The 143,568-nt window shown below is 44.5% G+C and overlaps 2 protein-coding genes and 1 long non-coding RNA gene across 12 annotated transcripts; 2 read left to right on the top strand and 1 right to left on the bottom strand.

The window, feature by feature from the left end:
* Nucleotides 1-25,968: 25,968 nt before the first annotated feature.
* Nucleotides 25,969-31,242, bottom strand: LOC120754569 (uncharacterized). Its single transcript, XR_005701474.2, has 3 exons — nucleotides 31,111-31,242; nucleotides 30,846-30,937; nucleotides 25,969-27,101 (listed from the first exon to the last, which is right to left on the bottom strand). It is a non-coding gene; the product is annotated as an uncharacterized LOC120754569 (long non-coding RNA).
* Nucleotides 31,243-73,476: 42,234 nt separating this feature from the next.
* Nucleotides 73,477-114,053, top strand: LOC120754180 (inverted formin-2-like). Of its 4 annotated transcripts, none has more exons than XM_040067508.1 (23): nucleotides 73,477-73,591; nucleotides 91,715-92,123; nucleotides 93,441-93,556; nucleotides 94,098-94,257; nucleotides 95,270-95,303; nucleotides 96,336-96,477; nucleotides 96,580-96,721; nucleotides 97,204-98,088; nucleotides 99,263-99,408; nucleotides 99,495-99,556; nucleotides 100,169-100,271; nucleotides 100,355-100,440; nucleotides 100,797-100,897; nucleotides 102,188-102,258; nucleotides 102,372-102,479; nucleotides 103,367-103,437; nucleotides 104,069-104,189; nucleotides 104,749-104,913; nucleotides 105,605-105,707; nucleotides 106,499-106,657; nucleotides 107,637-108,347; nucleotides 109,827-109,883; nucleotides 112,976-114,053. In XM_040067508.1, exons 2-22 carry the CDS (start codon nucleotides 91,730-91,732, stop codon nucleotides 109,880-109,882), a joined length of 3,936 nt encoding a protein of 1,311 aa, XP_039923442.1. In that variant the 5' UTR covers nucleotides 73,477-73,591; nucleotides 91,715-91,729; the 3' UTR covers nucleotide 109,883; nucleotides 112,976-114,053. The 4 variants fall into 4 exon arrangements, with proteins under 4 accessions (XP_039923442.1, XP_039923440.1, XP_039923443.1 ...); XM_040067506.1 differs by having other exon boundaries at nucleotides 109,824-109,883; XM_040067509.1 differs by lacking the exon at nucleotides 109,827-109,883.
* Nucleotides 114,054-118,908: 4,855 nt separating this feature from the next.
* LOC120754147 (inverted formin-2-like) lies at nucleotides 118,909-140,319 on the top strand. 7 transcript variants are annotated; one of them, XM_040067427.2, is made up of 14 exons: nucleotides 118,909-119,602; nucleotides 122,699-122,789; nucleotides 123,079-123,586; nucleotides 124,966-125,105; nucleotides 125,585-125,646; nucleotides 127,041-127,143; nucleotides 128,426-128,511; nucleotides 129,552-129,652; nucleotides 131,302-131,372; nucleotides 131,469-131,576; nucleotides 132,170-132,240; nucleotides 133,972-134,101; nucleotides 134,786-134,950; nucleotides 139,434-140,319. In XM_040067427.2, the coding sequence occupies exons 2-14, from the start codon at nucleotides 122,757-122,759 to the stop codon at nucleotides 139,551-139,553; spliced, it is 1,698 nt and encodes a 565-aa protein (XP_039923361.1). In that variant the 5' UTR covers nucleotides 118,909-119,602; nucleotides 122,699-122,756; the 3' UTR covers nucleotides 139,554-140,319. The 7 variants fall into 7 exon arrangements, 6 of the variants coding, with proteins under 6 accessions (XP_039923361.1, XP_039923362.1, XP_039923364.1 ...); XM_040067430.2 differs by having other exon boundaries at nucleotides 119,243-119,602; nucleotides 133,972-134,092; XM_040067428.2 differs by lacking the exon at nucleotides 122,699-122,789.
* The last annotated feature ends 3,249 nt before the right edge of the window (nucleotides 140,320-143,568 follow it).

Below are 143,568 nucleotides of genomic sequence, written 5' to 3'. Positions count from 1 at the left end.
CACCTGACTTTTAAGGAAAAGCAGCAGAACTTTCTGTTCTTCCCTCACGGCAATTGGCCCAGTTCCAGGACAAAGGCACCTGTTGGGCTCTGTAGCTGTTCTTCTCAAATGTAGCTAGTTTCTATGGGGCAGCAAGCCAAAAACCCTCCTAAAACGTTGAGTATTTAAGAAGTAGCACAGAGGTGCTCAGTGCTTTTTGGGGTGTCCTAGCCAGGTGTGAGGGTTTCCCTGTGCTTGAGCACGGCTTCTATTTTGTGTCTGCATCGTTTGTTATTTTCTATTAGAACCTTTGCTTTACAAAACACACCTGAAGACCTATCTCACAAATATTATTCTAAGCCATTCTGAGAAGTGCTGGACACCCTCAGAGTGAATTGAACCCTCGCAGAGCTAAAAACATCTGACTTGATGAGAATTTCAGTAAGGCTGTGCCTCACCAGCCACACGGCAACAAAATCCCTTGGGCTGACCCTCATCCCCTCTCACACCCTCCCCAGATAAGAGTGTTTAACCAGGGTAACTCTCAGGACATGCAGAGGTCTGGGAGGAATTTTAAGGAAGACCTCCAAGCTGTTTTATCCGGAGCTGTGATGGAAACTTTGCAGAAGGGAGGGTGGCCACAGAGTCTGGGGTAGAGGATGCCCAGCGCTTACAGCACTGCTACTCCGACTGTAAACTGTTGAAAATAATGTTCAGGTTTTTGGTTTTTTCCCTGAAGATTACTGAAACAATTCCCAGCCCTAATATGACTTGGAGAATGAACTTCAGCCTTTGTTGATTTGGTTTGTTTTGTAAACCCATTTTTGTGCGCAGCAACTAATTTGTATCCTAAGATTGAGTCGTGTTCTTGGGAAATTTTCAAGGTCAATAATTAAGGATCCATCACAAAGACAGCAGAAAAGAAGAAAAAAACCCACCTCTCTAAATCACATCATGTTTTAAATGACCTATTGGGATTAAAAATTGTTTAGGGTTCAGGGGAAGACATATCACAGAGTATCTCTGCTTTTCATTCTAATAGAACACAGTTGGAATCACATTTTAGTGGTGGGGGAAAAGACATGTCAAACCCTTATCCAAACAACTACAAATCAGTGCTACAAATCAGCATTCCTCAGTTAGTTCCACCACTGCTGCACAACTTTTTACCAAAGGAGATTATGACCCCCTTGGCTTCACCAGTTCCTGTTGCACTCGCAGAGGCACACACCAAGAGCAGCTGATGGGGAACATGCCAATTAATAACATGGAGTTGCTTTATATGTGACATATTGTACCATGCACTGATTTTTAATCTGCTCACATGAGCATTTGTCATGCAGGGTGAAAGTCTGCTGTGAGAAATAGCCTCTTCATTTTCCCTGACAACTATTAACACAGAGCCAGTCTTCAGTGCTCGTGCCGCAGGCAACAGCTCCTACCAAAAATAAATGCAAAGACTGAGGGGAGAGACGTTTTGCAAAATTAAACTCTGTCTCAAAAGTTAATAAATCAGGATAGAAGCACATCCTTAATTCCTGGAGACAAGAGGAACTTCATGGTGACTGTTTACTTCTGATGAGGCAGCAAGCTAAAAACCCAAAACCTTAAGATGTGGCTTTGCTACTGGTTGTGGATGGGAAAATGCAGCTGTAATGGGGGAAACTAGATTTAAACTGATTCTGAAGTCATAGCTAAAAGGTAGAATACAAGGATCTTGTGTCTTCTTTATCACACAGTCATGTCACAGCCCACACTCAGCATCCTAAAGACTGTCAACTTCAGCCCCACCATCAAAGTGCACATTGGGCAGGTAGCTGTGAAAGCTGAGAGCCAGCCCCAGTATAACACAAGACAGAAAGATTTAGTGGGAAATCAGGTGAGTATGGCCCTCAAACAGCTCTGTCTTGTATTGTGGCTTCACTCTGCTCATATGTGAGATAGAGACAAATGTTCCTCAGCTCAGCTTCTGAGCTGCAGGTGCTGGCACAAAGCTAAAAGCAGCCAGCAGGAGGTCTGACCTGGTACATCATCTCTCAAGGCTACCGAGAGGGAAGGGAAAATATTTTTAATTTTTTTTTAAAAAGACCCCCACATCATCATATTCCTGGTTTGGTACAGTGTGCAACTCATCAGATAAAACCACATCATTCAGGTGGTTTTGCAGAGATAAATTTCCATATTTCAGCCCAAGCCCGAAGTACCTGCCAGCTGCCTACACAGGCTGGCCACAGCTTTTCGTGCTCGTGGATGCTGCGCATGGAGCAGTTGCTGTCTCTGGATTTAGTTATTCATATTTAGTTATTTAGAAAAATAGATAAATCTATTTGTTTTGCAAACAATAAACCAAATAATGGGATTTCTGAAGGTCAGAGGACTCCTAAATTTCTCGTGTCATTAGTGCTTTCTTATCATTAGCCTCCCTTGTAACGTTACAAGACATTCGCAAAATGTGGTCCCACTGAGGCTATAGAAACATTAAAGATTCAGGTATTTTTTCTCCCTTTCATTAGGGTATTTTTTGTCTGTAATGTACAAAATGATGTGGTGGACTTTTAGTTTAAAGGTCTGTAAACGGAGGAAAAGACCCACTCCTTTGGTAAATCCCGGCCACACCAGATGTTGCTGCATGGCTGAAACACAGCTGTATTAGGGGTCAATATTGCCAAAGGCCTCAGAGGGTCTGTATTATGCTAGGGAAAATAAAATAAGAAGAATAAGAGGAAGAAAAAGAAGGAAAAAAAAAAAAAAAAAAGAAAAAGAAAAAGAAGGGGAAAAAAAGGGTTAAATAAAAATAGAGTAAACCAATGAGGAGTAACTCAGAGATTCACGTGAGATTTCAAAATTAACTACTTTGTAGGTTCAAACAGAGGTCCCACCTTATGTGAGGAGCACAAGCAATTTACACTGATCAAAGCAGAGCTTTGAATACCTAACATAGGAGATGGAATATAAATATGTGATTTGTGAAGTAAAAAGACAACACCAACAACAATGAGACATCAAAATAGATCTGAATGTCACACTCCTGGGCGCAACCATAATGATACCTTCTCTTGTGACAGAGATGAAAGGGCAAAGAATACAAGATCATTATTGCAACAATTACTTTAATAAGCACGTAAAACTGGGATTTAGTGGGGGCTTTGCTGTTTGTTGTCATATTTGGCATTCATTTTCCTTGTGATTGTTCAAAGACTGATAAATAATGCCTTTTATTAAAATGCACAGTATGAGGAAGGTTTTCAGAGGTGCCCTGTGATGTTTGGATGTTTCCCTTGCACTGCCTACAAGCAGTAACAGGCAGAATTTTGTGCATTTGACTGCCTAGTTTGCCATAACCAGGGCAAATTTAGCAAATATTTCCATTTGAGGGTCTCCTGCTAGGACCTGCTATCCAGGACATGTTACATGGCTTGCAGAGCAGGGGCAGACTGTGTCCATCCTGCTTGGCAGGGAGATTCGTGAGCATCTGCATCCTCTGCTGCTGTGTCCTTATGCTTACCCTTCCAGAATGGGCAACTGAACAACCTCCCAAAATAACACCTTCCAGGAAACTCAGACTGAGAATGGAAAAATGCAACGCTCCAAATATCAATAACCTTGGCCCAAAAGATTTCTCTCCTTCGAAAGCTACCGAGCACAGTACAACCCAACTTGAGTGGGAACTCCCATCCCTACCTCTCCCCAAATGTGCATGTCGTAGGAGAAGCGACAAAATAGTGAAGGAAACAAAACAAACAGAGCAACTGTTAGTGACAGAGCTGTAGGAGGTCTAAATAAATCACTTAACATCAATTTCTCCTGCTGCAAAGGCCAGAAATGTCCACTGACAACAGCTGGCTGAACTCACTGAGCTGCTCTTTTCCTGTCCAACCCCCAAGTAAATTTTTGTTGTTTATAAAAATTCTCTGTACTTGCTGTAAGTATGAAATTCGTCTCTTAATCAGGAAGTTTCTTAATTCTGGAGAAAATGCTACATAAATGTGAAATATTTTTATTAACATTGAATGGATAATTGAGTGTGATATTGACACTAGGAAATGGACTGTATTATTTCCATACTGCAATATGCAAACAAAATAATTGTTATTGCAGATTAGGAGACTGATTTTACTAATGCTTTTTAATAATGCTTATTATGTTTCTCTGACAAAAATACCCATTAAAATACCACTTAAAGAGCATGAAGACTGCAGACATCTGAAATTAATTGTTTGGGGGTTTTTTTTAGAAAGCAAATTTTAAAAATCCAAATCTGCATTTTTCTGTTTTTACAAATAGCCCACCGAATCAATATTTCAGGAGAGTGAATCAATATTTCAGAAGACTGTGATGTTAAAAAAAAAAAAAAAAGGTCTATTAAAATCTTTTTATTAGCGTGTCAATTGCAGTGCACAAAATTTGCACATATGGGTAAAGAAATTGTTTCCTGAAAATGTGCAAATTGCTACTTCACTGAATGTAAATGAAGTGCTAATTGCTCTTTGCAAACAATATTTATGCAAATTACGCCCTACTATTTCATTGCAGAGTGGAGTTTACATTTACATTTGATGCATTTTTTTCTCCATCCATTTGACATTCCCTGGACAACAAGACTTGGGATATTACTCACTTTTTATTTCAAGGCATTTTATGGAGACATGAATGGGTGAAGAATGGGAAAGGACCTGCAGGCAATAATATATCATGACCGAGAGGTGCAGAAAATCTAAATCTGCTCTGTTATTCTGGTACATCCTTCACTAAGCAAAGTATTTGCAATAAATGATTTATATCAAATTTGCCTTTTATTCCACTTGCCTTTTGACCTATGATACATTTGGAAATTCTCTACAAAAGTAATTTAAATAAAAATGTCTGTTCTCTAAAACAAGAAATAAAGTAGCTGATGCCACCAGATCAAACATTGAATTCAAGGAGATGTGTTTGAACATGAGGGGGTTTATTGATGTTAACTTGGTTTTAATAGCCTCCTTCTTTCTTTTTTTTTTCCCTACCAATATATCTCATTAATTTGGAGAAGACAACATACCTTGTTTATAATTTCCCAGTCATAAGCAAGAAGAGCCTTGAATCAGTTGAAGAACATCTGTTTTCTAATATTCATGAACATCAACTGAAAATTTTCACTTCGAAACCTTTAAAATACTCTATACCCTTATAAATATTTTATTTTCCTGAGGTGAAATTCTCCTACATTTGATATTATTAGTTTTCTCACCACATTCACAGAGTCATAGAACAGTTTAGGTTGGGAAAGATCTCTAAATTCATGAAGTCCAATCATTAACCCAGAACTGCCAAACCTCGCCTTGGGTTCAGATTAGCCTTTCATAGTTAATTTCCTAAAATTTGTCCCCTGCTCCAAAGTCCTCCAATGATCTTAACAATATTTAAGCCTTTAACCATTCTGCTTCCTCACACACACACAGTCACTTCTTCCTCTCAGGAGAGATGGGAAACGGGAGACTTCTCCCTTTTTCAGAAAAAATGATAAGTTACATGAATTTCCCTTGAATACTGTGTGTCTACTGCCAGTTTTCAGACACACATAAAACCTCTTCCCCCAGCCTTAGAGATTGCTTCTCTGTCTCCAGAGCTATGCAGCCCTCAGGTGCATTCCATGGAAATTCTCAAACATCCCTCAAATTTAGCCCTAGTTCAGCAACTGGAATTTCTTGAAAAATGTGCCAGTTTAAGACTTGGGCACATAACTAAATTCCTCTGGCTCAGTGTGTTGCCTCACCAAGCTAAGCTGCAGCAGCCACATCTTTCCAAACATTTGAAATGTTTTAATTTAAATTTCCTTGAGAATGCTTTAAGCTAATGTGTTTTGTATCAAACACATCTCCCTCTTTTTTCCCGATGTCCTCATTTCCGTCGCTGAATGCAAACTCCTGCACCTGGGACCCCAGGTAGATGCTCACCACTTAAAGCACTGGCTTGACTTCAATTTTCCCCTGACAGCAACATTCTGCCTTCAGTGAGTCAGCCTCTGTTTATGATCACATTTTTAATTACTCCAGGGAACATATGTTAGTACCCATTCATCTTCAGATTGAGGGACGTTGTAAGAGTCGGGAGCCATATGGCTCCCGTCTACAGAGAAGGAAAAGGTGTGTCAAATTCCTCACTCCATTAGCTCCCAACAAGATTAAATTTACATCCAAGGCTGGGCACAGCTTTGATGCCAGCAAGATGAGGGCTGGAACCTGCAGCCAGCTCAGCATGGGCATCCCTGTGAGCTGCAAGGCTCTCCAAGCATGGATCAGATCCAAGGGGCACTGCAAGCCCTCTCTGCCACCTCCAGGGCAGAAAGCACAGCCTGGATGTCCACTGGACCCGTTTCAGTAAGTTATTAAATTTGAGCATGTCATGTCTCAAATGCTCATGAGCTGCCTGAGCAGGCTGTGTAATGGGGTGCCTTAGCCTGTTTTCTGTGGGGATGTCTTTTTGGGGACAGGAAAGCGGTGGGAGGAGAGAGAATGAGTTGCAGCCTGAGGGACTGTCACTGGAGTCAGTATTCCTCAGGTTTAAAGCCATGGATTAGAGGGTTCAGAGTTTGTTTTTTTTCTACTCCCTGGGATTAAAGGACAATTGTTGGGAACAGAAACTTTGGCACTAGTCAGTGGAGGTGCTCTGAAATGCAAAATTTGTCCCTGAAGACAAAATCATCACCATCTCAGCAGGTGAACAACACTGATATAATATTACATCTAATAACAGTAAGGTAATGTCACATGTAATCACATCCCCATCCCTATCATCCTGAAATTGTCTTGCACTTGGTTTTCTTTTGCTGCTGAGGAAGACACAATGCAAGGAGCAATCTGGGTCCAGCCCTTTCTCAGGCATCCAGGACAGAGGGGCTGACAGGATTCCAATCGAGAGCTGATCTCTGGCAAAAAAAGAGGTTGTGGAGGTGCTTTGATCTTCAGGTTTTTATTACTGATGAGGATATGTGAGAAGACAAGGATGTAGTTTGCTCTCAGAATTGAGACTGAATTTCTAGTGTTGGCACTTAGAGAGGAATAAACCCAAACAAATCCTTGGGAACAGAGAGCATCTCATCTGGCAATCAGAGGAATACAAAGGCAGAATGCTATTTTTAAATCAGATTTTCCGAGAACAACAGCTGCTTAAAATACATGTATAAATAGCAATCCCTAAAGCCTAGCAATGGTTGTCTCCTCCTGAACCAACAACTTCCAAACAGTTTGTAGAAGGCATCAGATTCCTTGATACCTCTCACTCTGACGCAAAAAGAATCTCACACACACATTCACAGGCAAAGCAGCTATTTGGGATTTGTGCATCACCGCTGAGAGCAAACTCTGACCTAGGCACAAGGGAAATACACGTCTCAAACACGTGAATAATTTATTATCCCATGACAAGGCCTTCACTCTGGTCACCCTGGAGCACGGGGGATGCTGCCAGCTCCCCTCCCAGAGCTGGCTGCCAGTGTCCCAGCACATGCCAGCTCTCAGCATCCTCACCCCTCTGCTGCCAGGATGGAGGCAGGAAAGTTTTAAGAGATGGCAAGCATAAAACAGGTCCACCTCGGTGGATATTTGATGACACTTTGCAATTAGGATGCTCTAATTCAGCCTCTTTGCTCTCTGAGTGCTACATGGGTAAGGATGCTCTCCCTGCCTGAATTGCCATCTGCTCCCCTCAGTGCACCAGGAAAGCAGCTTGAAAACAAAGCAGCTTCATCTTCTTTCTTGTTCTGCTAAAGTGATTCAGGATTTGGGGTTGTCGATACTTATTTTTGAAAGAAATCAAGAGAAGGACTTAAGAGGCAAAGTTCCAGGGATCCAGGCAATGTTCCAGGGATCCAGGCACTGTGAGGGAGGTGCTGGAAGCCCAGCCAGCAGTGGAATTACCTGCTCCATGGGAGGGTCCATGCTGCCTCCAAGGAGGGAGGAATGGGATGCCTGAAAGCTGAGAGCATGGAGTGAGAAGCTGTTTGAATGAATGAAAACGCCCTGCACTTCATTGCTCTTGTGCTAATTCCTGACCACTGGGAGAAGAATGACCTGGCAAGGTAAACACCTGCTGCCTCCCTGATGGTATTTTTCTAAATGGACAGTCTGACTACTGCAGAGGCTGTTTCCATTGCATTTCTTTCCTCTGCCATGCTGCAAGTTTACCGCTTTGTTTGACTTTGCAACAGAATTTAACAAAAATGCGATGCTGGTAGTCCTGCTTTGCTTATGTAACTCAGGGTCTTCAATCTAGTTTTAACTTCTCCTATGTAGTTTATAATTTCGAGGCCAAGCCTGTCAGAACCCAGCACACACGCACACACACACGCACACACAGAAAAAAAAAAAAAAAAATCCAAGATTTTTTGTAATTAATATGATTTATTCAAATGACACGTTAGACCGCAGGGCTTTATTGCTTTATTTATTCCAGTAAAGTCTGCCTCTCTTCTCCATCACATTGGACTGCAGGGCTTTATTTATTCCAGTAAAATCTGCCTCTCTTCTCCATTTCCATTTCTAAACTGTTTAGAAACTAAGATGTTTTAAAACAAATATATAACCTACTCATCACTGCTGGCAAACATCCACCAAAATCCAAATTTACTCTTGGAACAAACATACAAACAACCCATTCCCAAAGGATGGTGTAGCTTTAATTAGCCCAATTTTTTAGTATTTTACAGGACATCATTTTCCAAAAGCCACTGTCTGTCTTGTAACCTTTAAATTTCCAGGCAATGATCATAGGCTAGAAGCCATTTGCTGAAGCTCAGACACTGATTTTTTTTTTCCCCAGTGTATCGAGGCAGGGTCCCATAGAGCTCCTTTAGGGCACAGTTTGTTCTTCTCCTCCAAGCACATCAGGAGAGATTCACTATGACTGGAAAAGGCCACAAACCTCAGTAAAATATCTTTTCCCAGGGTATTTCCTTGGTCATCAAAACAAGTCCACCACAAAACTGCCTCCCAGTATCCCAAACGTTGTCTTCTCAACAAAGCTATTCAGAGGTCACTTTTTCTCTTCCGTAGAGGGGAAGAAAGTGGAAAGAGAGAAAAATACATAAGCTACAAGGACTGTCAGTGGCTGAGGGACAACTTGTTGAGATGTACAATAGAAAATTTGCCTCATAAAATCATATTTGCCATAGAGAGAAACTATAAAACCGTACTAGACTTCCCTTAGTGCCCTGCCTTGCTGAGTTTTTATTTCCCCCATAACAGTACACGGCTGCATTTCAGCCCCACATATAGAACATTTAAAACTATTTAAGTGATTTCTGTCAGCTGAGGTTTGTGTTTTATAAGTTTTTTAATCTCCACAGTCAATTGCTTGTGGAAGAGTCCACATACTCAAACCACAAGGATGTGTTAAATTAAAAATATTCCAAATTGACACATATGGGCGTTTTGTTTGTTTTATATAAGGTAATCCAGGCAGGTTCCAGTCTATTTAATTGTTTTTCTACTCACTTTTTCTTTGTATAAATCTTCCTTACTCTATAGGATGCAGGGCACAAATATAAAACCTTCCATGCGAAGTAAGACAGCCTGGAAGGTTGTTTCCACCCCAGATACCCCAGCAGCGTGGCAGCAGGGAGACAGAGGAGGGGAGGAGATGTGAACAGGAGGATGGCATTTCCAGGATCCCTCCCTCCTTCCCCATTTTCAGTGAAAACTTCAGGGGCTTTGTTTACCCACTGTTTCAGAATAGAAATGTCGTGAATGAAAGCACGTACGTTTTTCCAACCTGCTCCAATAAGCAGCTAGGAGGTAACTGCCTCTGCTAGTCGGGGACTGAGTTCCCAAAGCATCTTCCTGTACCCCTGGCAAAGAAACAATTTTGCTGTCATCGTTCCTGCAGCAGAACTCACAAGAAAAATACCAAGCTTCCTCGGTGTGAGCTGGATTTTGTACTTTTTATGATGCTGTCTTCATTTCAAATAAAAAACATTTTAGCTGAATACACAGAGCTGTTCTTTGTGTCCAAAAAACATAATGCTACAGCATTTTCTTTGACTCTAAATGTTCACCTATAAATACCTTTACCAGGCACTCAGCACATGCTATTGTTCCTCCCACAGCAGCAGAAACTGCCTCAGATTTGAACCTTGGAAGCCAGGGAAATGTGAAGTGGATACAGAAAAGAAAGGAGCATATTTCTCTCCAGCTGACAACTCAAGGTTATTTCTGAAGTAAATAAAGCGTTGCTAAAGAGGTTTCTTTCTCTTTTCTGATAATAAAGTTGCAGCATGCTGAATTTGACTGTTTCTCATTACAGCAGAGCTGAACAGGTCAGAGGGTGGGCAGGTTCAATTTGTTGTTTGGGTGTGCAAGTGCCAAAGAGCTGCTTTCTGCTGGGCTGAGGGAGTTCAACCTTCCACCTGCACAGGTTTGGCAGGAGGCAGGTGAGTCCTCCAAGCTTCCCTTCACACAAAGCATCTCCTCCTTTCCATGGGTTATCAAAGTTGGGAAAAAAGGATGGAAGATCAACATTTCAAAGCTCTAAGAGCCTTTACAGCTTTAAAAAATGAAGGGAAGAGCTCAGAGTCAGTGTTATCTCTGCTGCAACAGGACAGCTGTGACAGACTCTTCAAGCACAGCTGAGAGCAGCTGAAAACCCCAGGTCTTGTTTTGAGCAGCTGGGCAGCATCTGACTGACTGACATACATCATTTACTGATGTCCAGAGCCACAGAACAATTTTTCTTTTGCACCTTACAGATTTTTCCTGTAAAAGGAGGAATATAAAACCCTTCAGGTTGTGGTGTCATATCACCCCCTTCACAGTAAAGAGTGCCAGGAAGGAACTTAAGGTGAATATTTATCTCTGAGATCAGTCAGTAGAGGCACAGAGTGACAAGAGAGCATTGCCCATGCAGAAAAGTCTCTTGTGAAGGAGTTTGTATTACCATTTTTCTCCTTTTCTGCAGATTTTTTTATTTACTAATGAAAAATAAAATTAGAATTAAACTGATTAAGTGATTTTTCCATCTAGGTCTGAGTCCCAGCCCTCCAAGTGGGCAATCAATAGTTGAAAAGCACACATGGGATGCTTCAATGGTTCAACTGCAGCGTCCACCCCATGACTTCTTTCCTCCCATTCTCCTGCTGCCTGAGCTGCCCTGGTCCACGAAGGATCTCTTGCTGATCTCACACACCCAGCAGAAAATTAAGCTGGTTAATTTATAGATATATACCAATATTTGGAGGTTCCTAGATGAGTGGATCGAGCAGGTTCTGGGTCTGCCAGCAGCAGCAGCAACAGCAGCAAGTCAGTTCAGCCCTGTTGGTAATCTGTACAGAAAAGTTTCTCTGTTAGGTTGGCTAACAGAGACAGGAGTGGAAGGTGACAAAAGCAGGACCACAAGGACTTAAACCACTGGCTAAAAGTGGATTCTCCCCTCTTGGCAGGCAGCTCCCTCTTCCACCACACATCAACAGCCTGGCCCTGTGATGGGACCCACTCAGCAAAGCCTGGAGCCAACCCCAGCCTGGAAGGGGGCTGGAGCCCTGCAGTGGGACACCTGCACCACATTTCCGCACCAGGGGAAAAGGCAGAATTGCCCTCTTCTGGGAAAGCAATGAGATTTTCTGTGCAATGCAGGGCTGATGTCTCATCTGAGGGAAGAGGGTCAGAGAGCTGGGCAGCCATGAGGCCACCACAGCCCTGCATTGTTGGTGCTGCTGCAGCCCTGCCCAGAGTCACCAGGACAGGCTTCTGACATCTGGGCTTCCCTCCCTGCCAGTCCCAGCCCTAGCTCCAGCACGGGAGGGGGTGAAGGACTTTGCTGTTAGTAAAAGGTCAAATCAGGAATGGCTATTAAATTTACAGATAACAGTGAAATGGAGAAAGGCAGGATCACTGGAGGTCAAAGATGTGGAATGAGCAATTCCTTGCTGAATTTTTTCAGAGCATTCCTAGGCTGCATGGAAGAAACAATTAAGTGGTCTACTTGCGATATCTAATGTTTTAAGTTTGCTTTAATAGTCCTTTAGATCATTATGATCAGTGCTGCAAGTGCATAAATATCCTCATTTCTTCAACGTTTTCTTCTTGACAGGTTAGTTTTCTACCCACAGAGATATTGATGAGACACTTTTGTGCTCCAGATATGTGCATTTTTCTGCATTTTCAAATAGGAACCACCATTATCTTTTTGCAAGCTGAATATTTTTTATACATCATTTACTAGTGACTAATGTGTGCTTCAGCCATGGGCTCCAAGGACTGTCATTTATCTTCCATAATGACCACAAGTTCTTAAAAAACCAGCAACACACTGGCTGCAAAAGATGATCACAGATGTCTTTTAGTTAGAGCCCATGAAAAAGAGCAAAATGAATATTTTGATTTGAGAATAACAAAAAAAAACCCCCCAAAACCCTATTTCTCTTGTCTGAAATGTAAAACAAAATAAAAGAATGCTTCAAATAATGCCAAAATATACAGAGATTTTTTTCTGTTCCTGAATTCATCTTGTCATCTGTAAAAACCCCCAAGTAACTGCAGTGAAAATCAAAAGCAGCCTACAACACTAAACTTTCTAGTGCACTGACTGCCTGGGATTTCTTACTGCCACTGAATATTTTCTATATTCATATTATTTCTATATTATTATTTCTATTATTCATATTTTCTATATTATATTATAAGCAACTAGATTTGTATGTTATATCTAGGACAAAAGACACAAAGTACTAACGTTGAGCCAATGCTTCCACATGAAAGCAAACTGGATGCAGTTTTCTTCAGCAGAAGATGTAACCTTTAAAGCAGTCAGATTATCCATTTCAGTGCCCTGCATTGCAGCAGCTGGCCAAGTTTGTGCCAGAGCGTGCTGCCACATCTCCTGGATGGAAGGTGACAGGCAAGGAAATCTCCCCTTGGGTTAAACATGAGCAAGAGTGACAGTACTGCAGGCACAGCTCACCCTTCAGGCCACACAAGCAGAATTTTGGGAACTCTGCCCAAGCTATGCCAGTCAGAATGCTCAAGAAATAAATCCTGGGCGGTTCCATGGGTGGCAGAAAGCTTTTGGGTCTTTACAAACATATTGTATTTCCAACTGCTGTCTGAGTCATTCGCAGTGACAATATGAGCTCATTTTTCACGTGTTTCTGATGATTTCAAATGCTCTATTTGACCTTGATTTTCATGGGAAGGAAGCTCAGTGCTTGTTTGGATGTCTTCTCATAAGCATTTCCTCTTCTACAGTTTTACTGGCAGCTCAACAAATATTTTCCCTAGTGCCAAATAAGTTCCAGCTACGCAACAATTTTTCCACATGCTTTCAGCTGCTATAAAACAGCTTTATCTCCATTCTGTGTCTTGGGGTTGAGTTATTTTTTAGTATCTTTCCTCCTATTAATAAAAAGCAATGGAGTGATAAATGGGTATTTTACTCAATACACATCACAGTGCAAGTATCTTGCTGCTTCCAAGGGCTCAGCCAGCTCCTGCTTCAGGCAGGCTCAACTCAGCCTCCTCCTGTCAGCATGAGACCCCAAAACCCCTTTGTCAGTGCCATCTCCAGGTGAAGGGGCAGGTTCTGTGCAGGGAAAGACCAGAGCCAAATTAACAGAAACCGCCTTCACTTCCCTGGAGACATTACCCTTCAGCAATATTCACAGAAAGGCAGCATGTGTTTCCCTGTCAGGTCTGCCTATAATCATCAGTGTTATAAATAATACTGACATCAGATTTGTACAAAAATGGTCTAACTTTACCTGCATAAACTTTGTCAATATCTGGTTTCAAGTACCTCACAGTTTGATTTGGTACCGGATTCCAGCTGATTGCTGATATCCCTAAATTCTCACCCTCTCCAGCCTTCCAAGCCTGTCCACTGGAAAAATGTGTCTGATAAAGACTCTGTTTTCTCTTACCTACTCAGACACTATTTGTTGCTTTTGGGTGCAGAGGTCCACAGCAGCAGGTTAGGATGGACATTTTCTAAGCTATTTGTAATTCAGAATGATTCATTTATGAGTTATATACCCACAATATCTATAAGAGATCAAAGAGATCAGGTTTTAGGGCCTGAGAATTTGGAAAGTGAAGATCATGGCAATTCAGTGTCCCTGAAATAAACTTTTCCCATCTTTAAAAGTTACTGATTGGAAAATGTAATTGCAGTGGAGCATGTGTTCATATCAGAGCTCGTGAGTGTGTTTGCCCAGGTGTGCTCCTCCAAAATACAGTCACTGATAAAGATAGATGGCTTTTGACAAGGAATATCAGTCATTTTCAGAAATTTGATGAGGCAACTGTGTGCTCAAATGGCTTTGCATGAGACCAACAAATGCTGAGCTTGGAGAATATCCTTGTCTCCTTGTGCATTTCGTAGCATCAGTAACATGTGCCTTGGGAGCATTTAATCTATAGTATCAACAGTATTTATGGTGTCTGGAGTTTTACATGGCTAAAGTAATTACTATGATAAATGCCAGCAATATTTTAAAATTAACATTGAACTTTCTTTCCATTTAGAAGCAGAAGACATTTAATTGGCAAAGATGGGATTACAGTAAATCCTTTTGCTGTTTAGGGTCTGGTTTTGTATAGGTAATGTGCAGAGGGAACTGTATTTTCATCCTGAAGTCAGTTGGTTTTCTTGGTTTCTGGGGTGCTGTAGTGGCCAAAAGATGAGGTTTGGTGACTGTTTTCCTTGTTCCCCTCCTCAGTGATTTCAGCTTCATCTTTTCCTCGTGGTGGAAGAGTTAAGAAGTCTTCTTTGCCTCAGAGTGTAACCTACAGCTTGGCAGCCAGATGGACAGAGAGGTCCCACTCCTTTTACTCCTCCTCTACTGTAACCTCACACAATCAACAACAAGAGAGAAGCTCAAGGATGGTCTCCTGTTCCCTCCAAGGCACTTCCAAAGCACTTGAGTATAAACCTAACCCAAAATATTGTTCTTATCACCCAGAGGTCACCAGAGGATTGGGAAATTCCCTGGCATCTTGGCAGCTATCACCACCATCAGTGACTGAGCAATGCCCTCCAAAGGAACAGGCTCAGCCTCTGCCAGCACTGCTCTGGTGCTGCAACAGATCATTTGCAACCCAGGAGAGTTTTTACAGATAAAATATTGCAGCATCACGGTCTGATTCTAATGATCCTTGCATCCTACCTGGCTCCTTTTTCCCACTCCCAGTTTGTGCTCCTGCCTCTTTGTGACTGGAGTGGTTTTCCTTGTTGGACTGACTGAACTCACGATCCCAGCAGAAAATTAATGCAGCGGAAAAGTTGCATTGGTCCATGCAAGGGTCAGGCTGGCAGACCAGGTCTGCTGCTGGGCTGCAGGTAGGGGTGAGGAGGAAGGGAAGAAGGAGGAGGAAGGGAGAGGTCTTTGTTTAGTGAGAATTAATAATCCAGTCAGCTTGACCATGATGTGTGATCATGCCTTCTGTTGGGGAAAGGAAATTTCTGTTTCAGAGAACAGCCAAGGAATGCAAAGTCTTTGCCTCCGTCATGATTTCAAATCTACCATGAAGTTGAATGACCTAAGAACTACTTTTTATCTGTAAGATAATTTGGGGGACTACTCGATTATCTCTGGAAAAGGTACAGATATTTATGCTGCAAAGGCAGAACAGAGAACTCTTCCCTGCTCTCAGTTCACCTCCTTCCAGGAAGATTTACAGCTGCTTAAATTGTGGGGGGGGGGGGGGGGGGGGGGGGGGGGGGGGGGAGAAAAAAAAAAAAAAAAAAAAAGAGAGAAAGAAAGAATCGTTTCTTTCTTTTGTCAAACACTTGATCCTGCCTGTAGTACAACCCTGTCCCATCCTTTAGGGTCACATCCTGTAGGCACAGAATCCCTTAGGATCAGGGGAGTATAGCTGACATAAAAACTGCACTACAAAGTGAATATTAAATTGTAGTGAGGGATAATTTCAACTCTCCCCTCTTGACCAATAGTGAGCAAATGGAGCCCATCACTCAGAGGTTTGTCAAAGGCTATAGTTCATTCCTGGGAGAATATTACAGGCCAGCTTTTATAGAAATTCAGGTAACGGATCCTCACTATAAAAATAAAACACAGCACATCCATGCAATGCTTTACAACAGCCACAGTTCCTGCAGAGTCATCGACAGGCTACAGGTCTCCTGTGGGTTCTTACATGGAACAACCTCAGCCCATGGGAGAAGGCAGGCTGCAGAAAGTGGGAGAAGGCAGGGGATGGTCATGACATCAGCTGTGTGCATTCCCTGACCTCGCTCTCTGCAGTGCCTGAGCTCAACCAAGGTTTTTAAAAAGTTACAGATGGTGCTTTCTACTGTGTTCTCCATCCCTGAGCCCTGCTCACAGCCTCTGATATTGTTAATAAAGGTCTGTCTGTGCTGTTTCAAAATGAGTGAAACTTCAGGCGTTGAATGGAGTCAGAAGACACCTGATATATTCAACTACAAGGTCTTCATTTAACCTGAACAAAAACTGCAGGGCCTTTCCCCTTTTTTCTCAGAAATTACTCCTGTTTTGCATTCCAAAACACTTGTCACCCTGGTGAATATTAATTAAAACTTGCAATTAATGAAAATGTCAATTAATTCCTTTATTTTAGTCTTCTGGGTAATTTTGTATTCTGAGCAAGAGAGAGCATCGAGTGAGCTTGACAGAATGAAATAATAGAACAAATTTCAGTGTAAGTACTGCTCTGTGGATCCTGGAAGAAAGGATTGTCTGGCCAAGGGACAGAGAGAGGTTTAGGGAGTGCATCCATGACAGCAGACAGACCAGCACATTGCAACAGTCTGGGGAGCACCTATGGCCAATTTACGAACTCCAGCTCTGATTTTATGAGCGCTTTGTGCATTCATGAGCTGGGATGGTCATTAGTTGTAGGCTCACAGCTTATCCCAGAGGGATGGGATTGCAACTCGATGCCCATCTCTGAAACAGGAGGTGGTCAGGACCATGACAAACATGCTGTAGCACAGCAGCATCTGTTCATGGCCCAGCAAAATTATTTTTATAGCACTAAATTCTACCAGGGTAGAAACCGAGCAGGAAATCACCATTTTGGACACAGTGATCACAAGGCAGGAAGGGGGTAGAAACTGAAACTACAGATTTTTTGTTTTCCACTGGAGCTGAAAACTTTTTGGATCAAGGAAAACATGAATGAATTTGGGAAAAGACTACAAGAGTCAGCAGAAGTGCAGTAGTTACTCCAAAAAACAAAGGAGTTAGTTTTGGGGTAGCCAACAGCTTTGGTCTGTGGTATGGACTTATCCCAGGTGTTGTTGAAACAAAAACACATGTTGGAATGTTTGCACATGGAAATTGAAAATAAATTAACTTTCCTTCCAGATTTTCACAGTGGAATCATATTGGGTTTGTATTTAATATGGGAATTCTGATCAATCCCATCCACAGACACTACAGCTGATCTTTAACTTGTTTTGAAAGGAGAAAACAAATCACAGCATTAACCGTGGGAGTTTAATAACACACAGATGAAAATTCCCATACGTGTAAAATCAGCGTATTGACATTTAGTTTACCTAGAATTGTCGATCCTCTACTCTATTATTGTTTAATTTCCTTGCAAAGTTTCTCAGAAACCATAGTTATTGTGTCTCGTTTCCTCCTCTTCCTCTCCAGGGGCAGGTCCTTCCAGATCAAGGCAAACAATGAATTTGCACAGCATCCTCACCAGACACAATGAAAACAAGATGAAATGCTGCTCTGTAAACCTTTCCTGTCAGCTCACACAGATGATTCTTCTGAGAGACCTGAATTGCTTTTTAAAATGTGCCTTTGCCTTTAATAATAACTGCCCACAAAATGCAGCGCAATATAAACACAGCCTTTCCTTCTCTGTTTTGTGTTTTGCTACAGTATTTTTCTAAATCCAGTTACATCATCACCACAAACAGGATTTTTCTTGCCAAAAAAAGTCAGCAATGTGAATATTGTATCTAAGCAAGTAACCTTGGCTCTGTCTACAGCCACAGCAACCTTTTTAATATATCACTCATCTCATTCTAAAATAGATTATATGAACATTTGTCTTTAATATCTTCTTTCCATTCACTGTGGCTTTTCATGACCAGCTCTGAGGAAGACACAGACATTACAGGCCAGGTGTCAGGCAACTTTTTGTAAGAGTCTTTATTGGACAGAGAAAATCCGGGAATCAGCTTCATTTTTGGCTTCTGATTTCTCATCTGTCATGCCAGTTCTCTAATGGCTGGGTTTCCCACAATACGGGACATTAATTTGAGTAAAAATCCATAATTACTTTTCTTTATGCTCATTTTGGCTTTTATTCAAAAAATGCAGACATAAAAATAACCTGAGGTTTCTAAGGTGGTTTGTTCTCCAATTCAGACTGTCCAGTGATGTGGTTAAAGGTCAGCAAGCAGATATTGTGTTGGGTTTGTCCATGTATGATTTCACTCAGGAATTACATTCATCTCACAGAGAAACAAAACAGCCTCATGTCCTAGGGGGAATTAGTCCCAAAGATCTCCAGTGAGTTTCTCTTGGCAAGACCAGCTCTGTATATTTCCAGACAAGAAAGAGAGAAGATGCTGTTGCAAATGGTGACTTGTTAACTTTCAAAGCCTGGAGCGTGAGATCTGCTCCTGCCAGCACTGCTGCTGAGAAAGCCACATAAAACTGCTTCTTTTGAGTTTTAGTGGCTCAACATTAACAGTTGCTGCATCTAAAATTCCAGCTGGGACATCAAAAGATTTCAGGAGCAGCTAGCCCTGTGGACTGGCAGCAGATCCTTTCACATATACCCAAAGGCATAATGCATGTCTCGCATACAAAAAGATGCTATTTGCAAATTGTGCCACAATTTACACCAATCTCCCAGCAAGTTGGAGGCCGAGGTAGCTGGAGGTTACTGGAGTGCAGTTCAGGTCGTGTGTTCCTTTTGCTGTCACCTCTAAGCAGTCTCTGTCCCCACAGGTTTCTTTCCTGCCCTTTTGAGGCAATCCACCCTGACAATGCCCATGGAGTAGTGGGAAAGCAAAGCACGGACTGTCTTGACAGAACTCTTTAAATAAAGTCAATTGACTGGAAAAGTGAGTATCTGCCTAAGGCTCCTCACTCTGGAAGGACCCAGAATACTTTGATGCACATCCTTATCACAGTTCTTGTCCAAGCTTCCTCCTGTGATAGCAAAAAACGACTGTAATTGGGGAGGGCAGAGCAGCAGATTAGCACACAGCACACTGAATAACATCCCAGCATCTGCTGTCACAGATTTGCTGACAGCTGTTTCTGCAGAGTAGCTGGGAATCTGATAATCCTAAACATGAAATTTGGTCTTATCTGTGCAAGGGCAAGTGCCAGCCTCTAAGATGACCCTGAAGGACAATCTGCACTTTTGAGGAAATACTGCCAGATGCACCTGGACGTCTTCAGCACCTCCCTGCGAGCACACAGCTGGACACATCTGCACCAGGGCTGCCTCCTACAGGGTGACACTTCTAATGGGCTTCCAATACCGAGAGGGGCTAAAAAGGCACCAGAGACAGACTTTTGGCAAAGCCATGGAATGATGGCACAAGAGGTAATGGTTTTAAACTGAAAGAGAGTAGGTTTAGATTAGATAGTAGGAAAAAATTATTTGCTGTAAGGGTGGTGAGAAACTGGCAGATTTTTCTGAGGGAAGCTGTGGATGCCCCACCCCTGGAAATATTCAGGGTCAGGCTGGATGGGGTTTTGAGAATCCTGGTCAAGTAGCAGGTGTCCCTGGACATGGCAGAGTGGGCTGGAATTAAAAGGACCTTTCCAATCCACACCATTTTAAGATTCTAGGATATATGGAGTGGCATTTTTGGTCCCCAAGGAGTGCTTTTTCATACTCCACGATTTAATTCTTTTTGAAGCTTTAGGGAGTATCCAGGTTGAAGACTTCTGCCAAAATGAACTTAGGAAAGATGTGATTGATATGGAGACTTCATAAAAGCTCTGAAGTCTCGTAATATTTACAAAACCTTTCCTTTCACTGCATCCTGGGTAGCATGGGTAGGAGTAAGTCAATGTACTCTCTCCTTAATGAACCCATGTCCACTCCAGCTGTAAGGGACAGTGGAATTAAGCACAAACCTACAGCTGGATTTATTTTGCAGTGAAGACCCACTGTTGCAGGCACTCAGAGAGTGCATGTGAGCAGGGATGGAAACCAGACAAAGGGCAGTGTGGAGAAGATTGAATTCTCTTCCCCTCAGCCAGGTTTAGCAGAGATGTGCTCGTGGAGTTTACCAGGGTTTTAGTGCTGTCAAACACTTGCTTTCTCATGAACCTGGTCCTGTGCTGAGACCTGGGTATAGCAGTTGGTGGCTTTAACTTATTTTAACTTTATTGCTGAAGAATGAGAGCAAGGCAAAACTCTGGAGCTTTTCCCTTAATTGGCATTTTAAAATGCCAATTTAAATGCCTGCTTTTACTGTAAATTTATTCCTACAAACACGAATAACAGCAAGAGCCAATGTTAATAACAGCTGGGCACCTTTGCAAATCACAGTTCTCTGCATGGCAGCCCACAATCAGCAGCAGCCCCAGACACTGTGAAATTCTGTCTACAGGCACTACTGAACAGGCCCATTGAACACAATTCTCATTCTTGCTTCCACAGATTGGTGAGTAGCTGCAATGCCCAGATGCCATTTTATAGCCAGGTAACGCCAAGGGAAAAGCACAAGTTCCTTCTCTGGTGGATGAGCTGGGCCCTGACAACTGCAATCACGTGTGACACTTTAAAACACAAAAATCCTAAAATAACCGTTTAACATCCATGAAGAGCAGCATTAAAAATTACCAAGCACTGTTGCAGTGGGTCTGTCAGATGGACACACAATGGGACTGTTTCTGCTCTTGGTGTTTTGCCAGTTAAGACCACAGTTCTGTGGAGCTGCCTATTTCCACAGTGCTGTAAACTTTGGATTTGTTATTGTTAATTGCTCCAAATGCACTTTTAACAAACAGGTTGATGCCACAGGAACTTCTAAGTGTGGCTTTAAAGACAGGATTTGCATGATACAGATCTAGTTTATGTTTCTTCAGGACACACCCCTTGGATGGAGATTGCCAGTGTCCTGTCAGCTGGTGGCTTTGTTTCCCCAAACACATTAGCTCCTGTCAACAACACAAACCTGACTCTGCCTGACTGCATTATCTATGAAAACTGCTGTCCTCATGACATTTGTAATGCATCCAATTGATACAGAAGAGACACCAAGCATGCTATTTTGTTGCTCCAACAGGTGCCAATTTCAGAAGTCTAAACACTGATTTTGGAAGTCAAATGCATGACACTGATGTAGTAAAGCCTATTTTTCACAAACAAAACAAAACAAAAAAACCAATATAAAACAAAAAGACGCTGAAAAATAACCCCCATCCCCCCACTCCTCCAACAAATAAAAGCATTTCAAGTGCCTGGGTGTCCATGTTATCTTTGCATACACTGGCATATTTCCCATTCCCACCTTTTGCCAACTGTCCAGCCTTTGTAGGGGTATGAGGTATGGAACAAAACAAAGCACATAGGTGTCTCCCTCAAAAAAAAAAAAAAAAAAACACAACCCTAAAAGATAGAAGGCAACCACATTTCATGATTCTCATGTAGAAATCATCACTATCTCCTACACGCCTGAATATTTCCCATTTACGTTCACCTTACAGCAATGGCAGCCCTGACCAACTCACAAGCTCCACGTGGCTGCTACAGGAGAAGGTCCTCGCAAGGTGGATGATGTGCTTCTCTGCATGGACCTCCTCCTGTGGCCTTACAGTGACAGTGATGACACGTGCAACACGTGCTACAGGTTGTCGTTAGAGGACACAAAGAGAAAATGATACTCACACACTCCTGACTCCAAGAAGAAGGCTGAAGAACTTTTATTATTTACATAGACCTCGCTTTTATAGGTTTGAATGATGACCAGGGATTGGAGAACAAGGTTACCACCTCTCCATCCCACTGGCCAGACTAGAAGTCCATCAGTTGACTCTCATCAGAAAGGAATGTGGAAAACATGATGTTTACAGTGCAGACCATGAGCATTCAGCTACAGAGCTGTAAACATCTCACAAAAGCTCGCATAATATGGCAACAACAGCTGACTTGGGGAATGGGTCCCATGATCACCATCACTGCAGAGCTCAGTTCCAAAGGTCTCACAGCACATGGCTTGCTCCAAGAACACAACAGAAGAGGATGAGGCAGCTGAAAGATCTGGAGAGGTGATGCAGAACTGCAGAATCACAGACTGGATCAGGTTGGAGGGGACTACAGGACGCCGTCTTGTCCAGCCACTGTGCTCAAGCAGAGTCATTCCCAGAGCACATGGCACAGGATTGCATCCAGACACTTCTGGGATCTCTCCAGTGAAGGAGACTCCACACCCTCTTTGGGCAGTCTGCTCCCATCCAGTCACCTGCATTGGAAAGTTCTTCCTCATATTCAGGTGGGAGTTCTTGTGCATCAGTTTCTGCCCATTGCCTCTTGCCAGCACAGAGCAGAGCCTGGTCCATCCTCTGCCACCTCGCTTCAGATACTGACAAGCATTGATGAGGTCCCATCTCAGTCATTTCCTCTTGAGACTGAGCAGGCCCAGCTCCCTCAGCCTTTCCTTGTAAGACGAATGTTCCAGTCCCTTCATCATCTTTGTTGCCTTCCACTGGATCCTCTTCCCACTCAACAGGAGAGTTTGCACGTAGTATCTGCTGTTTCCTGGGTCTGGCTCTCTGTAAACTGAATCATAAAATCCTAAAATTTTATAATATCCCGAGATGGAAGGGATCTACAGGGACCACTGAAGTCCAGTCCAGCTGGGCTAATATCCCACAGCAGTGGGGGATTTCAGATTTCTCAGAGACAAATAAATCTGTTGGAAGTGTTACACAAGCATTCCTCATACAATTAAGATCTGACCTCAGAAGCAGAGCCATACAGCAGAAGCCATCATTAATATCACATACCTCATACTGTAATTATTCCCCCCCCAGGTTAATGTTTGGGTTTCCCAGCCTGGACGGCGACATTTGTAATTTTAGCAAAACGTATTTCACTCCATTAGTTTATTACAATAATTATTTTTGTTATTTCACATTTTTAGTGCTTTGTAATTAATCCAGGAGCTGCGAAAGAGCGTGAGTTACAGCGCAGCACCTCATGCTTGTGAGTCCTTAACTGGGAGCCCAAAGGCCATGTGCCACTGAATGTGGGAAGAATGAATTTACTGGGCATTAAATGATACCCTTGTGTGTCTTATTGAGAAGATAAACCGGCTCACAAAGCAGAACTTCTCAGCACTAAGGGTAAAAACCTGCTCTGATCCCTGGGCAGAACTCTGCAGCACTGCACAAAGAGTCAGAATGTATTAAGAGGATATTACTGCTTCCCTGCTATCCGAGAGACATTACCATAAACTCCTGTTTCATGCTTTTTTCAGTGGTATACACAAATACTCTGTGGAAGGAAAGCCATGGAGTTTCAATATGCCAGATTTTATTTATTGAGCTCTCTCTCTTTCCATCACAAACTGTGAGTGGCCCTGGCCATCCACTGGGGAGGAATATGGTGACAATCTTTCCAGCAGTTAGACGGATTTTCTAATCACAATCTCACAGACCTGATAGAAGCCAAAGGAAATGTAATCCTAAGGCACATGGACACTTAAATCCCATTTTAAGCATGATTAAGGTTTAAGTGTCTGAGTCTCCCTGGCCTCACTGGCTTTCACAGGCAGTTGGAGTTCAGGACCCTGACAGAGTGACCATCACTTTATGCGTTCCCCTTTAACTTATGCAACAAGGGGTGTGTTTAGCCATAATAATAAAAGGCATACTTTATCCCATTGATTTAAGAGGATGAGTCTCAGTTTCCAAATCAAATCTGTGCTTAATACTTCAGCTTGATGATTTTTGCAAAGCTTAGAAGTAATGCAAACTGACCCTCTGTGTGCTTCAACCCATTTCTCATGTGAGATACAATCAGACAGTTTATATATCTTTCAAGGGGACTTGTGTTCATATACTTTATTTTAGATTTGCCCCAGTTAAGAGCGCTGACATACTCAGACAGACCCTGGATTGCCATGGTCCCAGCAACATCCTTTCCACACCCTTGGTTATCCAAACCACAGCTTGGAAAGGAGACTAAGCTTCCCGGCTGAGCTAAGAAGCAAGTCATCATATTGCTCTGAATAAAATGAAAAATAACATAAAAAAGAGGATGGGGTGGGAAACCAACTCCTCTGAAGTTTTGGCCATTGGTGTAAATATGAAGCCAAATTTCAGTGCTCAGTGATTAACTGCAGATTTTGCTGCAAAGGACAGCAGCATCTGGGAGCAGCATCTCCATAACCCACAGAGACACTGCAGGGATCACCAGGATCCCTTCCAGGCAAACAACCCTACCCAGTGCAGAGCTGGAAGGATCTTCCTCCCCATCTCTAGGTAATTTCAGCCTTGCACCGAAAAAAACCAAGACAAAACCAAGACAAAACCCCCACATTAAACCCAGGTCTTGCCCCTTCACTGAGTGTCAGCAAGTATCTGTCAACGCTGCCCACCACAGAGCTGTCGTTGAGGCTTTGGGAAAAAAACACCTCATTTATGCTCTTATGAAGTATCCCTGTTTTATATATGATGCATCCAGACCAATCAATCTTCTATCTTGGTGGCCTGTTCAGAGACTTAGGGAGCTGGCATTGATTAAATGCCTATAATAGAGAGCATTAATTTACCCGTCAGTGGAAAAATCACCCTTGTAAATTGTCCCAGTCGGTTTGTATTTCACCAAAGGCTGTGCAACGTGTTCTGGGGGTGTGTGCTGAACTGCTCCTGTACATAAAGCACGTTCAATTAGCAGCACCAACATTGCTTCAGCACCAGCAGCACGGCTTTGGCAGGCCATGGGCAAAGGTCTGGGTTTGATTCTGCTGCCCTCTTTAGGATTTGTGCCTGGGACTCCACAGTGTAATAATAGAGTAAATGCAAGATCACTCAGTATTTGAAGATCTGTAGGGAGACTATAGCATCCCATGTGTCTGGGAAAAAAATCAGCTTGCTCCATTCTTTTGCTTATCATGTCACACTGTTTGTAACCACAATGGGGAGAAAAATATTCTGTGTTTTTGGAGCTGCTGGAGGTCCTTTCTTCTGTTGAGTTCATGGTCCCAGCTGAAATATCACATATTATGTCCTTGGAGCATGAGGAAGTAGATCACAGTGTTGTAGGGAGAGGCAGGAACAAGTTTCTCTTGACCAGTGAAGCAACATTAGATTTGCATTGTCCTACCCTGTAGGTAGCTATCTCAAGAGGAGGTGTCCAGACCTTTATTGTAGCTGTACAGGAGGGCATGAGGGTGAGAGAGGAATCAGCTGAGTGAGAAATAACTGGTTTTGGCAGAAGGAGGAGCAAGAAATTTCCCTCTCTATGTGACCCTGACCACTGAGAACAGAGATGCTCAGAAGCAATGTTGGGGGAGAGGGGAGGAGAATGAATGAACCATGGCAGAAAGGAAGAGGTGATGAGCAAAGGAAAAGCTCCAGCTGCTTAAAACTGTCACCCTGAGCCTGTGTCCAGGAAGGTTCATGCCCCCTGTGGCACTAGTGACACTCTCCAGCTGCTGCAGTCTGACTCCCTCCTCCCCAGCCACAAAACAGCCACAGCAGGTCCTGGACTGCAAACCTCCATCTCTCAAATCAGTAAATATCAAACAAAACACAGGTCAAATTCATTCTGCCTTTATTTTCCAAACATCCACAGACAAAAGGGATATTCATTCTGTAAGCAAAATGGATTTTTCCTGCCTCAGTGTTTCCTTTACAAATGCGATGACTTTAGACCCATCATTGTTTCTCTTCCCAGCCTGACAGCACAAGTGTTGCTTCCCCAAGCCCACCAGCACTTCCCACCCTCAGGCATGCAGGAGCTGTGAGAGTTTGAGGTTTTGGGATTGTAGAAATAAAGTTAGTTCATCCAGACCTCCCAAGGCCTTTCTTACTCAAATCTCCCGGTGCAGGAGCCAAGATGTGATCTTTCTAACTGTCAGCCCAGCAAAATTAATCAAAGAGATGAAAATCCCCTCTGCCATTCATCACTGCTGATAAAGGTCCTGCCACCAGCCCTGAGCTCCCAGCTTTGCTGCTGATGCATGAGTGGGGAGGTGACGCAGCTCACTCTTGCAGAGCCATTGTGACACTGTGACACAGTGCCACACAAAGCTTGTGTGCACCAGGGACTGCGCGGGCACAGCTTCGAGCCCAAACACCTGGTAGGATTGCCTGGGTTATGCAGAAGGCAACATCCTTTCAGACATTAAGGTCAAGGCTTTGAAAAACAGTCCATGATTTCGAGTGGGTCTCTTCCTGGGTGACCAGTTCAGCTATTTTTAAAGGCTCGTATTTTCACAAAAAAACTGAAGAGGTTTTGGAAAGCAGATCTTTCCAAGGGCAGAGGAAATCTTTGGGTACAAAAACAATTAATCTCCACCGTTCTGAGCAGGATGATGTAAGTGCAGCCCGAGGCTTGGAAGCTGTGGCACGTCACTGTTTGCTGGGAAGCAAAGTGGATGGTGCAGCATTGATGTGTCAGTGAACAGCTTCCAGGCTGGGGCTGGTCTCATCCCACCAGCTCTGACTTCTCAGCTGTCTGGGTCTGGCTGGGGAAAAGAGGAATATCTCCTGGGCTTCCACAAACCCAGCCCAAAACTTGGGCAATGCATAGGTGACAAGCATCTGTTTCACACCCACCTCAGTTCTCATTCAAAGGGTTCATTTTTCTTGCAGAACTCCCTGTTACGCACAAGTAAATCCCAGTGCATTTTTGCCAGCATGATTTATAAACCAGATTGAGAAAACTCTTGTCTCTGAAGTCTGTTGTCAGAGCTAATGGAGCAGGAATATAAACTGCAGCATCTTAGGGTTACAGTCACCTCTCAGTAGTGACCTCCTGACACTTCCAGACCTGCATCTCTGCTGCTTTTTTTCCAGGCTGCAGTCACACCCCCAGCTGTGATGTGGAATTGCCTTTCCTTAGAGACCGTGGGGCCAAGGTGGGGCACAGATTTCTTCTTGAACTTTCCATCAAAAGGCTGAATCACTTGAAGCAGCCTGAGATTTGTCTGACTTTTCCCCCTTTCATTTCATCCTGCAGAAATGAAGAAAATATGTGTAGTCTATGAACTGCACGTTGCTACCCAAAATGAAGGAATGGAGGTGAGTGGCACGGAAAGGGGAGGGAGGGTGGTGTTTTTAATTACCATGCCTTGTTTGTACCCAGGGAAAGCAGCATGGCTACAGCCAGGCCTCCCAGAACAAGGATCCCACCCAAAAAGGCCAAACGCTCCTGCATGAAGGCACTCCTGTTACATCTGTGCTTGGGAGTGGCTTAAATAACCTCATAGAAACACAGCTAGGCAAGATTGTTTCATCAGCTGACAAATTCCCAGAGCTACTAAAGGATCTTATGCCTTCTTGATAAAAGGTTCCATAATAAGGAAAAAAGCACAGTGAAAGAAAAGCTCTTTATATAAAAGAAAATCAGGGATAAAATAAATGTTTTTTATTATCCCCCAACTTTGCTCTCTAGCCCCCAAGGAGCAGAGACAAGATATAAGCAGTAAGACAAAATGAAACAAGCATCAAAAAGCCACCAGACCACCAAGAATGAAAAATGTGTGGAAAGCAAAATTCTGGCTAATAATTAAGTCATTGATATGTCATTTTCTGAATTATCCAGGAGGAAAAAGGATGAGAAACAGGCCAGTTTGCACATTGTGATCCATGCTGGGGAGCAGGGGCACAATCTCCACTACCTCATGGTAGTGCTCTCCCTTCTGTGTCAAGATCAAGAAGCTGACCATGTCCTGGGCTTTAAAATCTATTTAGTCCCCAGCCAGCAGCAGTAATAAAATGAGTACATAATGCCACCTCCTGGCTGTAGTCGAGGACAGTATAAAAGAGCTGGCAGAAAGATAGTGTTGTGTCCCTCCCACACTCGGGGGAGATGATATATATCACTTGCTTGTGGAAGTCAAATTTCTTTTGCTGACTTAATCCCAGAGCCAAAATTAATCAGACATCCTAGCTAACAGGATCAGAAAATGCCATAAATTATGCTGCCTGCAACCTAACAACAGCATTAACAGCACGAAGAAGGTGGAGGCTTTCTTTTGATTAATCACTGTTTAAGTTGCCTAAAGGACCTATGAAACCTCCTGCTGGCTGACACAATGAGCTACATTTTATATTAACCCATATAAGGAAACGTCTTTAAAAGTGATGGATTATGCAGATGCAAGATGGGGCTGTGTGATGCGGTTACCCAAGAGCTGCAAGTGGTGTGACAGGCGCCTCTGCTGCTCCCAGCCCACCACAGCCCTTCCCACCACCTCCAGCCAACCCCAGAGAGAACACTTGGCTTCTGAGCACCCCCAGAAAAAGCCACACAGCACAATGGATTGGATGAGCTGGCTCCAAGCAGAAGTTTATGCTGGCAAATTGTGGTGCTCTTTAAATTTCCTTTTTTACACAAAGCAGCAAGCTCAGTACCTAGGGGAGGGATAGGAAATGGACATTTCATCTATGGTTCCTCTGGCACCCTGCAGAGCAGAGTCACTCTTTTTTGTGCATGGACATGTTGAGAAGCCCATCAGCTTCCATCAGCCCCAGGCGGGTGCTGCTGTGCCGGTGCACAGAGTGAACACAAACGGAGCATCACAACCCAGCCCCAAGAAAATCAACATCCCCTTCTGGAGCCATACACCCAGCATCCCTCAGCAAACCTGCTCTTTTCTCTGTTCTGCAGGGGTGTCTGTACTGGAGAAACCCTAGTTCCTGCTGCTACAAGGGGCTATGTCGATATTCCCACCTTTGGTCAGGATTTTTCAAAGCAGCAGCCACCAGCCTCGCCCCACTCCCATTGAAATGAGCTGCCTTCCATCCACCACTCCTACTGTTTGCTCTCATGAGATGTCTCAGCACTTAGAAAATACACTTTTATTTTCATTCTCTTGCTTAAAGGGATCCACTTATTGGTGTGATGTTTTTTCAGAGCATTCTTCACTGTGCTGATTGCACACCATCATTTTAAATCTACATTAAGTGGGTGACTAGAGCTTCTCAGGTGGGAAAAGATGCATTTTACACTCTTTTTGCTCTGGTACTATCAAACATAATGTACACAAAATGAAGTCACAGAATAAAGACAAACTGTTATTGTTGCCAAAAGCCCACTGTCAGATGAGATCATGGATGGACAGATTCTTCAGGGATCTGCAAAATCTTAGATGCACGCTTGTAGATACTGGCAATCAGTTTTCTCATTCCTCTTTAGTGGTGAGCATTTCTACACAGGCTGAAATTTTCCACCAACATGATCTTTTTAAGGTAATTTGTCAAAAGTGATAGAGGGAGAGTTTCACAAAAGAGTTAGAAATCACCAGTGGACTTGAACTCTGAAAAATGTTTTTAAAGGATTTCTAGTTAAACTTCATGATCCAGGGATGAAGGAATTATCTTGGTCTCCTTCCTAACCTCCCAGTGTCATATTTCCTTCCCCTCTGGACACAAGGCTTGTCTAGCACCTCCCTGCTCTCTGATTCAATTCCCTTTCCACGTAGGCAGGGGTTCTGAAAGACACATTCCCGTGTTTGTCACTTTTCTGGTATGATGTCCTGACAATCATCTACACCTCAATGCCAAGCTTGCCACTTGACCCCCCTGCTGTGTCTGGGCAGCTCTGTCTGACAGGCAGCCCCTCAAACAGCCCCTGCTTCCCTCCTGGCTCTTCCAGCCATCCTGACTCCTGCACCAAGCTCCCACCCATCCCGCCTTTCAGACCAGCTTCAAATGCTTCTGCTAGTTTTATTGCACACCCCAGAGAGGAGGATATAATTACACAACGCTCCCAAGCTGTCTGGGAGCTTGCTGAAGGTATGGGCTCAGACATGCTTAAAGCAACCAGACTTTCTTCCTGCCACTTAAGGCAATGGCTCTGGAGGAAGCCAGAAGGATCACGACAGATCCGCAGCAGGAATGACTTTAAACCTGTGAAGAAAGGAAGTGGCAAGGAAATATGTCACTTGGAGCCTGACTGAGAGCATCTCCACAGGAACATACTGTGCCTGAAATGATGTGCACCTGTTTCAGACCTGACTCGTCTTCACTTTGCTGAGCACTGACAAATCCCAGAGGCTGCATCCTCCGCAGAGAAGTATCTGCCTCCTTTTTGTTGTGGGTGGAATCGTGCGCTTTATTCTCAGCAGAGCAGCAAAAACTTTTTTTATTGATATAAAACAGTGAGTAAATAAAGTTCAATGGGAAATGCAACAGAGGTTTAACAAAATTCAATGGCAAGGTAGAGTTGAGCATTTACTGCGTAGAGGACAGGGTCAGACAAAGCTGTCATGTACTCCCATCACATCATGAGGTTCAGAAAGGACCCCCTTATGTCACAAACAGCTTCTCAAAGGAGAGTTTGTCTGCAGCTGGATCTGTACTTTGTCAACAATTTATGTTCAAAGCATTATACAAGCACAATCAATCCTTTGTATCAGCTAAGGGTTCAAACTTCCAGTGCACATATTCACGATTCATTTACTGAGTATCTGATGTGATAATGAACCTCTCAGCCTCAAGAAGACACCTTGAAAGATGTCCCTCCTCAGGGGAAATCCTGGCACACACTCTGCTCTTGTGCAGGAGAGTTCAACAGGCCCTGGGCTGTCACTGTTTGTGGAGTAAGATCATGGAGTCATTGTCATATTTGCATACGGACTACAGATGTTAGTTTCCTCCAAGCTTGGCTTGAGTTGGACCTAGACCAGCACTGTAGTTAGGTGGGTGCATTGCTAAAAATGGTAAAAATGGCCCTTAGCTATTGGGTTCTTACCTGTCTCCTCCAAATCCACTTTGAGCCCGATGCAGCCGTCACAACCAGACACAAACTTTAGGACCACTGCTGGTGGTTAGCACTTGAACAGGCTGGAAAATAAAGGTCAGATTGAGAGGCAGAGGGAAGTACATCATTATTTGAGGCTTGGAATACCCCAAGTCTGCCAAAAAGGAAAAGAAAATAAATAAATCAGTGATACAATAACCTACACTTACATTAACATCACAAGGGAAAGGGAAGTGCCTTTTGTTTAAAGACTAACCTTTCCCTTCTGGAGCCTTGGTTTCTAAATCCCGTATTTTCACTCTGTGCATATTCACCTGCTTCAGGTGAGCCTTTCCAGAGCTCATGGCCAAGGCCTGCATGGAGTTCACCTGCTCCCAGGGCAGGAGCTGCAGTGGGAAAGCAGAAGCCGTGCTGTGACACCCCTCCTGCCACTTCAGGGTCATTTGGGTCTGCCCTGTCCCCAGAGAGGCTGAGGTGCCCATGTCAGATGCCCTTCTCCCCGGCTCTGCCAATTAAACTGGACAGCCCAGTGCCACTGTCTTTACTAACTGGTGCAGTAAGCACACAATTAAAGGACTCCCCGTGGCTTCGCAATCTTTCCTGGCTATTTGTCCAGGTGGAGCCCCACCACGTGCCTGCCTCTCCCCAGACACCTGCCTTTGCAGCTGCCAGCCCCGAGGTGCCCCCTCTGCCAGGCTGGGGGTGGTGAGTGCTGTCCCCACCGCCCTGCACGTCAACACGCAGCAGGGCACGTCCCCTCCCCACGGGATGCGGCAGGTGGATCCATCCCTCGGTGTCTTTGTCTGCCCTGCCCTGCTTCTCCCTCTCACGTCTGCCTGAATCTCTGGGGGGTCTGGGTTGCCACAGATGTGGGGATGCTGTGCCTGCCCACACACATCTCCTCTCTCCTGGTGGCAAATTAACCCTTCATTTGAGGTGTGGGGGTGGCCTGCGGCTCTTTCCCTTGCTCAGCTGTGATCTCTTCCTCTGAAGCCAACAAATAGCTAAAACAATTGCCCTCAGACCACCTAGAGCATGCTGGAAAAGGCTCTCCCATGCTTCTCTACAGAATGGCAATCTCAGGACAAATAGGATGAGTTGTCTGGGATGACTGCTGGTTGAGGAATCCCAGCGTTCTGTCGTGGATATCCATCCTTCCACTGCCTGATTTACAGGAGAGGGATGAATTTGGATGGAAGCCTCTCTCACACCCTGCAAGACCGTTTGGCGCCCTGGAGGGTGACCGTGAGGTGCAGGGGACACTGAAGACAGCTGTGATTTCAGATACAGGCTGTCTAAGAGACCCCAAGGTCCCCAGACTGCGCAGAGCAGAGGGTAAGCCTGTACTTCTGTACTGGGAGGAACTTCTAAAAATGAAAAGGAGCGGAGAAAAATCTCATGTCTGGGAAAAAAAAATACCCTGAATACGTATCATAATTGCAGAGGATCTCAAGCTGGGCTGGTACCACCACAAGGAGCCTGAGCCAAGACACCAGCCCAGGCTAGAGCTGTGGAAGACACATGACTGGGCTTTTTTCTGAGGCTACCAGAAAGGTCACCCATTATCCATCCTGTTACGGCACCTGCAGGAGCCCACTCATCCCCAAGAGCCAGCAGAGAGCAGGGCAGGAAGCCAACAGGTGCCACCTGTGCTGTGCCTCCACCAGGAATCAGACATGCAAAGCCTGCACTGAACTCACCAACCACATTTAAACTGCCCTTAAGTGGCAAGGGGAAATGCTGGAGGAAGGAAGTAATTCCTGCAGCTTTACTGGCTGGCTTTGATTCATGCCACACAGTTATTGTGGACCTGAGATGCTGTGTAAGCGACTGCTGCTGGGTCTCAGCTGCTGCAAATGCTCTTTTTCTGGGCATGGCTTTAGAGGACACTGCGCTGTGTGGCCTCTGAGCTGTGTGTGTTGTGGGAAGCAGCATCCATGGAAATCCTGTTCTCCTTGCAGACTCCACCGTAGCAGGGGCTATTCCCAGCGGCAGATTTGGATTCTCTGTAAAGAGAGGTGGGAGGGGAGGCAAGGATGAGATCTCCCTCCAAGACACTCATGTTGAAAGGTGAGAGATGGCTTCGAAATGCTTCGTGGTGACATATCCTAATATAGAGAGAGTCCACAGAGGTGGTTTCACCAGGAGTGTTTGCACCAGTGCCATTAAGGGCTGGACACTGACACATGAGCTGAGCTGCAGGTGCTGAGCCAAGTCTCTGAAGGATTCATCCCAGGTCTGGGCTTAATTTCCTCTTGCTGAGAAGTGCTTGTGTCAGGTCTTAGCACAGACACATTTAACAGGAGAGCGGCCGGGCACTCCAAGGCTTAATGCAAGAGCACATGCACAGAGAAAGCGAATAAGAAGAATTTTGATTAATTGCCATGTATTAATTTGTCTCTGCAGTGGATGGAATATTTGCTTTGACCTTTTCAGAGAGAGACAACATGGAAATGCTTTACACAGCTCACCAGCCTCACAGTCAAGCCCATTTGCTGTTGGTTAACTTTCAGCCCCACAATAGTGAATGAGCCGGACAAGTAAAAACATCTTTTCACCTCCTAAGGCAGCAAAGCTTGATGGTCTGACATAAAAAGAAGTGAACTGTAACATTGGCTAGTTTAGATAGACTCACAGATTGTAGAGTCCCCTTCTAAAAGCCTGTCTATTGCACAAATCCTCATTTTGTAACTTTTTTTTTCCCCAAGGAACATTCTTAAAATTTATACCCAAGCTGTTTAATGAGGTGTGGTGTCAGGTCTCAATAAGGAAGCAGAGGAACCCAAACTGAGCACAGACAGGTATGTTGAAAGCAAACACTTTCATCTCGTCAGGAGTGGTTTGTTTGTGTCTCATACAGAACTGCGAGGAACCATAACCACAAATACTTCACACGGTACTTTGAATTTAATAGCTCACATGGGCTACTGTCTGAATTACTGCCTTTTATTTTATGACTAAATTAATATTATATACACAGGAGCACATTTAAAATACCCAACAGGGTGAAAGAAATGATTGCTCTGTTGAAAAATATAATTTTTTATGCACAGAAGTTATTAGTAAAGCCACATTCCCCAGTCCATTAATGTGCACACATTTAAATTTTCCCTTTTTTTTTTCCTTTTGACCTTTCTTTTCAGATACTACAGCATGTTATCTTAAAGCTTTAATAAAATAGTAATTCACTCATGCTTTTTATGGCCTACTAATTTGTCTGTTGTGCCATATATTTGGTTTCATAACTTTTATATGCAAATCAATAAAAACTCCTTTGATATTTCATTTAAATCATTGAATAATTAACACATCCCAGCCCCCAAGTTAGCTACGCTGTGAAACAGAGAACTAAGCACTCACAAAACTCCAAGTAAAACAGAGTAAAACTCAAGACATGGATAAATCCATCTTGTTTTAAAATATCGTTGGAGAAGCTGTGCTGCTAAAAAGGAAAAAACCAGGAGAAAAATCTCATGCCTGAGAAAAAAATACCCTGAACATGTATCAAAATTATAGATGAGAAATAAAAGGGCACACATCCAGGCTCCAGGCATGAGGCTCTTTCCAGACTTTAACACTCTTCCACTCCTAAGCAAAACTGTGGGGCTTTTCCAGACTGCTCTAGGGATTGCTGTGCTCCTGACTTCCTTTTTAGCCTGGTTTCTCACAGAAACAGGGCATCTGCAATCCTACCACTGCATATAGGTCTTCTGGCAGCCTCTGAACCCAGGAGCCAAGTTTACATTTCATAGAACTGTAAGATCTCAAAAAAAAAAAAAAAAAAAAAAAAAAAAAAAAAAAAAGTAACTTTTTGCAAGTGTCATGGAAAATGCAAGAACAAGCAAAGGGCGAAAGAGGTGATGTGTCCCAAATGCAAAGGCTGAAGTCTGAGCTCATGGAGAAGCCTCATAACCCATATGAGAGAGGGAATCTGGTTCAGACGTGACTGCGTGCTGGCTTCATGGCAATCAGCTTTCAGCCTTGCTCCACAGAGCTGTAATAATCCCCCCATCTCCTGGCTAGTGACACCCCACAGACAGCTCTGAGAAGGTGAAACCTGTGTAAAAGGGTCCTTGAGGCATGCCTGAGTTAGCAAATAGCCTGAATCCCAAATGTCAGGAGCTGACCCTTGGGTATGCTCCATGCTCAGACGTTGTGCTGCCCGCACAACTACACAACAAAACACCAGCCCAGCAGGACAGGATCTAGGTGTGTGAGCATATTTTTATTAAAGAGAGACGAGATCTCATGGATGTTAACCCTCAGACACTTGGGAATCTTCATCTGAGTGAGGGACAAATCTTCTCTTGCACAGATGAAAGCAACTCAAAGCTGCTCCCATGCTGTGCTCCCTGGACTGCCTGTGTCAGCCAGAGCCAGCTGCTCCTTATGCATGCAGGAAAAGAGACAGCAGAAGCGGGCAGAGCTGTCATTGCTCTTAGCCCTGCTGGGAGTAAAGAGAGTGCCTCAATCCCACTGTCTGAAGGACTGAGGGTTTGGTCTGTGAGCACCAGGTCCCATCAGTCCTGGGAGGCACAGCCAGCCTGCACAGGCATCAGCTTGGCCATCAGCATTTCCTTACACCGGGGCACCTTCACTTACTGTCTGTTCAAAGGTACTTGTTGGGCTGGGCCAATCCAAAACTGCCCAGGGAGCCCAAAATCCAACACAAGACACACAAAATATTTTGAATTTTGCACAGCAGCATCCTGACTTCTACCTGCAGTAGCTGTAGAAAGAAGAGTTAACAGAGAAGGAATTAAGGACAGATTTGTCTCTCTTAAATAATGAATATTTGTTTAATGAGCTTCTGCAGCATCCCATTAAAAGGAGAGCACCATACTGAAATAAACATTTGATCAATGAAGGATGCATGGCAGCACCACAACATCTTGTATTTGTTGATGTCAACCACTGACAGAGAAATCCATTTTCCAAAGGAGCAACGGCTTACTCAGGGGATGCTGATATAATTCTCTGTCCATCAGGAATTTTGCCCATGGTATCAGGAGGAGCAGAGACAGAGCAAGCCTCATGTTGGCTTGTCATTTCATCACCTAGTAGTGAGGTCAAGGACAAGACAAAAAAACCCTGCTCTAAACAGGCTGGTCCATGTATTAGTGAATGCTGATATTGCCTATAGAGACATGGGACATGAAAATAATGGTTAAGCAGATGCATTCAAGGTTGAGAGTGCACTCTAAAAGCTGCCTGGTTTTATAGGAGCATTAGGAGAGTGCTTGACTACTTCCCTCGCTATCTTGGAATAATTTTATGTTAATTCTTTAAATGTCAATTATTTAGATGTTTCTCTGCTGCACTTCTAGCTCCCAAGTAATTTCTTTTAAATTGTTGCATACACCATTTAACAGGTTCTGTGAAAAAGGTCCCATTTTTTATTTATTTATTTTTTAATATTGATTTTCTTTTCTATCTTTGCAGTACAGAATTAGCCAGCGCTTCAGTTCGGACTCCTATCACTGGTTTGTCTTTATTACTTCTGGTACATTTTCAATGTTTTACATTTAAATTTCTGCACTTTTTTTTTATTGAGCTTGTAACCAGCTTAATTTATTTCCTGACTCTGTTTCTTCCTTCTACTTAAAATGGACATGCTCAATGGCCATTCACTATTATTGAACCAAGGAACACACAGGATCCAGGAGAGTCATTGGGGAGGTACCTGGGGCTATTGCACAGAACCCTGAGTCATGTACTTGTCTTTTCAGACCTTAGAGATTACTAATTTCAGAAAGTGGGGTGAAACTTGACTGGGTTTAATCAACTCATGTCTTTGTATGCTCCATCAATCTCAAAGTGGGTAAGAAAATTGCTTAATAAATTCTTTAACCAGTAGTGTCCCTGTAATTAAATGAGGCCAAATTAAAAAGCACTGCAATAAATGTTTTATCTGCTCTCCATTCTTATTAAAGCCCTGAGCCTTCAAAAGCTTTCCCAGGTATGTCCCAGGGAGCACTGGGTCTCACCTCTTTGCCTTCCAAGACCTTACCTCCAACAGAGCATGGGTCTGGTGAATCACAGTGGGATAGCGCTGGGAGGCAGACCCTGACTCCCCACCAGGATGAAACAGACTGATGTGCTTTACTCAGGGTTTGTCTCACCAGCTTAAATCCATAATTACTGACTTAAAAGAAGAAAGTTGCGAAGCACAAATCCAAACCCAAACCACAGGGCAACTGCACCTCCCTGACTCCCCCAGAGCAAGGATGCACTGCACGCAGTAGCACCAGCTCTTTGCTTGAGATTACACAGCAGTGGTCCCATTTTGGCTGGAATATTTTCTTTTCCCTTTAAAAATCCATAGGTACCTACAAACCACCTTTTACCCCCAGGTGTGTTCAGTTCTCAGAGTGTCTTTGGACAATTCACCCCGTAGACGTTTGCGGCACCACGTGGCGTTTTCACCTCGTGTTACACCACCCGAGCTGAAGTGCTGCTGCAGCCACAGCTCAGCAAAATCACAAAATCGGCCCTTTCCCAGCTGTACCACCAGCTCATGCTCTTTACTCTCAGGTCCCTGGCAGTCCCTGCTTCCCTCTCCTGAGCCCGAGGGGGTCACAGCCCAGGGGCCCCAAATCACGGCAAGGCATCAACAAGAGCCACTTGGGAACCGGGAGGGTTTCAGCCAGCCTGGATCACAGGGGATAGTGCCTGGTTTAACCACGGCATTGAGAAACCCTCACGAGTTCCCCAGAGCAGTAGGACAACACACAGAAAACAGCAGGTCTGGAGCAACCAGAACAGGTGGAGTGGTGTCAGAAAACACAGGGAAGCCTCAGAGCTGAGCCACGGCACTGCCAGGACTCACAAGATTTCCATCCCCTTTTTTTTTTGCAGAAGAGGAGACCTCATCCCTGAAAACCTCCTTGGCGAGTGGGTTTAGCAAAGTGCATCAAAAAGCAATACACAGGGACATTAATGCAAAATAACTCACACAAAATCAGCAACTGCAGGGGAGCCTTTGGGCTGCCAGGAGACACATAAATGGGAAAGTGCCACCACAGGCCAGATAATCAGCTGCTCTAAGTGGGGACAGCCACTGCAGGCTGATGGCTGAGAAGCCATCCTCCTCCTCCTCCTCCTCTTTGTATTGGAAATCTGTCAAACATGCAGCAGGGATGCACAACTGGGAGTGCAGCAGTGCCCCTCTTTTGCTGAGGGCTCTTTGTAAATTTGTTATAACCTCCTCATGGGATGTAAAAAAAAAAAAAAAAAAAAAAAAAAAAAAAAAAAAAATTAATTCATTCTCTCTTTAAGCAATTGCAATGAAAGCAAAAAGCATGATTAATCCAAGATGTCCCCTGCTCTAAAATTGTATTCTTGTCACTGCTTGACCAAAGTCACAAACAAACCTAATTGTCTAAACAAATAATGATGGCTTTAAGGCACATATTTAGCAAATACAGGGGTTTTGCTTTGCTATAAAAAATTAATTAGTAATTAATATTTATGCAGCCATTGGCTGGAATTCTGCAAGTTACATAAATAAATATTAACTTGCAGATGATTTTAAAAAAATTCCTTGCATCTGTAATTTATTTGTGTGACTCTCTATTACTTATTCATTAATTCATGTATAATTCCAACTCCTCTTCATTCCAGATGGAGTGGGAGGGAAGAGGGAAACTCCCTTGGGACTGATGTGCATGGTTTTAATTCTCAATTTAGTCTCCATTGCTACAAATTAAACGCTTAAAAATCCTAAACAGAGTGTTTAGCAATGCTGGCATGTTCAAATCCATCAGTCTTGCAAAAAAACAGCATTTCTTTCAACATGTAATAGTACAAGTGGAGAGCAATATGCACCACCTGAGCAGAAAAGCCACCTTTGTATCATTCTTTTGGCCAGTGAAGGAGCCCCTGCGTCCACCCTCATGCCGAGGTCAGTGGGTGCTTCACTTGCTCCGATGGGTTAGAGGAAAATTCAAGGACTGAGGCCACAGCAAGCTTCTGAATTTCAAGCAATAAAAGTTCAAAGGAGCACCTTCACAGGGGTTAGTTTGCTATTAATTTCTGGCAAGCCATCAAAAATTCACGGCCGCCTCATCCCCGAAATACCTGCCTGGGAAATTCAGGCTGCTGAGAAGAGCTCGTCATCCCAAGAGCCACACAGGGGCTGCAGCCCAGCCTCAGCCACTGCACAGGGGGGCATTGCTTCTGCTTGTGGGGCCCTGGTGGTCACCTCTCCGCCCTCCTGCTGTCTCTGGCTGGACATGTTTTGGCAAACAGCTCTTGCTGTGCCTTGCCTGGCAGCCTGCAAGCCTGACAGCGGAGGGGAGGTGCATGCAACAGGTCCCGGCATCGCTGGAGAGAGGGAGAGGAGCACCAGCTAAAAGAGCACAAGCATAGACCAGCTCCAGTCTCTCTCTCTTTCAGTATTTAGAAGCAGGCTTTTGGGGCTTGTTTATTGCCCTGCATGCCTGGGCCATTACCACCCTCCCCGGGGTCCCCATAACACTCTGATGTGTGACAGCTCTCAGGAGCCCCAGATTCCTACAGGGTAAATATCAATTGAAAGAGAACAAATGGTATATGGTTTGTTACTGAAGGGACTAATTAAACAGTTAGAGACAGTCTTTGGGAACAAATAATGATGCAAGGGATGTACAAGTGCCCCAGTGACACTGCTGACCTCATCTCACAGCTCCAGGACCACATGAGGAGCGGAGGAGGAGAGGAACAGTGCTATGGCATGAACATGTGGACAGCAGGGATGTTGGATTAACAGCAGAGCAGCACAAAGAGACTTGGACAAGAGGTCTGGAGCCGATACCTGAGAGACCATTTTTGCACGTGTGTGCATTGCCTCCCTCCTTGCTGGATTTGGGATTGAAGAACTGCTGCTGCCTGGCTCTGTGGGACAAGGAAATCCTAGAGTCAAACATGCACCAATGTCAGGCAAGAAGACAAAACCCTTTAGGTACTGAAAACCAGCAGATTTGACTTCCCTTAGCATGGATAACTGGCCATGAGCATGACTACTAACGCAGCTGTTTACAGCCAGACAGGTGGAGTGAACACAACCCAGCCCTCAAAAGATCAGAAGAAACAAAGGGGCTACATATATCTTAAATTTTTCCAGCTGTCCTGCTTAATGCACTGGCTCCTTTCTGAGCTAAATTTTTGAGCTAAATGCAGTAATTTCCAAGCAGTCACCTCCTGCTCTCCAAAGAGCTAGCTTATGCACACAGGCCTGTGTGAACTTAAGACTCCAATAATTGGGGACTATAAATTGCTAAGAAACAGAGGTTTTTCCAGTTTAACCTACACTGTAAAAGCTGCCTAATAGTAACACAGCACCATGGTGTAGAACTTTAGGCAAGAGATACAGTGGCATTAAGAGATTACATTGGCAAGCCTTTGAGGTGGATTTTGCAGATCCAGATCAAGATCCCAGCAGCTACAATGATGTATCTCTGCTTCTAGAGGAACTGAAATAAATTGAGGTGCTGGCTTATACCCACAGCAATCCCCAAGGCACTGACGGCCCTCACTTCATTCTTAACCGAGAAGGAGAGGAGTTCCTGAAAATATCAATAAACTATCCACATTTCCTTGCGATCACTTGCAGTTTGTCTCTGTAGTTGAAGAGGATTTATGTCTCCTGGCTTGGGAGACTCGGTGAGGTAGGGTTGGGGTTGCAGTCTACAAGGATCACAGAACTGTTTCTTTTAATCACAAGGCTGCTGCCTGGCACAGCCAGCTCCTTTCTCTGTGCTGCTGCATTCAGGAGCTGCGTGGGTCCAGACACACACAGCTCTATTTCCTGATTTTTCCATCCCATTTCATCACGGCAGTGATGGCTGGAAACACTTGTTAGGAGCACAATTTCAGTCTCACATTACCTGAATTCTGCTGATAAGATTAAGCTATAGTCCAAGACCTTACTGGTTTATATTTCACAGCTACCAGACGCAGCCTAGAAAGCAGCACCAATGCTGTATGGATTCCATCTATTACAACTGGGTTGCTGATAAAAATGAAAAGGTACCTTAAAACAATGCACTTTGAGGAGATGTCAAAGAAATTCCATCTAGATCCATAAAAGAGTTTGCATATTATGGTGTGGGAGATAGCAGAGCTGGAGTGTTATTGAGCCATTTAAAGCAATATCCCCCATTACTGCAGAGAGACTGCATTTATCTGGGATTTCGTGTGGGCTGACAACACTTCCAGCTTCATCTCACCCCAGCAGCATGCTCCAAGGACAAGGGGTACCCCGGCCTGCAGCAGCATGCTCCTGCTGGCTGGGATTTTGAACCAGCTGCAAAACTCTTCCTAGGGGACAGGGAAGTAGGCAGAAAGTACCAAGCACCTTGTTCTTGCCTGAACAAGAACCCTACAAGGCTGTGCTTTTTCTCTTGTGCTGTGGTCCTTAATCAGCAGCTGCTAGCTTTTTTTTTTTTTTTTTTTTTTTTTCCCCTTCCGTCTCTCTCTCCTGGAAACAGCACTCTGGAAATCTCTGCCTCAGAATTTGCCTCCCACTGAGATGGGAATTTCAAAACTGTACATATGTACATAAGGATGTTAACACTGTGTTCCCCTACCAGGTACAAGTGCCACGTACACGATGCTTGGCACTAGAGACAAAGGCAGCTCATGCCTGAAAAATTGGGTGCGTGTCCATTCTTCGTGCCGCTGCTGGTTTGTGGTTCAGGAGCGAGCGGAGGAGCGGAGCCGGAGCCCATGGCTGGGCTTGCGTCTCCCTCTGCTGCCACGAGCCGGCTACTGCTGTCACCGCTGTCACTGCTGTCACCGCTGCCACTGCTGTCACTGCTGTCACCGCTGTCACTGCTGTCACCGCTGCCACTGCTGTCACTGCTGTCACTGCTGTCACTGCTGCCACTGCTGCCACTGCTGTCACTGCTGTCACTGCTGTCACTGCTGCCACCGCTGTCACTGCTGTCACTGCTGTCACCTCTGCCACCGCTGTCACCTCTGCCACCGCTGTCACTGCTGTCACTGCTGTCACCGCTGTCACTGCTGTCACTGCTGCCACTGCTGCCACTGCTGCCACTGCTGTCACTGCTGCCACTGCTGCCACTGCTGTCACTGCTGCCACTGCTGTCACTGCTGCCACTGCTGCCACTGCTGTCACTGCTGTCACTGCTGTCACTGCTGTCACCGCTGTCACTGCTGCCACCGCTGTCACTGCTGTCACTGCTGTCACTGCTGCCACTGCTGCCACTGCTGTCACTGCTGTCACTGCTGTCACCGCTGTCACTGCTGCCACCGCTGTCACTGCTGTCACTGCTGTCACTGCTGCCACCGCTGCCACTGCTGTCACTGCTGTCACTGCTGCCACTGCTGCCACCGCTGCCACTGCTGTCACCGCTGCCACTGCTGTCACTGCTGTCACTGCTGTCACTACTGTCACTGCTGCCACCTCTGCCACTGCTGCCACTGCTGCCACTGCTGTCACTGCTGCCACCGCTGCCACTGCTGTCACTGCTGTCACTGCTGCCACCGCTGTCACTGCTGTCACTGCTGTCACTGCTGTCACTGCTGTCACTGCTGTCACCGCTGTCACCGCGGCCACTGCTGTCACTGCTGTCACTGCTGTCACTGCTGTCACTGCTGCCACCGCTGTCACTGCTGCCACTGCTGCCACTGCTGTCACTGCTGTCACTGCTGTCACTGCTGCCACCGCTGTCACTGCTGTCACTGCTGTCACTGCTGCCACCGCTGCCACTGCTGTCACCTCTGTCACCGCTGCCACCTCTGCCACTGCTGCCACCCCTGCCACTCCTGCCACTGCACCTGGGACAGGGACCGCAGCCACCCATGTGACAGATGGGACAGGGAGAGCCACATTCCCTCCGGGAAGTGCTTTCCAAGCACGGGAAATTAAGGGGAATTAAAAATCCCCATATCTTAGGTCATTCCCCATAAATTTCTCGAGAGGATGAGGAGAGGACAAACAGGGTCAGCATCTGATCCAGCACACAGAGCTGTGATGTCCCCGTGGGTGGCTGCAGGACCCACTGCACGGTCTCAGCCTGGAGAAGCAGAGCTCCTCTGCAAGGACACGTTCAGTCCCACCACACTGCCAGCCCTCCTCATCCCTGACTCCCACAAGGCTGCCCTGACACAGAGGACGTCGGCTTGTAATGTTTCGTTTCTGAGAAGCAGCACTTCCCAGATCCTGCAGAGCTGGGACAGCCCAGGCACTCCTCTGGGAGCATAACTCTCCCCTCTCTTTCCTGTGGGGTAGAAACCAGACCCACTCACTCGCCAATTAAAAAGGAAATATAGCTCCTTTCCATTCATTCTACAAGCTGGAAACAAAAGTGGAATCAAGATTTATCAGCTTAATGCCCTCACCTTAGAAAAGGACATCCTCATTGGAAAAAAAGGTACAGAAAAAAAGGTACAGAAAAAAATCTGCTGCATACACACAACTTGCAGAGCTGCAGGGACTTCAGAGCTGCAGCTCTGGGCAAGGTCACTTGGTGAAATGTGGATAAAGCTTCTCATATCACTTAGAAAGCACAGGGAGGTCTCCCAAGAACCACTTCACAAAGCATTACCCTGCAGGGTGTGCAGCTCCTCTGGAATGATGTAGGAGACACTTGAGGGGCAAAGCCTGCAGAGCTGTGTGACTTCTGTATGGCAGTAATTACAGAGACTTTGGAAATGAGGTCAAAAAAAAAAAAAAAAATCTACTTGAGACATTTTTTGATCCATTGAGTCTGAGAGTGCCCTTCTACTTTTACTGTGTCCATGCCCTCAGCATTCCTGGAGGCAAAGGAAGCACTGTTATCTCTTTGCGCACCACAGAGAACTGGGAGACAGAGGATGTGAGACCAGGCTTTTCAGAAGTGACTGGCAATCTTGAATCCTGTACTTAGGTTATACTACTTTAGAAAGCCCTACTTGCAGAGCTGAGGTTAGCAGCTTTGGCTTGAGTCCAGTTTAGTTGCCCAAAGATAAACAATCAAACATGAAGGTGCTCAAAAAAAAGAACAAAAAAATCACCAGACACTGTTCAAATGTTGACTCAAATTACTTGCCCTGGGTTATACAGGAGAGCTTGGGATGGGACCAAGTAGACTGAATTGCCTCCTGAAATGCTGAGTAGCTTCCAAAAAGCCCAAGTTCCACGTTTTGGAATACTGGATGTCCCCATGGGATGTGTGTCTGAAGCATCCAGAGGTCAGCCCTCGAGTCCCATGTGGCTTCCCAACAAAGCAATTGTGTGGGGCATGCAGGGCTTCGTTCAGCACCCAGGTGGCAAGAGGCCAAATTCCCTGCTGAAAACAGGGCTCCTCTGTGAGCACAGGGAGATATCATGAACTTCAAAGCTCCTTTCTTCCGCCTCTCTTTGTATTTCCTGAACAAAGGTTTGCACTTAGGCTCCAACAACATCCTGCCCACCACTGACTGACACTTACCTACAGTTATAATGCCTTTGCTGTGTCATCCAGAGCTGACCTTGGGAAAGAGATCTTATATATATTCATAACTCCATTTAATTTCATCATTAGTTCTTCTGTGTACCTAATTTATCACCATAACGATGTCAAAGAGGGAAGCCTGCAATTTCCTTGCCAATATAATGCCGGTGTAGTAAGAAGACATCAGCAGAGCAGTTACTAATCTGCTGTTCTGCCTTCCTGAGTTGCCACCTGGGGATAGCTCCAGGAGACAGGTTTCCTTTCTCAGCCATGCTGGTCTGTTAAACTGTTAAATTGAATGAAGTTGTTGCTTCACCAATTACTCTGTTTGTATCTTAAACACATGAATAATGCTGGGATGGAAGTGGAATGCTCCATTAAAGTATCTTTATTAAAAAATTAGAAAGGTGTTGAGAGAGCGTTCGAATCATAAATCACAATTTGGATGTGACAGCGTTTCAGCAAGGAACTGATGTATAAACTCCCCAGTCGATTCCAAGAGCATCTGGATCAGTGGTTACCTTGGGGTTAGCCCTGCTGAAGGAAACGTTGATGAAAGAATAAGATTTATCTTTTGTACTGCTGTCAATCTGCCAGTCTTAAAATATACCATAAAAAAAGCCACAAAATCCCCACATAATGGGCAGAGACGTTTCAGTCTGGGGAGCACAGTGACAGGACTAAGGACACTGAGCAAGGTGGTAGCAGAGCTGAGCCCAAGTCCCATCACACTGTTCCTCACACACAGCCTCCCATCACCTGCAGGAGTGACCAGTGGCTTCAAGGTCCCGCTCCCTTGGAGCCCTGACTGCACATCTCAGGGGCTCTGAAACCATCACCGTGTCCACAGTCACTTTCCAGAGGTGCAGCCCTGCTCCCAGCAGCATCCTGGTGCTCTGGAGAGCTCCATGCCCCTCCCCAGCCATCCCTGCTCCCTCCTGGGGCCAAGTGCCCAAAGCTGCTGCTTGGAGTCACGTCGAGGAGGAGGGGCAGCAGCTGCCAGCTGCGTGTGCCTACGTGCAGGGGGACACTCTGCAGCTCCTCTGCTGCACACACACAGCCAGCACCCCCCTGGGAGCACCACAAAAACATGAAAACGTGCTCCTGGGACCCCCTGGGTAAGGCAGGGGCACAACCAGGACAGATTCAGTCGCTTGCTTCAGAGAGGATTGTTTAAGGATCTGGGGGCTCACAGCAGAGGGGAAGGAGCCTGTACTTAACAGGCAACAGAGAGAACACCAAGATGCCAGGGTAGTTCCCAGAAATGCCCAAAGGAACTCTGTCCACCACACAAGAGCTGGAAATGTGCACAGATGTAATTAAGAAGACCCTCTCCAAAGGCAGCCTGCGTGAAATGGGCACAGAGCTGATTCACTAAACAGGCCTGGAAAAGCCCAGAAACCCATAGAAAAACAGCACCAGAAGTTATTTACAAGGAAATGCAGGGGAGGACAAAGGACAAAGCAGAGGAGGAAAATCTGGTGAAAAAAAAATGCACTGCAAATGCTTTACTTCTGAATGGTGAAGGGCAGGGTTTATCAGCAAATGACACTGATAGATCAACAACAGTAAGCGCTGCAAGAGAAATAACTACGTCAAAGCTTCAAGAAGGAGAGGGGAAAAGGTAGTACTGATCTGCAGGGATATGAATTCAGAAGAAAGCAGAAGGCACAGGGACTGATGGTAAGCAGGGTGAGTTCCCAGGTATTTCACAGCATCACACAGGAAACAAACCAAACCTGCAATTAAGCAAAGTAAAATTAAAGCTTGGCAGGATCCAAATACCCCTGAGGAGATTCTAAATTACACACAAGATGTTCAGGCCTTCTAAAAGTGCCTTCTTTGGCAGCACGTGACACAACTGGATATGTCCCCACGGGTGAGAGGGGCCTGGAGAAGTGTCAGGACGTGCTGCAGAACTGCCTGAGAGACAGCTGCCACAAGGGCACTCTGCACAGCTGAGTCCCAGGTCTGGGACATGATAATCCTGAGACTGGAAGAAGAAGCAATGGGGCTGCCATTGGTATTGGATACAACAGCTTCAGTAAAGTTGTGTAACTTTGCAATCCAAGTGAGACCAGACCTGGGATGAAATATTCATATGGCGACAACATGAGCAGAATAAAAGCATGCAGCCAAAGCAGACTGCATCCCCAATCTCCTCATATCCAAGATGCTAAAATACTTCTGTTTTCAGGCACATGAGCAGTCAACAGACACCTCCCTGAGTATGCAGCATGCTAAGAGAAAATATAATAAAAGCAACACAACAAAGTTCAAGGTAGCCTCCAGCCACTGCACAGTTATCAGGGCAGCAGACAAGCTGTGCTTGAACAGATCCAAGCAAGCTAAATAGTGCACAGAACACACTTCCATCCAGGTGTCTAGCACAAAGAAACCTTACCTGACTTGCCAAAAGTGATAAAAGGATATCCCCAGTGTTGGATGGTAATGTTGAAGATTGGCATAAGCTCCTAGGCAAGGAAAGTGGACTTTCTGCCTTGTTAGGAGTACCAGGATCCAAGTACAGATGGCTGAGACTGTCATTTGGGATCAAAGGTAGAGATGCTGCCAGCAAGACACACTAACAAGGCTCTCAGGGATCCATGTCACTGCTGATGGCATTTAGGGGTAGAGATGAACAGACAGTTTGCTGAAAGCTGTGGCAGTGGCCGGGCACAACTGCCTTTGTCCGCCAAAATAATAGGAAAGCAACTGGATCCATTTGACAATACCAAGCTGAAACTGTGTGTTGCTGCACTCTTCACTTGGTGATCTTCCAAGGGCAGCCTGGGGGAAATTCAAACCAGGGCAAAACATTCGAGATGAAACCAGCTGCCAACCCTTGCTGGATGCCCCGAAACACCCTCAGCACTTGCCACCCAAGGGGTCACATGGAGCAGCAACTTGTTTGGATCAGCCTTGCGAGTCATCCCTGCTGAAGCCAAGCCTGACCTATCCCACAACAAGCTTGCCTTTGCCACCCTTCCCAGGAATATTGCACCAGATGTGTCTTTTGGCAGCGCTCGGCCCTCTCCCCCAGCTGGCAGCCCTGGCACAGGCAGCCTGGTTTCCTCCCTAGCCTTACCTCCTGCACCATGGGCTGTCTGCCCAGCAGCAGCTGGCCATGAGGAAGGGGTCACCCCACACTCAGCTGACTCTGCCAGGGCCATCGATGCTCAGGACCTCACCAGCACCTTAGTGAGTGCTCATCAGTGGAGAGCCAGCCCTGGAAGTGCAGTACTACATCCTAAAGGATGGGGCAGTCACCCGAGAGAGGTGGGTTTGGCAACCCCTCCTTAGGGCTGGTCCCCATGGAAGCACAGGGAATTTTGCCACAGACATCTCCTGTGGGCAGAAAAACACCTTTGAAGAAAGAAAGCAAAGTCCTCCACAGGGCTTTGTTGGTCCCCTGCCCAATATCCTCCCAAACTCACTTGCTGTTGTTTTCCAAGCCTGCAAGTGGGGAAAAAAAAAAAATGTAAAGTGGCAGGATTTACAGCCCAGCTCAGGGGAGATTGCAAAAGCAGCCTGAGGAAGGGGGGAGCTCCCAGCTCCACACCACAGAAGGGACAAGCGGAGGCCTGGGGGCAGGAGGAGTCGGCAAAGCTCCCTCAGCATCCAGCAGAAGGGGAAGCCAGCGAGCGGAGAAACTCGCCTGCTTCCCCTCCTTTTCCGCAGCGTGGAGCTGCGCTGCCTTGTTTTCAGGCTGCTGTGCGGCTCCGGGCGGAGCTCCCCAGCGCTGCACCCCAGCTCTCAGCAGTGGGATGGGATCTGCAGCAGCCAGAGGTATCTAACAGCTCCACCCGGCCAAAAAGCACAGGTCAGGCTCGGGGCCGGTTGTTTTGGCAGCTCGAGGAAAGCAGGGGACAGCCGGTGTGCCATAAAGCTCATCGGTGCGGCGCCACACGAGCAGCGCCTTCAGCGCACGCCCGGACAGGCAGAGGGAGTTTATGCAGCAATATCAGCACTTCGGGCCATGGGATTTGGTACTTTTGTTCTGGTTCTGGGAACCCTGAAGCTGGATTTACTGTATCATCAAATCGCAGTACACTAGAGGTCTGAAGAGTTCCTGTGTCCCTGCTGGCAGGGCAGGTATGTGACGCTGAACAAATCACAGCCAAAGCCCTGCTAGAGTAGAGATTCTCCTGAGCTGTATCTGCCCGTCTAAACTGCAAGCAGGAAATTGCACCTTGGCAATGTTTTCCCATTAAAACTCCTTATTTAAAGCACCAAGTGCGTTATCCTAAAATAACTCTGAGCGTTCAGGGCTGTTTAATGTCAGGGGTTGGACTGGGATCCAAGCTGGGCACGTGTAACTGCACCAGCCTCACCAGGGCTGCTCCTGCTCCTCACCCACATAATGGGGACAGTAATTTTGCATTCCCCATCACAGCTGCCACGAGAGCTCTGTGCTGGTGCACTGACACGACTGGATACCCAGAGAAGTCTGCTTTCTGGGGATGCTGCAGCTCAGCTGAAATCACAGTGCCCACAGCAGTGCAGCTTCTGAGATGACACTCTCATATTTTCAGCTGAGCTGGTGCAGCAAAGCGAACACATGGCCACCTGGATCACCTCTGAACACTGTGAGGGGTAGAGGAGCTCAGTGACATGGGACCTCCTGGAATGACATCACTGCCAGGCAGCCCCCACCTGTGCAGCTCCTCCTGAAAGGGGCTTTGAACAGGGACACTGCTGTGACCACGGCTGACAGAGATACCGATGGTAACAGACTGGTGAAATGCAGCGATTGATCTGCCTGACTCAGTGCTCTAGCTGAATGAAGATATAATTTCTTTTTATTCTGGAAAAAGAAGTCTTTGTGGAGCTAAAAAAAAAAAAAAAAAAAATAATAAAAAGGAAAACTGAAGGCAGCACTTCAACGAAACCCCACAGACACATTCCATCAACCAAAAACCAAAAAGGAATCTTTTTTTTTTTTTTCCCCAGAAACCAGACATTCAAAAGACACCTATTTTGAGCAAAACACAATTTCTTTTTGCAAAATCAAAAATGCTTGCTGGGGCCACAGCACCTCATCTGTGGAAGCAAGCAAACACCAGACATGCAGGAAGCTCTTGCTTTATTTAACTAATTGTATTTCTTTCCTTTTCCTTCTATATTCTCCAAGGGGCGATGTGCACGTGATAGGCTGCAGAAGCCACAGGCATACCCTATCTGCGAAACTGAAGTCTCCAGGCTTCCTGCCTGGTAGTGTGGTCTCTCTGCACTTTGGGGTCTTCTGCACAACTCAGCTCTCTTGATCTCATGTGGAAGGGGAACTGTGCTGTCCCTGCTCTTTTTAGTGCAGCCTACCATGGTTTGGTAGTCTCCTCTCTATCCTTCTTCCCAAAGATGCTCCTCTTGTGAGACAACACTACTAGGAGAAAAAAAATATTTCCTTTCAGTAAGTGCCCATATTTTTCTGAGGGCAGGCAGACCAAGACACAGACTGGCAAAGAAAATCTTTTTGATACCTTGGCATCTATTGGTGAGCAGCCAGCCCATGACCAGAACAGTGGAGAAGGAGTTTCTGCCTAATTTCTCTACCTGCCCGCCAGACATTGAATTAAAAACTTACCAACAGCAAGGGATTGGCCCAAAGCAGCTAGCCCATCCACATCACTGAGAGATGCATCCTTGTTTGGGTCCTCACTAAGAGTCAGAATAAGCCCAGGTTGTCCTCTTTCAGCATCTTGTTTGCAGTAGCCAGTCTGTTGAACTGGTGTTCTGGCAGCTCTGAGCATCAACAATGAAGATATCTACCCTGGAAGTGTTGAAAAATATACCCAAAGTGAAATCCTGTATTTTTGGGTTTGCCTATCTGCATTTACACGCCATCAGCCAGGACTGCTGCACCCTCCTAGACTCCACAGGTGTCAGGGGCTCAGCACCACCAGCCATGCTCATTTGATATTTGAGCTTTTTCTTCAGCTACAAAAATGCTCTTTCCTAGTCTTAGATACACACTGTATGGCCTTTGGAATAAATACCTGCAGCTGCCTTTTTGACTATTTCCCTCTTCTCCTTTTCCCAGTAACATTATGTTCTCCTAGGGAGGAAAAACATTAGCTCGATGCTTGGGATGATTCAATTACTCAGCAGTAGGTCAGAAAAAGACCAAACATTGGATGCTGCTTCTTGCATCCTCTAAGTAAAAGCCTTGCTGAAGCACAAATGAATTAGAATTTCAGACAGCATCTTAGGACCAGTAGTCCTAAACTCCTGAAATAATTTGTACCCTTCTTTAAAATGTTTTGTTTAAAAAAATAATTATGTACAACCAGTGGCTATACATTCATCTTCTTTAAAAACATCTGCATTCATTACTTCCTATCAGGCCTAAATATTTTTCCTCACTTCTTGGAAGGAGCTGTGAAATTCAGGTAACACACACAAATCCTGAGTTTCATTAATAATGATCTCTGCTTTTGGAGAGTCCCATTCTTTGAGCAGATGTTCAGATAAACCAGAGCCAGATATAGACATCTCCCACAATCTTCATGATTTTGTTCAAATGAAGACTGTGCGGCAGCATTTGCTACCCCAGGTCCACACTTTCCTTAGATGTTGGCACACAAGAAGCATTGCAAAAGCTGGTGAGAATTTACATTCACAGAAACATTCACACCAGAAGAATTCATGCTGTCATCACACTGGAATAGGAGAGGACAAAGTGGGAGGCCCCAAACAAGGAACAAAAAAAAAAAAAAAAAAAAAAAAAAAAAAAAAAAAAAAAAAAGCCCAGGCTATCAAATAATGAAGAAAAAATGCACTTCTTAGAAGCGTGAAAACACCAATGTGAAGCAAGGGCAGGGAGCTGCACTGTGACCAAGAATGAGGAATTTAAGCCAAATTTTGGCACAAAGCCAAGGACCCAGTGCGGAAAAAGCCTTCTTTTAGCTTTTAGGTGACCACAGAAACCCCCAGACTTTCCTCTTTGGCACTTCAAGGCACCAGACTCAGCCTCAGTGCCTGGGCCTGCCAGGATTGAACCCAGCACCTCGCTCAGCTCTGCCAGATCAGGCTCAGCTGCAGAGCCCTGGGCTGGTGTGCCCAGCCAGGCAGAGCACCTGCCTCCCTAGGCTGTGAGCACAGCTGCCTGAGAGCTGCCAAAGAGGAATTTGGGTATTTGCAGCAACTCAGCACTCACAGTGTGCAGCCAAGGAGAAAAGGGAACCTTCTCCTCCCATCTTAGCGCCAGCACTGTGCTGGTCCACTCCAGCTCCCTGCCCTGAAACCCCTCTCTGCAGCAGAGCAGGAGGGTGCCCACCCATCAGGGCACAGCTGGTGAAGGTACAAAAGCAGGGCACTGCTCTGCTGCTTCTTGCAGGGCATCCTCCTGCCGCGTTCCTCTGACAGCCTGTCACCCTTGGATGAGGGTGGGATGGGGGATCCTGGAAGCTGACACAGCCAGGCTGGGGTTTTGGCTGAGGAGGGAGCAGATTACAGGGCTGGATGTGGTCACCAAAAGCTCTTTTGCTCAGGTGTGCCTCCAAAATGCACTTTTGAATAGTCCGAGCAAAATCACTCCTGCCTTAAGTTCCCCCAGGAGGAGGGCTTTGTTATTTTTATAAACTCCTGGAGAGTTACAGGAAATATCACCCTGAAATATTTGTCACTGCTGTGTGAGCTGCAGCAATGTTCTCTTCCTGGTTGCAAGGTGTACAGTGAACACGACTGTGCTGGTTTAATTCCAGGGCAGGAGCAGTAAATGAGCTTGCACATGTACTTTTATGATAAACCCAGCATGAGTTATCTGGGAGCTCCCAGATGGCACACACTTCCCAGTTTGTTATCAGAGCTGGATGTGGGCATGTGCCAGCCCTGCCCTCCCTCTGCCAACACGCTCTGCTTCCACAGAAAAACACGCCAGCGTGCATGACAAAATCTGCAAAGGAGGACAAGTGTGGACAAGCGGCACAAGACCCTGCAGCAATGGAACAGAGTAGGTGCAGACTCAGACACCTCTCTGAGAGTGGGACACACAGAATACTGTGGGTATATACTGGCTCTTGGACTATTATTCTTGATTTTCTGTGTGGGGCCTGGAACAAATATCCCTCAGAGGAGCAAAAATATTTTTGGAGGTTTCAGTGGGAAGCTGAATCAACTTCAAAAACCTTTGTTAACAACTGACATACAGAGACTAACAGAGATGATGTGGTTTATGGAGATTCTAATTCCTGCTTCCTTAGTTTTTGAGGAGGTGTTTTTCAGGAACGTGCACATCTTTTCATGTCTCCTCTACTCAAGATTCACAGCAGAGTAATAATACATTGAATTTCACAACTCCAGTGACTTATTTTCCTGTTGTCATGTCTTAAATCGTAAGGGATAAGAACACAAAGAACAAGATTGCCAGAGAACTGAGAACTGAGATAAACCTCCTCCTCTGGTTCACTGTGTGCTTAGCAGGATTTGCAGATACGGACTATCTAATCACATAAATGTAGTGCTGGCTACCCACAGGAACACCAGAGAGAGCAGCAGGCAACATTTTGCTCTGCAATGATCAGTTTGGTAGGACTGGTTTGAAAAGGGTTTGGTTTACCTTGGTTTTCTACCCTTTATCTTTTCAAATATCTGTTGTTTTGGCTGATGTTTTAGCCACGGTGTGCACATTTTAGGCTCAATATTGGGGAAGCTGGTCTGGATTTCAGAAACCTGGCAGGAATTAATCTCTTTCCAACAACAGGGTTAAGGGGGAGGACTCCAGGTTTTGCCCATGCAAAACCCAAAATTTCCTTTCTTGTGTCATTTAGGTACAAGGCATGGAAGCAAGCAGTGAAGTAATTCTGGGTCATGAATATGGGTTTTCCCAGGCCCACGAAAATCTGCCCAGAGCAGCTAGTTCACAAGTTACCTCCTGACTTTGCTGCTGCTTGAAGAGGGAAGTACAGACTGCAGGGGAAGAGAGAATTTCAGCCTAAATTAAGCTCTCAGATTCACAAGCTGACCATGGAGTGGCCTGGGTTATAAAGGGAAAATCAACAAGAATAGGATCCCTAGGCTGATGTTGTAGTGTAATGCCTGTGAAGTCCTGTCCTGCCTCTCAGTGGGATCCTTCCTTCCCTGGGAAAAACCTCCATGTCACTGGCCTTTTCCCAGCACTGCTCTTTTCTTACCCTTGGAGCTTCCTAAACCCTAATTGAAAGTCCAGACACTGCTGGGTGGATGAAACCAAAGTTTCAGTAAAGCAAATAAAAAGAGATTAAAGACCTGAAACTTCTGCAATATCAATATATTTAGGAGTCTATTTCCATTCAAAGGTGAGACATGACAGCGAGATGGGGAAACATTATTGCTGTGGGCAGGGAGGAGAATTGGAATGAATTGCTCAAGCACTCATGTTGAGCTGCCACCCTCACCCAAAGCAACTCTGGGAGGTTTGGGGTGCCCAAGAAGCAAGGAGACAAGGAAGTCCATGAAAAGGAGGTCATTAGCCACAAAGGGTCAGCAGAATTTTTCTTGTCTCCCTTCAGTTTGTTTGCCCAAATAACCCACATTTTTAAATAAAAAAAGTAGTACCTTTGAGAGGTAACTCAAAGCTTAGTTTTCCCAAGCTGGACACCAGGCAATGCTTCTTTAGGAATCTAAACTAAAAGTTGAACACATGCCTTACTGCTGTCAAACAAGCCCAGGTGGAAAGGTTAGAAGTGTAAAGAGATTTACACGTGTAAAATCCTGAAGTACAAATACTTGTACCAAGGGTACAGACACCAACATGGGGGAGAGCACTGCATTTGTGTGCCTGACTCACCAGCAGCACCCAAGGCAAGCAGCATATGCCAAGGTGCCAGAAGTTTGGAGGATGTGTGTGGGTAACGTTGGGAGGTCTGATCCATCTCTAATGGTTTTACTTCTTCTTTCTGAGTTCACAGCACTGCAGAGCCAACTGATTCTTATCCATTCTGAGTCACTACCCATTGCCCCCAGTGTTGCCTGCGCAGGAACAACAGGTATCACTTCTCTAAAATCCTGTGTCACAGCAAATGCTGGTCACTAGACTCACTCACGAAAGTCACAGAGCAGTACTCAGCACATCCTCTTCTCCTTTACCTGTGTCAGGGATTGTCAATGCATAATCATAAAACAGTCTGAAGCTTGAGCCACAAGAAGTGAGGACTCTGGAAAAACCTAATATGCCTGTCCTGATATTCTAGGAGGGAAACCTTATCTTCCAAAGGCCCATATATTCAGTGTATATTCATTTAGCATTCCTACATAAATGTAAAATTTCAAGCACTGTACTCACAGATCCTGCTCTGGTTGTCCACAAAAACCCCCATCCTTGGCATCTGATAAACCTTGCTCATACAGCCTCCCCTGAAAGCTTCGTCTTCTGTCAGAGCAAACATTCTTCAGCCTTTTTCACGCCCCTTCAGGGAACTTGGTCTGGTGAAATCCAGCAATAGGGTGAAGTGCAGAAAAGGTAGACACAGACAGAAAAAGTAGTGTGATGGAGCACTGCTCTGGTCATTAGGAGGACTTTAAAAGGGCTTTCATGGTTGTGGTGAATTCACTGGCAACCAAACTATCCGAGAAGAGGCAGAATTAGTGATCCAAGCCTTGCTCAAAACAAATTTCACTCTCAGTGGGGGATGCAGACCATGTAAAGGAAAACAACACAGTCAGGTAAAGCTTGTCCAACACTAATAAATGAGCCCTGCAAGCCAGGTTAGCAATGGTTAGAACCCCATAACTGCACCTCCTTGAAATCCAAACAAAGGCAAGAGGGGGTCAAAGCAGGATGATTCAGCTTCCTACAGGGTTGTTTCACAGACATGGTGATCTGGGACAGAGCTGTGCCCACATAGTTCCACTGCCTCATTTCCCTGTAAAATGAAAAGAGCACATGGCAACTAGGAAATGCAAGCCAATTATAAAGCAGAAAATCAAATAGCAGTGCCATCTGGTGTGATCAGTGTCAATCACTCCCCATTTGCAATCCCAGTGCAAAAGATAGAGATGGTAAAGAGCTGTCAAAAGATAATCCCAACTGGAAACTGTAGTGTTCAGATTTTTAAGATAGGGAGAGGTCATTATCAGATCCTCTCCAGTTCCCTGGCAAAGGGCTCAGAGATGGGGACATACTTGGTTCTGCTTTTATCTGAAGCAGTTTGAATACTCAGCCCACTCAGCCTGGGAAGTTTGGGATGCTAATACAGCCCCAAAACCTAAGAAAGTGGTTGTGGTCTGAAATGAGGTCTGAAATGCCCATTATAAGAGCAGCCTGAATGGCTACCTGTGGGTTTTTTACCTTCTTTTCTTCTGTTAGAGGCAGGATTAAATGCTCAAGAGATGGACTTTCCTGTTCAGGTTCAGTTGTTTATCAGTTCTTATCTATGGTACAGTCTCACAAGTTGTGAGTTCTGGCTAACAAAGTGAAAAATGGAATCTGTCTCTTTCCAAGGTCTTTTAAGCACAAATTGTCCAATTAAAAAAGGACACCTAAATTATTTTTACTTTTAACCCAATAACCAAACAGCCATGGTCTGCAATGCAGTTTATTCTATCCAACTACAGTCACCACCCAAACCCATGAAGATGGTGAAAGAACTTAGCCTACACCCTAAACTCTCCATCTTGCCTTATGTATATTACCGTATACTAAAACCATAAAATCTAAGTTTTTCCACCCTGTGATATTACACACTTCTATTCCAACTCCACACCCATAATCCCAGCGCTATCACTCAATTTTGGAAGCCTGTTCCACAGCCTCAGGTCAAATCTAGTGTTCTCTTGAAGGTCAGTGTCAACAAAGAAAGCCTAAAATTCTCAGCTGCCAGTGTTCCAACCACTACCCAGACCTCCATTCACGTCTTTAACAGAGCTGTTTTCAACGGGGCTGCCAATCCTGAGGAGCTCCACCCTTCCTCTGAGCAAACACAAGCAGAACCTGAATGAGCCTGTCTCTCTTTGACAGATCAGGCACTTACTGTTTAATTACACAGATGAGTAACACCAATGAAGGGCTGCTTTTTCTTTGGAGTTTGTTACAGGGGAATGGATGCGAATTAGGCTGTAAAACAAAACAACTGTGGTGTAAATAGTGTAATTGCTGTCTTCTCATCTGTGGCAATCAATGAGCTGTTAAGGCATTTTACATGGCTGCCATGAGCCACTTCACCATCTTGCAGTCTCTGGCGATAAATAACTCCTTTGCAAAAGAGCAGGGAGATGCACTCCAGTGTGAGCCCCACAGCTGCACATCACCGACAGGGACAAAGGCAGCGTGGAAGATGATGCAGGCACTCACTTGCTGACCCCAAGAAGGGCTGGACAAGTTGAGGCACGCTTCATTTGGGCATTTCCTCATTTGACAGCTTTACCTAGGAAAATCCCCGAAGGGACGTTTATTGGAGGTCACAATTTGTACCCCGGCTTCCTCATAGAGCCTGTGTACTCAAATAGCAAGTGAGGGGGATTTAGACAGTGATTTCATTTCTCTAGCCCACTAGGGACCACCACAGTCACCCTGGGGCCATCCTCCTTTTCTTTGGTTCAGGCAGCTCAGTGGTGAGTGGGTTTGGGGCTCTCCTCGCTTTGGGCACTCCTCACACCCATGCAACCACAACATTACAGGTATCAGGGAAGAAAGTCAAACCAAAACCCAGCCTGTCCTGCAGAGAGCTTCCCCAGCAGGTCAGAGGCAGAGCAATATTAAAAAAAAAAAAAAAAAAAAAAAAAAAAGGGGGGCGGGATTTTTCAGCTGTTGTCCCGGGGTCAGAGACCTCATTTGGTCTGTTCTCAGAAAACTGAGAACTTAAACAGGGCTGTGACTGGTTTGTCATGTTTTGCCCCAGGGTGACAGTGATGACTCAGGGCACAAAAGTAATGTGGACCCCCAAAGGCCCAGGTTTTCTCCTGACCCAGTCAAATGTCTGAGCCTCTCCTTTTCCATGTAGATTGAAATTTGACACTCAAAAGTTTGACAATTGTTTTCCTGCTGCTATGAACAATTTCATAGAATCACAGATTGATTTGGGTTGGAAGGAACCTTAAAGTTCATCCCTTTCCAACTCCCCTGCCACAGACAGGGACACACACCTTCCACTAGACCAGGCTGCTCAAAGCCCCATCCAACCGGCCTTGAACTCTTCCAGGCATGGAACATCTATAAGTTCCCTGGGCAACTGTTCCACTGTCTCACCACCCTCACTGGCATGAATTTCTTAATATCTAATTTCAATCTCTTCTTTTTCAATTTAAAGCTATTAAGCCTTGTTCTGTCACTATATGCTCCCATAAAAAGTCCCTCTCCATCTCTCTTGTAGCTCCCTTATATAACGGAATGTGCTGTAAGTTCCCCCCAGAACCTTCTCCTCTCCAGGAAGAACACCCCCAGCTCTCTCAGCCTGTCTTCTTAGGAGAGGTGCTCCAACCCCTCTGATCATTTTCATGGATCTCCTCTGTGCTTGTTACCCCATGCAACATAATTTTGATGAGAAAGCCAACACACATTTCTACCCAGACCACAAAGAAAGGGCTGTAATGATTCCAGCACCACAGGCAGGTGTTCAGGCCTAAGACACCCAGTCCTTCATCCTCATCCTCCAGAAGGAAGAGCTTTCACCCAAAAATGAGAGTCAGGGCTCAAACCCCTTCTCATCAGCTGCATCAGCACAGCCTCTTGCAGCTCTGGCTCCAGGTGCCCTTCCTAAACAGGAGCTGGAGATTGTTAGAGCAGCCATAGCCCCAGCAAGGTCAGCCCTGCTGAGGAGTCAAACCAGGGCTACAAAAATGGGAAGTAGAAAGAAAGCACTCAGTCTGTAGTCACTGCAGGGCAGATGGGGAATGAGCACCTGCATGTCTCTGCCTGGAGGATTCTGAGCCTGGAGCCAGGTTTACAGTGCTGAACAGGAGCCCTGAGTGTGCTGTGCCAGCCTACACAAACAAACGGGGACCTTACCTCCAGCTCAGCCCCCTTTGGATCCAGACCCAAAAAAGACATGGGAATGTACCATGAAAGAACTAAACCAGTGCTTTTATTGCGTTCAAGGACTGCTAGAAAGGGGGCTTTTTTCCTCTAAATCAGCACAGCTTCATAAAGGTAGTTCACATCCTGTTACAGGCACAATAAACACATGTGCTTGAGCCTTGGCTAGAAACGATGGCCCAGGACTTTCCAAACTCACTTTTCCATTTGGAGCATTAAATTCCCACTTGGCCTGTGGCAGCATGACTGGAGTTGCTGCCACATTTAGGTTGATCCTCAGAGAAGGATTTAGTGGAATCTCTGCTGGTTCCACCAGCACCATATCTGACATGCACAGAGCAGAAGATGAAGACATTGCTTAAGCTGTCCCCAGGTAATATTTACTAAATGTGAGCAACCTCCCCAAAAAGATAAATATCTTGTGCAGGCATCCTGTCAGGCCTCCTGATACAACTCAAAGCTGCTCATTTTTTAACTGCCAGCAGCCCTTTTATATCTTCCTTTAAGCAACAGTCAGTCATTTGTCCAAAGTTCATCACCCTCTCTGATCTTTACATCAGTGCCCAGTTTGTCTGGTATGGATGCCCAGATCCTCCCAGGGCTACTGATGGCTGGAGAAGAGTGACCACACAGTCTGTGAACAGGCCCCTTGCACGTCCCACAGGGACACTGGCAAGGATCATAATCCTAAACTTACCTGCTCAGCGGATTTCAAAGCACTGAACACAGGCAAATCCGATGTATCTGTTCAATGGAAGGACACAGGGACGAAGATAAACATCTCCAAAGGCTTTTGGACACTGAGTGAGTTCTGAAAATGGAGCCACACCACTCTCCAGAAGCATGGCCAGGTGTTGGCCCTCCTGGCTGCCCCCATCATTTCCCCAGTGGCTGCACCATGCCAATACCTACTGCAGCAAGGGAGTGTGAAAGTGCTGCCGCATGCAAGCTGAAAACCTTGAAAACTTCTCTGCTTTTTATCAATATCAGCATCATCCTGCACCCTCTTGGAGAGCACCACAGGTGACTGGCAGTGGTCCAGCTGCATTGTCGAGCTGAACCCTCCTTTGCACGAGTCCTTGCTCACAGAGACTCTGTGAGTCTCTGTGTTTAATCAGATCCCAAATTTCCTCTCTGCTATACTGATTTGTGATTCTAAAAGTGGCCGAGATTCACGGCTTCCTTTTTGTGATTTGTGATTCTAAAAGTGGCCGAGATTCACGGCTTCCTTTTTGACTTCTTGGGGGTGTAATCTCATCCACAGCAGAGAAATCTAATAAACTTCATTCACCTCAGTGCAGTGACACTGCCTTCAGACAGCTGCAGCTCCACAACTGGACACTCATTTCACACCACATTTCTGACACTTCAGCACACATCTTTGCTTCTGCTTCCTTTTCTCATTTGACCCAAATTACTTCTCCTTTCTATGTTCTGTTCACATAAAATCCACATTTAAAAAAAAAAAAAAAAAAAAAAAAACCAAAAAACAAAAAACACCTTTTTTGGCCTGAAGAAGGCAAGAAGGATTGAGGTTCACAATCCCACCTCCAAGCTGAAAATTAGAACACTCTACAGTTTCCCTGTCCCCGACATGGCAGTGAAGCCTCCTACACTCCCTCCTGCTCCTCCCAGGCACTCCCTCAGGCTTTATTTGCCCCCTCCCATTCCAAGTGCCTGACTCCTCTGGCATTTCTGCTCACCTCCCACATTACAGGCGACCCAGACCTTTCCATGCTGTCCTCATTTGCTCCCGTCAGTCCCAAGGGACTGCAAATGCCCAAGCTGTGGAGCTCCAGGGCGCACAGAACACTCACTGCCTGGTTGAAAGCTGGTGCTGGGCACTCTGAGCATCCAGAGCACACAGCCCTGCTGAGCATCTCTAATTGAAAAGCCTTCAATTAGCCTTCAAAGCCTAATCCCTTCTCCCTCCTCTGACCATCAGAAGATTAAACAAACAAACAAACAAACAAACAAACAAAAAACCCTCCGAGGCTAATCAAGGGTACCTAACTAGAGTTCATCCTTGTAAAACAGAGGAGAGACAGCAGCCCAGAGACCTGTGACAGCTTTAATCCAGCTGTTTGAGGAAGCAGCTCACCCAGCATCTCTCACCCTTCATCTGGCTTGTGCTCTATGGAGAGCAGCCCGCTGTGGCTGTGTCATCACAACCCATTAGACCTTATCACACTGCCAGGCGATAAGAGGCAGCCAGTGTAGACAGGCATATTTGCACAGTGCTGTATCTAGAGCTGCTCTCCATGGGTCCAGGGCAGCCCCCTGGCTGGGGGAAGGCTCCAGCTGCCTCACTGAGCAGAAGGTCAGGCGTGTCCCCAGTGAACTGCAAAGCTGCTGGCTGCCAAAGGCTTCTCCGCACCGAGCTGCACAGAGCTGTGTGCACAGAGCATCTTCACAACCCTTCAGGGCAGAAGTGCTGCACCAATGAGCTCTGCGTGGGTATGTCCAGCTGTGGCTACCTGAGAAATAGCAGCTATTCCCAGCCAGAGGGCTGGAGGCAGCTATCACTGTCCTGCTTGTTATCAAGCTCCTTCAGTGCACAGAGACTGGAGTAGCTGCATGTTGCTGAGGACAGCACAGCAGCAGATTCTACATCTTATGAGTAATGCAAGTTTGAACCTAGTTCTCAAAATACATGTCTCACCAACTAGGAACTGCTAGACTCTAGTTATTCTTAGCCCCCAAGTCAATGTGGTAAGAAACTAAATGGAAATGATTCCCCACAAAAAACATACTGAAATAAAAATATTTATCATGCTTCTTCTGTAAATGAGAAAAGGCCCTTCATTTTCAGGGCAGACAACATGCTGTTTTTATAAGAAACTGCCTCACGACTGATGTTAACTCATCTGGAGTTTCTGGAGGGAAAATGAGTGCAAGGTTCTTGTAGGGACTCTGCCTCCACACTCCCATCTGGGATCTCCTCTCTGTGTTTGATGAGGAATTCACAGACCAAGCAAAACAGCTGCACCAAACACATGGGATCCCAACACAGAGAAACTACCATGCTGTACAACAGTGCCCATGAGCACACTGCTCCACAGGGAGGGACTGGAAAGAAGAAGTCAAGTGAGTAAATCCCATGTCCAAAGTGTGAGATGGAACAAATCTGCTGTTCTGACTGGGCATTGTCCTGCACCAGCTGAAGTATCTCTAGTAAGGTGAGCTCAGTGGAGAAACAGGCCCCTTCCTGGCAAAGGTGATGATGCAGGTATGAGACGTGAGCTATCCATTCCCCATTCATTTACAGCTTCATTCATGGAGTTGGAAAACAGAGCTCAGCACCCACACACCTCCGCAGCTTTTATTTTACAAGTTTGTCAGATAATGGTGAGCTGAAGCTTTTGTGCTTGTCTTTTAAAAGCTGGTGACAGCTTTAAAGACCAGTTTTCCTAAGCCCTGCACAGATTTCTTAATAAATAAAAGAAAACTGGAGTCACTATAACAAAAGATCTCTCTCCCTGCATGTCTCATATGCATTACATCCTCAGAGTGTCACAGCAGCAGGCAATTCTTGGCTACATGAATATTCAAGGGTTCTCAACAACTTTCAGCAGCACCTACAGAATTTGGTCTGACTCCCTACAGGATGGCCTTTGGAATTCAGGTCTTTGCTCTGGAAAAGAGTCACAGATCTGCAGCCACCAGTGCAGTGCTTTGCAGGATCCGTGCCTGTGCAACTGGGAGACGCGACATGGACTACTCATCCTTCAGCTCTGGCAGCCTGAAATGAGCCATCTTTACTTGCTTGCCTCAGCCACAGGCAGCCCTGTTGGGGAAAGCAGGCTCCAGTGCTGTGAAGCCACCTGCAATCCCTCAGTGATTCCCCTGACACTTGTGGGAGACCCAGGTGTAGAAAGACAAAGCTGGAAATGCCCCTCCAGCTTTCCCACTCATGCCACCTTCTGCTGCCTGCGAGGCAAGGACAGACCTCTGCAGCCAAGCTTCTCTCTCTTGTGTTTGCCAGCTTCAGTTCCCCTCTGGTCTCTCTCTGCCAGGCATGTAGGGGACAGGGAGCAGTTAAATTTTTACAAAGAAGAGGTAGAGATGACCAGACACAAATGAATTTCTCAGTGCTTTGCAGCTGCTGACAAAACCCCCCTGCAGTGACCCATCCTTCATTCCGAGCCTGGCCTTGGGGAAGAGAACAGATTTGTCCAGCCTGAAGCGATTCACTGCACAACACCAAGGGCAGGAACATGATTTTCACTCTTTATCAAAACAGTCAGGCCAAGGGCAAGGCAATATAGTGCAAATGAAAAAAGCACGAGGCACCAGAGGCTGGTAATAGCAAGGAAATAAGAACTAGGCAGCGATTTGAGGTTCTCCATCAAGTAAGGGGTATATCCTGCCCTACCCTAATGTAACCCTCTCAAGTCTTATGACTCAGATTCACTGAGAGTCACCACTCCCTTTTTGTTTTCCTCCTGTAACCGAAAGAAGCATTTTCTGCTGGCCCATGGCAATGTTAAGTAACAGCCTTTCTCCTGCTGGCTCTGTTGCCTGGCCCCAGCGGCACAGGGTGGAGATGTGGCGTGGTCCCCACGCAGCTCACCTGCTGCTGGAGGGGTCACATCAATCCACATCCATCCAAGAACATGAGCAGGCAGGGCCCTTGAGCAGGCTACAGGACTAAGTTCACTGCCTCCTGAGGTTAACCTAAGCCCCTGGGGCTCGGGGCAGCTCTGGTGTGGCTGGAAGGTGGAAGGGTTTATTATGAAAGCAGAAGCTTCCACCAGTGAAGTGTGGAAAGCTGTCAGCACTCCTTACTCCATGCTATTGCTAACCCCAGCTCTGAGTCTCTACCCCAGCTCCACTGTTCAGATATTAATCAATTTCAGCTCAAAATTAGTCTTTTCTTCAAGCAGTTTTCTGATGAGTAACCAAGGCACATTAGTGGCTGAGTCATAAGGAAGCAAACCTTTGTGCAGCGAGAGCAAGCTATGGAAACTCTCTGTCACATCAGCTTTGTGGCTGCCTTCAATGTTTCAAAAAAAGCAGCTCCTCTGTACCACAGTTAGCTCAAAACCTGTCAGTGGCAGGGGATAAATGTTTTGAAAATGTTAGGAAATGATTAAATGCTGCCTTAATTGCAAAGTACAGAAGCAGAACTGTACATTCGTAGGCAAGTTGCCTTGTCCCGTGGTGATGAGCCCATGGGAACACAGGAGATTTGAGTGCTCTTGCAGACTCTGTTGCCCTCTTCCTCTGTAACCTTGGAAAATCAGAGTTTCAAAGACTAGCACTGATCTGAAGGTCAGCTTTTAAGAGAAGTTTGGTGCCAAATTTGCTGAGCTCTTTACAGCTTTGGGGAAGAGGGCAGGAACACTTGCTGTGGGACCACAGATGCTCTGTGTCCCATGGATGGGACCATGGGCCTGTCTTTGATAGCACTGAACACTTGGGCAATAAGGACATGGCTGTTGGAACTGAGAATTCTCGACTTTCTGTGCTGACAGACACTGACCCCCAAGAAAACACTGCATTTGACCTGAGGCTTTGGAAAAGGCTTCCAAAACTGAGTGATAGCACTGGGATTGTGGGTGTGTAGTTTGAATAGAAGTGTGTGATATCACATGGTGGAAAATTTAGGGTTTAAGGTTTTAGAATATAGTAATATATATAAAGCAAGATGGAGGTTTTAGGGTGGAGGCTAGTCCTTCTTTTTCACCTTCTTCACCATGGGTCTGGGTGGTATTTTGTAATTGGGACGGAAAAGTCTGCATTGTGGACCACAGGTGGCTGGTTATTGGGTTAAAAGTAAAAATAATTTAGGTGTCATTTCTTTATTGGACAGTTTGTCCTTAAAAGGCCTTGTAAAGAAAGAGATGGGGGCCATTTTTTACTTAGTTAGCTAGAAGTGCTGCAGAACTCACAGCTTGTGAGATTGTAATATAGATAAGAATTAATAAACATCTGAGTACGAGCACAAAATACCATCTCAAGCATTTAATCCCAACTCCAGCAAAAAGAAGATGAATGCAACACATGGCATTCAATCCAAACTTTTCCAGTCCATGTACATCTTTTGGATATGTTGCTCCACACTAGCCCTTTGTGATTAATAGCCTCAATGGACTTTTCTCCTTTGAATTTCTCTAACCACTTTTTGAAGAACTTTATTCTTGAGCATGTACAGCAAACTCTACAGTTGAAAGCCTGACTGTGTTTGGGGGTTTTGTTTGAAAACCATTACTGAAGAAAACTGAGTTAATCTTAGGACCCTAAGCTCTCATTTGACAAGGAAAAAAATGGATAATTTTGTTCCCTATTGCACCGTCTCTATTGCAATTATGTCATTACAGCTTCAACCACAGACCCTTTCAATCACCCTTCTTCCTACTCGGTGAAAAGTCTTCCCATGAGAAGAAGTCATGTTCTTATTACTAGTCCTGTTGCTTTCTCCACATTTTTCCTACTTTATTTTGTTGTGGGTTTGTTTGGTTTTTTTTTTTTCTTTCTTTTTTTTTTTTTTCCAGCAAGGGAGTTAAAAACCGCTCTGGGTTTGCAGCCTCCCAGCTGGGAGTGCAAAACATTTCTAGAGTAGCTTGTTATGTTTCTCTTTTTTTGTGCACTTTTCCTGTTTGAACAATACCTAACATCTGGTTTGCCATTTTCTAATTGCTGAGCATTGAATTGACATTTTCATGGGGTTACACATGATGAGCTGAAGTTCTTCTTCCTGAGTGGCAATAGCTAATTTCAGACCTTACCACTGTGCATGGTTAGGATTGTTTTGTTTTCTTTAAGTAAATGAATTGCATCTGTTATTCCCCCATTCATCCATTAATCTCTGTGAGATCCTTCTGTTAATCTTTACGGTCATTTTTAATTTTATTATTCTCAGTCGACTCTGTATCATTGGAACTGCTGTCACTTCTTTATTCACTCCTCTTGTAGATCACTTATGAATATGTAAGAGAAGCAACACAAGATAAATCTCTACAGCAGTCTGCTAGAAACTTAGAACATCCTGAACTGGAAGGGACTCACAAGGATCATCGATTCCAACTCCTGGCCCTGCACAGGCACCCCAAAATTCACACCATATGCCTGAGAGCATTGTCTGAATTCTTCTTGATGTCTCTCCTCAGTCTCCTCCAGGCTGAACCAGCTGTAAGTCCATTCCTATGACTTTTTTTTTGCTACATATGCCTTAACCTGTCATTAATCCATGGAAGTGGCTTCATATTTGCCCTTTTGACTACTAGTTTAATCCTGTTTTCCCTTTCTACCTATTTTCCAAGGACAATCTGAAGTTTCCTCATATAATTTTCCTGTACTTTTCTGATGTTAAGATCTCCAGAAAATCGCCTTTTCATCACTCTGTGTCTTAAAATATTTGAGGAATGTAAATTATAAATGCTAAAAAAAAGTTCAATTTATAGGAATGTCACAAACTGTCAGGGTAAATACTAATGATAATCAAGTGCCTTTATATTTAGAGGCAATTCCATGTACTGAGTCATACATTTCATCAACTCTTCTGCTGAAACAGGTCTCTGTGTTCCTGGCCTAAATATTCAAACACACGCAAAGACTTTGACGTTATTAGAAAATGTTTGTTATTCTATGTGATGTTATGCCATAGGAGATCATTCATGCCAGGCTCTGACAACTGTTGCAGCACAAACTTTTGCCTAATGCTAATCAATGGACCGAATGGGATAAAAAAATCCAAGTAAAAATTGTTCATCCAGTAAAACAACGCATGGTTAGGCAAGACTCTCACTATGGTTGCTTTGTTTTCCAGTTACAGACAATTATATAAACAAGGGCACAATTACACTGCAAACACACTGTGTCTTAGGCCAGCGGTTTGCTATGTTTCCAAAACAACAACCCAAATTTTCCTTGCGTTATGAGTATAACCGCAAAATGTGCTGAGCAAATATGTTTCATTCCCACAAAACTTTGTGGACAATTTATAAAAACTATTGCTAATCTGCATACTACCACTGCTTTATGTGCTTGAGCAGGAAACATTCTTCTATTGCAAGAGTACCTCAGGCACCCAAGGATAGGCTTTGGGAGTTGTATCTTCCTCCTTTTCACATACAAGGTACAGAAGTGGAAAGTTAGTCGAAGCATAATATTATTTACTGTAGCGTGGGCCTCAAGTTGATCCAAGTTCTTCTTGGCCTATTTTTTTGTTGGTCATGAATTCAGCCAAGAAAAGATCCTGAAAAAACCCAGAAGTTACAGGGATCAGAGAAATAAATGATGAACCAGTTTGGCACCAATAAAACGGTGGCAAAACCTTTTGTATCTTTGCTACCGGTCTTTACACTGAGACCCTTTGGCCTTGGTGGCAAGATGGATGTCCCTCAGCCAAGAGAAGGCAGAGATACAAAAGAGCATTTCCGTGAAACCAGAGCGGTAAGGGGAACAGGCTGACTTTATCCTCACAGTGGACCGAACCATGGCTCTATTTATTTACGGCCAGGCATGATGTATGCATGTACAATCAAATCAAATATCCCAAGCTATTGTTGAGTAGAGATTATGGGGTCAGTCTTTGTTCTGCAGCATGCATCAGCCTTGAAAGAGAGCCTTTGTGGAGGAAAATGGCCTGCTGTTCATATCAGTTTCCCTCCCCAAAATGAATTCTGCATTTCTCCCAAAGACATACACTAGGCCAAAGTCTTGCTCTCACAAAGGGGCCTTGTCTCAGTGCCTTTGCTTAGAACACAGATTTTATTTATCAAAACTGTGCATGAAACTTGGTGCCATGTTGATACTTAACACGCAGAACATGCTGCTTCTCTGGAAGCAAGGGCAGTGAAAATAGTGATCTTGGAGGAGAAGGAACCATGCCTTGTCCTGCCACGGTGATTCCATCCTTCCACCATCTCAGGCTGAGTCACTGCTAGCTTAGCACAAAGCTGTCCCTGGAAACAAAACCACATGCCTTGCTCAAAACCAGAACAAAGACCTTCTGGGGAAGATATGACAGCTTTTTGCAGCTATCATATAATCAGTCTGTTTCTAAGTCACTTAGCTAAAACTTTCACAGGCATTGATTCAAAGAGTGGCCAGGGAACTGGGCCCTGCAGGTGGTGGAGGGCTACCTCCACCTAAGAGGAGCAGGCTGGAAGGAAGCCCAAAATATAAGACAAGCTGTACTGGGACACACCAAAGCTTCCATCCAACTAGACCCACATTTATTCTCTGTAAGTGGCCAAACCAGATGCTTCATAGTTGCTAGTCCTGTCTAGCAATTAATAATACCAAGCTAATAATAAATAATTATGCTATAATTAATTATAACATATAGTCATATCCACCCATAACACCTCCTCCGTCTCCAACATTTTGCACCACAGGAACTTCCAGAGACACAAATATTATCTCCATAGCCATCAGTCTATTTTTCTGCCATGAACTGGTCTCCACTAATTTTTACTGCTGATAACATCCTGTAGCAGGGAGTTTCACAACTTATGTCACCTGTTGTGAGGAATCACCTCATGTTATTTGCCTCAAATTTGTCTTCTGCTAGTTGGCTGAGGTTTTTTCCTGGAGTTCTAAATCTTTACTGGACGAGGCACAAAATAGTTGAATTCTGTTCTGCTGGATCAAATCACAGGGCCCAAGTGCTTGCAAAAATCCTTTCCCAGAAATATGGCATTATTTTTGCCATATTTGCACATCCAGTATTCTCGGAATGGTTAAGAGGTTGGAGTTGTGCCATTAAGTAATTTTGTTACAACCAGTTACACACATCTTAAGTTGGTTGGTTCTTCTTTCTGTGGCAGTGGATTGGTCATCCAAAAGCTGATGGGGGGAGTTTCCATTACAAGAGACAGGCAAATCTACAGAGAAACTCCTGCCTCAAAGTGTATAAAACACCCCAGACACTCAGGATGCAAAAGGAGAAGGGAAGCCAACAGTGAACCATAACCAAGGCAAGAGATGTAGGCTGAGCCTGACGTGAGTATTTGAGGAACAAGGAGGGAGCCAAAGGAGGGGTGACCTATCTGAAAGCACCCCCACATTGTGAGAGCAGCTGTCCTTTATAACTACCCAAAAATGGGAGGGCAAACTATGTATCACAGCCCTTCTTCATTCCTTCAAGCTATAAACAAAAGTTTAAGTAAAAGGAAAGGAGAATTTAAGATCAAGCCCCTTTGTGGTCACTGAAATTGGCATCAGCTATTGCAGGCAAATCCCTCTTCAATCACTTTTCGTAAAGAAATGAAGCTCCCTTTTAACTCAGCCTAGAATTTTGGCCTTTCATCTCCTGACAGAGATAACACTTTTTGACCATTAAAAACCCATTTTCTCTTCCCCTGTGTAAATGGGTTTATTTCTCATTAATACCCATTTGTTCTTGTGCCAGCACAGTTCACACACTTGAATAGCCAGGGGGTATTTTGCTCCTGTGTGGCACTGACACCTTACCTGAGATATTCAGAGCTGATCACATGCCCTCTCAACCCTCATTTTGTTATGCTTTATCAGCCAAAAGTCTTTTAATCTCGTGCTGTAAAACCCCACTATCATCCCCCTTCCCAGCATCTGTCCCACTTTAAATTCACCATTCTGGGAATTATTGAGAATTATACACAGGATTTCAAAGGATGCTCCTAGGTGAGTTATTAGTAATGGGAACCAGAACTCCAGCAACTTGGGCATAAAAGCAGAAGGCTTTCCTGACAGAATTGGGAACGTTTCCAAGCTCTGGAAGACTTAGAAATGTTTGCATCACGGGTAAGTGATAGGAGCAGGGAACCACATATCTCCCATCTGCCCGGTCTGGCTGACAGATGTGTATCCCACCAATGAATGGGATACCTGGATAAATACTGTCTCCTGAGCTTGCAACCAGTTCCCTCATCCACAGCAAGTGACAGCAAGCGTGGCTTTGCTGTGTACCTGCAGGAATACCAGGAAGAGCAAAGAGGAAGAGATTTATAAGAAAACCAGAGCACTGAATCAGTGCAAAATTACATCCCGTTAGTCTGTGCTTTGAGTGTGCCTGAATAATCAGTGCCAAAACCACAGTGCTTTAAAAATCCATTACATGGGAAATACAGACATTAATCCTAAATTGCTATGGAGGGAAGAAGACTTCAGTCTCTGCTGTTCTGAAAGCCCTTAATCTCTATGAAGTCATGTTTGAGACGCAGTTGCTGTTGCTGGGGAAGTAAACATGATGGCACATGAAGAAAAAAATGCTGTCAAGTGGGGAGGAGGCAGGAGAAGCAGATGAGCCCTGATGAAACAAAGGACTCTCGCTCTCCAAGTGTAGCCTCTAACAAAACAAAACATGAGGCAGTGACTGAAAACATTATAGAAAAATTGACTGTGCTTAGCTGCGTTATATAGTAGGACATCTGTGGGTCTTTATCTAAATTACACAATCTGAGGCATTTCACCCATTCAGTGTCTCTAGGCTTCTTAAATGAGAGGGGAGGTTTATCTTCCTCCCATTACAACTGCAAATGTGTGTCTAAATCCTCGTGTATGTATGCACTATTACTGACTTACAAATACCACATTGCTTCTCAGTGTTCTTAATCTCCTGTGGTTCAGGGAACACTAAAACACGATTATTTTGCACCCGATCCTATAGATAAAATCTTTTCCTTTAAGGTTCTCAACTCTCTTAGGGCCTCTCCCTCAGGAAAATTCAACTCTTTGACAACTGCTTTGTGACTCCAAACCAAAAAGCACTTTTCTTCTGTGCTCTGACCTTCGCTGTAAGCATTGCAAAGCATTAGTGAAGAAACAAAAGATCAGGAATCCTTCTGTGCAGTACATGCTCTTACCCTTCACCACTGCTGGAAATGAGTCCTGCTTTAATCTGAACAGGGACAAAACACAAAACCAACTCTCGTCATCAGACCTTGGGACAACAATTGCTGCAGCTGTGCAGAAATGACATTCTCAGCATGGCAGACCTCTGTCTAAAACTCTGCTGCTTAGAAGGAAAAGGAATGTCTGCACAAACACTCACGTCCCTACATTCCTGAGCTCTACTGTAGCCCTGCCTTCATGTCAAAAACACCAAATAAATGCTTCAGCTCTCCTGAAGGGCAGGGCACTACTGCAGGTAAAATATCAGGAACCTGACATAGGTCTCTGGACAGCAAAGAAAAAAGAAAAAAAAAAAAAAAAAGAAAAGAGAGGGAGACACCAGAAGAAAAAACTTTGATTCATATTTTTGGCATTTAGACTAGATGATCATTGTAGGTACCTTCCAACTGAAATTTTTCTATTCTCTTCTATCCTATTCTATTTAATATTAGCGTAGGTGGTGAGAACACAAAGTAATACAAGCCAAGAATGATTTGGAAGTAGCTTACTCCACTGAAAATTTGCTTTTTAGGACCTCAGTCCAGCCAGGGCAACAATTCCCCTGAGCTTCAAAGCCCCATCTTCCAGCTGCTGTGTTGTTGCTTTCCAGCCCTTTCACTGTGGGACCAAGCAGCCAAGCACGGGTACGCTGTTGAATAAAAATGAATTTGCCATCAGGTCTTTTGCCCAAACCAAAGGAGAAAAAAAAAAAAAAAACAACAAACCAACCAGCAGGAGGTTAGAAGAGCAAATAGTGGCTCATGGTGTAACCATGAAGAACCAAAGAAGAATTTGGTCCATGTGGTGGAGTTCTGTGTACACATTCCTGACATAATTGGCAGTGATGGTAATTCAGACAGTCCAACACCAAATTCAGTGATCACAGCCCCTCTGGGCAGGCAGATGGAGAGCTCAGGGAGAGTTCAGCCTAAATTTTGTGGGTGCAAGGTTCCAAAGTGCAAAGCACACTGCAGATACAGGTCTGGGAGAGCAAACCAGCTACTGCACCCCCTCAGGCACACCACGTGTGCACGCAGCTCTGGACATACATGCACAGCGTGGCTTTATCCCAACAAAGGAGCACTTGTGTGTTCACTGTTCACCCCCACAGTCACATCTGCTTCGGTCAAAAGGGATTTTGGTGAAAATGCGGGGCATTTACAGAGAGTTTCATTTTTTTCCCTTTGCCTTGTCTTTTCTGAGCTTTGCCCCTCATTCCTACAGGATGAAGAGAGCCCCTATGGCCCAGCAGTTATAATTTGTCCTCCATAAGCAATTCTTACAGCCATGTGTGCTGTCCTTCTACATCCGAGCAGGACTGACTAGTATCAAGCATTAGAGCAAGAATGAATAAAGCAGTGAAACACGGAGGAAGAAGGACAACCCTGCTCTTCTCCCGGTCTCTCATCTGCCCAGAGTACAAGGTCAGTGTGAGCTGCAGGTCTCCTGTGTGTGCCCCAGCTCCCCCACGGTCACACTCCCTGCTGCCCCATGCTCCTACAAACATAGCTGACAAGTGGATTAAGGGATCTACTGCCCCACTGCCCCAGCACTCACAGTCACCCTGTGGGACAGAGGCCACAAACCTGATGCTGCAAATGCCTGAAATGAGCGTATGAATGAGGCAGCAGCAGGGTACTGCAGCACGTGGGCCACAGCAAGGTGTCCTACCTGTCTGACTTCCATAGGGCAAACCCTGGCAGGGCTGCTCCAGAATACAAAGACAGCAGACAAAGACAAAGAAGTGTAAAAATGCTCTCAAGCAGGAGAGATTTGGCTTCCCTGCTCTTCTTCATACACCAAAGCAGCAAAAACTTGCCGAGAATGGGAAAAAGGCTAAAGCAAGAACAGCAGCAGCAGCCAAAGACAATTACTGTTCCCTAAAAAACAAACTGTTCTTTCAAAAACAGTTTTATACCCTTTGGAGAAGGATTGCGGGGCACACATCCATTTTTTCCACTGTGTAGGTTTGTAAAGCTAAGTATGTACCACCTGAGTATTGCATAAGATACCAATTAGAAACATTTGCTTTGGGCAAAAGAAGGAACAATGAGCCACTCTGGTTAACTGCCATCTCCAAGAGAGGCAGTCTTTTTCCATTTGTCTTCTCTTCCACTAAAAACAGATGAGTGTTTTACCAGCAAACAGTGAAAGCTCACGTCTCATTTTCCAATTTGAAGTCTCAGAAGTACTCAGCCCTGTGTTCTTACCCTGTAACTATCCTCCAGACGCCTGTAATCACACTCAGTGGTCTCAGCTGGCTTGCAGCAGCCCTTTGCAGAACACTTAATCACTTATTTCCCCCCTCCATGATTTTCCCTGCCAGGTTTTCTCTAGATGGCAAAGCTGAGTGGCTCTGCCTGAAATCAGAACTGACTCGTGCCCCTAATGCCTATAGAAGACAGCACTTCTGACCCACGAAGAGAAACACTTCTCCACAAATTGTCTCCACTTGGCTGTTAATATTTAGCTTAATTCCACTGTTTCCTTGCTGATCTCTAGAGCTGATGTGTTTTACTAATGGAAAAGGCATCCTTCCTTTTTTTGCTGGGTTGGGTGGCCCACTGTGCCCATCGAGCTGAAGTACCATGAGATGCAAAACTTGGACTGACTTTAGTTTTAAGCTGTATTTGACTAGATGTTTACATGGTGATACACTCAAAACCTGTGCAAAATGCTCAAATATTAGCTTTACTAGTCCAGTGCAAAGTACAAGATTCAAGCATTGGAGCAGGCTGCCCCGGGAAGCAGTTGAGTCACCATCCCTGGAAGTATTTAAAAGACGCGTCGATGTGGCATTTGGGGATGTGGTTTAGTGGTGGGCTTGGCAATGATGAGTTAACGCTCATGATTGATGATCTTAAGGGTATTTTCCAACCTGATCGATGCTGATTCTACGTTAAAAGTGAAGCGCTTACATTGTAGATAGCAGGCTGCCGGGTCCCTAGAGGAGGGGGCAGGATCCCTCGGGTCTCTGACCGCTTGGGCAGCCTGTCCCCAGCTTTCGTGGTTCCCCCCTCATCTCCCAGCCCGGGGCCGCGGATCCAAACCCCAGGGCTGGACTGAGGGGGTCCCCGCTCCGGGCAGCGGCTGCACCGCTCGCACCGGGGCAGCTCAGGCTGTCAGACGGCTGCGGCCGGGGCAGGGGCAGCGCTCGCCTCCGGGATGCTCACGGGACACGGGAGGAAGGGGCACACTGGGGATCCCTCCGGGATGGGCAGGACTCTTCTGCAGCGAGGGGAGCGCAGCGCTGGCTTCGCGGAGAGCTCTTCCCCCGGGGATGAACTGCCAGGACGAGACCAGGACAGGGCAGCGCGGCTGCCAAGAGAATACACCCGGCAGAACCCCCGCCCGGGAGGAGACAAACTTCCCCGGCGGGGCCGGTCCGGACCCCCCGCCCCGCCCGCGCTCCGCCCCGGAACCGGGCGCGGCTCCCGCGGGCGGGCAGAGCCCGGCGGCTGCGGGCAGAGCCCGGCGGAGGGTCTCTGGCAGCGGGGGTCGCTGCCCGCAGCAGGGTCGCTGCCGCCCCCGCCGCAGGACAAGCCGCCGCGGTAAGGCCGAGCTCCGCCGGGGGCGATCGCGGGATCCTCTCCCTCTTTCTCTCTCTCTCCCGGTCGGGAGAAGTTGGGCTGAACCCCCGTGCCGCGGCTGCAGCCCGGCCGAGCATCCCCGCGCCCGGCCCGGAGACGGGGCGGGTGTCCGCGGGAGAAGGAGCTCCCCGGGCCCTAGCTCGGCCGGCGGCTCGGAGCTGCGGGAGGGACGGAGGGAGGGATGGCCGAGCGTAGGGGGATGGAGGAGCGACAGCAGCAGGGAGGTGTAGGTGGGACCCGGTTTGGGCTGCAGATGTGGCGGCATCGCCGGGACGGGGCCCCCGCTGCCGCGCTGGCGGTACACGGGAGAGGGGGGAGCCGGCCCGGGTTGCGGATGCAGCGGCGCGGTGTGTCGGTGGGATGGAGCCCGGCTTGCTGGTGCCACGGCGGAGCACACAGGTGGGAGCCGCTCCGGACCGCAGCCGCAAACGCCCCGTGTAAGGGCTGCGTGTGGTTTGGGCTGGCGGTGCTGATGGAGTTTGGGCGGCAGGTGCCGCGTACAGGTGTGACGTGCTCCAGGCTGCACGTGGAGGTGCAACGTGGTGCGGGTTGCGGGTGTGATGTGCGGGAGGGATGTGGTCCTGCTGCGCCTGGGGCTGGCAGAGCATCTCCCGGCAGAGAGGGGATGGATGGCGTGCCTGCGTCGGGGCTGGGCGACTTTCGGGCTTTTATTTTGACAGATTCTGTTATCCGGTGGTTTTCAGGCAAGGTCTCCCAAGTCCTGCCCGTTTTTCCCACATAGTTCTCTCCAGCCTCATCCTCCCTTTTGCTCAATAACTCTGCAGTGATTAAATGGCTTCTTGCAACATCAGTGTACAGAGCTGAATTCCAGAGCCCGTGGGCGGGGAAGGAGTGCTCAGACAGATTGATTTTTAGAAGAAATACCCCAGAACGGTGCTCGTGGTCGTCCCTCCCTGTACCAGATAAACATTGTGAACTGTATATTCTTTTTTTGGATTCTTAAGACTGAAGAATTTCTCCGGGTAAACACGGTGCAAAACACATCAGGCTCCCTGGTAGACTGCAAGGAAACTTCTGGCTTAAGTTAGTTGAAAAGGAAAGTTGGAGTCAGCAGAGTTACAGTGAGGTTGCCGTCGTCCTACTGAACTTGTTTAGAATTTGGGCTGTCTGGCCACTAATCTCATTTCTCTTCCATCAACTGAAGCTTATTTTTCCACTAAACAGAGGCTGCCAAAAACAGAGGGCAGGGGGGAGGGGATCGCAGGAATCCGTGAGGATATGAGATTTTTTTTTTTGTCCTCTTATAAGTTAATAATCCTATTCTAGGCTGTCGTCCAAAAATATTGCTGAAAAAAATGCAAGCAGTGTGCAAGACCCATTGTATAAAAGATAATCTAAATGTAGGACAGGAAGAGACCTGGCAGGTCAGCAAATCTAAACACAGAATGATATTGTTCCTTATTGCACACAAGAAATGTGATTCATTTGTTGCCAGTCTTCTAGGAAGGGGAATTTTCACAACTTTATTGAACTGACATTATAATCATTTCTCCAGTATATGGCATAGTATTTGCACTATGACTGCTTAGTTCTCCCTGTCTGGTGCTTTTCTCTTATCAGTGTAGAAATAGGAGTTGCACGCTTTTCTCTTTACTGTGCAATGCCAAACAAGCTACAACTTGCTGTCTGCTCTCATGAAGCAGGCTCCAGCTTCTGCTGATCCCTGGCAGTTTGTGAGCTGGGCTTCTTAATCTCCAGCTTCCTGTGGATGAGCAGAGCTGCAAGGCTCAGAGGTCTGTCCTTGTGCCTTTCACGCTTTGACACCTCTCCTAGAAATAAATCCCTCCCCAGGTAGGTGCTGCAATTAACCTCCTCCTCAGGTTCTTCCTGTCCCGTGATGGGGGGTGGGAAGCTGGGATTTTCCTCTCCAGGTGTCCATCTGATTTTTGTTTTCTGCTGTCAACTCTCATCATATTCCAGTCATTTTATTAATCCCATTTTTATTGCATATCCCCATGTTCTGTGCTGGTTCAGTATTGCCTCAGCTTTCTCCCACTTGCTCTGTCATGAAGGGAGAAATTAAAAAGGATGGAGTCTCCCTCACTTGCAATAGTGACCCCTGCTAGACTCAGACTGTCACTTTCCATTTCATTCTCTTTCTGATCCCTCTAGGTCTGTACCCTGCTTATTGCAAATTTTTATCTTTTGTTTGCAAACTTCTGATTTCACTGGACTGCATAGCAAGTGCCTTCAAATGTGTTGTAAGCTGAACTTTATTCCTGTCTTGTGTGCCAGGTATGCTGGATAGTTTTCCCAGAGTAGCTGAGCAGAAAATTTTTCATACCAAAGCAAGCTAAGTTGCATTTTGTCCCTCTTTCCACCCAATTTACTTCCATGGTGTGGAGTATTGGATGTGGGGTTTTTCTGCAATGATATTCTGTTGACAAGGGGTGTTTAATGCCACCACTGTACTGTAACCAGCCATGAGTAGAAGATGGGTGCAATTCAGCAGTGGGTAGCAACACAGTGCTGTGGATTGGGCAGTGGACAACATTTATCGAGCTGAAACAGCTGAAGGAACTTCAAACTCAGTGCTCCTATCGGAGCTCAGGTTAAGCTCCCACTTTAATATCCTTGCTCTTAATATTTGCAGTAAGGTCTGTCAATAATGATTCAGAGAAAATACCACCGAATCAACAAAGTTAGGTCATGGGGTCACACAGTGACATGAGCAAATCCAGCTCTGCTCAGTTCAAAATACTGCAATTGGTAGGTGCAGATAAACACAAGGAGTTATCCCTGCTCCCCTCATTAACATTACACATTGCTTTTTATATAACTAGGTGAAAAATACCTAAATATTTTGCAGAAGGTAGACGTAGCCCTGCAGCATGATACCCCTCGTGCTCAGTGCATGACTACCTGCTTCTGACCTGACATATTATAATAATCCCTTTGGCATTATCCACCAAGCTCAAGTTTATTCCAGTGTTTCTCAGCATTGCCTGTGCAGCAGTTTATCATACAGTGTTCAGGAGCTTGGCCTTGCAGAGGCTTCCCTCATCTCCCAATGGCCAGAAAAAGCACTGAGAGCACCAAGTGCTGCAACAGAGCGGGCAAACAATCTGTATTTTCATTTTACTGAGATTTCTCCAGTCCTGTGCTGTCAACCAAAATGCTAAAAACAAATTCTGGGAAGGAAATAAATCACGTCAAATTTTGAGCCTTGACTGACTCTTTCTAACAAAGGGCAGCTTCATGCTCAGGTCTGGTGTGGGGTTGTCACACCATTCCAGTAGTTCCAGTTCTGCAGGCTTGCTTTAAGGACTGGAGTGAAGCACAAACTGGGAATGCTTTAAAAAGCATTTGAATGACTTTTCAGTGCCTCTCAAATTCCTTGTCAAGGGCAAGTATCCTCTGGCTCCTTTTCCTAGGAAAAAATAAGTAATGAGCAATAGCCAAGCTTTATGAGTGCTACCAGATAATGTCAGTGGTAGATGATTTTATGAAACTGAATAAGGAAGAAAATAGGGTGTGGGGTACAAGCATGAGCCCTTGAGTCATAGCCTGGCATCTACAGGAGTGCCCAAAATTAAAAGTAAGAGATTGTGTGATGTGGCAGATGAACATTTGTTGCTGCTTTGTCAGCCAGCCTTTCACATCTGCAGAAAGCACCAGGAGAGCATCTAACAGCATGGTGGGTTTTCTGTTTGATGTAATGAACACGTATTGTTCACAGATTCAGCTGTTTCTACAATTTTAATACCTGAGCTGACATTTCAAAGTGCTGGGAATTCTGGAGCCACAGATCAATGAGAATCTTAAGCAAGCAATAGTGTTTGCAAAAAGCTCTGTAGCATTTGATGGTGTATTTCAAGGTCTCTGAAAAACCAGCTGAGCTGAGAAAGGACACCAGACAAAGCCAGAAAGGACTGAGAGACAGTGGATGAAGTCCTCATTCCAGCATTGGAGTCACTCAGCTGATTCCAAAATGTTTAACAGCCCCAAAAGAAATGTCTCACCTCAGAAGGGACATTGCTCCAGCACTCCCTCCAGTATCACAAGTACAGACAAATGAAGAGCTGCCAAGTGCTGTAGCTGGTGAGGCCTGATGTTGAACTTGGCATGGTTGTAGTAATTCTCACCAGGTGGTGCTACTTGGCATTGACTCCCCAGTTGTTATTTTTACCAGGACCATTATTCAGCTGAGGTGTGAACAGTATTAATTTCATGGAATGTTTGAGGGCAGAGGAGGGATTTGCTCTTTGGGTCGCTGGTCCATTAGAGTTTGTGTCCTCAGTCCCTCCTTGGTGCTGAGAGGACTTCCCCACAAGGTACACAAGGGAGGTTTCAGCTGATGGTTTGCATTGCTGCTCACAGAGTAACTCTGATTTCACCCCTAACCCGACTTGCAAACCCTTCTGTTGCCTCTCCTGCTCCCAAGCTGATGTTAATGCTAACATAGGACATCACTAGTGGCAGCTGGCCACTTTGGAACTGTGTGGGTCTCCACTTTTCCAGATTGGAAAGCTGAGTCACATTTTAACAAGCAAGGACATCAGAGGCATTTGGAGACCACTCCAGGAAAGTGTGGGAAAGGAGGCAGCCTGCAGCCATAAAACCTGTATATTTAGTTGCACTTTAAAATGGAAAATGTTGGTGATTTTGCCACTACAGAGGTCAAATGAGCTCTGCTCCCATCTGCTCTGCACAGAGAGCCATGGCCACCTGTCCCACCCCTTTCCTCCCAGAGGGAGGGACATTCCAGCCCCACTGCTGTCCCAGGGACTGCAAGGCACAGCCTCTCCCCATCATAGCCTGGCCAGCAGAGGAGATGAAGGGAGGGCAGCAGCAGTAAGCCCCCAGGGCGGCAGCAGCAGACAGCTCCTTTCCTCTCTCCAGGTCAATGAATGAGGTTGGCATCAACTTGATCTATTTATTTATTTATAATTTTGGTGAGCAGCTCTGCTTTTGTCAGTGCAGCTAAGGCATAACTGTGTTACGCTCCGCTCCGTGGGTTAAATTGCATTATTTTTAATGAGCCAGCTATCTCCACTCCGCTTCTGTTCTGCTGGTTTCCCCTTTCTGGGAGCTGTCTGCTCTTTGCTTGTCCTGCTTTTCTGTTAAGTCATTGCTGAGCATTGGCTGGAAGCAGTGAGCTAAGCATTAGCTTTATGTTCTGACAGAGGCCCCAGTTGGAAACAGAAGTTACCACAGTACACGGCAGCAGCTTTTTGTGAGCAGTGCTTTTCTTCCCACAGCCTACCAAGAAGTCAAACTGTGGCAAATCAACTCATTCCACCATCTACCCCAGATCAAGGTACTTCTCCTAAATAAAAGGATGGTCCCTGCTGCCGAAGGATTTACTGCCAGGAGTGGGTGCAGCCCCTCACGGGCTGGATGTGCCACCCAGGAGGAGAGGCAAAGCCACACAGCCCTCCCTGGACCATTCCTTGTGCACTGGCTCATCTCTTCCATCAGCACTGCAGTGCTGAGCCCATTCCCTCTGTCCCAGCGGGTCCCTTGGGGACACAGGATGGCATTGGGGGGTTCTGGGGTGCAGCTCTGGGGTTTTCCCCCCTCTCAGCCCACAGCTGTGCACCCTGGGCGGCTGCATCAGCTGTGTGAGTAAGCCTCTCTCCTGCCCCAGAAACAGCCACAATCTCCTCTGTGTGCTTCTAGCTCAGAAAAGGCTGATTCATTCTCTGAAGCAGATTAATTACTTCTGCTATTTAGAAAAGAAAAAGAAAAAAAAAAAAAAAAAAGTGAGAAATCCTTTAGAATTGGTCGGCTTAACTTTCAACTGCGTGCACAATGCAGTGAAGCAAATCTGCTCTGAGCCAGAGCAAGAAAGTTCACACGGAGTAAGAAACTGGGGGTTACAATATTTACCTGCAATTTAGAAAGTATTTGTGAGTGTGTCTTCTTGTTGACTTACGTGACAAATGGTGCAAATGTGAGCCTGCCATGAAGGTGAACCGGGGAACAAACGTTTTTATTCCCTGATACATTTTATAACTTGTTTCCTTTCTGGTTTGGGTCATGCCTGTGGGGCAGCCGGTTCCCTGAGTAGCTCTCATCTGAAACCTGGCTGAGCTGCTCCAGTTCTCCCTTGGAAGGCTGCTTTCCAGCCTGCCTGGCTGTGCTCACTTGTTTATGCACTGATGGGCTGTAGTTCCCCATTTCGGAACAAGCTGTCCAATATTCATGAGTTATTTTATATTTACCCAGTCCTGAGGCTTCTTTTAGAAGGCTGCGGATAAATTCTGGGTTTTGTTGTTTCCATTACTGGAAATGGACTGAACCTCCACAAACATTACCAAGCCTTAAATAAGGCCGCTATTTATCTAGAAAGAGAGGGAAAGGACTAACGCAAAGCTAAATTGATTTACAAGCCTGTAATCCCCAAATCCTGTTCTGCTAACCGTTGTAAGAAAGCAAGCCATATGTGTAGAGATGAATCACTTATAAAATTATATCCTAATATTCATTGTATGTTAACTTATCAGACAAATGTAGTGATTTTCCTCTTGAAGATTAATGACAGCCACATGTTCAGCTGGCATAAAGCACTGCAACTCTTTGGACTACAAACCCGGGGATCTGATTGCTTTGCAAAGAACAAAACAGTACCTGAAGTGATAAGGAAAAACTGAAAAAGGCCAAAATGATAATCATAAAATTTCCTGCATGTATAGTAAGGTCATTTTGACCAAGCATGAGATGCTTTCCCCAGTTGGTTGGGCCATACTAAAATCTCTTCACATTAATACAAAGACTGAGTTAGAACTGCAAAGTTAATATCTGGGAGGACAATTTTAGGTCCTCCCAATAAAACCAGCTGGAATGAATACTGTAGCAAAATAAAGGTTAAGCCCCTGAATGTTTTAGGATTACTGCGTTATAAAATAGGCTCTTCAAACTTTTTTATCCGGCAATAGAGAAAATACTCTGAAGGCATCTTTGGAGTGGATTAATGTTGAAATCATGCTAAGCCAGCCTTCTTCAAGCATTTATTTTAAACAGCTCAAATGCTTAACTTCTTGAATTAGCGGCAGAGCAGGTTCTCTGATTACCCTTGGTAATGTTCATATTCGCACAAGCACGCAGGAAAGAACCTGGCAGTATCTGGGGCTGTTCTCCTTAATGTGTGCAATATGTGCTTTGCCCATGCCATTAGGAATCCTGGCTGTGTTCAGCCTTATTTGAACAAAAACTCTCAGGATGTTTGCATTTGGGCTGTTCACCAGATAAGATACCAAGCCCTGTGATTCAGCAGCAGCTGAATGGAAAAGCTGATCCCGGTAGAAGGGAATCGCATTTGCAACCTGTTTGGAGAACAGCTGGAAAAACACTTCCCCCTTCTGTACCATTCTGGTGTCTTGGTAGCTTTGTTCAGAAGGGATGTCTGTAAATATGGGTCTGGGGAGCTCTTTGGCTTAGGGATGCACTCAACCCTTTCCCCTGTGGACCTCCAGCATCAAACTGCTTTCCAGGGAAGAGCTACTACCTGCCTGAAGATCTTCATCCTTATGCAGGTGAGGAGGGCTTGTGCTTGTGCTGGAAGGATAGCTGAATCCTGGACAGGACCTGCCTGCCTCTCTCCCTCTGGGGCAGGGCTCAGAAAGGGGTTTTTTTCTGTAATTACCTCTTCTTGCTGCTGCAGCACCAGCATGTGTTACCAGGGAGCAGAGTTCAGCTGCTGTGGCACCCTTCATCCTGGCAATGCAGTTCCCCTGCAGCCTTAGCATGAGTGCAATATATGTATGCAGGATAAATAAACAATAAATATTAGGCTTCTTACCTATGCTTAGGAGCACATACATCCTTTAGAAACCTGCACGTGGATCTGTGCTCTGGGCAGAACTGCCTGTGCAGTTTGGGGTTTTGGCAGAGATTTTTGTCAACATCTTTCCAAATTAAGCTCCCAGTTCCTCACAGTTCATGGTTTAATCCCCTCAGGTGGAAGCACCCTCCCTAAAACAGGCTGTTTCTTTCTCTCAGAGGCAAATGAACTGCAGAGCAAATGTTATCGATGTTTTAAGCAGATCAACCCCATTAGACACAAAGTTCTTGGAAATGTGCTACTGGCAGCATCAGAGTCCTTTATTTTTGTTATCTGAAGTATTCATCAGATAAAGACTACTTCAGAAAGCCTTTTTTTTTTTTTTTTTTTTTTTTTCCCTGCTTTTAACATCCTCTAAAGTGAATGCATTCAGCTGCAAAGCAGAGAGCTGGTCTGTGACAGGAGGGCTGGAGGGATGTCAGTCTTCAAGGAGAGTAGAGAAATTCAGTAAGAGCCAGCAGCAGTCAGCTCTGCAGTTCCTGTCTTGCTCCTGAGGTTTCCTGAGGGTGCTCAGATGTCCCTGCTCCCCACGAGGGAGCAAACTGGCTGCTCTCACTGTGCTCTCCCAACACCTGGGGAGGTCATCGTTAGTTCACCCCTTTACATCCCAGTAGCTCTTCTGGCATCTCCTGCTTCTCCCAGTGCATAAGGTCATGTTGCAAAGGCCAGATGCCTTGTGGGCAGGGGGAGGATTTGACTCTTCCCCCTAAATTTTACTTTGCTCTCCCCGTAAATTTTTATGTCTTTCACCCATGCCTAATTCCCCTTCAGTGCCATTTCAGCACTTTGTTTGACACTGGTCCTTCTGCTTACTTAACTCAGAGTTCAGTTCTCAGATGAGCAGAGAAATTGAATTATCCAGGTTTCTTTCCCTAATTTTATCCCCTGTTGACATGTACTTGTTATCACTGGCTCCACAGGGCCAGAGCACCCAACAAAACCCATCACGGAGGTGCAGAGGTAAATATCACACCTCAAATTCTTGAATGCTCTCTGTGCTGATGTTTAGTGATTTAGAAGGGAGTGATACGAGGCATTTTAGGCAGGATCACCTAGAAAGGGCCATTGCAGCAGACCTCTGGCTGGCACAGGTCTCTCTGCCAGCCCGAAATGAGCTGGGTGTCCCCTTTCCAAAACCCTTGACATGACTTCCTTGCAAAGACACTGGCATGGGAGTAAATCTGCCACAGAAACGTGGAGCAGCGAGAAGACACTGATTGCTGTAATTAGGAATAATCTAATTGCTAAAGGCAAATGGGTTGTATTTGTGTTTCTTTAATTGGATTCCTGAATTTTGTGGACCGGCCATGTGGGCAGTGAAGTCATTGCACTGTGATTCAGAGGCAGCAGAGTGATACTCAAAAATAGAGGGTCTCAGCTGTACTTTACCTAACATGAAGCTAAACTCTTAGTTCTTGATGTAATCTATTTGATTTTGGAGTAGTTACTATGCAGAGGACCACCAAATCATCTGCTAGAAAATTGGGGTAAAATTGGGCTGATTTGCTCGGGGGAAAACTATTTACCCTCTCTCTGAGCAACTTGAAAGTTCATGTCCACGTGGCCTGCAGAGGAACAGTGCAGCCTGAGAGCTGGTTTTCCTGCTTTTCAGCCCAATCTCTCTGCTTCTGCTTTTCTGCTTTTGTTTTTTTGGGGGGGATTTTTTTTGTGGGGTTTTGTTGGGTGGGGTTTTTTTTCATGTCGGAAATGATGGAACCTTTCTAAAAGGAGAAACATTTCTGGAATTTCTCAGATCCAAGCTTCAGATGAAACCTGATGGGACCTTTTACATTGCTTCCATGGTTTTCAAAGACAGGAATCTGCACCATCACAACCCTTTCTTTGCAGATTTTTTTTTTTTTCTCTTAAATTTTATTTTTTCCCCCTAAAACCTGCTGTGAGCCTGGTCCTGCTCCCAAGAACCAGATTAGCAACTAATCTTTTGAGGACTTGGGGATTACACTTCAAGAGGGCATGTAATGTAAAAGGACATTCATTTGCTGTTGTAAAACCCATCCTGAATTAACAATGGTCTTGGATTGTACAGACACACCCCCAGAGCGTTTCCTACGGCAGGATGGGGAATTATGCAGAGTCATTTCCCTGGACATTACATTGTTATGTTGAAACTGTTTTAATTAGAAAGCACGTGGGCAATTTGGTCTCTTAAAGGCCAACCGAATTTGGACCAAAGGGCAAACAGATCAGTGTATTTCTAATATTGGTGGAGTCGTGCTCATGTGCACCAGGGTTGAGTTTCCCACCTGCGGCAGGAAGACTTTTGATGTGGGTTCCAACTTTTGATCTGGGAGGTTCAGTTCAGGGTAGAACCTCACAGAGTAAGAAATAAACACTTGAAGCCTACCTGCTACCCCTGAGCCAGGCAGGAGGCCTGTGCTTAAATGGGCCATGTTGAAATATTCCCAATTTAATAATGACTGGGTTTCAGTTAACACCTCCCGAGGGGCTGAGTGGATGCATTTTGCAGCTGTGGCTCACAAACTAGTTGGCGCACAAAATGTCAACCAGAAAGGCACAGAGATGTGTTCTGTTCAAAAAAGCTTTTACTGTCTTCAGAGCCTGCTCAGCCCGTAAAAGCTGGGCTGGACTGAAGCTCAGCAGGACCTTAGCGGTGCCCGATGAGAGCAGAATCCTTGTCAACAAGCCCCTGCCCAGAGAACACTGCCTGAGCTCCCAGCCTTTGCTATGTGGCTTCTCTCCCAGGATGGGCAGCCTTGGGTTACAAATCCTCAATATTTTAAGCTGTCCTGGTTCTTCCAGCATTGCGAAGACCCCTGAGATCTTTCGCTGTTTAAAGCTCTGGTGCCACAAAGCCGGAAAACCCAGCGCAGCTTATGCAAGGTGCAAGGGGCTGTCCCCACCCACACCCACGCTCTCCATCCCACCACCCTGACCACCCTGCATCCTCTTTTTTCCTTCTCATTGTTTTTCCTTTCCTTTGCCAGATCATCGCCCTGCTTTGGTTATTTCTCTGCTTTTTCATACTGGCAGACAGACATGGAGTGGGGGCAAGGCTCCAAACCTTCCCAGCCCACGGGGAAGTGACACCCTCCCAGCCACCAGCGCTGGGTGAATGAGAAGGGTGACAAATGACATGCAAATGCCTTCCCTGGAGGCTACAGAAAAGGCACTTCCTTGCACCCTTCTGAAGAGTGGTATTTGCATACTATCAGACACTGACATCCTGTTGGACTTTCTTAGAGCATGAGGATTGGGGAGACGCTCGTTTGGTGATTCACACCATGTTGGCTGAAGGTTGTTTGGCGGAGAGGAGGAAAGGAGCTGGCTGGGGAAGGGAGGGCTCACACAACTGGTTGAGAAGTATCCTTCCATGTGGGAGAGACAAGGGAATAATTTGGCTTCAGCTCTGAGGTAGGAATTCTTTCCTCTGACAGTTTCTTCCGTCCTCTTGGCATCCTGGGGAGGTTTTTAAAAACAACAACAACAACAAAAAGTCAATAAAAGGGTTTTGGTTCTCATATCCGCTTGTGTGACAGCTTCCCACAGAGCAGAAGCCAGGAGTCTTAGAAAGTTACCATTGCACTGTCCATGTTGCTGGGTAACAGCTTCTGCTCCTCACATGACCCCAAATGATAATATTAAATTGCATCCCAAAATGCTGAATGGTGCTGGAATTGCTGGCAGATGGAGCTGCTGCCTCTGCCTGAGTGTGAGTACTCCCAGACAGAGTTTTTGTAGGGTCTGGACCCAAATCCCATTCCTTTCTGGCTGAAGTCAGGATGCCCCTCTGTCTCCCATGGGCCTGCTGACAACAGCAGTGGGGAAGGACCAGGGTGAAGCGCTGCTGGCCCCATTTGGGGCTGCACAGCTGGGGGCTGGCACCCTCTGCATGGGTGCACACCTCACATCCCTCCAGCGTTCAATCCTGCCAAGGCCTCTGGTAGCATGTGAGGGTGCCTGGGGGTCACACCCACCGTGGAAAGCCTCTGAGACTGGTTTGTCTGACTTGGCACTCACACAGACAAGCCAGTTTCCCCCCCAGTGGCCATTACAGAAACGAAATCTGACAGCTGCCAGACTGGTTTAAACCTGGCTCACGTTAAGGGAAGTGATCATTGAGTGTCTTCACACTTTCAGTAATAAAGAATGGTTTCAAACTCATTTGAAGCTAAGCTCGTGGAACCTCTCATGTAAATAAGGCTTTAGAAGCCAATGAAGATCCTGACATAAACATCCTTGTGCAGCTCACTTGAGCTTGATTTGTTTGTGGTCCTGTAGCAGCCTAATGAGAAATTTGTTAATTTACTGAGGAGAAAAACACCGGTGATTTTTTATTTTTTTTTTTTAAACTGGTGTAACTCCACTGCTACTACTGCATATTGAATGGACACATTTACCCATTTTGTGAGACATTACAACAATACTGTGGCTTGTATTCTCCCAGGAGAGAAAAGCCGTGCTGGCACACAGCATCCTGATAGTGGTGAATGGGACTGAATCAGAACAACATGTTTTTCCTTTCTTTGTGAAAGAATAAGCTATACTGGCAAAATACATACAAATTTATACCAATATGGCCACTCTTTGTCTGTGCACTGAAGTCCTTTTCTGGGAATTTGCTCCCAGCAGAAGCCATTGCCAGCCCTGTGCCAGGCCCAGTCAGAGTGTGGATGGCACAGATCCTGCTCACCAGCTGCAGCAGGGTGTGGGTCCACGCTCCCTCATTTCCTAAAGAAAAAATATTCCCCATTATGGTTTGCAGCACTGCTGAGGCCACAGCTGACCTGGGCTATGTTGTGAGAGCTCCTGTAGGCTGTGCCAAAGCAAAGCACAGTGTGCCAGACACCTCATGAGCTTCTTCAGTACTGAAGAGCAAGAGTGGGCACTCATTCCAAAACCTTTTCATTTTTTGATCATAAATCACACATTCTGGCCTCTGATACAGGTGATCTGCAGAATATGTAGATCTAAAGACTGCTGAGGCTACTGGCCATGGGATCAGAAAGATGGAGCAGCACTTGGTTTGCATGCTGGGGCAAGGTCTGTTGTGCAAACCATGCCTTTGGTTCTCTTGCCTGAGTTTCCCACCAGGCCCTTATCCGCAGCTGCCCTGGGAGACTGAGAATGCTGCTTGGGCCCACACCAAGGGATCAGGCTGGTGTCTAAAATAGAGATTTGTGGTTTCCCCCAACTCACCTTGGTTCATGGGAGGGTGGTTTCATGCCCTTTATGGTGGTGCGCTCTTCCCACACTGCATAGGAAAACAACTGCACAAATGAAAGCAAAAGGACAGGTGAAGGAAACACATCACGCTTCCAGAAGTGATTTTGGAAAGCACAAAGCCAGGATGTTGTTTCTTTTTGGGACTGAGTAGTCTGACAAAGGCTTGGCATATTCCCAGCAGCAGAGGGAGAGCTGGAACTACCCAGAAGCGAAACCTGTCATTAGCAGCCAGCCAGGCAGAACGGGCTCCTGAGTGCCAGGAACAGCCATGGAAGGGAGGGGGCACCGAGCAGCACAAAGGAGCTTTTCTCACCCTGGCAGCCTTGTGGAGAGGAGTAGAGGGCTGGGAGGGCAGCATGTGGGATTGGGATGCTCCCAGAATTCTTCAAAGGGCAGCAAGGAGCTGCTGTTCCCCCTCACTCACGGCAGCCCCGAAGTCCTGTTCTTCTGCATAGGCAGTGGGTCTGCTCCCCAAAAAAATCACATTAGTTTTGACCTGCAGTGTTTCTCCCTTTCGTTTTCACTCAATTATAGTTAGCTGCCCTGAGAACTCTCCTTTTACATGTCCTCCCCAGTCCTTGCTGTGATCCGTGTCATCCTGGAGGCATGTAATAATTTAGACTGAAAGCAGTGCTGTGCAGCTCTGTTCTCCACAGCTTCACAGGATGGAGAAAGTATTGATGTGCCCTGATTTATCTCCCACAGATGTCATCTCCCTAGGAGTGGACTTGAAGGACAGAGAGGCACAGAAAACTGAATCTGGGAAGCACCTGATTTAGAAAGAAAGGAGGAGGAAATTTTGCAGGCCAGGTTGGATGGATGCAGGGAACATTATAACTTTGCAAACCCAGTGATCCAAGGAGTTCGCACCATGAATTGTGATGTTGTTGTTGCCACGTGCAAGAACGCAAGCTCTCAGGTTACCTTTATGCTTCCCAAAGAAATCTCCTAAAATTAAGAGTACTTTTACATTGATGCTGCTTTAGACCTTAGAGCAACCTTCCAGTATCTGAAGGGGGCCTACAGGGAAGCCAGAGAGAAACTCTCCATCAGGAACTCTAGTGACAGGACAACGAGTAATGGGTACAGATTGAAAGAGGGGGAAATTTTTTACTCTGAGGTAGATAGACACTGTCACAGGTTGCCCAGAGGGGTTATAGATGCCACAACCCTGGCATCCAGGCCAGGCTGGATGGGGCTTTGAGCAACCTGGTCCGGTGGGAGAAGTCCCTGCCACGGTAGCAGGGAGGGGTCTAGATGATCTTTAGTGTCCATTCGAACCCCTTAACATTTTGTGAATCCCCATCAGAGCTATCCAGCCTCTGAGGGTGAGAAGATGAGGAGAGGACTGCATTTAAGACACACAGATGTGGCACTTGGGGACCTGGTTTAGCGGTGGCCTTGGTGGTGCTGTGTTAATGGTTGGACTGGATGATCTTAAATGTCTTTAATCTAACCTAAACTATTGTGTGATTCATTGTTGTGGCTGTGAGCGTCTCCACAGCAGCAAGCACAGACACTGTCATGTTGTGCCCAAGGGAGCAGCACCCAGCCCCAGTGCTGAGCAGGCAGCTGGGGAGGCAGAGCGTGGGTGCTGCAGGCATGGTCAGGCACAGGGTCTGGGGACACTGCTTCCACCATCACAGCCTCCTCTCTGCCTTGGGAAACAAAAAGCAAACCTCCCTGTGGCCTTCTGCTGGCAAAAGGTGAGGTGTATTCAGCTGTCCTGTCTGGTTTTATCAGGACACTTTCCTTCCCTCAGCAAACATAGTCTAAATAGCTTCTGTGAGCCAGCCAGAGAGATGTGTTCCATTTCAATCCTTGTCTGTCTCACTCTGCTGAGATCATTTACCTGCTAACAAGCTCCCGTGGTCAGAGATAAAAGGCAAAACCAGCAGCCCTTTAAGGATGTATCCGAACATCTTTGCAGCACTTTGCTTCATGGAAAATATGGAAAGATGTTGCATTCACAATATATCACTCATATCTGTGTTTGTAAACAGATTTATCACACCATCTGCAGAGTCGTATTGCCATCTCCTCCATATTCATTTCCTTTCCATTTTTATAGTGCAGCCCCTCTTTATTTTATTCCCTTTTTACAATTAGATACATTAGCTACCTATATCCTTTCCCACAAAAAGAGTGCACTCTCTGTGGGGAAGAATATTTAATCAATCGAGTTTGTTCATTTTAGCGCATAAAAACACAAGCCAGGACTGTTTGGTGAGGTGCTGCCCGGTTCTGTTTCTCATCTCTTCACATCTGTGCGAAGCAGGTGGGAGGGAAGGATAATTCAGAACAAATCTGCTGGTAAACAGGATGCTCTCTCGGTATTTCCTGTCTCCTGTTGCACTGGTGAAGCTTAATTTTCAGGAATCAGCTAAGCCTGAGGTCAATAATGCTGCTGTAATTTCTTTGACTTGCTGTAGCTGATAGGATATAATACAAATACAATATAATGAGGGATTCATACATCTGGGAGCAAAAAGTCAGCCTGCTTTGTTGCCTGGCTGGATAAGAAACGTTTAGTCATTTTCAATTTAAAAAAAATTAAAAAAAAAAAAGTGATTTGCTGAGTATAAAAAGAAGTCACCCAAGAGAAGGGGAGCTTGCAGTTGGCAGGCACTTCTGCAGCCCCAGGGGCTGACCTACACCCGGGTCAGAGCATCCTCAGTACTGCCCTACACTGAGGGTCCAGCCTGGCCCCAGCACGGGAAAGGGATGCCTGGGCTCCATGCACAGCGTGGAGGAGAATTTGACTGCAGGGGGACCTCTCCAGCCCCTGGCTGTAGATCTGCAGTCACCATCACTGGTAGGAGCTGTAGGATGCTGCCCCATTCCCAGGGCTGTGAACCTGGGGCAGGAAACTTTTGCTTCTCTTGCTCCAGGGAGGAAGGATTTCTCTTCACCTTTGCATTAGGGCTCACCCAAATTCCTGGGCTTGAACACAGGGGAGGGACTGGGGTTGACTAATCCCAAAAAGAATTTTAGCAAGAGTGAGTAAGGGCTCTGGGCTGCAGGGAGTGATGACAAATCTTGGGAACTCAAGCCTGTGCTTTGGCAGGGAGGTTTGTTTGGGGACTGGTTGGGATGGTTTTTTTATGGTCCTTTTTTATCACTTTTCAGCTGTACAGTGTGTTCTCAGATGGTATATTTGCCACTTCATGTTTTTGGATCGTGACCATCATCTTTTCAGCTAACAGAACAGGGAGCAACTGGGTGCTTGGCCAGCTTCTTTCCCACTGAAGCAAAAGAAAACTCTGCAAGAGGGTCTCTCCAGAGCTCTCTAAATGGATTTGCTGTCACCATATCCTGCTAACTCTTTCACCACTCTGACCTCTCAATGCAGACTTTGATGCTGTGAGCTGCCAGAAAGTCCCACCATCACATTTTCTCAGGGAAATTTTTCAAGTGTCCCACCCCATCACACTTTGCATCTTTCCAAGAGGCATGTTTAAGCCTATAATATCATGCCTATCACTAATCAGTGAGCAAATCTTTTGGCTGTATATTTTGCCAAGGGGAGATTGCCAAAATGACTCTTCGGGTAAAACAGAAGCCGTGCAGCTCTGCTGCAAAGGAGCCAGGACCTTTCTCAATGGCACAATCCCCAGGAAAAATCACAAGCTTTAAAATAAGATTATTTTTTCCAACTAGTGTAAAGGGTCCATCCTTTATCTTAGCTTTCTGGGAAAAAAACAAAAAAACAAAAAAAAAAAAAAAAAAAAAAAAAAAAAAAAAAAACAACAAAAAAAAAAACCTTCCAGAGATTACTTAGTTTAGATTTTTCAAGCATTTTCTCTAGTCACTGCTGGGCTAAAAAGCCTTGTGCTTGAGCTGGGAAGGGAAAATAAGAGTCTCCCATAATCCCTTCCATCCCCTAAGTGCTGAGTTTTGGGGCTGACTGGCCCCAGGTTGTTTTGAGCTCTTTGCAGGCTCAGCAGCCCAGGGGAACAGAGGTACTGGTGGTGTGGCAGGACAGGGAGGCAGCATCCATTTTTGTGGGGCAAACAATCATCTATGGGAGCAATTCAGCTTTAAAACAGAATCACAGAATATTCTGAGTTGGAAGGATCCCCCAAGGACCATCAAATCCAACTCTCAAGTGAACGGCCCATAAGAGGATCAGATCCACAACCTTGGCATTATTAGCACCGTGCTCTGACCAAATGAGCTAATCTCTGTGGCCAAAAGGATTGCATGCAGCTTTGAGAAGGACCTGCATTGTATGACTTGATCCCTGGGAGTCTGAAAAATAATAATCCTGCTGAAAACCATGAAATCTGGCACCAAGAGTTACACTTGGCTTTGCAGTTTCTCTGTGTTGAATCAGTTCCTGGCTTTCCTTGCTGCTGATGGCCTGGCTGGACAGGCCATTGCTCCCCATGCCCAAAAAGGTGCTCTGCTGGTTTTGTAGCAAGCCTCCTGCTGCTGTACCTGCACTCCCAGCCTGTCAGGCTCTCACATTATCAGGCATAAACACCATGTATACAAACATATTTGCTATTACAGCAGACAGGAAGGGATTAAGTGAGTGCTATAAAATTAACCTCAACATCAGTCAAAAGAAACAAAAGCGGAAAAGGAACAGGGTAATCAGATGCTCTTATGAGCAGGATATGCTCAAAATTATTTCTCCATCCCATTACAAATGCTTAGAAACTGCACAGCCTCTCCGGCACAGTGAGATTTTGAAGTGGTTTAACGGGCATTAGGAGTTCGGAGCTGATAATGCTGCTTCTAACCTTATCCTTTCACTGCATGAAAATAGGTGGTGGCAATTGACTGGAGTAAATCAGCTACTTTTAAAGCTGTGTTTGCTGGCTTGGATGTGCTAAAATCTCTCCACAGAGTCTTCAGAGCCTGAATGTAATGTGTGTTGTTAAGGTGGGGATATATTGACTTTCTTCAACAGAGGACTGGTTGCAGTGTGTGCCCTACGTGCTGGAGAGCTGGGACCTGCTGTAGTTGGGCTTTACATCACAATTACTCGGAAAAAAGCAGGGCTACCGGATAGTTTTTGGTCAGTCCAGACACACTTCTCACTTTGTCTTGTCTTTTTCTTTCAGAACAAGCCGTTCACGATGTCAATCAAAAAGGAAGGTGCCCACAAGAAGTGGGCTGCCCTGAAGGAGAAACTCGGACCCCAGGAGACTGACCAGTCAGAGGCCAACCTGGAGAACGCAGAGCCGGAGCTGTGCATCCGCCTCCTGCAAATGCCCTCCGTGGTGAACTACTCCGGGCTGAAGAAGAGGCTGGAGAACAGCGACGATGCCTGGATGGTTCAGTTCCTGGAGCTGTCCGGGCTGGATCTCCTCCTGGAGGCCCTGGACAGGCTGTCTGGGCGAGGGGTGGCCAGGATATCCGATGCCTTGCTCCAGCTCACCTGCATTAGCTGTGTGCGAGCGGTCATGAACTCCCACAAAGGCATAGAGTACATTGTGAGCAACGAGGGCTACGTCAGAAAACTCTTCCAAGGTGAGGAGACATCCTCCTGCTTCGTCCAGCACATGTGGCATCGGTGGGGGGCACTTTCCTGTTGCTTATCCTCCTGCCCTGCACCAGGCTAGTTGGAAATCGTTGATTAATGAGATTGTTTTCTTCTTTAAAATAACACTGCTATGAAATCACCTTGTCTTTGCCACCCAGTGCTATTTCCACACAAATATTGTCATAGTTTACTGAGAAACTGGGGGTAAACCCACCTTATCTATATACAAGCATGAGAAATCTTCAACCCTTTGGCTGTCAGCAGACATTTGCTGTTCAGTCTTCGAGAGCTCCAATGACAAAGAAGAGGAACTGAAGTGTCTTGGAGTCTTGTAGCGTGTAAAGAGGAGGGAAAGTGGCATGTTTGGACTCAAGAGAGCCTGTTCTCTGTGCTGCTCACTCTGCTCCTTCTGGAAGATGGTGGGTAACACCACTTTCCTGCTGTTCACTTGGCTCGTTGTTAACTTTGAAATTCATCAGGGCATCTCGTAGAAATTATTGAACAGCACTTAGTGGTGCTGCTGCTGGCAGGATAACTTCTGTTATCTGCTCCACAGAGATCACAGCTGTACCCAGAAACACATATTAATAGCTTTTTAAAATGCATTTAGTCTGAAAGATTATTTGCCTGCCTCTTCAGTTTTAAAGTCCCCTTCCTTCCTCTTCACCCTACATTTTCTTAGCCTATATAAAAAAAGGACCTGGCATTTTTGCACTGTGAAAACAGGGGGGTGTCCTGGACTTTTCAGTGTTGGAGCTTCTTTGTGCTCTAATGTAGGAAAAATAAGACAGCCTAGTGCACTTTCTCCCAGCTCCCAGGGCTCACAGAGAAAGAGTGCAAAAAAAGAATACATGGGGACCCATTGGAACAATTGCTCTAACTCATATGCATATTGAGATTTTCTGCACTAAAAATAAGAGTCATTAATCAAAGAAAATTGTTCATCTGCTGATCTAGAAAATACATGAAAATGGGAAATAAATTTTGTGAGTGCTGAAAAATCTTGGCTGCTGTTGCAGCATGTCACTGGGACATGGAAAAGATGAATAACTACAAGCTGCCCCAAAATGCCAGTGGGATACCTGTAGCATTTACTGTTCTCACTAGAAGTTACCATCACATAATGATGTTGGGATGGGATATCTGTACATAAAGATATTTCTCTTCCCATATTCCATTGCAATGAGTCCCCTCCTTCAGTCTCTTTTCTACTACTGCTCATAATCCATGTAGCAGAAGAAATTGAGATTCAAACATTAATGTCATTATAAATTCTGCTTTGTTTTCTTCTGTTTTTCCTACAGCACTTGACACAACTAATGTCATGGTCAAAAAGCAAATATTTGAGCTCCTGGCTGCACTGTGCATTTACTCATCAGATGGCCACTCTTTGGCTCTGGATGCCTTGGACCATTACAAGGCAAGTGTTTGGTTGGAGCAGGAGGAATGGCTCAGCTTTGATCCATCCAGACAGATCCATGTACCACAGAAGAGGGTGGGAATAAAGTTTATTTTGCATTGTTTAGGTAAGAGAAGTAAGGGTTTATAAAGTGAAAGCTCCAGGAGGTTTTCTGTGGTCAGTGCAGATCTATGGTGCTGTTCTGTGACTTGTGTGGACAGATGACTGCCAGCCACAAGGTGCTTTCTGGCAGCAAATGCACCACCAGCACAGTACATGTTGGCACATCCACAGCTTTCACTGCCCACGAGCTCAGGTACATGCATCAGTTACCAGAAAGCACAAAGGGATCCAGGAGGCGTTTTCAATGGCTTTCTCTGCCAAGCAGCCCCTACTCCACAGTGGAGGACTGCTGCTTTTACCTCTGTCTTCCTGTGCCATGCACAGTGGGATAAACAGAGGATTTCAGATGCTAATTCCATCTGAGAGCCTGCACTACAGTCATGGGCATTTATGTCTAAATAGACCATTCTTGCCATAATATCAGTTGTGTTACCAACAGAGTGTGAAGAACCAGCAGTATCGATTCAGCATCATAATGAACGAGCTCTCCAACACAGACAATGTGCCATACATGGTGACACTGCTGAGTGCTATCAATGCCATCATCCTGGGGAAAGAAGAGCTAAGAACAAGGACACAAATCAGAAATGAGTTCATAGGTAAGGATGTTTGTTACATCTTTCCCTGGAGAAAATCAGTTACCAAATGGATTTTTTTTTCACATGTATCCATATTAGATACTGGATATTAGGAAAAAAGTTTTTTACAGAAAGGATGATAAAGTACTGGAATGGTTTGCCCGGGAAGGTGGTGGAGTCACCATCCCTGGATGTGTTTAAAGAAAGACTGGATGTGGCACTCAGTGCCATGGTTTAGTTGAGGTGTTGGACCCAATGATCTTGGAGGTCTCTTCCAATCTAGTGATTCTGTGATTCTGCGATAAGGTGCCTGAGGAGGCTGGGGAGCAAAACTGTAAATATTAATCTTCTTCTTTCTTTTGACCTTTATTCTCAACAGCCTTTCTGTCAACAGATTTTTTTTAACTTGACTGCTTTCCCATAGCTTTGATCTTTTCTGGAATCCCAGCAGCACCGTATCACTTGAGCTTCATCAGAACATTTCTATAACCAGCCATCTTATGTGGCCACATTTCCATATACTGCACCTACTTCTAAGAGCTGATAAAGCTTCTTCACTCTGTGTCCGTTCAGTTGAGCCACAGAGGCTGTCCCATGGTTCAGAAGTTCTTTCCAACTGCTAGAATCCCAGGCTCCTAGGTACCATTGTTGGGATTCACTTCACATACTGGATGCATCTGAGTTGGTGAGCCTGGGCTCCATTTCTCTCCATGGACATCAGGGAATATTTGACTGTATCAGACTGATTTTAGATATCTAATTGGGACTGAGGTCACTCATGCCCCAAAACTGCCTGTGTCTCTCTGTAACCCCAGGGGGATTGTGCAGTGGCTCATACAGGTGCTGCAGATGTATGCTGTGGTGTCTTATCATGTACCAGATTGACTCTACGCACTTTGACAGATCCATCTGAAGATATTTTCACTTTTTTTCTCTGCAAAAAGTGTTTATGAGCATAGCATATATAAAAGTCATAACAAATAAGTACCAAGTGGGTCATAATGCAACAATTTCTATTTTTTTCCCCTGCCAGGTCTTCAGCTGTTGGATGTTATAGACAAGCTAAGGTAAGGATCGCTACTTAATTTGTTTTTAAAATGAGATTGACAGTGAAGTAGCTGTGGAAACTTAATACTTATCCAGCCTTCTGTTGTGTGAAGTGCAGTGTGCCTGGGTGGAGTGGGCCATGCTTGTATGCACCCATTCCACGGGAGCTAGAGGCATTTGGCCAGTGTTGAGATGCTCTTGCCAAGCACAGTGTCACGGGGACAGCTGTTGGCACAGATGGCATGCACAGAGGCTCTGGGCACAGATGGAGTAGCAATGTCCTCATTGAGGCTGTTTCAGACTGAATCTGAAGCAATGCTGTGGGCTCACTGAGCAGCTCACTGTGTTCAAAACCATTTCACTGCTGCTGTTGGTCCCAGAAGCATCCAGCTAAAACAATTTACTAATGCATATCTGAATGTAATTTAAAAATTACGTTCTATCAGAAGCATCTGTGATAAATTGTAGAATGCAGTTTATGTGAGTTGCAGTTATCCATGTAACTGGAATTTCTCCATCCAACACCATAAAAATTAGGGAAGAGAAGGTCTTCTAATAGAGCAGCAGCTGTAAAATTCTGGCACTGAATGGTCTTGAGAGAACTGAAAGAGTCAGCTTTAGAGTGTCCGTGCTTTTTTAAATCCAGTTTTGAGTAACAGAGAAGACGATTTTTCAAATAGAAACATCACTGGAATATTTTCAGTTAGTCTTGACTTTAAAAACAAAGGTGGCAGCTTGGTTTCAAAAAGATCAGAATGCCACTTTGTTGTTACATCTCCAAGGAGAGTTCCATAGCAAGCCTATACAGGGCCAGATTATGCCATGAGAAGTCCCATTCCTTTGTATGTGCTGATTGTAAGAAGAGGTACATTCGATTCAAAAAAGGATGCACTGATGGCATCTCATCCTTTATAGATAAGGTAGAGTTGGATCCTTTCAACACCAACCAGCTGAGTCTGAGAGGCAAAGAGATAAAAGCCATTTAATAAAAACAATAAAATAAAAAATTAGCGAAGGGCTCCCCAGTGAAAATGAGTGCTGTAATATTGCAGAGACATCGAGGAGGAGGATCTGCTTATCCAGTGTGACACATTTGAGGAGTTCAAAATAGAGGATGATGAAGAATTATTGAGGATGTGTGATGGGATAAACATGAATGATCATCATGAGGTCTTTTCATCTCTCTTCAATAAAGTAAGTTGCCCCTCTCATGGGGTGCGAGGTCACACAATGGCGAAGTTAATCCACTTTGCTTTGAACCAGCCTTGCTGTGACAGAAGCTGCTCTGTCTTCCAGGTGAGCCGCTCTCCAGTCTCTGTCCAGCTGCTGTCCATCCTTCAGAGCCTGCTGCACTTGGAACCATCTCATCACTCCAGCCTCCTGCTGTGGGAGTCCTTGGATGCCGTGGTGAACAGAGCCCTTTTACTCGCCAATGACAGTAAGAATGACATATCCCTCCAGCCTTGCACACTCCTCTTGCTTTCCCTTGTCCCGTAAAAGTCTTTCCCCAATGTGCAGGAAATAATCTGTGGGACTTGGTAAGAACTGAACAGAAGCTGGGGCGAAGCTACACCTTCTCTATAAGGTCAAATGAAGCTTCATCCATGTGGGTGGCCACATTTAGCAGTGGGCTTGGGATGGTTAATTCCTGATCTTTGGCTGATGGGAGTCAGTGGGAATCTGTCCTCACTGGCATCCTGCCGCTGGTGCTGGCCTGTCTTGCTGGCAGGCGTGCTCAAAAGTGTTTGTGGCCTGGCCACATGGGAAGGGAATTGCCTAGAAGCCAAAAGTGTGGCTGTGTAAAGTGACACCAGGAAATGGGCTCTCCATGGCTCCAGATCTGCTGCTTGATGAGGGTTGAATTGCATGAACCAGCCTGTGGGCCTCGTTCCCTTCCCTGACTCTGACTCATTTCTCTAGTCCAAGGGAACACAGTTGAAGAAGTCATTGAGAGGCTGCTGTCTATCAAAAAACATCCCAGCAAGCAAAAGCGAGCTGAAAACCGCCTGTCTGGGAGCACAGCTGGAGGCATCCAGCGTGAACCAGAACCATGTGCACGTGCAGCTCGCTGTCCAGTGGGATCGTCAAACCCCACCAGGCCACCAGTGGCATCCTCAGGGCCGCTGGCCAACGAGAAGAAGATCTCATCCTGCCAGTTCACAGCCTGCTGTGCTCTGCCAGAGAAATCTAACCCTCTCTCCAACACTGCTCCCAACCCGGCACCTCCAGCCCCACCACCTCTACCCTCTGGCACAGCAGCCATGAACCCCACATCCCCCATGACAAATACACCTCCAGCGCCTCCACTCCCTGGCATCCCTCCTCCTCCACCCCCACTGCCTGGCATGGGGAGCATCCCTCCTCCTCCACCCCCACTGCCTGGCATGGGTGGTATCCCACCCCCTCCACCTCCATTACCTGGCATGGGTGGCATTCCTCCCCCTCCACCCCCACTGCCTGGCATGGTTGGTATCCCACCCCCTCCACCACCACTGCCTGGCATGGGTGGCATTCCTCCCCCTCCACCTCCATTACCTGGCATGGTTGGTATCCCACCCCCTCCACCTCTGTTACCTGGCATGGGTGGCATTCCTCCCCCTCCACCTCCGTTACCTGGCATGGGTGGCATCCCTCCCCCTCCACCCCTCCTTCCTGGCATGACAGGAGATCACATAGAAGCTGTGGTGGCCTCCCAGTTCAGCTGCTCCCTTGGCATGGGCAGGCCTCCCCGCAAGACAGTGAAGACACCAACGCTGAGAATGAAGAAGCTGAACTGGCAGAAGCTGCCCTCCAATGTGGTGAGAGGTGGGTGCTTCTGGCATAGAGGCACTGCTGCTTTAGAGGTGTTTTATGCTGCTGCTTTTGCTTCCCAGGGGAAGAAATACTATCTTAAAGTTTGTCAGATGTGGTTGACTCTGTTTAGAGTCTGTTTAGAACTTCCCTGATTTCCTTTACTTTTGACCTACATAGCTGATATAAAAGTAACATGAAACTACTAATGTAATAGCCACTATTCCATCTGAATTAGTACTTTGGAATAGCTTGTTTATAACTAAAATACTTTGAACTCAAGAGAAAGGGATGAGAATATTTTCCTAATTCACTATGATGTGCCTTAGATCAGGCTCTGATCTGAGTTCACCAAACTTTTATTACCCAGCTCATCTGTGCTTGTATCTGGGTATATTAAAGTCATGAGTAAGAGTGCCTGTGAGGATCAAATCACGTATCTCTTGATTTTTTGGGTTACATTTCTCTCCCTTAGTAGATTCAAAGTGAAGCATGAAATGTGAGAAGAAGCTGGTACAAGCTGTGTCAGCTTTGTCCTAGACAATAAAGCATCCACTGCATGAAAGTAGGCAGAGGTGAAATCTAAATAAGGCATGTCTTCAATCACAAGAGCAGTAAAATGTTGGGATTATTTCAGTAGACGCTTCTACAGGCATGTCAGGGTGATGATTTTTTTTTTTTTTTAAATTTATAAGAAATTGCAGTAAAAATTAATTCAAGCAGTCCTGTAGCCAGCATATAGAAGGAGACTTGAGTTTAAAATGAAAAATGGAGAATGACACAGTCAGAAAATGTCCAAGTTGTGCCCAGTCCCTCTATTAGGATGCAAGGAAGCAAAAATCATATCAACCACAGGACTAAAAATGAAATGTGTGAGGTCCTTGTCATGCTGACACAGTTTTCCCGCCGTGGAGGAAAACACGGTTTTACAGGGAGGGATGAGACTGTACATCCTCTGTGTGCCCAGTGCTGCCTCTCCTTACCTGCTTTAATTGCCCTTCAGGCCCTTTGGATCCCACCTGTGGCACTTGCCCCTCCTTGATAACGATAATTTATCCAGGACTTAACATGTCTCTTCTAATTTCATTCATGTCCTGAAGAGTGTCCCTGCTAGCATCTCACCTTGCCCCAGGCGCCAGGAGCTTCCAGCTGTCCCTGAACACTTCCGAACGCTTTGTCTCTCTTTCAGAGGGCCACTCAATGTGGGCTTCTGTGAGCAGCAGCGGCGAGGAAACGATAGAGCCCAACTACAGCAGCATCGAGCAGCTGTTCTGCTTCCCACAGCCAACCCCCAAGGAGAAGACAGCAGCACCAGTGAAGGCAGAGCCGAAGGAGGTGAGGAGGCCCCCCTCGTTTTCTCAAGTAAAGATCCCTGCAGACAGCTCGTCTAATATGAGATATCTTCTTTTTCTTTAATGAAGATCACATTTTTGGACTCCAAGAAAAGTCTCAATTTGAACATATTTTTGAAGCAATTTAAATGGTAAGAATATGGCCAGTTTCCGTGACAGTTGACAAAACTTTGAGCAGGTTTTGCAGTATCTGGAAGGTCCTCACGAAATCTCTTCTTTGGTGTCCATGCTACTAAATCACCTGAACATTCCCCATTTTGTCCTACACTGTCTTTAAAATACTGAGTTTAGGGGTTTAATTATGTTTTTACATACAACTTCCCCATATTTTGGCAAAGGAATTACATCCCTGTTTTACAGATAGCGTTGTGGCACAGACTCTCAGGGTGACATAGACCGTGAGACACCTGGAAGTCAAATCCCTCCTCAACTCAGGGCCAATGGACAAATGAAGAATTCAATTTTCTTTTAAGATGAAGAAATGCTCAGAGACAGGATCTCAGTTGCAAGATTCATCTCTGGCCTTGAGTCATTTGATCAGGGCTAGAAGTAAGATTTAGTTCATTGCAGGGGTGCAGGTCCTGACTCTGGGTTAATTGTGGGGAGATACCTTTCCTTTTGGATTATTGTGACTCTCTACTAGGGAAAGCACAGAGTGCTTGCACAGATAAATCTCTTGGTAGTGTGTGATAGTTGAAAAGTGGTCTTTGGTTGATGGCTGGCTCTGCTCCTCCTTCCTGCAGCTCCAATGAAGAGGTGACTGCCATGATCCAGAATGGGGACCGGACCAAGTTTGATGTTGAGGTTCTGAAGCAGTTGCTGAAGCTGCTGCCGGAAAAGCATGAGGTCAGCAGGAGAGCAGTACCCTTGGTTCACAGAGCTGAACACATAGTGCAGCCCTGCAGTCTTGATTCTCTGTTTCTCATTAGATAGAAAACCTGAAGGCCTTCAAAGAAGAGAAATCAAAACTAGCAAATGCAGATCAGTTCTATATTCTCCTCCTTCAGATTCCCAGGTAAGGTTGCTGGTCATGAACTTCAGCCCAATCTGTTTCTTGGCCCAGACTCAGGGTCAGATCTGCCCAAGGATGCTCCGTAACTTAGTGAAAGACAGTGCCAAATGCAGTGCCAAGAAAGGGAAACTCTTCTCTTTGGTGATCACAGTGCACCAGCAGAACCCACATCCCTGCTGGTGCTCAGGGCAAGCAGCGGCCCCTCGCCTCCCTGCACAGGCCACACCAGTGGTTTGGTGTGGATGTGGTTGACAGCAGTGTTGTGGGGTGGCATGGGCTTGCTGGTGACGTGGGAAGGGGGCTGCTGTGCTGGCTGAGATCCCAGTGCCTTTATGCTGTGAATCCATCTCCACCCTTAGCTACCAGCTGCGCATTGAGTGTATGCTGATCTGTGAAGAGACCACCGTCGTGCTCGACATGATTCAGCCCAAAGCTGAAGCCATCCGGAGAGCCTGTGAAGGTAGAGATGGCCTGAGCTTATTTCTGGATCTGGTTTAAGACAGGAGATTTTAACCCCCACAAAACTCCCCTGGAGCTCTGCAATATTATTACCCAAAGCCCAAAGAAATTCCGTGTGGTCTATTGACTGGTTTGCTGAAATGGGATACAACTTCAGGTATCTCCCCTGATGGTCAAAGCCTTTAACGGGACCAAAGATCTTTTTTTTCTCACCCTCATCCCTTTTTTTCTGCAGCAGATGTATTCCTCAGAAACACTTTGAATGGTGAAGTGCTGGAAGTTCATCAGCCCTTTCAAAGGAGCTGAATTTAGACAGCAGAGCTGGCTACGCTGCAGCTAATTCATCCAGCCAGCATTATTTCCCAAATTGACAGCAATTTTCTCTGCTGTGAGAAAAGCCTACCCCAAACTTCCCCTGAAAGTAGCAATGCTTTAGTGTTTCCCTGCCTAGAAATGGAACCAGAAGAAAATGGTTGTTATTTTGGGTTATAAATTGCTGATGCTCCAATACGGTGAGTACGCAGAAAGTTCATGCAATAGATTTTGGCTTCCTGTGGCAGAAACCTTTGGTCCCACTCCTCTGAGAGCAGTATGCTCTTCTTGGCACTGTCAAGTGTCACCTGTCCTACAGAGCCAGTTCCCCCAACTCCTGCTGAGGGTTTCTCCAGCTGGCATCACAGCTGTCTGCTGGGATAAATTGAAGAATCCCCTAAAGTGACTTCCCAGCAGCTCAATTGTTCCTTTGCAGCTGTTCCTGCCTCAAAGCTGAGTGCTTCAGAAAGCACAGCACTGCAGCACCCAGTCATTAGAGCAAGGACAGGGACTGTACTCTCCATACCTGGTCGATAATCACCTCTACCATGAGAGACCAGGAATGGGGTGAGCGTGCCTGGTTTTAGCAGCTGGCAGGTGATCGTAGGGCAGTCATAACTGGTTTCACAGCACAGCTAAATGAAGTTGGCAAGATTAAATGTGCAGCCCAGTTACCCTTGCCCACACTGGGAAACTTGCAAGGAAGGCAGGACCTTGATTGCTGTTAGTGAGGAGGGTCCAACTCCAGGTTATTTGCCATTGGGAAATGAGAGACCAGATGTAAAGAAAGAAACGTAAGTCAGCAAAGACTTTTACAACCCATGGAACTGAATCAGTTTCTCTGCCAGTTGGGCATTGGGCTGCAAAGCCAAAATACCAGATTTGATTTAGTGGAATTCAAAATCCCAATTTCAATGTGGTTTAGGAAATGTTCTGGTGTAACAGAGGCTTTTGCTTAAAAGTCTCTTATGTTTTTCAGATCTTCTGACCAGTCATCGCCTGCCAGTCTTTTGTCAACTGATTCTCAAAGTTGGAAACTTCCTGAACTATGTAAGGACTTTTTTTTGTCTTCTCCTTCTCCATTACATTCTGTGAATGATCTCCTTTAGGGTTGTAATTTGAATGGACACAGGAGTTACATCTGCTTTCTTTCTCTCTTGTAGGGAAGTCACACAGGCGATGCCGATGGGTTTAAAATCAGCACTTTACTCAAACTAACAGAAACCAAAGCAAACCAAACCCGCATTACACTGCTCCACCATATTCTAGAGGTACCACTGCCAAGCCCTGCACAATAGGGAAGAGGGAGGGTTTTATCACAGATGAAACATTTCTCCTGCTCTGGGGTTGGCTAATGCCACATGCTCATACTCACGCCCTCCCTGGCAAGCCCCAGAGTGTCACAAGTCACGAGCATTTGAATCACTTTGGTGACTCTGGTGGAGGCTGCTTGTGGGCACTACTCCTTATTTTAAGACTTGCTCTGCTTCCCTCCAGCATCTTTTCCCACAGTGTCTGCAACTTCCTTTCACATTTGTGCAATCTGCACATCAGCAGCTGCAAACCACAGAGCACAAAGCTGTCCTGGCTCATCTGTACCCATGCAGCCTTTCTGCCTTTCCATGGACTTTCCCTTTTCCTCCAGACTACGCTCAGGCTTTTCATACTTCTCTCAAAGCCCCCATGGCTTTCCTATTTCCTGCAATGCTGTTTTTATCTTTTTTCTCCATGCTCTGCTCTGCCACCTTCATTCATCGATGTCCCTTGGTTTCAGTTATGCACATTCAAGCCCTGCTTTAGCTGGCAGTCGCTTCAGCAAGGACAGCTGTGAAAGTAAAGGATGCAATTAAGATTCAAGGCCTTTTAGTACCCTTCTGGGACTGTAGGAAGTGTCAGATTGCATCAAACCACGGTCCTGCCTCCCTCCATGCTCAAGAAGAGCTCTGCTTTGCCTTGAACTATGAGTATTTCTCAGGGTTCATCACTCTTCTATGTTTTTATAGCCAGGGGAAATGCCTTTCCTCTCTGAATGTGTAAACTACAGACAGGGGGGCAGTAGCAGAACAGAGCACAGTCATCCTTCCTGGACATTTCTGTCCAGCTGCCCCTCAGCTCCTGCCACACACTAAATAACACTTCTTTCTCTCTTCCTCTTCAGGAAGTAGAAAACAGCCACAAGGACCTACTGGAACTGCCAAAGGATCTTGAATATGTTTCAAAAGCAGCAGGGTAAAATTGTGTGTCACTTCCTTTGAATTAAAAACAAAACTAAATCCCATGCATATCAACAATGTACCAGAAATTAGGACACACACAGCTGGTATAGAGATTAACAAGATGGCATCTTACATAGTTTTAACTGAAAGATTTGGTTGATGAATGTTGAAAGCCCTTTAATATATAATAATTCTACTACAGCTGGCAACACTTAGGACTGAAATTTGCAGAGCAGTCAGTTAAAACTGCCTCCCAGACCTTTCTGAGATGTGCACTGCCTTTGTGGTGGCAGGAGCTGGTGAAGGCCAGCATTTCTGAGGTACCTCCAGGCAGGGAAAGTGAGCTAACGCTGAGCATGGCAGGTAGAGAACAGCCTTTTGAATTGGTGGACTGTTTTTGGCAATTGCCTACCCAATACACAAAGTTGTAGGTAGGCCTGCCAGCCTTTCCATAAGTATTGTGGAGGGAGGGAAGTTGTTTTCCATGAGCTTGGACTGTATAGAAAGTTCAGAGCACAGGATTCAGTTCAGTGAGGTGGTGAGAGGCAGAAGGGTGACCAAACCACCAGTTCAGACTTTTCCACTCCTTTGTCAGCTCAAGATGCTGGAGTGTCAACTAATGGCAGGGTTCTGTGTGATTTCAGAATTAATCTTGATATTATACGCACGGAGTCCGGTACCAATTTAAAGAAGTTGCTGGAGCTTCAGCGGAAAGTCTTATCATCAAATGAGGATGTGAAACAACAGTATGAGAAACCCATCCAGGTCAGTAATGGAGCTGCCTTAGATCTCCCCCATTACACACAGAGAGGTGGTGCATGGCACACTGCAGCTGAGGAACCCCACGAGAGGGGAGAAAATATTGCCACAAGGCATGCTCTCAGATTTGGAAATAGGTTGCAATGCCACACAACCCAAATGTGCATTTGCTAGCTGTGCCCCAAACCTAGATACCTTTGGTGAGGCCATTTCTTAGGGTGTGTGTCCCAACTACTCTGTCCATGCTTCTGTGTGACGCCTCACTTTAATAGAAGATAGTCACCTTCTGTGTGGATCACCAGAGTGAAGCCCTTTGCTTGGGATTAAGTTTTGTATGGAGCTTTCCATGTCTTGCTGAAGCCACTCCTGTAAACTGGCACAGCACTGTTGCCAAGATTAAAAACCATCTGCAAATCTCAATTTGTTCCCACCTGTTTCCCTGAAGCTCTGCTGCAGTTAAAAGCCAGGGCCCAGAGTCCTCTAAGCTCTAATCCTTTCTCTGTGAGTGCATTTCACTCGTCGTCCTCTGGATGGTGTTTTACTGTGTGCATTTAATGTGTTTCAGGACAGCATTGATGCCTCCAAAAAGCTGGAAGAAGAATTTGAAACCATTGAAAAGAAGAGAGAAGAACTTGCAAATTATCTCTGTGAAGACCCAAGCAAGCTGTCCTTAGAGGACATATTTAGCATCATGAAGACCTTCAGAGATCTCTTCATCCGAGCCCTGAAGGTTGGCATCTGCACACAGGATGCTGAGCATCCCTAGTGCTGGTAGCTGCTGATGGACAGGGGTGGGATGGGCACCTGAATCCAGGGGGGAACCTGGTTACAGCCTCCTGCTTTTGGCACTTGGCATGAGGTCCCCCCGTGAAGTGGTGTCTGATCCCTCCTCCACTGCATCCTCATGCAGCTCTGGTGCTGCTGGGCTTGGCCCAAACACCAGGGATTCATGATTTTGGTGCAACTTTAGCTGCAGAGCCACAAAGATCTTGTGACTTTTGGGCCAAGTGTGCAAGTTTTAGAGAAAGGGGCTTACAAAACTTAACCCTTTGCTCCAACCTGAGCAAACAGGCCCAGAAGGGGAATATGCAGTAAAAAAGCCACCTGTTTGGAAAAATCTGTGGCTTCAGTATCTCCCACTTTCACCTCAGCTAGAGGTCAGGCAGGTGAGCACACTGCAGGGAGCTGTGTGAGGCATATCATCACTGCCACCTCCGTGGGACATGGCAGAGTCCTGGCCAAGTCAGGGGTCCCCTCTCATCATTTTGGTAAGACAGCCCTTATTCCCAATGCCCATTTTATTTATTGCACAGGATGAGGCCAGGATTTCTCTTCCTTCATCTATAGATCTCCTTTCTCTTCATCAGCTTCTCTAGCAGACATTTATCCAACCTTCTCATACCACTGTTACCACACTGCAGGAAAACAAGGACAGAAAGGAGCAAGCTGCCAAAGCAGAGAAGAGGAAAAAACAGCTAGAAGAGGAAGAGGGGAAGAGACAGAAGGGAGAAAATGGAAAAGTCAGTGAGTATCTGAAATGGCTTCAAAAAATAGAGATGGAGCCATAGGAGCTCTTTGGTGGACCGCTTTAATGGATTAGTAGTGGTAATTTATTTTGTAGGTTTCCAGGTGCTGGCTGACTAAAGGCTTTTAGGTGTCTTACAGCCATAGCTAAGAATTGACTTTCCAGAGTTGCAGCTGGGCAGAGAAGTTAATTTTAGCTTTGCTGACTTAACAGCAAAGAAGAAAGAAAGCCACCACAAATTATATATTTCAGTTAACTTTTTCAGTTTCTAAACATAACTTTTGAATCTCAAATCTAAAAAGAAACATTTGACTTATCCACCATCCAAGGACCCTGTATACACTTTAATAGTCTCTCTTTACCACAGTTCTCCCAAAAATCTTGCATGTTACTTAAATATGCCTTCTTGAAAGGCTGAAAAATATAATTGGAAGAATCTGAGAGGTAAGAAAAATCAGTTAGTTTTCCTCCAAAAAATAGAGTTCCCACCAACATCGGTAACAGGGAATATTTCAAGGTTATGGTACAAGCAGGGACATGTCCAGCTGGTGCCACTGGTGCCAGGCTGTAGAACCAAGACTTGGGAGAAGGTCCCTTGTCTTCAGCCAGGATACGCTGCTGTGGGATCACGGAGCACGGGCTGCTCCCAGGCCTGGTGTAGGTGCTTTGCTCCTGCCCGGGGGTCGCTTGTGCTGGGACACCAGCAGCCACCTCCAGCAGTGGCATCACTGCAGCCTTCTCCTGCCCTGTCCCATGGGCAGATTTGACACCCATGTCTCTCTCCCCACAGTCAAGAAGGGGTTGATGAAGCAGGAGGAGGTGTGTGTCATCGACGCCCTGCTCGCCGACATAAGGAAAGGGTTCACGCTGAGAAAGACAAAGAACAGACACGAGTCAGATGCAGCTCCTAAACCCTTGTCTGCAGAGAGCCCAGAGGAAAGCCAGGCTGGTAAGGACACAGGCCTGACTGTACCTGCAGCTATTCATTCCCATCTGCCTCTGAGCCTCAGCCAAGCACACACCAGCAAGAAGCCTTTGTGTTTGCATTTGGGGCATTTTATTTAAGAAGGCTTTGCAGCCGGTGCCAAGGAGAAGAGAAGCAGAGAGCCTTGAGCTGTTGCTAGCCAGGTCTGTCACAAAGTTAACAGGAATTTGAAGCAACATGACCCTGCATCTGTGTTGATAAACCCTCTGAGGTGCTTGACCCACGTGTCAGCCATGGCACCATGCTGATGGGGCACTGGTGTCGTCCCCACACAAGTCCCCTCCATGCTCTCAAGTCTCAGTGTTTCTGCCTTGGAGACTGCTGCATCCCATCTTAGTCTCCACTTGGGAGACTGAAGAAGCCCTTTAAAAGAGATAAGAAACCCTATTTGCAGAAGTACCCAAGTCCTTTAGGTGCTTGTGAGGAGACAGCCCGTGGGTGAACTTTTCTTTGGTCTCTTGACCTCAGTGTCAGTGCAGTTAGGCAAGTCCAAGGACATTGGTCTATCCATGGCTCTCCTAGACCTGCTCTTCAAGGGCAGGTTAAGGCTGGCTCATGGGCAGCCTTGAAGTCTCCTCACACAGCCAAGCCAGCTGTCCAGCCTGGTCCCGAACCTCACAGGCAGGTTCTCTCTTCTTGACGTTCAGGCTTCCTTGCAAGTCCCAGAGCCTCCATGGAAATCAGGCATTTTGCAGCAAAGACACATTACCACCTGCTGAAAACAAATCAGGGGCTTTGCTGAGCTGGAACCTGGGAGCCCAGCTGGGGTGACCACATGGGTATAAGGAGAGGAGGTACAGGGAGGATAAACTGGTGCTACCTCTGCATAGCTGCTCTAGGCTCAGTGCTCCCTCCACAGGCAGCTGCTGACCTGTAACCTCTGCAGGGTAGCTGCATCCTGGTTGATTCCTGGTGAACCTGATCGAGTGTTTTCTGTTTAAAGGAAAGAGCATTAAGGATCTGCAAGCAGCAGAGAACCAGACTGATGACAAGACCAAGCAAAACAAGGATGATCATCCCTCAGAAAGCACTCCTCCCTCAACCAGTGCCCCCATGGAGACAGGTGGAGGTGTTACAAATGGTTCAGCTGAAGGCCAGGTATTATCTAAAAACAGTGCTGGAGGAAGTTTGCCACTGGAGTCCCAGACCAAAAGCCCCCCAGTGAGCATGGTGGAAGCTGATGGAGCCAGTCAGACCAAGCTGGGTCCCGGGATGGAGCAGGCAAACGTGGAAAGCCTCCAGCCCAGCACAAAGAACGGCTCCCTTGGCTTCTCAGTGGCTGACATAGGCACAAGGATAAGCTTCGTAAGCAGCAGTTCAGCCTCTGCTCCGAGAGACCAACTGAGCTGGACTAACGGGTCCATGTCAGGAGGCCAGGACAAGGAATGCCCAGCTGATGGCTCAGAGAGTGCTCAGTCTGCTCCCTGCAATGAGGCTCAGCAGGCAGAGTCAAAAGAAATGGCGAAGGAGAATGAAGACCCTGGTACAGACTCGCTGCTGGACACCTCTCAAGACAAGTCCTTCTCAGAGGAGCCGGCCACCGACTCCTCCTGTTCAGCAACACTGCCCCCAGAGCAAACTCACAGCGACAGGGAAAAGCAGAGGCCATCGGGGAAAAGGAAGAAGAAGAAGAGGCACAGCAAAAGCTACTCAGGTAGTCTATTTTATAAACAGCCCTCGGGGAGTGACTTAATTGTGGGAACCTTCCTGATATGTTTTTATACACCTGTTTCTTTCCACTTGAAGGCCCAATGCCCCCTGCCCCTAGACTCACACTGTCTCATGCAGCTATTATATTTTTTAAACCTGAAAGAGCTTTTAAAAGAAAAACACAAGCGCAGTTCATTCTGGTGACATGTATAAGTGGCTTATAAAGGAGTAATGATGAATCAATAATTAAAAAGCCTATTACACACACGCAGTAAAGATGGCAATAAGCACATCTGTCAAGTGTGCTAAAGACAGCTACAAGGCACGGTTATGTGCAAACAGGAGCTCCATTAGGCTCCAGAGCAGTGATTAAGAGCAGTTAATACTGGGTACTTAATCAGCAATCACCCCCTCTGAACTACTTATAAACACATAAAAGCAGCAACATCAATGCTGCCTTGAGGTTGTTTGGTTTTTCTCCTCATTGCAACAGCACTTTGCCTGATAACCTGCCCCAAGGGTACTTTAGGTGGCTTCTAAACATTAGGCCCTCAAACCATCGCTGCAGAGGGAGGGAGAAAGGTCAGTCACTGAAGAAGAGCATCTTGCTGACACTTCCACCAAGGCTGATCCTCCAGCTGGGCTGCCCTGCTGGGGCTGGGAGGGAGTTCAGCTGCTGGAGCCCCACGGGCCCCCTCTTCATACCAAAAGTCCTCAGCCAGTCCCAAACCTGGCAAGAGTGACTGAGTCCTTTAGACATTTTCACCCTTGGGTGGACACCTTAATCCCAAATTGGAGATGCCTCACAGGGAAGACAGAGGGGTCTGTCAGACTTTAGAACTTAAAATATACTTTCCAAAGCCTCTTTCCTGCATGATTCTGAGGTCAAACAAATGGGCAGGCAAATGGGAAAGTCTCTTTTTACCAATTCTTGATGTTTTTCCTTTCAAGGAGGGTTGAAGAGAAAGAAAAGGAGGGTTTGAATACGCATTGCTGAGAAAGGCAGCACAGGTTGAGCACCTACCACAGAGGGATTTACCCTTTTAATGCAGCACATCCTAGGGTTGTAATTATTTACATTTCTAAACATGCCACTTTCCCTAGTCAAAAACAAGCCAGGAATGAGAAATGATGTCCTGTAACAGTGGTTCCCAAACTTGCTTCTCAGGAGGAGCAAAAGCTGCAGCAATGGGAGCATCCCATGCTCACAGCCCTTGCAATTCCTTCCTGACACCTGAAATTGGGAGTTCTGGCTTAAGAACTGACCCCAGCCTGCAAAAGCCACAGGGTTCCCTGGGAATCCAGGGATGGTATCAAGGGGGCTGGAACTAGATGATCTTTAAGGTCCCTTCCAACCTAAACCATTCAAAGATTGTATGTTCTTAGGAACCTCTCTGCTACCAGACATTATTTTCATCATAAAAAGTTCCCTGTTGCTACCTAGATCAGATATATTTAGTGTCTCTATTTTGTTCAAAAGCAGAGGTTGAGACTGATACTGGAGATGTTAAAACAAAAAAAGATTGTGTGGCACAATGAGGTATGTAAACTCACAAAGGTGTTTTTTTGTGAACTAACCACAACACTGGGATTTCATAGACCTAATCAGTATTCAGCATATCAACTAAGCTTTTTGTCTTTGTGTCTAATCACAAACACATGTGAAATAAATTTGTTACTCTGATTTTTACTCTCCAGGGTGTTGATCTTGCGTTGAGTGGAGTCAGTGCTGATCTCCATTCAACACAGGGTCACAGCCCACGTTTGTCCTCTGTGTCAGCAGCAGCCAAACTGCTTCTCCCTGCAGATAACTAAAAGCCATTATTCTAACCAAACAATCAAACTTCATGTGATGAACAAAGTCCTTGCTTTGATCACATTATTTTCTCAAAAACTGTAAAAATGCAATTTCAGTACCTAACTCCACCAAAGAACATTTGGTTTGTTTGTGGGTAACTGCTCTCTGTAGCACTGTTTAAATATGGGTATCTGGAAAAGGGAATAAAACACTGGGCCCAGGGACAATATAATAGCTGGGGCAAGAGACCAGCTCACACTCAAAGTTAAATTTAACTCCAGAGTTGCACACAAGTTCCCTGCATCCTTCACTGATGCTGGCAACATACGGTTGCCCCTCAAAAGGAATTCCAGGATGAGACTTTCATTTGCAAAACTTCCCCTGTTTTTACAGCAAGTGGAAAGAAAAGCAAGAAAAATAAACATCTGAAACACCCACTGTACTGAAATTGCATAGTTATGCATTGTCCTTTCCATACTGATGAGCACCTCTTATGAACTAAATCAATATTATCAAATTGTTCTTTGTCTTGTTGCCTGAAAGGAATGTGTTTACTCTCCAGCATCCCCAATTCCCTGGGGCTAGGAGCCCAGCTGGGAGTCCTGCTCTTGCACAGAGACAGGAGGAATCTGTGCAGGATTTCCCCACAGGACTGCTTTTGTTCCTGCACCTGGAGCGTCACTGCCAGCAAGAGAAAATAGGAAATAACATTGGGTAGTCACAGTCCTGACTACTCCTGCCCTCCTTTTGTCCCTTTTCTTGCAGTACCATAGGATTACATGAAGTGGAAGTAGCTCTGTTAGTTTAAAAATGCTGAGGAAGATTTCCTGTAGGAACAGAAAATAGTAACAATGAAGCATAGGTGAGAAGTACACCAGGACCAGCGGACACACTGCACTGGGAGGGCAGCTGGAACCATGAGCTAAGCCTAACTCAATTTTTTTTTTTTAAACATGCAGGCTTAAAAAAATTCATATTTGAAAAAAAACCTACGAAACACAGCTTTGCTTTATCCTAGGAAGTCATAGAAACACAACACAGAGGAATGCATTGGCATACAGTACACTTATGAAGTGACCAAGTCAGGCAGGAGTTTCATTGCATCCCTGGAATGCTGTGCCTGGCTTTGCACCAGCAGAGCCTACCTGGGATTTGCTGCCAGGAGGGCAGAGATGAGCTGCACCTTGAAACCTGCACTTCTCTTTTTCCTCTTCTTCTCTACGTCACACAGCAAGGGCAGCAGAAGCAAAAACCCATTTGCTTGTCTTAGTCTCCTGCCAGGAGCTCCTGTCTTGATGAGACAGATAAGACAGAATTTCTTGATAAGACAGATTCAGCAAGCTTAGAGTGTTACCAAAGAGTATTTTTTCCTAGAATCTCCCACCTGATTTTTTTTATTATTATTTTTATGTTTTGTCTCAAGCACACGTGGTCTGTTCAGGTCCCCACTAGTTCTCTTTTGGTACAGGATATTTCTTTCTCTGATGGATTTGCTGACGTGGAAGTTAATGGGTTTCGGTGAAGCCACAGGAATCTTCTTTCTTCTTGTGCAGATCCAGCTGCAGGGATCAAGACTCAAACCCCTTATGAGTTTTTAGAGCTTTCCTAACAGCAGCAGATGGCAGGAGCAGCCTGTGGCTCTGGGGTAATATTTCAGAGCAGTAAAAAAGTGTAATCAGCCACTGAGTTCTTGCCTCACCTTGACCATATCTTGTTATGCAGCAATTTCTGTGATAATGTTAATGTCTTTAAATGTCAGCTTTACACCTAGAGTGGTATCCCACATTATATTCATGTTCTTGAAAGAAATGCTTTAGCTGTTTTTCCTCTGGAATCAAGGCACTGGTGGTCACACTGTGTACACCCTGGTAAACAACTCATTTCCAACCATGTCCAGAAAGAGCTTGAAGAATCATTTTACAAAGGTTGCAGTAAAAGAGAGGAGAGACTGTACAAACACTGAACTCAAGAGAGCTGCTCTTTGAGTTTGCCTGCCTTAGACCCTAGGGAATTCCTACAGACAAATGTTCATGTCTGTTTGTTCAACTCCTCTTTTCCTCCCATCTGTATGTCACTTGGAATGGTTAGGGGAAAGAAAAGCCTTGAAAGCACAAGTCCAGAAGCAACTGGGCTTCAACAACTGGGCTTTAGCAATTTCCTTGCTCACAAATCTACTTGATTCATTCCCTAGAAAATAAAAGAAAAACCAAACCATGAGTACAGACCAGCTCAGAGACCACAGCCTCATGAGGAGGGTGGGAAAGGGCAGAAGGGCAGCTGTGACATGCACATGGCACTGTGGCACATCACCCTTCCCTGCAAAGACACAGAAGGGATTGAGAGTCCAGGTTTTCCTTTAATTCTTGAGGGACAGATGCTTCACCTCCCCTTCTGCAGACCCAGTATTGTTTGTGGGCAGTTTTTGAATGGATTATGAGAATGTCATTAATTTAATGCTCATCCTCCTGCTAGGCCTTTGCCTTCATGTTTCCCTTTAGAAATGGTATTTGATTCAGTTATGGAGTGAGACAGGCTACAGTGGCCTGCCCCATCCTTCTGATAGTCCTGCTAAATCCTCTGGATTTAGTTAGGCCAGCAATTTAATACCAAGAAGGATATATGTTATTGGACTAAACTTAAAAGCAAAGTTGCCCAAACTCTGGAACATCAGGAAACACGAGGTTTTTATTAAGTACATCAAACTACCTGTTTGTAGGTTATCTGAGAAACTGATTTCCCTAGTAGCACCTCAACCTTTAGATATACATGCATGCAAAAACACACCACTTTTGTTCATAGTTGCAAATAATTTGCATTTCCCCCTCTTCCTGCAGGTGTCATGGCAAGGCAGAAGGTATGAGAGCAGCTCTCGTGTGTCCCTGGAGTGCTGCCAACCTCGGAGACTCCAGGTTCTGCATCAGTGAAATGCCACCATGGACAACTTCTGCCCCATGAAGACCCACAGCCTCTCCTCATGCAGCCTTTCACTCCCCTCCCCAGGACCTAAAGAACCTCCCCAGAGACTTTGGACCCCTCAACCTGTGCATTGCACTGGGCACCTGTGGGGACAGGGGACGGTTCTGTGCATAGTGGTGGTGAAAGGGTCAGACCTGTCCTGGAAGCCAAGTCTTTCAACATGCTCTTAGGCCAAACTCCTTGAAATGACAGCTGAGTGTGGCCCAAGAGCAGACTGCAGTGTTTAGCCCTCGAAGAAGTGTTAAAAACAGCAGTGCCTCAACTAAATTAAGGGTATAAATTAAGCAGTGGCTGTACCATCGCAGGTGAAGGTGTGTTAAGTCCCCCTTCTCATTAGCCACTGACAACTTGTGTTGGGCCAGGTCCAAAACCCAGATTAGACAAATGTGTTTTTACTCTCAGTCACTGAAAGCAAAGGAAATCGGTTACAGAGGACAAAAAAGTAAATGAAAAAGTACGTATTTTTGTAAGTATATGGCCATATAAACAGTGTCTGGTCCCTACATGATGCTTATGTGCAATTATGTTGAAGTGCATCAGTAGTCTTAAGTAGTCTTGTAACACACACTGAGGCATCCATCAGCCTTTGGAGAACCAGGGCCCTGGTTTCTCTAACTAAAGCAAAAGGAAGATGTTTTCCAGAGTGCTCTATTGGACATATTTTCAGCTTATCCTGTAGTAAATCTCCGGGTTTTAATTCCATTGTCAGCGGCTTGCACTCAAGAGTCTGTGTCCAAGCTGCAGAACATGTGGAATCACGTTACTTTGGCTTTAAAACTGAGACTGTGCAGTATTGTGTTTTCAAAATTCAGAGCTTTATTTCTCAAGTTTTGTAATAACACTGTATAATAATTTTGTACATAGCTGTCCATTTAAAATGATCTATGTTTGTTGAATGGTGTGATATGTGCTGAGACATAAATCCAGTGGAAGAGCTGGGTGCATTTCAGAACTGTTCATTTATATGGTAACTCACTGTGGCTAAACTAATGTGCAGGCTAAAGCTTATTTTGCTTTGCTTAATAGGACTTGTAATGTCCTTGTAATACTGAAAACTTAGAAGTGAAACCAAGAATTAAATCACTGGTTTGCTTTAACCAAGGCATCACTACGAGCATATTGAGAACTGGTCAACAGAAGCAGAGATCAGTTGAGAACAGGCACATGGGCAGGTTCAGTGCAGGAGACACTGCAGAGTAGCACAGCCCTGTTGCAACAGAAAACCCACTCCTGTTGGCAGAAGCAGGCATACCCTCGGCATTCCCTGTAGAGCCACGTCACCCAGGTTTGATTTGCAGGACTGCATCACATCTACAGGTTTCCCCTTTTCCCCCCTCTTTTCCAGTCTCAGAGCGCATCACCCAAGCACCATCCTTTTGCTCTTCAGTCTAGCTCTGCTGCTCTCAGATTAGACTCCGAGCTGCAGAAACCTGAGTATTGGACACATTCTCCCAGCTCTGTGTTTCCAGAAGAGCCTGCAGCCCAGGCTAGCAGTGCACAGCCAGCCTCCTCCTCACCACCCCACTGTTTGAGCAATAGGAACAACATCATTGGGAGATGCAGGACTGGGGAACAGGTTTTCTGGGTGTTACCTTGGGAACCTTTCCTGCTCATGCCCCACCGGCTGCTCACTTCAGATGCCACAGCATGTGTCCATTTCTCCACCTGGGTCTTTCAGCTTCCCTCATTTCCACCCAGAGAGGGCAGCTCATACTCTGTGTGCTTACATTGGCCTTTAAAGAGAGGGGTTTTGGCATTATCTTTCCCCTGCTTTCAAGAGTTTACAAAGAAGTGGTTTATTTTGAGCCACCAGAGGCTCTTTGTTCAATAGCCATCTGTAAATTATCAATCACATCCCAGTCAGCAGACTCAAGCACAACATTTGTAATTTATTGCTCCAGAGCAGCTCTGCTTCCATTACAGTGATTGTTTAAGAGGAACAGAAGAAAAGAATTAGCGTAGGTCAAAGACTGATATTCAACTGGGATCTGCAGTTTTGTTCCATTTATGAGCTTGAAATAAAGCTCATGATCCTGAAGATTTTTCAGTGGTTGCAAGACCAAATTAATTGTTGATAAAAAGAATATCAAGGCCAGTTCAACAGAGCTGTGGTCACTTAAGTCAACCACGGAATACGGAACTCAAAATAGAATTCTTGTGGTGTATTACAGCAACTGCACATGGAGTCTGGTTTGTAAACCAGGCTGTGACCACCACAAACTTCTGGCTGCCAAATAAATGCATATTCTGTAATTAAGCATTGGCTATGTGATAAAATGAAAGTACAGGAGAAATCAGCAGAAGTCTTTTCCAAATATTTCACATCAAAAATCAGCTGTGTTTAGTGAGATGGATTTTCAGGGTTAGTTTTTAGGGAGTTTTGGTTGGGTTTTTTTTTTTTTTTCTTTAATTTCAATACTGAAAATATTTCAAAGTTTAGAATAAAAATAAATGCTTGGTGAGTTTCCTTTCTCTGGTGAGGCTGGAGAAGACCTATGTATGATTCATAAGAATTCATCCATCACAGTCCAATATTTTCCACACAGGATATAAACTACCTAAGCGTAATTGTCATATATGTAATTGTCATATAGGCTTAGTAATAATTACCAATGATTTTGCTCTTCTGCCAGTCCCCTTGGTACCCTTGATAGGATCCCATCCAACCCCATGGATTTGTGAGTGCCTTAGTGGCACAGCAGGTCACTGATCATTTCCTCCTGGATTGTGAGGGGCCTTTTCTGCTCTTTCCCTGACCATCAGCTCAGGGGGCTGGTTGCCCTGAGGAAAACCAGTCTTACTGTTAAAGACTGAGGCAAAGAAGGCAGCCTTTTCCTCATCTGTGGTGATAATGTTCCCCTCCACATCCCATAAAGGATGGGGATTTTTCTTGTCCCTCTTTTGTTGGCTGTGTATTTATAAAAACACTTTTTATCATCTTTCGCAGCAGTGGCCAAATTGAATTCTAGCTGAACTTTTGCCTTCCTAATTTTTTCTCTACATGACATCTCACCATCCCTGTAAGTGTTCAAGAAATGACTTGATGTGACACTTAGAGCTGTGGTTTAGTTGGCACAGCAGTGTTTGGTCAAAGGTTGGACCTAATGATCTTGGAGGCCCTTCTCCAACGTTAATGATTCTATGAAAAAAACAGAGATATATAAATGGAGCGATATCTAGTTCATGAGCACCAAGCTTTGCACTGTACTTAGAGCGTGGCTGAAATCTCAAAGCTATGCCAGTGTCTTTTGGGCTGAGTGTGCCATTTGGTCCTCTCTTACATTCCATACAGCCAAGGTGGCTGAGAAACACCTTCTGTTCCAGTCAGAAAGAGGCAGGATAAATTGAAATAAAAGAAAAATGCATAAGCCTGTTTCAGCAAAATTAACCAGTTTCCATTTGTCTAAACAAAAAGCCTGGATCTACAGCTTCATATTTCTGGTACACAGTGATCAACCAAGTACACAGTGATCAATACAACATTCAAGCTTACCAGTGCTAAACATCAGCACTGTAAGAACCCTGGCTCTTTCTGTCTGTGTGGTAATAGACATGGCCATGAAATATGGGTGAACATGTTACTCATGAGGTTATGTCCACATCATGTGTCTGAAAGCAAATACAGTCATAAACCAACTCCATCAGAAACCACATTTTGTTTGGTCACCTCACCATCAAAACTTGTCAGGATATGATAAACAGCTTTCCCATTACTAGAGGTATGACTAGAGAGGGTTAAAAATAAAAATGGGGCATTGATAGTTACAGGACGTCTCTAGATGTTTGCAATTACTGCATGGTGTCAATCTTGCAAAATAAGCACATGATTTGCAGCATTTGCAATGGAAATGAGGTCCATAGGAAAGAAAAATTCTTCCAAATTCTTAGTTCAGAGCAGGTACTAGACCTTAAATACCAGGGGAGAATTTGATCACTGCAAGTTAATCAACATAGTCAGCTCTGTAAGTAACTCAGCCCTTCATCCGTGCTGTGCTAGCACTTAACTCACATGAGGAACTCTCTAATGCTCTCTTTGCTGCAGCATAAACAACTCCTGCAAGAGCTGTGTGTGACAATTCACACAGAGCCAGGTGTCAGTAGGAATTAGTGGGAGCCCTGGGCTTCCCTAATGGAGACTTTAAGCAGGCTCAGCTTGCATTACTCAAAGTCAGAAGACAAGAATCACTCTGTGGCAGTCAGCTCCTATCAAGTCAGTTTGGATACACTCCCAGCCTGTCAAAGTGGGTTTTTTCTAAGATCAGCAGCCCTTGCTGATGACACCTACATTATTACAGTTATGGTTGGTTTGCCCTGCTCAGGGCATGCAGAACCTGATGTGTTTGTCTCGTACTTATCTGAGAATTATGCTTCATACAGCATAATCTGCTGTAAGTTTAGTCATGAATTAGTGCCAATTAATGACCAAATCCAGCAGTCAGAATAGATTAAGAAAGAGGAGAAGCAGAGGCAGCACATGCAAAAAAGATAACAGGTCTATGAAATCTGGTCCTGTAATCCTTTGAAACCACAACTTGATTTTTTAATTAAAATTGAACCCTCAGGAGCACGCAGTTTCCAGAACTCTTCCTTTGAGACCAACAGGTTTTTCTGTACACTTTGCCATGTTTTGTATGTCCATTTGTTCAGATTTTCACAGCTCAGTTAAACAAAACCAGAGCAGTGATGATGATCCTCTGAAAGGGAGCTTGGACAAAACTATTTCCAGGGTCCTTTCCAACTAGTGTTTTTTCTGTTCAGCAAGAAGCAGCTACAAGAGGAGCAGAAAAGACAGAGTAATAAGAGTCCAGAAACCATTTGAGGTGTATGTTAATCCTCTTTGGTGAACCAGTGTCATACACAGAAGAATATGCCCCATGACTGCATTCACCAGCAGTCTACAAACCCATCCTGAATCACAGACAAATGGCTTGTTTTTCTAAAATACCTCCTTAATTGAAGAGACCCCAGGAAGAACAACAGAAGAATGTTTTCTCCCTCCAAGTATTTTCAACTGTCCTACCTTGCTAGGGGTATAGAGGGCAGAGAAGAGACCCTGATCTCCACATATTCTGTGACACACACAGCTGCCTGCAGAGGGCTGGGTGGAAACCCTAGCACAAGTGTGTGTAGATCAAATGAGAGCCAACAGAGCAATCTCTTCAAACCATGGCCTATCTCAAACCTAGCAAATATCTGAAGATTAAACCTATTATGTCCTGTCTTTAATCCCTTCATCTATACAAGCCCAACTGGAGTAACTGTCGACATTTCTTTCAATTTTGAAGAGTTCATCCCTATTCTCTACAAATTCCTCTGCTGATCCTACAACACATCTTCTCCCAGCCTCCTGCTTTTCACAATCCGTCCCCATACTCTACAAACACCTTTCCATGGTTCCTTGAACTGCCTCATCACCCTGCTGCAGGGTCCAGAGACCAGCAAAGTGGTATTTGCAGCAGTGCCTCCTATCATCTGCCACCCACAGCTGCTGCTGCCAGCCCAGGCTCCTTCTGCAGCAATCCAAGGTTCCTGCCTTACCACCAGCTGCCAAAAAGTGGAGCCAGTTCCCTTAGAGGACTTGTTCATCAGCTCCATCCCTAGGACAAAGTCCACAGGCATTAAGCACTCACACGTCACAGCCACATCCCTGCCAGTAGCAGGGGCAGTTACAGAGTGAAAAGTGAAAAGTGTTTCCAACTTTTTCCAGCTGCTTCCGGTTTCCAACAGCTTCCAGCTTTTTGATTTGAAGAAATGGAGGCACAGCAGTGGCTGGATCTTAATGAGAGGTGGACTGCAAAGATTAAAGAGGTTTATGACAGACAGAACACTGAAATGAAATGCCAGCAACTTGGGCTGCTGAGATTATTCATTTCCTGCCACTAGTTTCCTAAGAGGCTGTGGGCAAGCCCAGAACCTATGCCTCAGTTTCCCATCTCTAAAATGGGGGTAATGGCTTCCTTTGAAACACTTTGGCAAACACTGATGAAAAATATCACAACAAAAATATCATTAACAATAAGAAAGAAAGAAAGAAAAAAAATCTCTTTTTAATGTTCACAGCCATACTAGAGCCAAAACAAAAGGAAAAGGGGAACTAGCAAGGAATTACTTTTCCCAGGTCACAGAGAAACCTTGGAAAGCCCTAGGAATGTATCTGAAAGGAAAAGAGTGAATCTTATAGCAAGAAGATTGCTTGTGCAAGAAAGGATTAAGATTTCTATTTTCTCCTACTTCTTATTTTTATCCTCGAAAGAATCATAATCATCAAGAATAAAATATAAGAGTTGCAAAGTCAACAGTGAGGAATATTACACCAGGAGCATCTTAATGCAAGTCAGTGCCTGAATCCAAAGCACAGCAAGTGGAGCCCATTGGGAGCTAATGAAGAGCTTTGTTCTGGTTGGGGAGCAGCTGTCTGCATAAACAAGTGGCTAAGCCTCTCCCCAGTTGGGTTATACATCCTGCTGCTCACCTCCAGCCATTAGGTAAGGAGAACATCTTTGTGTCCTCAAAACTATCCTACACTGCAGATACTGACTCTGTGCTTACACTTTTGGTGGTTACCTTGAATGTCTGTGGGATGCAGCTTTTAAACAACTTCCCCCTCAAGAGAAACCTTTTAGGAATTTAGAGCACACAGGGGGTGTAGGGGATTTTGGCTTCTCTTCTTCTCTGCCAGGGTCTGGATGAATAATATGCAGGAAACATAGGATTGAGTTTGGACTTGGAATGTTTATTATATCTTATCTATTTACACTATTTACAGGCTCACAAGCCATGAGCTCAACTAGAAAGCTAGGGAAAAGAGGTAAAATGGAGTCTTTCTGAATCTTTCTAAGATCTTTTAAGTGATAATTACCTAATAACAAGGTGACACCTATATTATTTATGGTTTTGACCCAATAATGACCAACCAAGGGCCACAATGTGGACCTCTTTCACCCAATTACAAAAAAAACCACCCAAACCCATGAAGAAAGAAGATTGATAAAGACAACACCCAAAATCCTCCATCCTGACTCATATGTATTGCTATATACTAAATTCTTAAATCTAAGTTTCTAGCATTTCAACAAAGGGGAAATATCAGGTCTTCTGAAACATTCATTGAAATCCCTGTTTATAGTATAATAATGACCAATAAAGGAAATTCCCATTACAAAGAGAATCAAGTTTTACAAAACAAGGTAGTCCCGCATCAGCCCATTAGCAACACAAGCAGTGAAAAATTGGAAGTGTTTATGTGATCCAAAATCACAGAGATAAGATATTTTTTAATCTGACTCAAAATTCTAAACCCTATGCTGTCAAATTACAGCTTCACTTTCAAGGATAATGAGGAAATGTGCCAATTTTTAGCATGCCAGTAGTCAGATAAAAGAGTGGAAATGAAAGCCTGTGTTATGGTGGTCCTCAAGCATCATCAGCTTTCCCCACAAAACAAAAGGTGGAATAGTAGAGCACTGAAAACTGATTCACAGTTAATTGCAGATTAACTGATTCAACAGGATCATCAGAATTGGGCTGATGTATTGAGTCCACCTCTGTTCCCTGCCTAAGTGGTGCCAGTGCAGGTGCTTGTCTGGCTGCATTGAGATATGTGTATATTCATGTATATATTCGCCAGGGAGGAGAGGCTGCACTTTCTAAGGGGAAATTTCACACTGAGATTTCTTTTTAAAATATACCCACAAGCTCATTTGAACATTATCAGCAATGAAAGTTACAGCCGCCTTGAAGTTATACCAAAGCTTTAATCTTTTTAAAAGCATGGATTTCTCTACATAGTCTCTAAAGTATAATCTTTGGAGATACATTATTATAAGCCTATTTATCATTCAAAGCATATTAGCTGTTTCTTGTATAGTACTACTTGTTAGTGGGATTTTTAAAAACGAGATTTTTCCTTCCACACACCCTGTAGCAATTTAGATGAGCACTCTGATTAAAAGAAAAAGAGCTTCCTAATTAATAGCCTTACTGATTCTCCCTATAGATTAATTAAAATAAACAAGCAGCAGAATTTTAACATGAGCATTTCTAATAAGTTTTTTTTTTTTTTTTTTAATCAGCTCACTTTACTCCTAATACTTCTAGTAGAAAATGGCTTATTTCTCATTAGGCTTTCTCATTTATCATTAGGGTTTTTTCATAGGGCTGAATCCTTCACTTGTCCTGTTAGGGTAATTACAAGCTTATGTACAAGTTTGCCACAAAGATTGTGAACTCCTAAAGGGGATACATTAAGTTGTTTACTTAAATGAAATGTAAGCCTGCTTTACATTTGGGAAAACTGCTTATTTGTGGGGGGGAAAAAAAAAAAATGGAAACCAACACCAAATTAATTCAAGTAAACTGCAAATGTGGTTAATATTAAATTTTTATTATAGGCCTTTGACTTTGTTATTTTAACTGGTACCATTTAGTATGTAAATCAAATGTTATTTACTGGCTGATTTAACATCTAATGTTTTTAATGTAAGCCATTCTTACTAAATCAAGACTGGAAAAAAAAATCAAAATTTATTGCTTTCTTTTGCCTTAGATGTATTGGTTCACAATTTTACTGGGGCTGTAAGAGCTGGAGACTATCATCATTATGAACTGCTAGGTTTCAAAGACAAACTGTTCCAAAATACAGGAGATAATTTACAAGTATACCAAAAATTAAAGGTGCATTAATTGCAGGTTTTAATGTAGCTCCCTTAATGAGTTTTTTTCTGTGTTAGTAACTGCCCAAAATTGCTGTGTCAGGAAGAAAATGGTCATTCATAACTATTAACCTAGTTCTTTGAGAACATAAATGTGGTGAACATACCAAAAATGTCTCCTGCTGCACTGGTAAGGAAAGTCCCCACCTAGTTAAAACTGCTGATGTTATTATTGCGTGTTTTGTTCAAGAGTGGGAAGACAGGGGGCTTTGTTTCTGACTACATATAGTTCCTAAAACGCTGCACCTACTGTGTCATTTCTGGAGCATTGGTAGTTTGCTCACTGCTCCCCTTTTAGCATGCGCTGGCTTCTGCCATTTTTGATGGTCACTGCTGTAGAGGTTATAAAGAGAGAAATCACACAGCAGCTCCAGCTACTGAGATTAAGTGCCCCAAGACACTGCTCATCCACAAGAAATGCAATTGTTTGCAAAAGAAATGTTTGCTCAGTCAAGCAAACAAAGCCAAGAATTGAGCCAGTAAATGCTCTACTAACTTTGATAGAACTGTCTCCAAGTTTAAAACTGGGCATACATACAAGACAATACTTCTGCAAGAAGCTCTGAGAGAAACTGTATAGCCTCAAGACAAATATAAAGATTTTTTCCTCGATTTAAATTTGGTTTAAGGGCAAAATAGGAAAGATAATCTTCATTTAAATGCTTACCAGTCATTTCCATGTGTAGCCACAAATGCATAAGCAGCTCACCCTGAATCCTCCTCAACTGTAGCTCGTTTGCTTTATTAGGCTATTTTGAGAGTTTCTCTCTAAATCCCCTGCACCCTTCTGCACTCAAGGTAAATGGTGGCAACATGGATTTTCAGGGTTAAGTGATTGTGACTCTGCTGTTCAAAATGTCCCCTCTACAGAGCAACAGTAGTAAATTCTGTGGGAGGCATCCCTTTGCCCCTTCATTCATCCCACTAAATGGCTGATCAACACTGGGGAAGAAACAACCAGGTAGGAGCTTACTATGCTGACAGGATTTGCTCTGTCTTTTTTTATGTATTATAACAAGAATGTAGAAGGATCAAGAGAAGTCAAAAATGAACCTTATGGACAGGACTGCCTTGCTTCTGACTCGCCAAGGTGAAACTGCTATGAACTCTCTTGTAAAGTAGTTAGAAATATTCCTGTTGTTTACCTTAATATGAAGGTCACTGTTATTTCTGTGTCTCTGTAGGAATTATGAGTAGAGAGCAGTCATTAGGAACTTTGCTGATCCATGCACCTTCTTGTTGTTTTGTAGAGCAGAAAAATGGGACCAGGACAAGCCATGGAGAATCTGCTATCAAGCATGCACTGCTCAAATCACCACAAAACAGTCTCTAGAAGATCTGTTCCAAAGGTGAACAAATGCATTCAAGTTAACATGGACTTGGAAGAGGAGAACCCCAATGCAGACTTGAGCCTTTCTCCAACAACTGGCCTTTCTGGGAAGTCAGAGCATTGTCCAGGGAACACACCACCTTTGCAGAAAGGTGTTTCCTCTTCCTCCCAAGAGCATTCTGTCATGCCAGCTCTGCCACCACAGCCGCCTGCACCTCCACCCCTACCCCCTGGGTGCAAGGTGCCTCTTCCCTCTGTCTCCATGCCTGGCATAAACACCCCATTGCTGCCATCTCCTCTGCCATGCAGCAATCCTGAGTGCACTCATCCTACCTGTGGGTGTGGGGAGCAGCCCCACACTAAGAAGACACCGATGCTGAGGATGAAGGTGCTTCACTGGCAGAAGCTCCCCTCTGATGTGGTGAGACGTACGTGCTTGTTTGTAACACTGGGCTGATGGGCTCATGCACTTTGCAGCCAAAGGAAAGCACTGGTCTTGGGGGACTAAACCTTCACCCAGAAGTCAGGTCACACATGTGGTCCCATTGCTTGTTCTCTATCAAAGTCACCAAATAAATACAGAAAGGCAATCCTCTGCCAATTAGTGGAGGAAATAGTAGTTTGGGAGAAGCTTGAGCTGAGGCTCTGAAGTTACCTTCTGTTAACCTCTCAATCTCTATTTGTTAGTTGTTAAAGGGGTGTTGAGAGTCTGCACTGATTGAGGTTTGCAAAACACTCTGAGGGCGTGGAGTGGAAGGTTCCTTTAACTGGTCATGTTCTGTGGTTCCTATTGAACCACTGGCACATCACCACTGAGTGAAGTCTCAGCTGAAGCTTTTGCTTTGCTTTTTATGTTCTTGCACAACCAGAAGGTTCACCAGCTGAGGTCTGAGGCTGAAAACACTTGTCAGTAGAGCTGGGGAGTGTGTACCCTCAGGGTAGCCTCCAATTTCATTTCATACTCACCACAAGCACATGATTTGTGTGGTGTTTCATACACACACAGAATAACCCTAAGAGTCCTGTGGTTACCATGTGCCAAAGGGGCTTGAAACTCTTGTTCATCTTCCAGCAAAGAGGCTGGAAACATCTCCAGTTCTGCTGCAGTTTTTAATAACGAGTTCACACAGCACAGATCTCAGTTGTTGTTCTTTGCTTATCTCCAAGACAAGGGGGCAACAGGGGCAAGAACTTGCTGCTGTGATTAAAATATATGAGCACAGATGTAAAAAACTGAGCCACGGACTGCTTTCTTGTGCAGGGACGCAAACTGAGATCCATCCCCAATGCATTCATTGTCACTGTTGCAATCTCTCCTAAAGCAAAAGGAAGTGAGATCCTGTCTTAAAGGTTCCTGTGTTGTACAAGATCATGTTTTGAAGCTCTATTTGTTATTTTGATGGGTCCCAGTGATTCTGGTAACAATGTTCAGCTTGGGAGTCTTTATCTCTTGCAAAAAGAGATGTTTATCTAATTAGATGCATCATCCCCTGTTTCAGTACCACAATCCTCCAATATGTAGCTGGTCAGCAGTAGCAAAAACAATTTGGAGCAGCCCATTAAGTTCATCTGCTGCCTTCAGCTCAGTGAATTGAATGTGGCAGTAGTGTTCCAGGTTTAATTAGGCTTCAAACCTTTGGGATGCTCTCTGTGGGAGCTGTCACTCTTAAATAATTCACATTAGTCCAGGGCTAATGAGCACCATATTTCATTCATCCTCAAAAGTGTTTTCCCTTTTAGAAATCACACTGCCTTGAAAGTGCTCCTCAGCCTCCGTGGTCCATCTTGAGCTTTTATTCTCTTCCAGAAAGCCACTCCATATGGGCTGTGATGCCGAGCAGCAGCAAGGAGCCTGTGGAACCTGACTACACAAGCTTGGAGCTTCTTTTCTCTGTCCCACCAACACCTACAGAGAAAACAGGGCCAAAAATAAAGAAAACAAAAGAGGTACTTGGACTGCCCACTTTTTGTAGAAAATGGCAAAGTTCTTAGAAGTGAAAAGCTTATTCATTCTTTATTGTCAATCATTTATAATAAGAAGGTTTGAAATATTTTGAGATCCACTGCCTGAGGCTGCCTCAAAAAAAACCACAGGCGAGGTCTGGAATGAAAAAAGTTGAAGTCACCCTGCTGAGGGGTACATCTTCATCTGAGACAGGGAGGGCATGGGAATTTCAATATTCATTCTTATAAACTAGAATAAACAAATCAATTTCCTTCTCTAAGCCTTTGCCTTTTCTCCTTCTAGAATAGATGTAATAGCCTGTATTGTTATCAGTTACTTGGGGTTTGATCAATGAAAGTTATTGAAACTATTATTACCAAAATGACTCTCACCCAATAATCAAACAAAAGCTCTAGAAAATTTGTAAAAGCCAAGGTAAATATATTTCTAAATTACTGCTTATTTTTTTTTCTTTCTACAGATCACATTCATAAGTCCAAAGAAAAACCTCCTTCTGAGTATATTTCTGAAGCAATTTAAGTGGTAAGATTTGGAGAATAATATATGATATACTGATTTGATGTGTCTATGTGTTTATTCAGATATTAAATTAATTTAGAGAAATACTTTGCAAGTGCTACCTTTCTTTATTAAGAAGTCACTTTTTTTGGTTTTCTGGGTTTGTTTTTTTTTTCTATAATGATGAGATGAGAGGTGAAAGTCTCTTTCCAGACAATTAATATTATTTTTCAAACTGGTATTAAATCTAGAACGGACTACTAATTCCTAAAGAAAGAATATTTATAAATAACAGTACAATTATATAGAAACATGTTTTTCTTTGGTATTATTGCCATAAATATCAAATTCTGCAGGAACAGTTAGTGGAGATTTTTGAATGGAAGTTTCAAGTCACTTCACTGCTTTTAAAGAGGCATCTCCAGGGGTTCAGATCCAAAATCATACATGGTTTTTATGTGCAGTTTTTCTATAAATAGGAAACAGATTGAATAATTAAACAAATGGAAATTTACCAAGTCACAGCCCTCATAGAGGGGTAGGGAGGAAAGGAATTTGTACTAGTTTTTGGGAAAATATCTTTACTCTTAGATTCCCTGAAACTATGGCAGGATGATGATGGATGTTCTGCTCTCTGCCCTTTGTGTCATGGCCCACGTTAAAAAGGCTTCAAGAAGAAACTCAGCCAAGAAGTCCCTTTGCATTAAGAATAAGTCCGAATCAGTCAGAGGGATGTTTTAAATCATTATTCTTTTTCCATGACAAACTGCTTCTCAGTGGGGGAGAGTGGTGCTTGGCCTAAGGCAGATGCTATTTCCTTTCCCTACATCGTTCTCTGGACAGTGGTTGAGCTCTCCTGAGAGCAGCTGGTGACTGTGGGACCAAAGAGCTGAGCCCCACTCAGGGATGAGGCTGCTCTGGAGCACAGTGCTGCCTCTGTTAGTGCTGGTGGCCAAGGGAGCCCAGCTCTCCAGAGCCCAAACCACAGCAATCTGGAATCATTTCAAACACATGTTGCCTGCCAAAGTTTCAGGCAAGGATTTGAGTTAAAACCTTCTGGGTGCCATTGATTTTATCCTTGTCTTTGCTGTGAATGGTGAAGGAATTCAAATGCAAGTACCTTCTCAGTGACACTGGACACCCAAAGTAAAAGCAGAGCTTTGGGGTTTGCTGTGTAAGTATGAACAAAGGCCAAAAAGCACATCTAAATTACAAGGAATATTGCTTTAGGTTTAAAAGAAACACTTTTGCATTTTTATATCTCCACTGTACTTTTGAGGACTAAGATCCAAACTGTAATGGGAGGCAAGTATAGTATGAATTATTTCAGTTCCTCCTGGAGTGCCAGCAAAGAGATTGAAGTCACTTTTGCCATGTTACTCCCCCAGTGCTCCACAGCATTTCTCTCCTTCTTTCAGCTCCAATGAAGAGATCACTGCCATGATTCAGAAAGGGGATAGATCCAAGCTGGATGCTGAGATACTGAAACAGCTACTTAAACTGCTGCCTGAAGACCGGGAGGTATCTATTAACGTGCCACTCTGGTGAACTTCAGTGCTCTGTGTGCTCAGCTTGAAACACTTGCACTGCTAAAGCAAGAAGCTATGACAGGATCCTGTTGGAGTCCAGGGCATTCCTTTGGCTGCCCTGGAGGGTCAGAGACCTGGACACGGGGGGTCTGGGACCCTGGAACAGAGCCCAGAGGGACATTGGCTTTGATCCCAGTCCATGGGAAAGGCTTCCTGCACCGCGGGAAGAATTGCAAGCCACAAGAGTGTGAAAGATAGTAGTTTAGCTTATCACAGGGTGAGAAACACTAGGTTTGGGTTTTTAGTATAGAAGTGGATGGGAGCAAAATGGAGGATTTTGGGCGTTGTCTCCTGTTCTTCTTTCTTCTTCCCTCGCTCCATTTTCTGCAGTGACAAAGTAGTTTAAGGAGATTAGGTCAAAGTAGGGATGACCTGTTTAGTATAAGTGATAGGTATTGGCAAATAATGATAAAGAACACGTAACAATTAGTATAAAAGGTAGAGACAGCCCAGTGCGGGAGGAGTTGCCTGAGCAGCTGCACAGATCTTGGTTGGGCACTGAGAAAAATGTGAGATAAGGAACAATAAACAGAGCCTGCAACCTTGAAAAATCAGAACCTGAAGACTTTGTCTCTTTCTCGTGTCCGGCTCAGGGCTTTGCAGAAGGCAAAAAGACTCTAAAACCACCTGAATCTCGGAAGAGAAACCGAGAGGATCCCTTCTGCTGCATCTAGGTCAATGACATTTCAAGGAAGAGTGGTGGGAAGTCCATCCCAGCAACAGTCTGGCCTCTTCACACAGGGGTTGAACAAGAGCGTGTTGGGACACTCAACACAAGAGTAGACAAAGTTATCTCTATGCTCTCTATCATTATTTTAATTAGGTGATGAAGCACGTTATGATTTGTGGCCTTAGGTGAATAGGGAGCCTTTCAGAGCAAATTTCAAAGAGGAGAAAGGGAAAGGACCCATCTTTTTAAAGGGGTTTCTAGGTGTCTGTGCGTTATAGCTTGCTGAATCCCTGCCTACTGATCAGGAATTCATCCTAAGAGATGCTGTAAAAAGGCAAAACAAAACCTACATGTTTGCCCTTGCAAACTAGTTCATACCTAGATTTTATTGTTCATCTGCTTTACTCCCATTGCCTGTGCACACAGAAGGTTCAGAAAGGCAAGTTTTATGCCTGTAAGAAAAAAATGGCACCAGAAATGTTTGTGTGGTTATTTTCCCTGTTAAATTAAACTGTTGTTGTTTTGCTCTTTTATACCCTGTTAGATAAACAGCCTGAAGTCTTACAAAGAAGAAAAATCACAGCTGGCAAATGCAGATCAGTTTTATCTCCACCTTTTGGAAGTTCCCAGGTAAGCAAAATCTTCCTTGTCTCTTTCCATGAGTGTGGTTCTTACAAGACATGTCCATAAAAATTAAGGTCTCTGTTTCCTGTGCCAGAGGGGTGTTCCTGACATCCAGTCTTCAGGATAAATCATCTGACTGCTATTTGTAGAGCTCATATGAGAATTTTTTTTCCTTCCCAAAGGCCAGAGAGACTTTCAGACACCTTTGGCAAACTACAGTGAAAATAACCTTGGTATGAAAAAACCCTTGAGTGCTGAGCAGCTATTCCTGTGTGGCATGAAACTGCAGACTGAATCCTGTCACCAGGCTGCTGATTCACCCCACCCCTGGGCTGCAGATTCCAGTTCACCCACTGGAGAGCCCACAAATCCATGAGTGAATCACAGCAGTGCCTGTGCTTTCACCACCTCCCCAGTTTTTACCAAGTCAAATGAGGTGCACAGAGAGAACTCTTTCTGCTGTTCACAAAAACATGGTGATATGTTATAATTAATAGCAATAGCCCTCCATAAATCTGCTCAGTTGCCATGCCACAACCAGAGAGACTTTGTTGAAAATGTGGTGGTGAAAATGTGGCTTTTCATTTTCTCAGACTTCTAGCTAGGTTTAAAAGTACTTTAGAAAATGTTTTCCTTACACAATATTAATCTGTGATGAAGCATAAATGTCATTAAAGGACATCGCTGCCAAAATATTTAAATTTCTGTTTGTGAAGTTAAAAAGAACTAAAATCCTGGCTAGTGTTGCCCAGGAATTGTCAAAAATTATGGCATCATTATGCAAGGTAGTCACTGCCAGATGTCAGTCCAGCATTGCTTTCTGAAAGAGGGGATAATAATTGTTTCTAGGACATCTTTGGAAATATTTGTTTGATTTATTTATAACCCAGTTCTCATGTCAGAGCATTAAAGAGACCATAAGAATGTTGGTACTGCGCTTTGCCTAAAATGGATGACGCTCTTGCTGAACACAAGTCAATTAATCAGGCCTGTGGGTTTGTTTCTTGTGGTGTTTGTTGTGGTTTTTTCCACTGATCTCTTTTTAGCTACCAGTTGCGGATTGAATGTATGCTGATTTGTGAGGAAACAAAAATTCTGCTGGAGTGTCTGTGGCCAAAAATACAAGCCATCAGGACAGCCTGTGAAAGTAAGTACATCAGTGCGGCACCAGCGCCTGGGCTCAGCCACTTTCTTCTACTTGATTAGTATCAGTGGTAGCCTGTATAATCTAATCAAAATTAACTTTTTCATCACTGAATGTGTAGCAAACATCAAAATTATTCTGCAAATTCTTGTTCCTAGAATACATTCTGTGCTGTTCAGCTCAGAAGTAGTAGTTCTGCAGAGAAAGAAGGAAATTTCCTTTATCATAGAATCACAGAATGGTTTGGGTTGGAAAAGGCGTTAAAGATGATCCTGTTCCAACCTCCCTGCCATGGGCAGGAACACCTTGCACTAGACCAGGTTGCTCAGAGCCATACCCAACCTGGCCTTGAACACTTCTAGGGTTCATAGAATCATTTAGGTTGGAAAAGATCTCTAATATCACTGGGTCCAACCTTTGACCCATCAACACCTTATCAACTAGACCTTAGCACTAAGTGCCAAGGTGCTTCTTGAACACCTCCAGGAATGGTGACTCCACCTCCCTGGGCAGTTCATTCCAATGCGTAACAACTCTTTCTGTGAATAAATTCCTCCTGACCAACCTGAACCACCCCTGGTATAGCTTGAGGTTGTTTCCTCTCATCCTGTCACTGGGAGAAGAGGCCAAACTCCCTCTGACTACAACCCTTCAGGGACTTGTAGACAGCAGTAAGGTCTCTCCTGAGATGGAGATGTCAGTGCCAGATCCTGGATGAATATAAGTTACACTTTTGTGTGCAGCAGAGATTTTTGTCCATAACAATGAATCAGTTGCAGTTTTTCTTGTAGTGTGCACTGATGCAGTCCAGCTTAGCTCTGGTGGAGCAGGACACTGTGATGTATCAGAATCTGATTTGGTTGCCAGAAAAGGGCATCCCAGATGATGTTCACCAATATTTCAGGAGACCCTTCCACCCAAAATTAGCCCTGGTTTTAGTTTTAAGTTGTCTCTTTAATTGAAGGTGCTCCTTGCATTCCAGCTTCAGTCCAATGGTTTTAGAGAGTCACTGATCTCCTGTTAAACACCTAAACCACAAACTTTTATATTTCCAAACAAAACCTGGATGTACCTGATGTCAGTGCTATGGTTGCTCTTTATCAGGGTGCAATCAACAGCTTTCTGCAGTCCCACCCTGATATCCCTGTTCCCCCTCCACCCCATTGTGAAGGTCAGTGTTTCTGTTCTAATTCTGCCAAAAACTTTATTCTTATCCCAGATTCCCCTGTTAAAATGTGCATATTTTGATTTTTGCTCTCACTAACAATGATAATGAGGCACAAAAACCCCTTTGCTTTTCTTAACTAGAATAATATACGCTGGGAAACAGGGCTATAGACTTTCCCAAGTTTATACACTTTCTTGTATGTGGTTCTCCTTCCTAAGGTAGCTGCAGGGTTGACACATCTCTGCTCCAAACTTAAGGGAAAAACTAGCTTTCCATCTACTTGTAAAGAAGAGAACACAATAGAAAGTTCCTCATTCCACTTCCATTCAGCTGATTTATTTCTGTACTGGTATTTTTTCCAAATCCATAACAACGGCTTGACATAATCTTGGATGAAAATTTTGTTATCATCACTGTCAAACCAAAGGAATTCCTATTTCAGATAATTTAATTTATTGAAAATGTCTCTCTTCTTATTCTTTAGCAATTCTTACCAGTCACCGACTGCCAGTTTTTTGCCACTTGATTCTTAAGGTTGGAAACTTTCTGAACTATGTAAGTAAAATGATTTGTTTGTTGTAGTCTAAAGATAACAGAAAATAATGCAAGACTTGAAAACTGAAGGAAGGAACTTTTTTCTGTATCTTCTAGGGGCGTCACACTGGAGATGCTGAAGGTTTTAAAATTAGTGCCCTGATCAAACTAACAGAAACAAAAGCAAACCAAAACAACATTACTCTGCTTCACCATATTTTGGAGGTACAACAAAACTGAGAAATTAATCCTGTGTGCATTATTCTCAGATATTAATTCCCCAGAAGCTAAGGGGCTTTTATCTCAGGAAAACCCCACTATAGGTACCCAGAGGGTGAGCCTCTGTGCTGGAAATACCATGAAAACTTTCCACAGCTCTCTGTGCAGATGAGATCACATCCATATACAGTAATATTTAGAGAGGTAACACCAGGTTTCCTTCCTCAAGTTCACTTGACATGTCTGCTTGCTATTTTCTTTCTCTTCTTCAACTGCTCTCTTGTGTTGACACGTATTCCAAATGCATCTGTCAAATGAAATTTATTTTTGTGGTATGAAGACAAAATCTCAGGTCAGCCTGCGCACTGTGGCAGCCCATGGGATGTCAGCCTGGGCACTTAAAATGAATCTTTTCCTCTCTTTTTAACTCCTTATGGATGCCAACATGTGAAAAACAATAAACAAGACAAAATTTATCCCTACACTTATAAGAACGAAACTGAAGCCTTATTTTTTCAGTCCTGATGTTGTCCAGCTGAAAAACTTTCATACTATTTGACAGCCTGTGTAAGATAACAATTTTTTCTCTTCATTTTTAGGAGGTTGAAAAAAACCACACAGATCTCCTGCAGCTTCCCAGAGATCTTGACTTTGTTTCCAAGGCAGCAGGGTAGGACGTTATTGTTTGTTTTTGTCATGTATGAATTGCCAACCTCTTTAAAGCCAACAAGGAGCTGAGTCATTTTATGGTGGTGTAAAAAGGTCACAGGATTATTTCTCTGCTGTGGGAGAGAGTGGTTCCCTTCAACACCAAACAGTGCTGAGATTTATATGTCAGCCTGGTTAAGACTTTTAGGTGGTGCTCAGTGTGTTTTTTATTTCTGTGGACCCAGTACTACTTTAAAAGGAAACTGTGTAGGTAGTGAATTTCTCTCATTTTCAAGGACCAGATTCTTCTTCCACATATTGCAATAGAAACATATCTTCCCTGAAGTTTCTCAGTCAGTTCAAGATGTGTTTGGACAATATTTTTGTGGCACACAGTGTGACTCTCGGGGATGGTCCTGTGCAGGGCCAGGAGTTGGAATTGACCCCGGTGGGTCCCTTGCAATTCAGCATATTCTGTGATTTTTAGGTGAAAGCCCATCTGGAGGTACAGAGAATATATAAGGAGGGAATGATGGGGGTGATTTACTGGCAATTGGGGGACCTCAGGACTTCCTGATTTGACTATCAGCACATGTTTCCAATATATGTGGGTAGAAAGAAAAAACTGTTTCTGGAGACTTTTGACTCTCTCCCATGTGCCTGAAAGCCTCATGTGTCTATTGCCAGTTCTTTCCCTTTAGCTCAAAGGAATCAGATGGAGATATGTTCAATTACACAAATCAGAATCCACTTGTAGCACCAGGATTAACATTTTTAATCCTGTTATGAATTCAGAGGATTCACAGGAACTTTGTAGAGATTTAGATTTCCTTGTAACTTAAGGAAGAGAGTAATTTTTAAATCTTTAGATGGATTGACATTTATCACACAAATAATTTTTTGAAAGTATTTTAATTCTGTAATTAAACAGAAAAATGCTATGGCTTTTGTGAGTTATCTTAGCAGAAGGTAAACTGAATGTTCTTTTCAACCATGAATTTCTTTTTGGATTGTGTCATAATAGAAACACTTTTCTTGACTGAAACTAGATCTTGCTGGCCAATGATATAAATGCACATTTTGTACAATTTCCCTCTACTTTAGTCAAACTCTCAAAGCTACAAAATTAATTTGGTAATCAACCTGTGGAGAACTGTGCGTGGTGCAAATCCTGCAAGGGACTCACCCCTAATGCTGCTCACATCTGGGTGCACCATGAAACAGCAAGCCAGGTTTTGCTGATTCAGTACATTTTGTCTGGCCCAGAGAGTACTTCAGAACCAGAGAAGATGTTGGTTTGGCAGTGGTTTTGTTTGGATCTCCACACTGGCTAAAGTAACACAGAGAGGAGATGCAATTTTGGGCTATAAATAGACTGGGGAGAAAAGGGAAGGAGGGAAAAGAACCAGCTAAATAAGGAGAGTATTGGCACAGGGGAGATGAGCTTGTGTTGCCTATGAATAAAAATAGGCTGGAAATTTTTTGGAGTTTTTAGAATACTGGGACAGTGAGGTTCTTCCACAGTCCATCCAGGGAGATAGTGAGGGCGACAGCTCAGCATCTTTCTTAGAGGAGGGTTTGCACACATAAAAAGAATTTATACAGAAAAGAGCTACCTGCAAAAGCAGGGTCTGAGATGTACAATTAATTCCATGGTCATTTGCAGAGATGATAATGTTTATAATAACCTTTTCAGTTAATGCAAAAACAGTCTTACCCCTTCAATGTACTGTCCTTTTTGTGGACCTTTCAGAATCCACATTGACATCATGCAGGCTGAGGCAAGTGCCAATTTGAAGAAACTGTTGGAAATAGAGAAATGTTTATTGGTGTCGACAGATGATTTAAAAATACAGCATGGAAAATCTGTGCAAGTAGGTAATGTGAGTGTGACACATTTCCCATCTTTCTTCTTAAAACACTCTCTTCTTAAAGGCACTGTGATTCAGGTTAAAACCAGGTTAAAGCCCTATGGGAAAGGGGTCATTACTGCACTCCCACTGTGTCCTGATAGAAGGAGTATCCCAGATTTTCCTCCATTTCTATGATGTGGTACTGGGATATGGAAACAGCTGAGGACCAAACAGATTTTTCTGTGGGTAAAAGAAAGGAAGGCCTTAAAAAATGAAATGTAGGCTGCAACTATAAATGTGTACAGTGCAGCACAGAAACGTGTTTTGTCTACTGTGCTTTGTGGGGGGATAAAGTGGATAGATTTGCAATATGCTTTCTTCTTCCCCTCTCCCCCACATATATTTCCTAACATCCTAGCTTTTCATATTCTCAGAACAGGTCACTTCATTAAAGCTATGAGGTAGAAATCTTGGTGCTGCATGTCCCTTGATCAGTCATCCCAGGTCGTGCCACATTTCCATGTGGCTGTACGATGAAATGAGGGAAAATACAGATGAGTCAATTCACAAATAAATATCCCACATTGTGAAACAATCATGTTTGTTAGCGTTTTAAAAACGGACTGCTCTCTGTTAAATGGCTGAAATCTTCTGGGCAGCTCAGAATATGCTACTTTTTAATATGCATAAATTGTGTTATAAAATGTGTCTCAGGACAGCCTCAATGCTTCAAAGGACCTGCAGAAGGAATTTGCCACCATTGAAAAGAAGAAGGAAGAACTTGCTGTTTATCTTTGTGAAGACCGAAGAAAATTATCTTTGGAAGATGTATTCAGCACAATGAAAACCTTCAGGGAGATCTTCCTCAAGACCTTACAGGTGGTTTGCCCTTGTGACTGTTTAGAAATAGATTGAGAACTTTTTTCTTTTTTTTTTTTTAAAGCAAGCAATAATTTCTATTTCCTTCTACTCTAAGCTGGGCCACCTAACCCTGGTTGCAGAAGTAAATGAGAGTAAACTTATGTGCTTGCAAACTGCAGCAGAAAATGAGTATGCAGGCAAATATAAAATTTGGGGCTTTTTTTGTTTGTTTGTGGGGTTTGGTTTTGTTGGTTGGTTGGGATTCTTCGGTGTGGGGAGAGTGTTGGGGGTTTTCTTGTTGTGGAGAACAGTTCAATTCATTTTTTCCCACTGAAAATTATTAACCAGACCTCAGTGTAATAGGACTTTTGTGGCACGTGAAAGAATGAGCAACCTGACACGCTTTACAGACTTTGCTGGTAGACAAAAGGTAAATTTTCCAATAGGCAAAGCCTAATTGGAAGATGTGTTTGTGTGTTGGTATTTCATTGTACTAGTTAGCTCCAAAGAGTGTGTTTTGTGTTCCAAAAAACCCTTTCCAAAACTCCCAATGGATTATATTTCTTAACTTACAGGACTTTACTTCTTGCAATAGGGAATAAAAGAACAGCAACTTCACCATAAAAGTCGTGTAGAGCACCTTCTAATTAGTAAACTCTCTAGCAAACCTCCATTTCACTTCCCTTACTACACACTTCACACCTGGACTAATGTACTTCCTTTAGGGTTTTCTTAATGCCAGGTGATAGTGGCTTCACACTCATACGTATTTTAACAGCAAGAATCATCCATTCCTGTGCTGACTCCAGGAGAGCCCCAGCCTGGGTAAACTGTAGAGAGAAACATCTGCATTACGAGAACGGCAAGAATACAGAGAGCTCTGCTGCCAAGAGAGACTGGAGGAGTGCTTCAGGGCAGATCATAGATTCAGATGAAAACAATGAAGTTTCTGAGGAAGTGATAGACGATGAAAGACAAAAAATGTATCCTCTACTGTTCCCACTACTGCTTCTCCAGTGAAGCACTGAGATGAAATTTTCCAAGCAGTGCAGCTTCCCAGGCTCTGAAATGAAGTGATACTGCCACAAACAGCCTGGAAAATTTACCCTATAAACCACAGATGTTTTGGCAATATGCTTGATCTTTAAAGTTCCTGAAACTCTAGGCATGAAGGAAAGAATTAAGTGAGTCGAGGACAAAATGGCTCAACATCTGTGGAGAGCTATACTGGAAATTTACTCTGAAGGGTGATTCCAGCAACTGCAGTTCTTTCGAGAAACAGTCCCAGTAAAGGATATGTAGTGTCCTAGTATAGCTGCAGGAGATTCAAACTACATTTCTGGGCACTTCTTGCTTACAGCCAGGTCAGAGCAACTAGAAAGAAACTTCTCTTTATATCCCAAAATGTAAACCCCTTTTAATCTTATTTTGAGTCCCATTTCTCAGCAGCACCTCACATCGAAGGTACCACAGCTGTTAGCCATGCTGTCTGCACCTCTCTCCTTCACTGTGGACCTAGAATTAATCTCCTCTTCCTCTTGTCTTCCTTTCTTACTACTACTGCAGTAAAGATAATATTTGTATTTGAAACAGCAACATGCTGAAAAGCTGAAGGTTTTAATTTTTAAAGCTTCTTCTTGTTCTGTGATTTTGATTTTTACACTAGAATCAGCCATAGGCATCATCTCTTCCCAGTGCCATTTATTTTAAGCTTTAATGCTAAGGTGTAACTTTTATTTTGGGATGAGTCTTCTGGGTAAAGCAGGTCTCTTAGCACTGCCAAAATCGTTAGTGCTATCTTTCCATTCCCACATCAAATAAGAAGGGAAATAGTTTTGATAAATAGTGATCCTTCATGTCTCCTAAGCATATCTACAGAGATTTGAGGTTTGTTACTTTGTTCAAACAAAATCTTTCTCTCTTCCCTGAGGGTTCTTTCTAATCTCTTATCCTTCAGGTAACAAAAATTGAGTTCCACAAATGGAATTACTTTAATAAGACTGCCATCTTTCTCTCCATCTACCTGGAAGAAAAAAACCCCAAATCAACAAAGCCTTTCCGAATACCCAAATGATGTCCAAAACTGACACAGTGAAAGGAAGCAAGGGAGCTGGTTTGTCACCCAGGGCTGATGACTGTTTCACCAGTTCTCAAAAAATAAAAGAAGCAGATGGCAGGAGGAAGGAGACAGGGAGAAAATAGCTTCTCAGCTCAAAGACAAAAAATCAGACTTGGAGTTTTGCTGAGAACTGAATGGTAAAATTGTAGGAAAAAGAATCACTGTGTGATTATGGGGAATTGTGGGAAACTTGATTTCCCTTAGCATTTGCAGCTGTTCATAGAAGGGAGCTCCCAGCAAAGAGATGGTCTAATCTCAGGAAAAGGAAAAAAAAATGTTCCACAAAATCTGCTCTGGGGAGTATTCAGTTCATGACAGAGGTTACACAGGCAGCTTTGCACAGGGGTAGCTCCTCTGTGTACTCCCCTAGGCCAAGCAAGCTGGAGCAGCTGCTCCTCACTAGGGTGTATATGGTGTTGGAACAGGATGTACTTTAGATAGTGTGGGAATAAAGAGTTGTCTTGGAGCATCTTTTAATTCAAAAATCAAACAAGGATCTAACATCCCACAAAGTGCAAATCCAAAGTGACACCCTCTTCCGCTGAATCTCAGCCCTGAAGCTGCCTTCACTAATCCAGGAAGGTGGAGAAGGGATTGTTGCTCTGCCCTACCACCACTGGACTTTTTTGGGCTTTCTTGTGTTAAAGAAACTTTATTAAGTATGTTTACATTGAATTGTTATGTTGTTTGGGGTTTTTTACAAATTTTCTGAAGAAAATTTTGGTTCAGGCTTGCTCAATTGATAAATATATTCCTAATGGGTTTTTGCTTGCTCTCACTATACTCTGTGCTGCTCAATTAGCAGAACAATCCCAGAATTCACCTCCTTTATTTTCTTATGGCACATTACATAGAGACAGTCTTCCAGGGCCCACAAATCTTCAAGTCTCCCAACAGCCATAGTATTTCAAAGATGTTATGCTAAGACACAGCAGGAATTTATCAGGCAAGCACATAGGAGGTGTATACTGATGGAAGGCTTCTAGTCTCTCCAGAAGACTTCACCACTTGTACTCCATTCTTTCAGAAGTACCCTCTGTTTGGGGCAAATGGATAATTTTCTTTCTTTGTCAAGAGTATGTGGATTTTTTTTTTTTTTTTTTTTTCTTTTCAAGGCACCCAGTGACAGTTTCCATAAACTTGAGCCGCTAATGCTCCTATATTTCAAACAGACTAACTCTGTTAATGCTCACAAGTTTTCTTTATTTGTTTGAAAGTTCCTTTGGACCAGACCAAAGGATCCTACACTTTTACTTTTTATAAAGGCTGGTTCTATACACTTGTGTACATTTTCTGCTCATCTTATGGAAATAGTAGCAGACGATCCGTAGCAATCAAACAGGTTCATCGCTATTGTGGGAAATTGTACTTTTTGCTTCAGATTCTGCAAAGGAGACTACACATGTCCCATCAAAAAATCTTACCTGCACCGAATCATTAGCATCTTCCTGGATGTTATTAAGTTATTAAGACAGCAGCCTATTAAGTACTGATCTACCTGCAATGTGTAAGTTAACTACTCATTGGTTGCAATCAAAAGCAGGCAAGCTTCCAGGCGGGATGGCAATGTTCTGGTGACAAATGTAGTTTCTGGGACTGCAGAAGCATTTAAGAAAATGGCTTTTATCATCTTTATGTTATACTACAAGTTATTTCAGTTCAGAACTACTTTTTCCTGCTGTTGTGCTACTTATCACAAGCCAGAAATACTCTTCTACTGAGTAATGGCCTTCTTTTACTAGCAGTAATCATTCCAATCCCTTTTCTTCCTCCATTAATCATATCATTCTGGTACCAGCAGCTCTGTGGAAACCAGAATCCTCCCTACCTACATAAATCCCAACAGGATTTATTCCATTCTAACAATTGTGTGAGTGGTACCAACAAACATCCAGCCTGGACTCTGGCCCTGAACTGTAGTGCAGAAAACACTACTGTCAAATTTAATGAGAGCCTGAAGAGAAACTGTGAATTGCTGTTTAACACAGCTGAACAGCTCCTGAAAATTCTGGTAGAAATCCCTGAATACAAACAAGGTTGCTATGGGATATATCTCTAGAATGCTAATTAAGTTAAACTAATGTTCTGTTTTGCGGACAAAGGGACTAATTAAGAAGAATGCATTTCAGTCTATAGTTGAAAGTTGCTCTTAAAACTGATGAAATAGTTTGCTGGTAACATCATTACACATGGAGAAGGCCAAAGGGATTGACCAGGAAGCTCTGTTCTGCTATTTACTCTGAAACCCCAGCAGCTGAGACTTTGAAGTGTGCATAGGGCATGTTCAGAATACCTATTTATTGCAAACTGAGAGTTTCTTAACAAGCTTTTCCTTCAGAAGCTCTTATTTACTTTTTTATTTGTCCTTCTCTCTGAACGCAGGAAAATCAAGAAAGGAGGGAGCAAGCTGCAAAATCTGAGAAAAGGAAGAAACAGTTTAAAGGAGAAGATACAAAGAGACTAAAGGGAGAGTATGGAAAGTATAATACATTTAACAATTAATGCTGGTTTTATTAGCCAATCTTTTGTTAATTAGAAGGAATTTATCCGTTAATTCTGGCTGATCTGGTACAATGAGAGTGACTTGGCCATGGATGATGTAGTTTTCAAGCAGATGAATAGTGAGATATCAATTACCAATTTTCAAGTGCAAGTGAATGATTGGAAGAAATCACGATAGGGATGTTAGGAAAAAAAAAAAACAAACAAAAACACCAAAAAAAAAAAAAAACCCACCACCCCAATGAGCAAGTTTCTCCTACTTTGCTCAGAGGTGGAGGATATCCTACTATTGTTCTCAATAGTTGCTGGGAGACTTTTAGGATTATAGAAAGCTGCACACACTTGAACTTCATGCAGCACAGCAGGCAAGTTGTGTCCAGTGTTGTTGTTACAACAACATTTGTTTTTTCTGATCAGAGATCTGATTTCTTAAAGGAGTTATGTCTGTGCTTAAAGAAGTGTCTGTGCTGACTGATGCAGAAAAGCACTTGCTGTGCTGGGTCTCTCTGGGCGTGAAGCATGTTTGGTGCTAATATTGACATGTGTGTATTTTAAATTTTTGTTTTGGCAAATACTTGGCATCCACTTTTAGTGAAGATTTCTGGCAATAACATTTGGTTACAATTCTTGGTTCTTCTGGGAACCACTGCAAAGAAGCTTTTAGTAAATCTGGGTGGAGTTCATGTAAATTTTATACTAGGTGTTCAACCCTTGGGGAACTGTGTTTTTTCTTGTATCTGGTGTATAAATAGATGGCCTCCTTTTAGCTCCTCTTTCACGTTATTCACTTTTAGAAATACATTTTTAAAATGCATAAAATACATTGAAAACTGATCAAAACAAAGTTTTCAATATTGTTTTGTCAAGTTCAACCACAAAGATGTTTCAAATACTTTTCAATCATAACACACTTAATGTAAAGCTGCAGATTAAAACAACAACAACAACAACAGCAAAAAAAAACAGAACCCAAACTTTTTGCTATAAATACAAAAGAGTAACCTTGTATATGATAAAATAAAATCAGGAAGCAAACTTATCAGCTGTAAGAATTAAAGATGTGCTTCAACCCTGTAAAGAAAAAGAGCACCATACCAGAAGAACCTTCTGTATTTCCAGGAGACAGTTTAGGTAGAACTGTCATTATTTTTGTTCCTTTGAGAGAAGGTGAATTTAATTCTTGGGGAATATAAATTTAAACATGAAAGAGTATTTAGAGTCTGAATTATTTTTAAGTACTGATTTTAGAGAACTGTGCATAGCAGTGGTGACAAAGACAATCAGGAACTTTTAAAATCTATTTTAACCTCAATCAGGGTATGGTGACAAAATAACAGAGGGCATCAGATCTGGCATGGCAGGATGCTGAAGCTCATCTTAACATTCTCCATTCTATCTAAAATGGGTTTGTTGTTTGTTTGGTTTTTTTTTTTTTTTTTTTTTTTTTTTTTTTTTTTTTTTTTCCCCTAATCATATAATCAGCAAGTTAATAATTATTTTCTGAAGAAGGGAATGAAGAGACAGTAAATTTGATGAACCCCTATCAGCCTGTGCTTACAGGACTGTCAAGGCCTGGTTCCACAAAGAATGAAGTAACCCTTTAACTTCCCAGGTATCTCCCTCGATGCCAGCGACACACAGCACGCAGGGCAATCCTGTGCAGGGATCTTTAAAGATCCCCATCCTGCAGCCTCTGAATCTCTGACCTTAAGTCCAGTCACATGCTCTGTCGGTGTGAATATCTGGTTTGTGCAGTTGTCTGAGGATCGTTTCTCTGCAGCTGACAGATCTGCCAGGGACAGCTCACAGCAGCAACCTCTCTTAGGGCCAGCAATAATCTCGCACTCTGGATTTCAGTCAGGAGAGGTGAAGTCAGAAGCACCCATTGCTGATGCATTTAGAGATTACCAGCAAGGGCTTCAGCTGCTGAGAACCAAACTGAGTCAAAAACTGTTACCAAAATTCAAATGGAGAGTACTATTTAGACAACTGAGCAATATTTTACTTGATTACACATATTAAAAACATATTTTCTAAAAATAAGATTTCCAAAATAATTTGGTGACAGGCTCATGCTGATTCCAGGGACTCAGACGTTCTAGGGTTGGGGTTTTTTTTTAATGCCTCTGAACATGGTTATATATGTATGTACATTGATTCCCCCCCACACACTTCATAGTAGATTAAGCAACCCCCCTGCTTTATTTTCTTCAGCTTCTGTTGCAGCAGCTTCCACTACTTGGCATTTAAATTCTTCTGGAGAATTCTATCAGATAATTGCAGGTACTACATTCTATATGTTATTTCAAGAAAAAGAACATATATTGCATATATGTTACTACAAGAGAAATAACATCTAGAGGTTTCTTTAGCTAACCAAGTGGAAAAATGAGCTGTTTCAAATGTAAATTTGGGGATACAACTAATGACAGAGTAAGCAACAGAACAAGAACACTTAAGAACAAAACAGGGAAACATGCAGTTAAATATCTGGTAAGAATTTAGGTATGCCACTATAATACTGTAACTGCAGCAGAAAATGAAATGTTGTTAAAAGATAAAGAGCAGGTAAGTTTTGATGAACAGTACAGAAGTTCCAGAGCATAGCTGCTATCATTACACCTAGAAAGCAACTGCAAAAGCAGATTTCTAATCCAATTCCACATATAGATATATCCAGGGTTGAATACAAGAGCTTTCCTCTAGCAAAATTCTATTGTCTGTTTTTACACAGGACTTACTTGTTTGCCTGTAAATAACAAGCTGAAGTATGATAAAATGTCAGCAACACAAACTGCTCTTGCAATAGTAAAAGCATCTAGTCTTTGAGAGCTGGGGAAATCAGCTAATATTCTGCTGCTAAAACCTTAGTGGGTCACTGTTCTATTGTTTGAGTTGGCTTTTTTTAAAGCATGTAATAATGGCTTTAAAACTGTGTATGAAGGTGAAGTACAACTTTCAGTGCAGAGTTTACTTACAACTGCATTATACACTAGTGTGTGTTTGTAATCCAGGATGCATTTCACTTTTGTATATCTTCATTTTAGTAAACAGAGATAAACAAAAGTACCTGCATTTGTGAGGCTTCTTAGTTTCAGCATTAAATTACATACTAGCAAGTGAGATCCTGAGCAAGTGCTTTTCTTGTGCTGATAGTGAATACAGTAATGGTATTTTTATTTTATTTATTTTTAAGTGCAAACAACAGGACAGATTATCTGCATCTTAATCTCCTAAAAAGATGGTGAATAAAGGAGAAAAAAAATCTTCTTAATTGCATCTAGCAATATAAAATTGATAAGCAGTTAAATTAATTTCCCATGAGCTCTAGAAAATGGCAAAAATTCTTAAAAAAAAAAAAAAATCTTGACCCTGTGCCTCAGAGTTCAATGAGTTTGCCACAGTATTTTTACTGAGAGCTTGGCAGACTTCAGGCCATGCTCTCACAGGCATAAATGAGCATAACCATATTGCAATGCTTCTTTAATCTCTTTTTAAATATACACCCCCCTGCATAATCTCCACCTCTTTATTGGCTGGGAAGATTCAAGTTGTCCTCATTTCATTAAAATGTGTCCTTAAATGTTTCTACAGGTCTTATGAAATCTTATTTCTTTGTATAACGTTTACTCAAATAGCTGAAATAATGTGAAGAAGCCTCTCGTTTTGGTATCAGCTTGATTATTTCTTGGGCAGGGAGAAAGAAGTTGTGGATGTCCTATTCCTGGGAGTGTTCAAGGTCAGGCAGGATGGAGCAACCTGGTCTGGTGGAAGGTGTCACTGCCCATGGTAGAGGGGTTGGAATGAGATGATCTCTAAGGGCCCTTCCAACCCAAACCATTCACCTATCAAAGGTTTCAGTCTAGGATACCAGGGACTAAACAATGTTCACATCTCTAGTCAGCAAAAAGAGATCTGAAGCACCAGTGTCTGCCACATTCCACCCTTAAATCCTCGGGCAATCTGGGGTGACAGCCCAAATACAATGTTGTGGGGTATTTGCCCTGGTTTATAC

The sequence above is a fragment of the Hirundo rustica genome, chromosome 6 (genome assembly GCF_015227805.2).
Source record: "Hirundo rustica isolate bHirRus1 chromosome 6, bHirRus1.pri.v3, whole genome shotgun sequence".
Taxonomy (NCBI): domain Eukaryota; kingdom Metazoa; phylum Chordata; class Aves; order Passeriformes; family Hirundinidae; genus Hirundo; species Hirundo rustica.
Note: the sequence above shows the minus strand (reverse complement) of the source record. Positions and strands in the feature narration are given on the sequence as shown.

Coding starts and splice junctions, on each gene's coding strand:
- LOC120754180 (XM_040067506.1), top strand. CDS start 91,730: ATGTCAATCAAAAAGGAAGGTGCCCACAAGAAGTGGGCTGCCCTGAAG. Junction 95,304..96,335: donor GATGTTATAGACAAGCTAAG/GTAAGGATCGCT, acceptor GTAATATTGCAG/AGACATCGAGGAGGAGGATC. Junction 104,190..104,748: donor AGTATGAGAAACCCATCCAG/GTCAGTAATGGA, acceptor AATGTGTTTCAG/GACAGCATTGATGCCTCCAA.
- LOC120754147 (XM_040067427.2), top strand. CDS start 122,757: ATGGCTGATCAACACTGGGGAAGAAACAACCAG. Junction 128,512..129,551: donor CACCTTTTGGAAGTTCCCAG/GTAAGCAAAATC, acceptor ATCTCTTTTTAG/CTACCAGTTGCGGATTGAAT. Junction 134,102..134,785: donor AATCTGTGCAAGTAGGTAAT/GTGAGTGTGACA, acceptor AATGTGTCTCAG/GACAGCCTCAATGCTTCAAA.